Here is a 138,258-nt window from a genome sequence, read left to right on the forward strand (position 1 = left end):
AAACATTTGTAACCCACCAGCAGCCTAACAAAGCCTAAAATCAACTTAATTTCCTGCTTTGCAATTACCAGAAAAGCCTGGATGTTTCTTAAAAATTAAAACGAAAACAGCAACGAGCCAGAGAAAAAGAATAGGGATGCTTCGAGGAAGTCAAAGTGGCCATTTCTTTTCTCCTCACTAATACCTTAGGGGAAATTATACCTTGATTCTGGTAGTATGAGGTGTCAGCAATCATGAAAATAAAGTTAGGCTACAATTGAAGGCACTAGTGACGATCTTAAGGAAAAACCTCAGAGACGTTTTAAAGAAGAATTGCAGGATTTCTAAGTTTGCACCTCTTTGGGGAATGAAGATACAGAGAGGTGCCCTTTGGAGGCAGGCAGCTCTGTTTCGGCCACATTCTACCAGGAAGCCCATATTGGCTTTTATATTAAAGAATCCACAGTGAATGATTTATCCCTGCTTTAGCTCAAGGCTGGGAACACTTCTGCCATTCAGGCTTCTGAGAAGAGGGAGCACCGGGTTCCTTTCATCAATACACAGAGCCCAGCTCCTCCGGGCCCCTACAGGACTCTCATAAAAGGTTACTTAATTGCCAGGACCCACAGGTAAAGCTGACATCCTGGATGAAGGTTCAAAGGAGGTGAGTGTACCTTTGGCTGGGTAAGCTCAAGGGATATTCTTTCAAAAACTGTCTAGAAATATTCTAAGCCAACAAGAAACCACAGAGTACGTTAAATCGTATCTCAACCTGAACGACTGCAGCTGCATAGCTGATAGGTGGGAAATCTTTTCCTTGCAAGGAAAGGGAAACCGCTTAAACTAGCTGAAGTGGAAATGTTTGTTTCGTTTTTTTAAATTAGGATCCTTTGTATGCCACAGAACCCAGGAGCAGAATGTCCAGCTGCATTTCAAAGCACTGGAAAACCATAAGGAGCCAGAAAATCCCAATAACTTACTGTCAGCTACGGCTTCAAGAATGCTGCATGACAGACAAGAACAAAATCTCACTAGCACAGACCAAAAAGCCTTCGCTTCTCACACAGCTGCAGGTTGGCTGGGTAGCTCTGATCCCGGCTCACCTGTCTGCTGGTTGACCTCCACCTATGTGCCTACAAAATCCCTTCAGCAGTGTCTCACAGCTTCTCCGTGCTTCGCTCCTCATGGCCAGCAGGTGTTTCCTTCCTCAGTGATTGCCCGTGCACTAACTACTAAGGCGATGGGAGTGTGAAAGCGCCACTCCTGTGCCTTGAGAGGGGATAAACTGTGGGGTGAGTCCCACTCCAGAGCGCCCCATGGCGTCAGGCTGAGGAGGGGACTTCACTTGAAATCACAGCCCTGCCTGGTTTCTTCGTCCTCTCCACTCCCTCCGGGAAACACTTCCTTAACAGACAATTTACACATGAGCCCCCAATTCCAGGTCTCCTTTTGGAGAACCCAGCAGAAGACATGTGGCAGAGGATGAGGATTGTAAACAAAAAAGCCCCATGGAGGAAGGAAAGGAGAAAACCATTTTCAGAGGGAGAAGTCATCTGCAGATTGGGGAACGCCACCTCCAAGGAAAACGGAAAGTACGTGCTCCACGGAAGGGAGAGGAAAGCTGGTATACTCATGCCTCGCAAGGTGAGCCTTACATACATATTCAGCAGGTTTGGAGGAAATGTATGAATATTCATGAGGGAAGTCAGGCGTGAATGCAGTGAGTAAACATATATGCAATGTACATTCCATGTTCACTTTGAGGTGAAGTTTTAGCATGAAAGTGAGGTGAAAATTGACTCTTTAAGTGAAAAAGTAAACTATAGAGCATAAAGACAATTTGTGCACAGACTCTGTAAGCAGGCCTGAGGTCTGTGACTATCAGGAAAGAAAGGCCAGTTCGCTGTTGTCCAATCTGGAAAGGGCTCCCCGAAACAGTCCCAGGTTCTGCTTCTCCCTAACTTTGACTTCCCTGTAGCTGTGCCTTGTGATGTGTAAAACTAGAAAAAGCCCAATTTTCTGGCCAGGTCACCTTGAACCCCCCACCCTCACCAAACCACTTCGTAAATTACTTAGAAGGGAACATTCTGCTTTCCCCTAATATGGCGTTGGTAATATTTTGTTAGCTATAAGAATTCTGTGTCAAAAATCTGTATATAGAACCTTGGCTCCCAGGCCTGGTGCAGTGGCTCAACCCTGTAATCCCAGTACTTTGGGAGGCCGAGGCGGGTGGATTGCTTGAGCTCAGGAGTTCGAGACTAGCCTGGGCAACATGGCAAAACCTCAACAAAAAATACAAAAATTGGCCAGGTGTGGCAGCATGTGCCTGTGTAGTCCCAGCTACGTGGGAGGCTGAGGTGGGAGATCGCGTGAGCCTGGGAGGTGGAGGTTTTAGTAAGCCAAGATCACACCACTGCACTCCAGCTTGGGTGACAGAGTGAGACACCATTTCAAAAAAAACGGAAAACAAAACCTTGACTTCCCCACACAGAGTGAGCACAGGACTTCCTAACTGTGCACCTGTACACCCTGGGGGCTGACCAGGATGGTGAGGGACAGTCATCTGGACACTGCCCCCACCTTTCTGTACCCCTCTCAGCTATATGGGCATCACCGGCTGGACTCTGTGGACTCCTCTTTTCCTTTGCTGAGCTATGACTCTCTGAATTCCAGCTTCTCAAGGTTCACCTGGAGATCCTGGCATGGCAGCAATAGGTTTGTCCCACTTTCATCTGACCGTGGGATCCCTGAGCATCTATCTTAAAAGTTGATAAGGACCAATTTAAGAAAAAGTACAAGCTTTAGCTAAGGATGCTTCTCTACCAAAACCTCAAGTGCTGATTCCAACCTTGACACTGACCTTGCAGCGTGGCCTCATAACAACTGAATCCTTTACTCAACGTCTTTAGTCCACAGTCCTAGGAGAGAGGTCTGATTCACTCCCTTTGTGTTAAATACTTGACCTTAGTCCAATCAACTGTGAGTGGGGGTGAGACTGCCAGATTCACATATGACTCCCTGGGTCCACCTATAGGGGCTGGAAGTGAAGCTGAGCCTTTGAGCAGGAGTGTGGGTGGGGAGAATGGCTGGTGTTGCTAGAAAAACCAGTACTAGCTACTGAGGAAGAAATCGTGGCTCCTTTTCAATAGACACTATTCGCCCCTCATGCCGACCTCATCCATATATCCTTCGATACTCAGCTTTGTGCTCCGTCCTGCCAACTGCCTAAGTTCAAGTCTCAGCTCCTTCACATACGAGCCAGGTGTCTTCAAGGAAGGTACTTAACAAATTGGGCACCAGCTTCCTTACCTGGAAAACAGCTAGTGACAGTTCCTGCCTCAGAGTCTGCCTGTGAAGTTTACTTCCTGACACATGGTAACACTGGCAGCAGTTGGAGGTGGTGGGAGTAAAGGACAGTCCCAAGTTTGACTCCACCATCCAGGTATGTATTGAGGACGTAAGTTCTTTCCATCTTCCACTCAGAAGCTTGACTTTCTTTTTTTGTGTGTAGTTGTTTTTTAAATTTTACTTTAAGTTCCAGGATACACGTGCAGAACGTGCAGGTTTGTTACATAAGTATACATGTGCCATGGTGGTTTGCTGCACCCTATCAACCCATCATCTAGGTTTTAAGCCCTGTGTGCATTAGGTATTTGTCCTAATCCTCTCCCTCCCCTCTCCCCCGACCCCAGACAGGCCCCAGTGTGTTTTCTTCCCCTCCTTGTGTCCATATGTTCTCATTGTTCAACTCCCACTTATGAGTGAGAACATGTGGTGTTTGGTTTTCTGTTCCTGTGTTACTTTGCTGAGGATGATGGCTTCCAGCTTCATCCACGTCTGTGCAAAGGACATGATCTCATTCCTTTTCATGGCTACATGGTATTCCATGGTGTATATGTACCACATTTGCATTATGCAGTCTATCATTGATGGGCATTTGGGTTAGTTCCAAGTCTTTGCTATTGTAAATAGTGCTGCAATAAGCATACGTGTGCATGTGTCTTTTTAGTAGAATGATTTATAATCCTTCGGGTATATACCCAGTAATGGGGTTACTGGGTCAAATGGTATTTCTGGTTCTAGATCCTTGAGGAATTGCCACACTGTCTTCCAAAATGGTTGAACTAATTTTCACTCCCATCTACAGTATAAAAGCATTCCTATTTCTCCACAACCTCACCAGCATCTGTTGTTTCTTGACTTTTTAATAATCGTCATTCTGACTGGCATGAGATGGTAGCTCATTGTGATTTTGATTTGCATTTCTGTAATGATGAGTGATGTTGAGCATTTTTTCATATGTTTTTTGGCTGCAGAGCTCCTTCATTTCTGTCTTAATTTCATTATTTACCCAGGAGTCATTCAGGAGCAGGTTGTTCAATTTCCATGTAGTTGTGTGGTTTTGAGTGAGTTTCTTAATCCTGAGTTCTAATTTGATTGCACTGTGATCTGAGCGACTGTTATGATTTCCGTTCTTTAGCATTTGCTGAGGAGTGTCTTACTTCCAATTATGTGGTCAATTTTGGAATAAGTGCAATGTGATGCTGAGAAGACTGTATGTTCTGTTGATTTGGGGTGGGGAGTTCTGTAGATGTCTATTAGGTCCACTTGATCCAGAGCTGTTTTCAAGTCCTAAATATCTTTGTTAATTTTCTGTCTCATTGATCTGTCTAATATTGACAGCAGGGCATTAAAGTCTCCCACTATTATTGTGTGGGAGGTCTTTGTAGGTCTCTAAAAACTTGTCTTTTTAATCTGGGTACTCCTGTATTGGGTGCATATATATTTAAGATAGTAACCTCTTCTTGTTGAATCGATCCCTTTACCATTATGTAATGCCCTTCTTTGTCTTTTTGGATCTTTGTTGGTTTAAAGTCTGTTTTGTCAGAGACTAGGATTGCAACCCCTGGTTTTGTTTTGTTGCTTTCCATTTGCTTGGTAAATTTTTCTCCATCCCTTTATTTTGAGCCTATGTGTGTCTTTGCATGTGGGATGGGTCTTCCACATACAGCACACCGATGGGTCTTGAAGCAATTGTTGTTGTTTTCTGTTTGTTTGTTTGTTTTTCTTTCAATGGTCAGTTCCCTCTTCTGCAAGGCTGCTGCAGTTTGGTAGGGGTTCACTTTAGGCGCTATTCAACTGGTTCACTCCTGCACTTGGAGATGTCATTCAAGGAGGCTGAAGAACAGCAAAGATGGGTATCTTCTCCTTCTTCTGGGATCTCTGACCTTGACAGGCACCAACCTGATGCCAGTAGGATTGCTCCTGTATAGGGTGTCTGACGACCCCTACTGGGGGGTCTCAGTGAATAGGACCTGTTTAATGAAGCATTTTGGCTGTCCCTTGATGTGAAAATCCTCAGTAAAATACTGGCAAACCAAATCTAGCAACATATCAAAAAACTTATCCACCACAATCAAGTCGGCTTCATCCCTGGGATGCAAGCCTAGTTTAACATAAGCAAATCAATAAACGTAATCCATCACATAAACAGAACCAAACACAAAAACCACATGATTATCTCAATAGATGCAGAAAAGGCCTTTGATAAAATTCAACATCCTTAATTGTTAAAAACTCACAATTAACTAGGTATTGATGGAACATACCTCAAAACAGCAAGAGCTATTTATGACAAACCTATAGCCAATGTCATATTGAATAGGCAAAAGCTAGAAGCATTCACTTTGAAAACCAACACAAGAATGTCCTCTCTCACCATACCTATTCGGCATAGTATTAGAAGTCCTGGCCAGGGCAATCAGGCAAGAGAAAGAAATAAAATGTATTCAAATAGGATGAGAGGAAGTCAAATTGTCTCTGTTTGCAGAAGACATGATTCTATATTTAGAAAACCCCATCATCTCAGCTCAAAAATTCCTTAAGCTGAAAAGCAACTTCAGCAAAGTCTCAGGATACAAAATCAACATGCAAAACTCACAAGCATTCTTATACACCAACAATAGACAAGCAGAGAGCCAAATCATGAATGAACTGCCATTTACAATTGCTACAAAGAGAATAAAACACCTAGGAATACAGTAACAAGGGATGTGAAGGACCTCTTCAAGGAGAACTACAAACCACTGTTTAAGGAAATGAAAGTGGACGCAAACAAATGGAGAAACATTCCATCCTCATAGATAGGAAGACTCAATATTGTGAAAATGGTCATACTTCCCAAAGTAATTTATAGATTCAATACTATTCCCATCAAACTACCATTGACAGTCTTCACAGAATTAGAAAAAAACTACTTTAAAATTCATATGGGAGCAAAAAAGAGCCCATATAGCCAAGACAATCTTCAGCAAAGAGAACAAAGCTGGAGGCATCATGCTACCTGACTTCAAACTATATTACAAAGCCACAGTAACCAAAACAGCATGGTACTGGTACCAAAACAGACATATAGACCAATGGAACAGAACAGAAATCTCAGAAATAACACCATACATCTACAACCATCTGATTTTTGACAAACTGGACAAAAACAAGCAATAGGGAAAAATCTCCTATTCAATATATGGTGCTGGGAAAACTGGCTAGCCATATGCAGAAAACTGAAACTGGACCCCTTTTCTTACACTTTATACAAAAATTAACTTAAGATGGATTAAAGGCTTAAATGTAAAACCCAACACCATAAAAACCCTAAAAGAAAACCTAGGTAATACCACTCAGGACATAGCCATGGGCAAAGACTTCATGATGAAAATGCCAAAAGCAATTGCAACAGAAGCCAAAATTGACAAATGGGATCTAATTAAACTAAGGAGCTTGACTTTCATCCTTAAACTTATCACCTTGTAATAGCAAAACGGCTGCCAGAGATCCAGGCATCATGACCTCACACAAACTTGCCTAAGCCAGGGAGGAAGTGGGGTTAAGAAGAACTCCCCTCACACGTCTCTCTTTTATAATCAAATAGAAGAGTTTTCCCCCACAGCATTCCGGGACACAGGACTTACAGTACTAAATCCAAGAAAGTCCCAGGCAAACCTGAGTTGGTCACCTACTTCATGTCAGAATTGGGTCACGTGGCTATGTGTCTCTCATGGGTAGCAGCCCCAGTCAGTAGGAAAGAAAGGGACAGGAGTAGTTGCTGGATAAGAGCCTAGCAGCCTGCCATACAGGCATGCCTCTTCCCTTCTTTCTTCCTGGTAGAATCCCAATTTTACTCTGGAAGCCACCACCCTTGACCACACGATTAAGCCAATCATAGCAGTTCTATTTCTGCTTCCTCTGCCAATGACTGATTAAGAATAGCCATATGGGCCGGGCGCGGTGGCTCAAGCCTGTAATCCCAGCACTTTGGGAGGCCGAGACGGGTGGATCACGAGGTCAGGAGATCGAGACCATCCTGGCTAACATGGTGAAACCCCGTCTCTACTAAAAAATACAAAAAAACTAGCCAGGCGAGGTGGCGGGCATCTGTGGTCCCAGCTACTCGGGAGGCTGAGGCAGGAGAATGGTGTGAACCCGGGAGGCGGAGCTTGCAGTGAGCTGAGATCCAGCCACTGCACTCCAGCCTGGGCGACAGAGCGAGACTCCATCTCAAAAAAAAAAAAAAAAAAAGAATAGCCATATGAGGCAATCTGGACAAAGAAGTGGAAGGGGAAACCTGTTTGATAAACCTTCTAGAAAGATGTTTTCAGGTTTAAAAAAGACTCAGAAAATAAAATAAAGTAATTGTACAATCCAGCAATTGCACTTCTGGGTATATCCCCAAAAGAATTAAAAGCAGGGTCTCAGCCAGGCGCGGTGGCTCACACCTGTAATCCAAACACTTTGGGAGGCCGAGACCGGTGGATCACGAGGTCAGGAGATCGAGACCATTCTGGCTAACACGGTGAAACCCCGTCTCTACTAAAAAATACAAAAAATTAGCCGGCCGTGGTGGCAGGCGCCTGTAGTACCAGCTTCTCGGGAGGCTGAGGCAGGAAAATAGCGTGAACCTGGGAGGCGGAGCTTGCAGTGAGCCGAGATCACACCACTGCACTCCAGCCTAGGCGACAGAGTGAGACTATGTCTCAAAAAAAAAAAAAAGAAAGAAAGAAAAGAAGGGTTTCCAAGAGATATTTGTTATAGCTGCATTATTCACAATAGTGAAAAGGTAGGAGCAACTCAAGTGTCCCTTAAGGGATATGTGGATAAACAAAATGTAGTGTATACACACAGTGGGATGTGAGTCAGCCTTCAAAAGGAAGGAAATTTTGACATATGCTACAACATGGATGAACCTTGAGGACATTATGCTACGGGAAATAAGCCAGTCACAAAAGGACAAATACTGTATTATTCCACGTATATGAGGCACCTGGAATACTCAAATTTGTAGAGGCAGAGAGCTGAATTGTGCATGCCAGTGCCTGTGGGAGAGTGGGTGGGCTATGGTTTGAATGCTTTTGTTTCTCAAAAATTCAGAGTGTTCACAGATGGATGGCGACGATGATTGCACGACAATGTGAATGTACTTAATTCTGCTGAACTGTACATTTTAAAATGCTTAAGAGGGTAAATGCTATGTTATGCATATTATACCATAAATAGAAGAAGGTCAGGGGGAGGGTTACTCAAGGAAGGGAAGCACTTGTATTTCATTATAGAAGGTGATAACACTTAGATGCTTAACCATTGTAGAACTGTGAGGGAGCCTCACCTAAAGAGGAAGATAAAAATGATGAGAAGATAAAGTGGGAGGGTGGAGAGACCCAGGGTCTTGAAGACCATCGAGCTGCTGTCTTAAGCATCCCAGAGGCCTCTACCTTGAGCCTTTTCATTGTTTAAACGTGTTGAGTAAGATTTCTCCTTATTTGTAGGTGAAAGCGTCCTAGCTGATACAGCATTCAGCATGTGCTCACTGTTACTACTTTTATATTGGCCATCCTTCTTCAGTCCTGTTCCCACAGGTCTCATTCCTGGCTATTTTCCTGAACTCTGGACTACTACTTTTCATATTGGTGTGCTTTCGGATCTCATCTGAAGGCCTGGCCTCTGACCTGCTTCCTGTCACGTGCAGAGGAGAGTGGTAGCTTTTGTGTCCCCTGTGGTGGGGGTAAGGGACAGTCCACTCAGCCTAGCTCATCGTCTTCCGGAAACATCACCCCCTCTTTTTTGCTACAAAGCCCCTTCCACATGAGCTTCCTTTGACCAAATGTGGGCACATGATTCAGATCCAGTCAATCAACGCCCTTCCAAGGATTTGGCCTGAAACTGTCAGAGAAGAAGGTCTCGTCTCCTGGGGTTTCTACCGATGTGCATCACATAAGCCGGGAGCTGCTTGTATCCCCTAGCCCCCTCTGGCTCATCAGTCCCAGCAGCTGCATGCCAGATCCTGTCAGCTTCTGTCACCCCTAGCCAACTTAAAGAGTCCCTTAATGATGGCATCTGCAGACTCCATCCAGCCCAAAGTCTGACCTGATAAGAACGATGCTAGAAGGTCCTCACCCCACTGCAGAAGCTGGACACAGCCCGTGACTCTGCATCCAGGTAAATGAGCCTGGGAAAGGGAGGAACTGAGCTGTGGCATCTGTCATCTCTCAGGCCTGTAGTTTCCCTTTCATCATTTCTGAGGGTGGCAGGATTGCGCCAGACCTCAGGCACTCGGCAGGGAGCCTCGATGCTTTTATCTGGTTTCTATGCATCATTCTTCCCCAGGAATGAACTTGAATATCTATTCTCAAATAGATTCTACAGAATGACGATGAAGACAGACAGAACCTGGGGACATTCCACGCAGCCTAGCTCATCTGGTTCCTCACCCCTTGGTGACCAACCCATGCTGGAGTCAGTCCTCAGATTGTCAAACCCAATGTAGCTCCCAGGCCTCCCGCCTGAAGGCCTCTCAAATGTCTCAGTGATATGGCAACTGCACAACCATTACCACAAACAAGTGAAAGAAGGATTCATTTTTACTGGACGCTATGAGCACAATGTAAAATTTCCCGAAGGAATTGCCAGTCTCAAGTCGAGAATACCTGTGAGCACAGGAGGAAGTTTCACACTTGACTGCAATTCTTTCATCAATTCCATTAAAATCAGAATAAGCTGGGCACAGTGGCGCATGCCTGTAATCCCAGCATTTTGGGAGGCCAAGGCAGAAGAATTTCTTCAGCCTAGGAGTTTGAGACCAGCCTGGGCAGTGTAGTAAGACCCGGTCTCTACAAAAAAAAAAAAAAAAAAATTAGCCAGGGATTGTGGCATATGCCTGTAGTCCCAGCTACTTGAGAGGCTGAGGTGAGAGAATTTTTTGAGCCCATGAGTTCAAGGCTGCAGTGAGCCGTGATCATGCCACTGCACTCCACCTTGCCTGAAAATAAAATATTAATAAAAATAATGATAATGAAAACAATTCCATTAACATTAGAATGGCTATTGCTAACCCTGTTCATTCTAGCTTCAGAGAAATAAGGAAAAAATGGAAAAAGAACTTTTTAAAAAAAGAAACCCCGACAAAGTGAGATCTGTCTGCTTTTCCCAGTCTTCCCCCTGAGTGTCCCTGTGTCAGTCCAAGTCCTCCAAGAAGAGATTGACTGGAAGAAATCCCTGTGAAGGATAAAGAGGAGAGGGAGCTGGTGTACCTGGGGAATGGCTTCAGACCACAATGCGGGTCTGGCAGCTGTGAACCGAGAGAGGGAAGGAAGAAAGGGGTGGAAGGAGCCTCACACTGCAGTGCAGCTCTGAGAAAGCCTCAGCCAGGCTGGTGCAGAGCCCCAGGGTGGAGATGGCCCAGCAGAAGGTCTTGCAATGGGCAGAAATGGCCCAGCTCTAGGCCCCTGCCATGCTTAGTATTAGCTGGGAACAGCCCGGGAAAGCGTGGCCTCTGTGTGAACCCTGGTGGATCCAAAGGTGCAGCAGCTAATGACTGTCCACCAGCTACCCTCCTTGCAGCAGATTCTCTTGAAGCGAGGTCTGAGTGGAGTCCCCTGTGGCCACCACAGCCCCTCCCAAACCTCTGCCTCCCGAGAACCCTCCAGCACCTGCTGCTGCTTGGTGTCTCCTCTTTACCAGTCATAACCTGCCCTGCTCCCTGGTAATCCTGGATTATTAATCATGTCAATAATATTGACATGGCATGGGGATGCAGGGTACCTATAAAGATGAATCCATTCAACCTTGATCAACCACCCACCTACCGTGTGGGGATGCAAAGATAACTTAGGCCTAGGGCTCGAGAAACTCCAAATCTAGCCTAGGGATTCTCAATGTTGACCTGTACATTACCACCAGCTAGGGGTTTTCTAAATCAGGGATCAGGGGCCGGGCGTGGTGGCTCATGCCTATAATCCCAACACTTTGGGAGGCCATGGTGGGCAGATCACTTGAGCCCGGGAGTTCGAGATCAGCCTGTTCAACATAGTGAAACCCAGTCTCTACTAAAAATACAAAAATTGGCTGGGCATGGTTGTGCACATCTGTAATCCCAGCTACTCAGGAGGCTGAGGGAGAATTGTTTGAACCCAGAGGTGGAGGTTGCAATAAGCCAAGGTCATGCCACTGCACTCTGGCCTGGGTGACAGATAGAGACTCTGTCTCAAGTCAGTCAATCAGGGATCAGTAAACTATGACCTGCTGGTCAAGTCCAGCCTACCACATGCCACATGTTTTTGTATGGCCCACAGCGAAGAATGGTCTTTACATTTTTAAGTGACTGAAAAAAATAGAGAAGGATAATATTTTCTAACTTGAAAAGCATATGAAATTTGAATTTCAGCGTCCATGCATGCCATCTTATGGGATCACAGCCATGCTTCTTCATTTGCGTATGCTCTGCAGCTGCTTTCGAGCTACCGCAGCAACACCGAGGAGTCACGACAGAGACCAGATGGCCGCAAACCAAGGATATTCACTGTCTGGCCCATTACAGAAGAAGGTTGCCAACTCCTGGGTTAAAGCCTTAAAAGTGAATCCTGGAATCCTGCCTCTAGGAGCTTACTGGGGCATTGGCGAGAGTTGTTTTGGAGGCTCCTCAGGACATAGGCAGAAGCCACACTGCACTATGGGCCCCAGGTTCCCAACACACCACATGCCCGACAAATACTGTATCCCACTGACCTAGAAGAAAGGGGAGGAAATGATGAATTTCCTGCTGACCATCCTCCGTACTGCCTGACTTTAAGGAAGGTTTAGTCTTTTAAGTAATTTAGAGGAAAAATTACTGTCTGTGAAGCACAATGTTTATACTGCTCCTTCTCTATAAGTAAATACATTCTTCCTTGTTCCCAGATATGATCCTTCAAAGCAGACTCCAGCACTAATTCATTCCTTCTGCCAAATCCCTCACATATGTCTCATTTCTCTGTCTTTCCATCTTTGCGCCTCAAGTTCTATCTGAAAACATGTAATCTGAAAAGATCCTAGGACCCTATGAGATGTTGATGTCGCTTCAAAATCAACAATCTCTATTTATCACCTCCACAAAATTAAAAGAAGAGCCTTGTTTGGTTTGAACAAAATGCCAAAACCTGTCCTTGAAAATGTCATCTAGTTGAAGAGATAGAAAATATACATACATAATAAATGTATGTGTCATAGAGGCTTAAAATTCACCATCCAGAAATCCAGTATTCGCACAAAGTTGGAGTGAATGGTGCTGATGATGGAAGGCTCCTAATTCAGTTCCTTGCTTTTTTTTTTTTTTGAGTTCTCAAAAAGGACATCCAGGTTGAGTCCATTCTGAATCCTTAACTGTCCCTTTTATTCGATAATTGCCTGCTTCCGTTTCTTTTGTGTTTCCCAGCAAATGCTTTGGAATTCTCTTCACCACTATATGTATTTTCTCTTAGTGATAGTGTGTATCTCTATCAGTCCTCCTGATAGAGAACTACTTTGTGTTTTCATTTCAAAGATAATCTTAACATTTCTGTCCTTTACTAATTATAATAAGAAAATTTCTCGGCTGGGCGCCGTGGCTCATGCCTGTAATCCCAGTACTTTGGAAGGCCGAGGCGGGTGGATCACTTGAGGTCGCGAGTTCAAGACCATCCTGGCCAACATGGTGAAACCCTGTCTCTACTAAAAATACAAATTTAGCGAGTATGGTGGTGGGTGCCTGTAATCCCAGCTACTTGGGAGGCTAAGGCAGGAGAATTGCCTGATCCCAGGAGGCAGAGTGAGCCGAGATTGCTTCACTGCACTCTAGCCTGGGCGGCAGAGCAAGACTCCATCTCAAAAAAAAAAAAAAAGGAAAATTTCTCTTTAACATCAATAATCAGGAAGTCAAATATTTCCACAGAGTAAGATTTTTTTTTGTTGTTTTTTAAGATAGTGTTTCTCAAACTAGGATTTGAGGATAAATTCTTGAGGAGGCATAAGAATTTGTCTTTCTTGGGCTGGACTCAGCGGCTCACACCTGTAGTCCCAGCACTTTGGGAGGCCAAGGTGGGTGGATCACGAGGTCAGGACATCGAGACCATCCTGGCTAACACGGTGAAACGCTGTTTCTACTAAAAATACAAAAAATTAGCCGGGCATGGTGGCGGCACCTGTAGTCCCAGCTACTCGGGAGGCTGATGCAGGAGAATGGCGCGAACCCGGGAGGCGGAGCTTGCAGTGAGCGGAGACTACACCACTGCACTCCAGCCTGGGCGACAGAGCGAGACTCTATCTCAAAAAAAAAAAAAAAAAAAAAAAAAAGGAATTTGCCTTTTTTGTAATCAAACGTGAAGTATAATATAAAAATCTGTGTTTTGACATATGGATATGAGAATTTGGAAGCATTTAAAAAATCTACCAGTGCCAAAAAGACTGGGATGGTCGGACTCCTCAGGGTTTTAATACCTTAATGGTTGACAGTCAGTGCTGGCACTCCACTAAAGCTGTTCACCATGAGCTGCTGGTTACTGTGGAAAGAAATTAGAGGTGGTGGAAAACAAGGAAAATATGAGGTACAAGCTAGCAATACCCATCAACAAGTTCTCCTCTGAGCCACGTTGGAGTCATGGTATAGCTGGCGATCAGGAGAGGCCGTCAGATGTCACAGTGTCAACATCTTCTGCAAGTTGTGGGCCGGGACATTTTTGTAGCCAAGGGGGGCCTGGCCTGTAAAAATGGGGCAATGAGGTTATTTTTACCAGAAACAATAATACAACGTACAAAATGGGGAATGGCACAGAGGAAAAATTAACAAGATGAAGCACTTGTTGAGGACCTTCTCTGTGACGGACACCACCTTAGCACTTTCACATCCATGGTTTCGTTACTCTCACAACAACTCTGGAAGGTGGAAACGGATTCTCTTCATTTTATGATGAGAAAACTAAGGCACAGAGAGAGAAAGTGATTGTTCGAAGCCAGACGGCTAGCAAGTGCCAGGCAGTGCCCAGCAGAGCGGAGACACTCAGCTGTTAAACTCCACCATCTCTCACAAGTAAACCACTAGTGGTATTCAGAGACAGAGACCTTACTAACTGGGAAATCCGGGAAGGCTTCGCGGTTGTGGGCGATGAAACATTTACAGGCATGGAACAGTCAGGAATTAGGAGGTAAAAGCACCTACGATAAAGGAACAAGCATAAAAAAGGGAAAGCATTTTCTTTCCTGTTTCGTTCAGGTTTCTTTTGGTATGTGGAACCTCTCTTCCTAGCACCCATAACAATTATTCACTCACAGTGGACATTCAAATGGTAGGTGTAGTGCCAATATGGACAGAAATCGATCTGGGAAGTACAGAGAGGTCTCCTTTGAAAATAGTTTCGGAGATCTTGGATCCAGCTGTGCCTGAAGCTAGCTAGGCTTCCTCTGACCTCTGACCTTTCCAGTTACCTGAGCCAGTGCATTTTTTTTTTTTTTCTAGTTAAGGTGGTTTGAGCTTTGTATTTTCTCACTGGCCACTAAAAGAGTGAAGCATGAAGAATACACTCTGAAAGCAACCAATTATCTCTTAAAAATCTCACTCCAGAACCTTTGGCAGGGACCAAATCCTCATTCTCCTCCTGCTGAACCCACCTTCCCTTAAGCTGGTGCCAGATAAAGTTGCTTTGAGCATGACAAGGAAGAAAATGTCAGGAATTCCCAGGACATCCTATCAATGACTGGGAGGGGAACAAGCACACTATCCCTTCCTTAAGTCTCTAGAAGCCCTCCTGCTAGTAGGGTCCGTTTGCCAGCCAGGTCTCCACGCAGGCAGGCCCAAGCAGCCACATTCTGGAGAGCAGCTGCAAAGTTGGCCGCGCTAATGTTCAGTTTGGTACCTAAATTGTTTCTCACATAAAGAAAAAGATGGTCCTCTGGGAATATTTTCAGATGCACTCAAGAGAACAAAGCACTTCATGGGATTTGTTGGGAAAAGAAATCAACATGGGGACTCCATAGCCTTTTTCATGCTCTAGTTCTCAAAGTGTCATCTTCTGATCACAGCATCAGCAAAACCTAGGAACTTGCTAGAAACGCAAAATCCTGGACCCTAGCCATCTTTGGTTTAACAAGCCTCCCAGATGATTTGATGTCCGTTTTAAAGAGTTTGAGAGCCACAAGGAAAACATGTAAGAGTTGTGGTTTACTCCATTCATTCTATAAAAGTGTCTTTGGTTTGCTATGCTCTATGATTTAAGGCAATTTAAGACTGGATGCTGTGGCTCATACCTGTAATCCCAGAGCTTTGAGAGACCGAGGAGGGACGATCACTTGAGGCCAGAAGTTTGAGACCAGCCTGGGGAATACAGTGAGACCCTCTCTGTACAGAAGATTTTTAAAAATTAACTGGGTGTGGTGGCGCATGCCTGTAATCTCAGCTACTCAGGAGGTTGAGGTGGGAAGATGCTTGACCCCAGGAGGTCGAGGCTGCAGTGAGCTACGATCACACCACTGCACTCCAGCCTGGGCAACAGAGGATGTATTAGTCAGGGTTCTCTAGAGGGACACAACTAATAGGATGTATGTATATATGAAAGGGAGTTTATTACGGAGAGCTGACTCACACGATCACAAGGTCAAGTCCCACAATAGGCTGTCTGCGAGTTGAGGAGCAAGGAAGCTTGACTCATAGTGGATCAGTATGAGTCCCAAAACCTCAAAAGTAGGGAAGCCGACAGAGCAGCCTTCAGTCTGTGAATGAAGGCCTGAGAGCCCCTGGCAAACCACTGGTGTAAGTCCAGGAGTCCAAAAGATGAAGAACTTGGGGTCTGATGTTCAAGGGCAGGAGGCATCCAGCACGGGAGAAAGATGGGGGTCAGAACACTCAGCAAGTTCACCCCTTCCACCTTCTTCTGCCTGCTTTACTCTAGCCATGCTGGCAGCTGATTAGACGGTGCCCACCTAGATTGAGGGTGGCTCTGCCTCCCCCAGTCCACTGACTCAAATGTGAATCTCCTTCGGCAACAGCCTCACAGACACACCCAGGAGCAATACTTTGCATCCTTCAATCCAATCAAGTTGACACTCAATATTAGCCATCACAGAGGGAGGCCCTGTCTCAAAAAACAAAACAAACAAACAAACAAAAATTTAAATCTGCATCAAAAAGACAAACATGTCCTGACATGTCACAGAAGTAAATCATAAGGCTAGTTTGGTACAACGGAGTCCAGCAAATATTCCCCTTTGCAACTCTCTCGATTAATTCCAATATCACTGCTGTCTAAAACAGAGGCAGCTGTAGGAATGTCAACATTAAGGGAAGGTGAGATTAATTTCTAAACATCTGTCTTTCTGTTCCAAGACTTCTAGGGCAGAGCTATCAACCATTCACATTTTAGGCTAAGTGAGAAATGCTCTCCTCTTGATGGAAGAAACATTAAAAAACAACAACAAAAAAATAATAAGAGTATATGGGCAAGAGAAAACACATTATCCTTCCAGCAGGCTGTGAAAGAGATGGAATTTGCATGAGAGAGGGGATGAAAGGATATGAGAATGGGGAAGGGTTGTTCAACTTTAAAGTTGAGGACATTTGCTCTATTAACTCTTCACCTTTCTATTTAGCATCAGCCTCAGCTCCTCAGTAGAAGGGACTTGGGAAGGAAAAAGGTAAGCCAGGATAGCCCAGAGATGGGTAAGCTAAACACAAAAGTGGGGTCTAGTTTAGGGTCTTAGAAGTTTTGAAAGAAGGAAATGCTAGGATTCCCCAAAGTAAGATGGCAGCCCTCTTTGACAGGCAGCATCAGCTTCCAGGTTTTGCTGCCTTCTTTTGCCATGCTTCATGGTCTCACCCTGTATCCGTTGTCTTTGATGCTCTTTCCGGATGGAACAATAAAAGGTGCTCCCATTTTCATTCTGTTCACTGACTTGCTAAAGGCAGAGCCAAAGTTTTGCTAAGACCAAAAAAGCAAATCCTTTCCCTTCTCCTCTAATCTGTGGAAAGTAAAGGCAAAGGTAGACTGTTAACTGTCTCGGCACCTTAGGGCTGTGTGACTTGGCACATGTATGAATGAAAATCTAATAGGAAGAAGAAAAAATATGCGTTGAAATGCCTTTCTGAAAAATAAGCTAAGTTTTAGGATTTAAAAAACGGTACACATCTAATTCACTCCCAGATTCCAATTAGTTTCTATTACTTTAAACTCCATATTAAACACCTCTGTGTTGTCTGTGAACAAAATTTATCAATTAGCAACAGTCAAGGCCAAACATACATGCCATCAGCTGATCTGAGTTGGCCTCACAGATGGAGGTAAAGTTGAAGCCAGTAGTCCCCTTGCTGGAGGAGGGAGGGGCCCCAGACTGTTTGCACAGCCCGCAAGCCCCACCCAGGCGCACTCCTCCCCCATTAAAACAATCCCCTCTTAAGGCAGAACTTTATGACACCCACACTCAGACTCTCATCTCCTTGGCCGCGGATCACTAAGCTCTTCACTTCCCAAAGCTTCTCTGAGCTGCTACTGTGCACACATGGGCAAACACTGGCAATTGCCATCTTCATCCTAGTACTTGGTGCTAGGCTCCCTTCCAAAATGTGTGTGGCCATCGACATTCTTTGCAACACCCACTCCTAGTTGCCTCTGACTTCCTGTCCAAGTGGCTCTGTTTCCCACTAGTGAGTGGGCAGAGCTCCCTACAATCTCCCAGGTCCTTCCCGCTTTGGCAGAGGCGAGGAGCACACTTCCAAATAGTTCAGGACCTAGTGCCAGGCGTTGACTTCCTACAGAGGCTAGGCTGCAGCTGGAGTACACGGGTGTGGGCACATCCTGCTTCTGCTAACGCTGCAGTGCTCCCAAGACAGGGCAATAGCCGCCCATCCCCCAAACATCTGGTTGTCCAGCAGTGGGGTTCTTGGCCCCTCTGGCTCCTCTCAACTCTTGTCACATCTCAGCTCCTGGAACCAACTCGAAAGGGACACTCTCTACCCTGCCTTCAAGAATTCAAGAAACTCAGATTTCAGAGTGTTGGCAAATTTTAGAGAAAGACAAAGAAACCAAAAAAAAGGAAAAGCAAGGAAGAAAGAATTCACAGATTTCATCTTTTGCTACCACTGAAATGCATAAAAATAAAGACCACATTTCCAAGCCTTCTGGATTATGGTCACAGCTTGCCTTCTGCCAGGATACTCTGCCTCCAGAGCAGCACTACAAGAAGAAGGAAATAGAAAGTTGCCAAATGCCTGCCCAGTCTGTTTACTCTGCAAATCATGCCTGGAGGAGGGGGCTGTCTCCAGATGGCTCTGGGCAGGCAGTGAAGCTGAAGAGTTTTGGAATGTGCTGCCGGGAGGCTCTGCAATGGCCCTAAGCAGATTCTCGCCTGAGCTCGAAACTGGAGCCACTCAGCTCCCTATCACATTGTCATCAATCATGAACTTGGAAAAACTTTCAGTGCTAGAGTTTATCATCAACTCTTAATGAAAATATATGGGTTTCACAGAAGAGTCTGAAAAGCACAGTGTTTGAATGTGAAATAGCAAAATTGTCTGATTAGGTGCTAGGGCCAAAGTGATTGCCTGATTACAGCTGGGAGCAGCGGGAGGAGAAAGGCCATGGCACCTTCAGTACTCGGAGATGATCACACCTCTGGAGATCCAGCCAGGGCAGGGAGTAGCCTGTTCTAGAAAGTATCAGGAGACTTCACTCCCATAAAAACAGTCCAAACATATAAGCTTCTATGTTGAGCACTTAGCAGGCTCTGTGAGGAGGACTCTGCAACCCAACTTCATTCAATCCTCACATCAATCCCATTTTACAGATGAGGAAACTGAGGCTCAAAGACATTAGTAATTTGCCTAGGTCTCACTAGAATCCAAACCCAGGTCTGTCTGATTCTAGAGCTTGAGCTCCTAAGTAGGAGTCAACAAACTTTTTCTGTAAAGGGTCAAGTAAGTAGTAAATGTTTCAGGCTTTGTGAGCACATAGGGCGTGTCTTCATTTGGAGGGTTTTGCTTTTGTTTTGTTTTCTGCAATCTTTTAAAAATGTAGAAACCCTTCTTAGTTCTCTGGTAGTACAAAAACAGGCTCCCAGATAGATTTGGCAGATGGGCCAGAGGTTACTGTTCTTCATCACCTCTTGCTTCCATCTACCTTGTGGCCTTGGGTAAACATTTCTCCCCTCTCTGCAACCAGTGGGTTTTTGAAATGGGTTAAACACAAGGACAAAATAGGAAATTGGGAAATGGGAGGGTGGTACTAACTTCCCAGCGTCCTGGGAATATTACCATCTCCTGTAGCTTCTACTGTAGTCATTTCTTTGTGATTTTTACATTGGGTAAATCCCACTGAACGCTAAGCTTGTGATAATTAAATAGCCAGTTACTTCAAATTTGTGTTGGAAAAAAGTGACTGCGATTAAATAAACATACATGAACCATACAAAATATCACCTAGTCAGTCATAAGAGTTCGATGCGAAAAGACTGACATCAATTGCTTAATTTGATCCACAGCCTCTTCTCCTTTAATGGACAAAGCGGACTTTAAACACACGAAACATGGGACCAAAAAAAAAAAAAAAAAAAAAAAAACACCAGAGATTTACCTACCTGGAGGAAAGTTTAAGGTTGCATTCATAGGTACATGGAAATAAAACATAATTAAGTTATTTATAATAATTCTAGGTGATACAGATGTTGGGCAAGAAAGAAAAAATAACCGCTGGCAACTTCACCGGCGGTTATGATTTGCATTTATATAGCAGTACCAATGCCAATACTACATGGAGCCCAAACAAAAGCAATAGAATTCTTTCAATTCTTTCGCGAGGATGGAACAATGAGTGGTGAGGGGGTTTTAGGTACCAGACAGAAGAGTGAACATGGGCTAAATCTTCATCTTCTCTAATAGAGAGTCAATAGATACTGGCTCAAACTGGGGGAAGAAAAAAAAGAAAAAGAAAAAGAAACAGCAGTATAAGCATGTGGAGATACGGAGATAGATACCAAAAGAATCAACTAAAATCGTTGAAATGGTTGCCCCAGGGAGCAGGAAAATGGTGGTGGACACACAGGAGTGCTATCATTTGTAACAAGTCTTGTAAAACTATTTGACTATGTCTATGTACACTTTGATAGAATCAAAACCAAATTAAAAACAATGACTGGGCCGGGCACGATGACTCATGCCTGTAATCCCAGTACTTTGGGAGGCTGAGGTGGGTGGATCACCTGAGGTCAGGCGTTGGAGACCAGCCTGGCCAACATGACAAAACCCCGTCTCTACTAAAAATACAAAACTTAGCTGGGCATGGTGGCGGGCGCCTGTAATCCCAGCTATTGGAGGGGCTGAGGCAGGAGAATCACTTGAACCCAAGAGGCAGAGGTTGCAGTGAGCCGAGATCACACCACTGCACTCCAAACTGGGCAACAGAGTGGGACTCCATCTCAAAAAAATAAAAATAAAAATAACTACCTGGAGAAGAAATGATAGACTATTCAACATATAGTGTTATAACAATAGAAATTTTAATTATGTGCAATCTCTTTGGGTACAACATGAGTTTCTGTAATACAAATTAGCTCATACGCTATTGGTAAATAAAAGAATCAGGTCAGTCTAATGTGGAGTCATGTTCATATTCAAGGGTTTCCAAGAAATTAAAGATTTTGCAACTAACGAACAGCAACTGACCACAACATATGCTAAAACAGCTGAATGTACAATCTGCAAAGGGACGCAATTCTACATGCAGTGCTGCTTCACTGTATATTTTTCTCTGGGCTTAGTTTAGTAACATGCCCATGGTGAGGCTTCCCTGCTCTTTGCACGTTTTCCATTATTGCTGCACTTAGCAGTCTCCATCTTTTCTTACTCCTCAACCATTAAGCTACACTCAGTTTTTTCTCTGTTAGGTAGAATTCTATATATGCTACAATATATCATTATTTATTGAGCATTTAAACTGTCTTTTAAACTGTGCTAGTAGCTTTGTTAGCATTCTTATTGTCTTTTTAGTGCTCTGGTTACAAAGTAGCTTAGGTTTTGAGTGGTCTTTCCTTAACTTTCATTTTCCCATAACCCTGGGATTTTTAGTGTGTCCTTTTGCAGAATATGAGGGTTTTCACAAAAACTTTATCATGTTACAATAGAAGTTCTTGTACCTACTTGACATCGCCTATAATTATTAAAATTCTCAGCCTTCTTTATAAAGCAATTTTTTAAAACAGTGCTGTTTAAAAGCAGTGTGGTAGCAGAATTCTAAGACGAACCTCAAGATTCCCAACTCCTGGTGTGCAAGAACTGCATTATCTCCTCTCCTTGAGTATGACTGGGAGCTGTGAGTATGATGATTGTCATCGCTATGATGACGTTGTGTTAAATGGAAAATACAAAAGCATTTTTACAGATGTAATTAAGATCACTAATCAGTGACTTTCAGATGATCAAAAGCAAAATTACCCTGGAGGGCATAACCTAATCAGGTGAACACTTAGAAGACGATCTACAGGTGAGAGACTTAAAGCCTCAAAGACACTCCTGCTGGCCTTGAAGCAGCAAACACCATGAGTTCCACCACGAGCAAGGAAAGGAATTCTGCCATGGGAGCTTGGAAGAGGATCTCAAGCCTCACATGAGACCCCAGCCCCAGCCAACACCTGGATTGGAGCCCTGTAAGACACTGCACAGAAGACCCGGGCTGTGCTCAGAATACTGGTCCAGGGAAACTGTGAGTAATAAGTGCATGTTTGTTTTAATCTGCTGAATTTGTGGTGGCAATTGGTTATGAAATAGAAATAGCAATAGAAAACAAATACAGACAGAAAGAATTTTTATTCCTTCTCTTAATTATCTGAGTTTGGGTTAGTCTTTCCTAAAGAAGGAACAGAACCAAGAATCTTGGAGAATGAAGGAGAATTTTGATTAATCAGATTTCATAATATTTTGAAACTGTTATATAATAAAAGTCGAGGCTGGGAGCAGTGGCTCACGCCTATAATCCCAGCACTTTGGGAGGCTGAGGCAGATGGATCACTATAGGTCAGGAGTTTGAGAATAGCCTAGCCAACATGGTGAAACCCCATCTCTACTAAAAATACAAAAATAAATTAGCTGGACATGGTGGTGCACACCTGTAGTCCCAGCTACTCAGGAGGCTGAGGCAGGAGAATCACTTGAACCTGGGAGGTGGAGGTTGCAGTGAGCCGAGATTACGCCACTGCACTCCAGCCTGGGCAACAGAGCGAGACTCCATCTCAAAATAAATAAATAAATAAAAGTCACCACAAGTAGTGTTAAACACCAATAATATGCTAGAGGAAAAGATTTCTAGAACATATATTTACAGCGGAAGTAGACTTGGACACTAAATAAAAAGACTAGCATCCTCCTTCATGATATGATCAACCAGTACACGTACAGTCCTGCAATATGCAAGGTGGGGCATGGGGGTGGGGCATGGATGATGGGGAAAACACTGGAATCTTTTCTTGCTATCCCCATGGAGAAGCTGGGACAGAGATGCGTTCCCAGTTTTTCAAATTCAGAGCTGGAACTCCAAATATGTTTTCCATGAAAATAATTTGGTAGCCTATTGAATCCATAGCATGGCAGACATGGCTGGCATCTTTGCAAGTTGGCAGAAGAAATTCCTCCCTACTCTCTACCAGAGGTGGTAAGAAGTGAGGCTTCCTGAGAAAGTCACAGGAAATTCCCTGCTATAGAAGAAGACACTGGAGCCACAACAGCCATTTGACTTTACTAGACCACCTAAAATTTGTCAACATTTAAGTTCACTGGAATGTACATAATAGAAACCTTCAGTTAACTGGATATTTGGCATGGTTTCTATTAAGAGAAAAGAGAAGCCAAGAGAAAACAAAATCTAATATCTAGCCTTGATCGTTTAAAACATGCCTCTTCCAAAAAATTCCTGAGTACAGTTAACATTCATCCCAGTTTCCATTTCCATTCACAATGACAGACTGAACAGTGAGATTTAATGATCAAGACAAAGATCCTGGAAGGGCTGGACAAATTCAATCAGCAAAAATTAACTTCTGCTCCACAAATCGTAGTTATGAACGCAGGACATCAGACACAAACATTTTGGAAAGATATTTTAACAACGAACAATTGAAACAATTGTAGCACGCTCAAGTTGCTTTCGGAAAATATACCTAAGCTTGGAGGATATTTAGGAGTGGACAGTCACATTCCCACACATAGGCTACTATATAATGTTGGGGAAAGAGGCAGAATCCTGCATCCCTGAGAGCTTCTAGGTAACATAGCTGAAGTTTGGGTCATTATACATGTCGAATCAAAAGGAAAAGGCAATTATCCAAATAATTTAGCCTTTTTTCAAACCTCTCACTTGAAATAACCCGATAATTACAAATGGCTTATTTTGTACTCTGGGCATATTTTAGGTGTGTGTTTGAATTATTCATATGAATTCTTCCATTGTCCATTTCCGTTTTCCTATGTGGAAATATTGCAAGGCTGACGTGATACCGTAGCAGAATTCTAAGCAAGTGTGTTGACAGTGGAGTCCTGGATTACGGATGAAGGCCCCAGAGTTGGGGGAAACATTGACCAACTGGACAGCCAATGACTTCTTCATTTAAAGACCAGAAAGATAAAGTACAGTTCTCTCTGGCCCTGTGGGGGGCACTATTTTTTAGAGTCCAATCAAGATATTAATGGGATTCTGTAGGATGCCTGAAGTCCAGCACTTTGCAGCATGCAGAGCAATAATTATGCTCAATTACAGCCTAGCATGTGGTTTCTGGCACCATAAAAACCACCTTGTGTCAAAACAATCTTCAAGGAAAAGAAGGACCTATTTTGGCGCTCTTCTGCCCTGCTAAACATCAATCCCTAATTTCGTATCCAGAGAGCTTCCACCATTTCATGTCTGTTACCGGCTGCCACGAAATCCCAGGACTAACATGTTCAGTGATGGCATCAATATTTCCAGCAAGCTTCAAGACTCAACCTGATTCAGGGATGAACAAAGGATTCTCACTGCCCCCGTCTTATAAAAATGGATCCCTGTTGAGGTCATATGATGAGAAAATAAGTCAGAAGCGAAACAGAGAACAGCCCACATTTGGTAATGGATTTATTTTCATTTTAAGGTTTCAGCCAAGCCTGCTTGTTTGTTCCTTCTTACAAGCACACACCCACCAGCTGTTACGAATAAGAATAGGTAAAGCCAAGCCAAATAAAACAAAAGAAGCACAGGTACAGTAAGGCAGCAGATGCAGAGGCCTGTGCCACCAACCCAGAAGGGGCAGTCTGGATGAGCCACAGCCTTCTCCCTGCCTGCAACTCTGGGCACAGAGATGAATTTCCAAGGCTGGGTCGTTGAGATGCATTTTAAGAATCTGTTCATGCTCTACAATACTGAGGAGGCTGCAAAACCATTGGCTTTTTGGGTTCCATTATCTAAAACGTACTCACACTCACGTATTTCAAGCAATTCCAGTTTGGACTGATGATTTAGGAAGCCCCTAATTTCACCTTAACACTAGAAAGCAAGATTCATCCAGATTCAGGAGAGTCTAATGTAAAGGAAAGGGAGTGAGGGTGGAGCACTGGCCAAGAAACTGGCATCGAGTAAATTACAGGCATGACCAGCAATCTACAATGAAATAACTATAAATGTCTATAATAGTAAAGCACAAAATTATGCTTCTGTCCCTATAAAACTGTCATAAATGAACCTAACATATTGATCATCCAAGGGACTCCACTGTTCTCTAAAATGTTATATAGTGCATAATAACCCTATTATAAATTTGATGTAAAATTAATATGCCAGCTTTAAGCATGAAACATTTTATATGCCTCTGTAAAATTAAGAGGCAATTGGAGGACCAATTTAGATGTCTTGAAATCAAAAAAAAAAAAAAAGATGTCAGCTAGGAATGTCTGAAACATACTGGACTTTTGTTCCAGAAATCAGCCAGCCGTAGAAACACTCAAAATTACCCCAATGATTAAACAGCACTTTTGACAAATACACCCTGCAGTTCCAGCGATGGCCATTAGGTGATATGAATCTGCATGGAAACCACTTAGGGGGCTCAGGAAACTCAAAGGGGAGTCTACATTTATAAGATTTGAGTCTGAAAATAATTCCAGGCTGAAAGGCCAACACGTCTCATATTAATTGTTTATAAAGTGAAGTGTGTCTACAATACAGTGCCTGCAGCAATTGGTTAGCAGGCCAGAGGCTCTATGTGAAGGTCCTCCAGAAGAAAGAGCTGTTTAAAGCTAAAAATCATGCAGTTAGGGGCCGGGCGCGGTGACTCACGCCTGTAATCCCAGCACTTTGGGAGACCGAGGCAGGCGGATCACGAGGTCAGGAGATCGAGACCATCCTGGCTAACACGGTAAAACCCCGTCTCTACTAAAAATACAAAAAAATTAGCCGGCCCCGGTGGCGGGCGCCTGTAGCCCCAGCTACTCGGGAGGCTGAGGCAGGAGAATGGCGTAAACCCGGGAGGCGGAGCTTGCAGTGAGCTGAGATCCGGCCACTGCACTCCAGCCTGGGCGACAGAGCTAGACTCCGTCTCAAAACAAACAAACAAACAAACAGATGATGCAGTTAGGGAGGCTGGCTGGGGCAGCCAAGAAACCCATCTGAGAAGCGTCCAAACAAAGCTCATTAATCTGAAGGCTCCAAAAGAAGGTGTCGGGGGCGAGGATGGTGGGGGTGGTCGTTTCTTGGACAGAGAGCTTGGTCGTGTGTGGCTTGCACCTCCAATGCTTTTGAAAATGGCTATTTCCAAAGGGAAAGTGTGATTCCGAGTGGGTCAGTAATGCCTTGAGAAAGGCTGGTGCTAAATAATACGGATAATTTCAACCACAGGTAAAACTGAAAACGTCAAATTGGTCTGAAGGGCTCTCTTCGTCTCTTTTCCATGTCTCAGGTAGGTGTAGTGGCTCATGCCTGTAAATCCCAGCTCTTTGGGATGCCGAGGTGGGAAAGTGACTTGAGGCCAGGAGTTCAAGACCAGCCTGGGCAACACAGCAAGACTCTGCCTCTACAAATAATAATAATAACAACAACAACAATAATAATAATAATAATAATAATAATAAGCCCTGCATGGTGGTGTGTACTCCTAGTCCCAGCTACTTGCAAGGATGAGGCAGGAGGCGGGAGAATCATTTGAGCTCAGGAGTTTGAGGCTGCAATGAGCTATGATCGTGCCACTGCACTTCAGCCTGGGCAACAGAACAAGACCGTTTCTCAAAAAAAGGAAAAGAAAAAAAAAAATCCATTCTCTGTCCTTTCTCCAAAGTTAGGCTCTCATGCTACTGCCAGCTCCTGTGATGTGTCTATGCGCCTAGAGCCACCCATGCAGTGAGTAGATCAGGTTCTCACCCTCTCCCATCAAAATTTAGCTGCCTGATGTCCCAGCTCCCTACCCTATTCGTACCTAAAAAAAGGAGGGGCAGCTAAGGCATTAATTGTTAGTAATGGCTTAATGGAAAGTCTTTAGCAAATCCATTTGCATTTTAATAGAAGTCTTTTAGACCTTGGTAGAGAAGTTAGTAATGGGGGCTTTGGGGCTTTTAGAGAAATAAATTAGGACACTCCAGACATTTACTGCAGGGTGCTTTTCCTTGCTGGTTCCTTAAATGGTCTGCTACCTAACACTTCCAGAAGTCTATTGTCGCCTGTGGCTTGAGAGTCCTGGTAGAGGTTCCCTAACTTGACTGTGGCAGGCCCCTCCCAAGAGCAACCGAGCTCAGCAGTTCTTTCCCACTCCTTCCACCCTCCCTCCAGTAACTGGGCACTGAGAATGATGCAGAGGAGAAAGGCAGGGTGAGAAATGATTTGCATCTTAGACTGGTGCAAATTCACACTTTGTGGAAAATTAACAGCTTCCTCACAAGACACCCTCCCCACACCGTGAGACAGCGAGACCGGATGCTCCTTAGCCTCCCCAGGGTGAGCCGAATGCGATCACAGGAATATTGACACCCGAAACTCCCTAGGCCTAAGCATCCATTTGCCCAGTCAAGAATTTCAGTTCTCACAGTTTTTCTGCTCTGCTCCACACATTCCTGAGAATCACCAGGATGTGTCTTACATGTACCAAGAGTGAGCCTGGGCTGCCTCTCACCCTGAGTCTGTGTTGCTGTGGAGGCACCACTCTGCAGCCTTGTTCCTCTCTGCAAGCAGGCTGCTACCCACACTGGCTTGGACCTCTGCCCCAGCCAAGGGGGCAGAGCTACGTCACTAGTCTCAGAGAGTTTCAACAATGCCTGTTGGAAAAGAAAACCCACCTAATTATTGTATCCTTTCTAACTCATTTAGGAAGGATGCACAACATCTTAAATATTTTGGGGTTTTGGGATCCAGTATAACAGAACTTTCAGGACACACAAAGGTTTTTCCTATAGCTTGTTTCATGGTAGGTATCAGGATGCTATTCTTGGAACTGAAGATTAGAACATGCCATCCCCCAATATGCCATTTTCGGGTGAAGGCAATTAAGAAACAGCCAATGCAGGAAGGGCTTTCTGCCCTCCTCCTTTCTGCCTAAAAGCAGTGTATAAATTTTCTGTGAGAAATTTGTCTTTCCAATACTAGGAAGAAGAAAACATTCTTATCACTGGAGATGAGAAGTCAACTCTGACATAAGTCTGCACAAATAAACCTTATGGAAATAACGCTTATTGTCCATTCATTTCTCCCATATATTTCCTAGTTTTTTCCCCCTCAATTTACCAGCCATAGAAGCCCAAATTCCTTTTCTTTGTCTAGTCACTTCCCCACAATTTATTGCCCTTTGTTATGATGGTACCATAAGCCCCCAAGTCTCACCACTTCCTTGAGGTTTTCACTTTTTTTTTCTATGAAGGCCCCCTTCCTGTGCCACATACAAATATTAACGTCAAATACAATTTAAATGATTTTCCATTATTAATCTGTCTTTTGTCAGCTTAATTCATAGATCTCAGTCACAACATTAAGAGGGCAGAGAAAAAGCTGTGTCCTCCCTCACTATTATCAAGCCCTGCTAAAGAATATGGCCTCCCATGCAGGATTCCTTCTTTCTAGGACTCACTGACCCTCTTTTTTTTTTTTAATTCAATTTTTAATTTTGAGTAGCTTTAGATTCACATGCAGTTGTGAAGAATAACACAGAGAGATTTTTGTACCCCTTACCCAGTTTCCCCCAATGGCAATATCTTGCAACTAAGTATATAACAACTATACTTGCAACTATAGTATAACATGGCAACTAAGATATTGACATTGATACAGTTGAGATATAGAACATTTCCATCATAACCAGGGTCCCTCATGTTGTCTCTTATTCCCACACCTGATTCCCTTCTCCCTTCCTCCTCCCTAACCTCTGACAATGAATCTGTTCTCCATTTTTATAGTTTTAGCATTTAAAAATTATTTATTTATTTTTATTTCAATAGATGTTTAGTTTTATCATTTTAAGATGATCCCCGAGGCTACTGTGGGACAATGAATTGCAGGGGGTGGGAGTGGAATGTGGACTCCAGGGAGAGGGATCCTGCTACCTTCAGAGCAAGCACCTGCCGGTAGCTTGGGCTGCCCCTGTTGACTTCTCCTTCCAGCCCACTCTCACTTAAGGTGAGAAGCAGAGAACAAAACATCCCGTTCAATCTTCCCATCATGGGAGTCCTTCTCACTGTGCCTCCTCCTGCTTCAGTGAAGCCAGCTGAGATGGAGGGAAGACCCTCCTCTTCACAGGCACCCAAACCCCTGCTTTCTTTTTTATTATTATTATTATTATTATTATTATTATTATTATTATTATTATTATACTTTAAGTTGTAGAGTACATGTGCCACTGACCCTCTTTTAATCTGATCTTCCGTTCAGACTTGCCTCCCAGGCATTGTGGAGTTTGATCTACAAGTTATTTTCCATACAGTATATCTGAAAAGGATGGCTTCATTCTTACAAAGTGATGTCAGACTTTAGAGTGCATTTATTTTAGAGGTGTTGGTCAAGACCAAATGCTGCTAGGGAGTCCCACTAGAGCTCAGACTCATGTCCTCCATGTCCTCAATCAGGAATTGGATTTGTCAATGGCGTTTTGCAAAGCTCTTAATTTTTTTTTTTTTTTTTTTTGAGACAGAGTCCTGCTCTGTTGCCCAGGCTGGAGTGCAGTGGTGCCATCTTGGCTCTCTGTTGCCCAGGCTGGAGTGCAGTGGTGCCATCTTGGCTCACTGTAACCTCCACCTCCCGGGTTCAAGCGATTCTCCTGCCTCAGCTGGGACTACAGCATATGCCACCATGCCCGGCTAATTTTCTGTATTTTTAATAGAGACGGGGGTTCACCGTGTTAGCGAGGATGGTCTCGATCTCCTGACCTCGTGATCCACCAGCCTCCGCCTCCTAAAGTGCTGGGATTACAGGCGTGAGCCACCGCGCCCGGCCCACAAGGCTCTTTCTTAACAAAAGCTGAGACTGGTCTCAGAGAATGCTCCTGCAACAGCAAGAAGAGAAAAATTCATCCCTGGTTCAAGGACCACACAGGCAGAGATCAAGGTGGAAAGAGAGGGCTGATGGAGAGAATGTCATAGAGACCCATGTTTAACTCATTCATGTCCTCAGATTGAACAGTGCTTTGTTGTTGGGGGCCAAATGCCTCAGGTCTCCAGGATGTGCAGTTCAGATGCCCAACACTTTCCAGAAGGTAGATTAAAAGTCTCTGCTTCAATATCGAGGGTGGTGGTTGTACTACTGAGTGCTATACACTTAAGAGCCTCCAACACACGATTGTGTGTGTCCCACAATAAAGCACTTGCTGCAATCTTCAACCCCAGACTTGGCTTGAAGAGGAAGATCCCTTCTGATGGTGAGGAGGAGGATGCCGAACCATCCAAGGTCAAGGTGGAGACCCTGCATAAGCTGTGCTAGTCAATACAGGCAGGACTCCTTGCACCTCAGAGAATTATCTGGTTGGGACTCTATAGGCTATAAGTTTAGAGAAGGTACTGCCCAAACCCAAGTGGATCATTTCTTGCACAAAATTTGAAGACCCAATGAAGTGAAAACACCTCTCATTTTGCTCTGGTTGTGGGAAAGAGGTGTCTCCTATTAGCATATAGCAATGGTATGCCTAGCAATTCAGATGCTAGTTTGCCTGGGAGCAGTCAGGAAGCATGAACAAGAAGCAGAAGAGTCACCCCATTCCCTTGAATAAATGGGTTCTGATGACCCTGGAGGATGGAACTCTAAGGGGAAAAAAATGGAGCAATCAGACTGGGCCCCAGATGTCAGCAGTGAGAGAGATGATGAGGCCAGGTAAGGTCTAATATAGCACCCGACAACCTCTCTCATTCCTGATAAAAAGATGGTAAGGGCTCCTTTGACTCTCAGCTTATAAAGATTAGGCTACATCTGACAGGCTATCCAGAGGTGAGATTCTGGGAATCTGAGTCTGGAAAAAACATTACTGGAAACTAGGATCAGGGAAGAAGCTGTCCCCTCTGGTCATCCTCAGCCTTCATTCATGCTGCCACCATAGAGCAGGTCATATAGACTCGGAGCATGACATCCTCAATGTTAGAGCTTGTCTGGGGTCACCGTATGGTGAGCAAAGGAGCCAGAACTGGATAGCAGAGGCCTTGGAGAGGACACAGGGAGAGATGTTGGTTAACATTCAATAAGAAGGCTGCCCAATCCATACTTGAGCATGTGAAGCCTGGCATCACCTGATATATGGAAATATGACCCTGGGGACAGAGTTTTGAGGCACAGCATAGCAAAAAACCATGTGTGTTTACCTCCAAGAAGAAAAGTTTAAGTGAAGTTGGTAGAGACTTTTGCAGGTACTGTGAATAATACACTAGGGAGAAAGAGAAATAAACATTCTCTGCACTCTCTTGGAGGCTATATTCTTCCAGACGCTTGGTTGCAAGTAATAACAACCCAGACCATTTTAAGAGGAAAAAGAATAATGTATTAGCTCATAGAACTGAAAGCACAGGAATAAGTGCCTGTTTCAGGCAAAATTAGATCCAAGGCCTCCAACAATGTTTTCTGGAAATTGTTGCTCTGATTTTGCTTTCCTCTTGATGTGATTTGGATGTGTGTCACTGCCCAAATCTCATGTGGAATTATAATCCCCAATGTTAGCAGTAGGGCCTGGTGGGAAGTGATTTAAATCATGGCGACAAATTTCTCATGAATTGTTTGGCACAGTCCCCTTGGTGCTGTCCTCAAAATAGTGAGCAAGTTCTCAAGAGATCTGGTCATTTAAAAGTGTGTGAAACAGAGACAGCCAAGGGGTCCCCAGAGAAACTCCAAATGGCCTGCGCACTGGGAGGGGTGCACACTGGGGTGGAGCCTCAGGAAGTTCGTGCTGTTTGCAGCCAGAAGGAGCTGGCCCCTCCTCTTCCTGGGTGGAACATGGGATTCAGTCTGCGAGGCAGGAAGCACACTAGCAGGATTCTGGCTTTGTAGAAGGTCCCTGTTGGGCTTTTGGTCCCTGTTGGGCTTTTTTTCCCTTTTGCCCAATAATTTCCATTTATTGTCACCCTTCAAAGTGTCTGCATGATCGAGACCATCCTGGCTAACACGGTGAAACCCCGTCTCTACTAAAAAAATACAAAAAACTAGCCGGGCGAAGTGGCGGGCACCTGTGGTCCCAGCTACTCAGGAGGCTGAGGCAGGAGAATGGCATAAACCCGGGAGGTGGAGCTTGCAGTGAGCTGAGATCCGGCCACTGCACTCCAGCCTGGGCGGCAGAGCCAGACTCAGTCTCAAAAAAAAAAAAAAAAAAAGTGTCTGCATGCCTGATCTCTCATGGCCATGTGACAAGAACCCAGCTCTTAGCTGAACTAAGGGAAAAGCCCTACAACGAAACCTCCCTCCCCACTCTCCATCTCTCTTCCTCGTGCTCCAACTATGAGAGACGCCTGCTCTCCTTTCACCTTCCCCCAAGATTGGAAGCTTCCTGAGATTTTCCCAGAGGCTGATGCTGGTGCTATGCTTCCTGTGCAGCCTGAAGAACCATGAGCCAATTAAACCTCTTTTCTTATAAATTATCCAGGTTTAGGTATTTATTTATAGCAATGTGAGAATGAACTAATGTGCTTCTCTATAAGCTTCATTTTTCAGGCAGGCTCCCTCACCCCTTCTGGAGAACATCACCTACTCTAGGCTTACAGTCTACAGTTTAAATCCCAGGAGAAAAAAAACAAGACTCTTTTTCAATATTTCCAGCAAAAGTCCAGGCATTGATGCCAACTGGTGTAGCCTGGTCATGTGCCCATCACTGGTTGGGCCAATCACTGTGCCTAGAAGGACGTGGTCTGATACATTAAGCCCACAGCATGACCTCGCCTCTGACACCTGTAGGAGGGACCAGAGCTCCTCCTTATAGGACTGAATTGAGAGTGGGAGGACTTAGCTCTCCAGAGGAAAACAGGTGCACTGCTACTCAAAGAGGAAGTGTTGGCAAGGCGAACCAAGTGTTCACTCACCCAGCGGCCGAGGAAGCCACTTCTGCCATAAAATTGCAATACGGGTAAATGCTGGAGCTCTGAACACAGGCAGCGGTGGGCTTGAGTCCTTATGACTTATTAGTATGAGCTCAGTAAATGATTTCACTCCTCTAGGCCTCAGGTTTCTCGCTGTAAAGTGAGGGTACTGCCTTCTTTGTGGATATACTGGGAGAGTGAAATGAAACAATATTAAATATTCATTGAATGCTAAATACTAATAGTACCTTTTCCCAACCTCCCCTAGCACCTTCAGCTTAGACTAAACTGAAAGAAATTTTGTCTGCTTTCTTCATGACTATTTCCCCATTCTTCATAGAAAGTAGGCACCCTGGTATACAGTTGCCATAGTGTCAACATTTGTTGAATAAATGAATGAATGATGACAAAATTAATAAATTTCTGGGGAATTTCTACTTTTGAAATATCAGCTCCCAAGCCCTAGCAAACAGAATGAATTATTCCCTCCTGTGTGTCTGCTGGTATTTTTAATTAGCTCCTCTTCCAGCTCTTATCAGCCAGAATGTGAACCAGGACTACGTGTGACTCAACTCAAGATCCTACTGCCTGGCATGCAGCACAGTTTACGTTGCTGAATGAAAAAGATCACCTAGTCCAAACACCTTACCTTACAGATGTTGTAACAGAGCCCCAGAGAGGTTAAAGAATTTGCCAAAAGCCCCACAGCTTACCAAATGAGCCATTACTTCTAGTCCACTATTTTTTCTACTTCATACTCAGGACTCTGTTTTTTTCATGCTGCCATGAGTCATGCATGCTGCCAGGAATGAAGTGAAGTTCTTGGTCCTCTGGAAAGGAAGGAGCATCTTCATTATGAAAAGTCATCATCTGTAAAGAGTGGCATCAGGTACCAAATGCAAGTGTAAGGGTCATTCACTTGCTTCATACCACATATAAACAGTTTTTAGTCTCAACATTTTTATTTTTATTTTTGTTTTTACAACCTTTGCTTCTTTCCAAGAACTCAGGTAAAGCTCAGTCATTCCTATCCACCCTCCCCACACATGCATCCCAATTCCCAACTATTGTCGGAGGAGGCCAACAGTCCTTATCTGGGCTGGAGACTGAATGCTAAGCCCACACAATGGGTTGTTAACCTCCTCACACTATATCCCTTTTCCTGTCTGAAGGAAGAGGTCCCAGCAGGTACTAAGCTAGCATCTCCCCTTCCCGGACTGCTCCTAAACCCAATTTCCCAAAGTCCACGTGCCCCGTCCAATTAAATTCTATTCAAATGGGATCCACCAGAAACACATTCAAGATTGTTTATGCCATTTTCCTTATTGGAGACTATGAAAAGACATTTTTCTTATTCATTTACTAATTCGACAAATATTTTAGCAGCTACCTGTACTATGTGCCAGACACTGAGCATACCAGAACAAATACATGAATCATGAAGAATGTATGCTGTGGCCAAAGCAACTATGTAATCCCTTAATAGTTTTTGTATCAAAATCCCCAAAGCAGAGCTTTCTCATTCACCAACCTCTCCCCATACCCCTCCCCCACAAACACCAATATTTAACTCAAAGAAATGTTTTACAGAGCAGGCCGTTAATAGCTTTTTAATTAAGAGGAAAGGTTCTTTCAAGGTAAGCTGAATCTTTTGGCTTGCAAAAAGGTGTTCTTTTTATTATAATAAAAAAAAAAAAAACAGGTAGTTCTCTCATATGGATAGAAAGAAGGTTGATGTTGATGTTGATGTATTCACTGCTTCCTTAATACCAGGAGGAAGGGCTGAATCTAAATTCAAAGCACATGGAATGTTTTGATGTGAGAAGAAAGCAAAACATGTAAGACTCCATCAAAAATCCCGTTTGGAGGAATTCAGAAGAGCAAGACATTTCTCCAAGACTCAGGTGCACAGTTAATATATCTGAATGAATGAACTCGGCTGCGCATAAACTATTTTTCTTTTGTGTGTGTGTGTGTGTGTGTTCAGAAGTTTTACTTGTGATAGCAAAAATTGAAAACAACTCAACTTTTCATCAACAGATAAACATGAAAACACATTACGATATATGCATACAATAAATTCTACTCTACAATAAAAAAAGAATACATTTGGTACATTCTACTACATGAATGAGTCTCAAAAGAATTATTCTGAGAAAATATTTCAGATTTAAAAAATAGTATCACGCTGCATGAACAATTTCATGTATTTAAATTCTACAAGGAGACACAAAGCAGTAGCGTGATTGTCGGGAGAAGAGGGAGGTATTACAAAGGGACACGTGAAAACTTTTTGGAGTGGTGCGTATATATAATGTAATGAATATGGTGATTATGATGAGTATGTATGCACATTGAAACTTACCAAAGTATATATTTTCAGTGTGCAGTTTATTGTATGTCAATTATACCTCAACAAAACTGCTAAAATTATTTTGTATTGTGACAACTATTAAACATTAATTATGGCACTCCTTTAATCTCTCGCCAAATTTTAATGGTTTTAGGTAATAATAGTACACACTTTTCAATTGAATAAATATCGTTAAAGAAGAAAACAAATGAGTATAAAACAAATTAATATATCTTTTGACCCAGAAAGTTTAGAAACCTGACGGAAATCAAGGCAAGTTTTTTTTTTCTAACTTTCATTTCAGGTTTGGGGGTACCTGTGAAGGTTTGTTACACAGGTAAACATGTGTCATGGGGTAATTTTTCTTCCTCTCTTATTCATAATGAATTCATTCATTTTGAAAATTTAGTGGCCCTAACTTAGTAGTGTTAAGCCAGGCTTCTCGAATGTTCCCTAGTATTCCAAAGCTCCTTCCTTGCTAACTGTGAAAAAGTTTCCTTTTCAACTTATAAAAAGAGACATCCTGGCTTCTCATTTCTGCAAATATGTAATTTTCGAGTGAGGAAACAGACTCAGAGTGATATTGCTTAAGAGTACACAGCTAATTAGCTCTAGATCCAAGACCCAAACCTCTTAACTACAAATTGAGAATTACACTTAAAGAAGTCCATTCGATAACTGTATTCCTTGAAATTTACATAATAGTCTAACCAATTATTAAGGGTCTATTATGTACTAGGTACTTTACATATTTTTTTCGTTGAATCCTCAAGTAAAACCTCCAAGATAGGGGTCATTAATGGATGCTGTTGAAGTGTTTAAATGATACCATTATATAGCACTTAGGGTGTACTGAATACTTCCTACATATTATCTCCAATTTTCACAAAAACCCTGCAAAGTATCATCAACCCTGTTTTATAGATAAGAGACCCGGGGTCTCTGAGGGATAAAGCAACTTGCTAAGCTCACGCAGCTAGGACATGAGTAGGGCTAGATCCAGATCTCGAAGCCTGTGTGCTACCCCTGAAATGCTGCCCATGTAGGCAGCCATAGACCTATCTCAGCCCAAATAAATAGCATCAAAGAGTCTTTCTCTCAGCAGGCCTATTTTTTTTTTTTTTTTTTTTTTTTTTGAGACGGAGTCTTGCTCTGTGCCCCAGGCTGGAGTGCAGTGGCGCGATCTCGGCTCACTGCAAGCTCCGCCTCCCGGGTTCACGCCATTCTCCTGCCTCAGCCTCCCGAGTAGCTGGGACTACAGGAGCCCGCCACCTCGCCCGGCTAATTTTCTTGTATTTTTAGTAGAGACGGGGTTTCACCATGTTAGCCAGGATGGTCTCGATCTCCTGACCTCGTGATCCGCCCGTCTCAGCCTCCCAAAGTGCTGGGATTACAGGCTTGAGCCACCGCGCCCGGCCCTCAGCAGGCCTATTGTACACCATAGAAACACTCCCCAGCATGAGGTAGCTAGCTACAGTGATGGTGCAACTGATAAGGTAGGTGACCCTTCCAGGCAGGGCCGAGCTCTCAGCATAGTAGTGCCATGTAAGGGGACCTTGCATTATGGTTCTGTCTGGGCCTTGGCTTGTCAGAGTCTGGAATTTCACCCTAACATTTCATTTAGGGGTGGCTGGTATCCTTAAATTTTTTTTTATTTTAGTTGTATCACAAAATAACAATCATAGAATGATTATAACAATGACCATACTGACAACTACCATTTGTTGAGTCCTATGTCATATGATGTGCTTTATGTACTTTGTCTCTAATTACTATGGAGATTGACTTACCTACCTAAAATGAAGCCCATTTCTCTTTCAGGATGCATCCTCCTGTTGAACTATGGTGTTTAAGTGATTTTTTTCAGAACTGTTGCAGACAGAGGTGGGTTCCTGTCTCCTTCTACAATTACTTGCTGAATATCCTTGAGTGAGGGTTAACTGCCATAAAAATAACTTGCCAAAAGTTAATTTTCCTTATACATAAGTGATTGTTTTAGTCTGTTCAAGCTGCTATAACAAAATGCCATAGGCAGAGATTAGTTACTCCTGGTCCTAGAGGCTGGAAGTACAAAGTCAAGGCATTGGTAAATTTGGAGTCTGGTGAGGGTCTGCTTCCTGGATCATAGATGGCTGTCTTTTTCTGGGTCTTCACATGATAAAGGGGGTGAGGAATCTTTCTGGAGTCTCTTTTATAAGGTTGCTTGCACTTTTAAATGAGGGTCCCACGTTGTTGCCAAGTGTACAAAAATAGCAGAAAAGCTAAAATCAAAATGTTGGACCAAGATTAGATACAGGAAAAGATGTAGACAGGATATAAAAACAAGTGTGTAGAGTCATGAATGGCTCAAAGTCAGACACAACACCATCACAAATAACAGTCTAAACACTGGTCATTTCCGGGATGTCTTCCGCAGATTAATCTCACCCATTGCATACAGATGCTTCCGTTTTATCTTAACATTTCGAGGTGATTCATTTTATTTTAAGGACCTATGTGCCATTCGTTTTCTTCCACAGCTGCACCAACATACACACACACTCAAACATTAGTCTCATCCAAAAATTATATACACAAACAGACTGAAGCTGGGGATGCAGTCAGTCAGCCAGAAGTTGTTTGGTAAATTATCTATTCATTTGGAAGAAAAGTAAAGTTAGATCCCTATCTCAAGCTACTGAATAAACAAAATTAAAACTCCAAAATGTAAACATTAAAAAAAAACTATAAACATACCAGAGATGATACTTCAAGTTAGAGCAGCCGAAAAAGGTGGACAAACCCTCTCCCCACAAAACAAATATAAAAGTAAAAAGTTGTTTTGCTCACTTCCGCAGCACATGAACTAAAATTGGAACGATACAGAGAAGATCAGCATGGCCCCTGCAAGAGGATGACACACAAATTCACGAAGTGTTTCATTTTAAAAATAAGTATAAAACTGTTTAAACAAGCATTTTAGGACTGGAAATCAACCAAAAGCAAATTATAAACTAAAAAGGGTATATTCATGAAATCTGCCCAAATGTCAATAAGAACAGCAGAAGTCTGAACTCACTGATTATTTTCTCCTGTCATCTCACATCTATAGATATAGATAGACCAGTAGAAATTATCATTTCTGCAGCCAGGTGAGGTGGCTCATGTCTGTAATCCCTGCAGTTTGGGAGGTCAAAGTTGGTGGATCACCTGAGGTCAGGAGTTCGAGACCAGCCTGGCCAACATGATGAAACCCCATCTCTAATAAAAATACAAAAATTAGCGAGGATGGTAGCGGGCGCCTGTAATCCCAGCTACTTAGGAGGCTGAGGCGGGAGAATCACTTGAACTTATGAGGCGGAGGTTGTAGTGAGCCAAGATAGCGTCACTGCACTACCACAGCCTGGACAAGAAGAGCAAAACTCTACCTCAAAAAAAAAAAGAAAAGAAAAAAAAGAAAGAAAGAAATTATCCTTTCTGAAGAACATGGAGAAAAATGAACAGAGCCTCAGAGACCTCTGGGACAACATCAAGCATACAAACATACGTATAATAGGAGTCCTAAAGGGAAGGAGAGCAGAAAAAAGGTTAAACAAATTTTTTTGAAGAAATAATGCCCTGAAAACTTCCTAACTATGCTGAAAAACATTAATCAGCAGGTTCAAGAAGCCCCACAAACCCAAATAAGAAAAACACAAAGAGATTTGCACATCATAGTTAAATTGCTAAAAGCCAAAGACAATTTAAAAATCTTGAATGCAGTAAGAGAAACATAACTCCCACGTACAGAAGAACAACAACATATTTAACAGCTGAGTTTCCATCAGAATCAGTGGAGGCCAAAAGGCAGTAGAACAACATATTCAAAAGACTCAGAGAAAAAAGTGTCAACCAATATGTCCTGCAAAATATTTTTCAAAAATGAAGGTAAAATAAATTCATTCAAAGATATACAAAAACAGGCCGGGCATGGCAGCTCATGCCTGTAATCCTAGCACTTTGGGAGGCCGAGGCAGGTGGATCACTTGAGCTCAGGAGTTTGAGATCAGCCTGGCCAACATGGTGAAACCCTATCTCTACAAAAAATACAAAAATTAGCCAGGCGTGGTGGCGGTCACCTGTAGTCCCAGCTACGCTGGAGGCTGAGGCACAAGAATCACTTGAACTCCAGAGGTGGAGGTTGCAGTGAGCCAAGATCGTGCCACTGCACTCCAGCCTGGGAGACAGAGCAAGATTCTGCCTCAAAAGAAAGATGAACAAAAACAGAATCTGTAGCTAGCAGAACTGTCCCGTAAGAAATACTAAAGGAAGACTTTCAGGTTAAAAGAAAATAATACCAGAAAATGAATCCACAGAAAGAAATGAAAAGCAATGGAAATGATAAATATGTGGGTTAACATAAAAGGCTGTATGAACAGGTTTTTTTCTCTTTTTTAATTTGAGTTTGTTTTAAATGTTCTGTTTAAATGTATCTTTATAGATATATATAAGTTCATATGACATATAAATATATATACATTTGTTAATATAAAATAGTTTAAAATGTTTTTAAAAATATTATATGATTGCATAAGGCAATAACTATATCACTGTTCTGTTGGATTTATGGCATATATAGGTATAATAAATATGGCATTAATGGCACAAAGAATGGGGAAATGGAGCTATATTACAACAAAGTTGTTAAATTTTTCAAAATTCCCAGTATTAAGCTAAAGTAGATTGTGATAAGATATATATTATAATCCCTAGAGTAACCACAAAGAAAATTAAATTTCAAAATAGTTAATAAAATAACTTAGGACTTAAAATGTCTCACCTAAAAAAAAAAAAAGATGTGTTTAACACAAGAGAAGGCAGCAAAATAGGATGGGGAAAAAAGACATGCGACATACAAAAACAAATAGTAAAATGGCAGATGTAAATCTAATCATATCAATAATTAAATGTAATGGATTAAATGCTACAGTCAAAAGGCAGTCATTACCAACATGTACAAAAAAGCAAGTTCCAACTACAGTCATGTGCGACATCATGACATTTCAGTCAATGACAGGCCGCATATAGGATGGTGGCCCCATAGGATTATAAAGAAGCTAAACAATTTCTATTGCCTACTGACATCATATCTGTGGTAATGTTGCAGCACAAAGCATTACTCGAGTCTGTGGTGATGCTGCTGTAAACACATCTACTACCAGTCATACAAAAGTATAGCCCACATAATTATAGTGCAGTCTCTAATACCTGATAATGATAATAACTGACTATGCTACTGGTTTATATATATACTGTACTATACTTTTTTGTTGTTTTGTTATTTTAGGGTGCACACCTACTTTTTTTTTTTAAGTTAACTGTAAAGCAGCCTCAGGCAGGTCCTTCAGGAGATATTTCCGAAGAAATTATTTTTATCATAGGAAGTGACAGCTCTGTCCATGTTACTGACTCTGAAGACCTTCCAGTGGGACAAGATGTGGAGGTGGGAAACAGTGATATTGATGATCCTGACCCTCCCTGTAGAGCCCCAGACTAATGTGTGTGTTTGTCTCTTCATTTTTAACAAAGAAGTTGGAAAAGTAGGAAAAAAATTACAAATTTTAAAAATTAAATGGAATAAGGATATAAAGAAAGAGAATACTTTTGTACAGCTGTACAATATGTGCTTTAAGCTAAGTGTTATTAAAAAAAAAAGTCAAAAAGTTAAAATATTAAAAAGGGTATAGGCTGGGCGCCGTGGCCCATGCCTGTAATCCCAGCACTTTGGGAGGCTGAGGTCGGTGGATCACAAGGTCAGGAGATCGAGACCATCCTGGCCAACATGGTGAAACCCTGTCTCTACTAAAAATACAAAAATTAGCTGGGCGTGGCAGCACGTGCCGGTAATCCCAGCTACTCGGGAGGCTGAGGCAAGAGAATCACTTGAACCCAGGAGGCGGAGGTTGCAGTGAGCCAAGATTGTACCACTGCACTCCAGCCTGGCAACAGAGCTAGACTCTGTCTTAAAAAAAAAAAAAAAAAAGTATAAAGTAAAAATTATATTATGCTAAGGTTATTTTATTATTGAAGAAAGAAAACTATTTTTTAATACATTGAGTGTAGCCTAAGTGTACAGCGTGTATGAAGTCTGCAATAGGGTACAGTAATGTCCTAGGCATTCACATTCAATCACGTTCACTCACTGACTCACCCATAGCAACTTGTCGTCCTACAAGTTCCATTCATGGTAAGCTCACTATACAGGTGTTACATTTTTTATCTTTTATATCATATTTTTACTGTATCTCTTCTATGTTTAGAAATGCTTATATACCCAAGTAGTTATGATATGATTATGTTACAGCTTCCTGCAGTGTTGAGTACAGTGACATGCTGTACAGGTTTGTAGCCTAGGATCACTAACCATCTAGGTTTCTGGAAAGGTACATTTCTCAAAACATATCCCCGTTGTTAATTGACACAGAACTACATAAGCTGTCTTCAAGAAAAGCACTTTTAATTCAAAGACACAAGTAGTTACAAAGTAAAAGAATGGGGAAAATACGGCTGGCTCATGCCTGTAATCCCCGCATTTTGGGAGGCCCAGGTGGAGGGATCGCTTGAAGTCGGGAGTTCGAGACCAGCCTGGCCAACATGGTGAAACCCCAACTCTACTAAAAATACCAAAATTAGCTAGTCATGATGGTGCACACCTGTAATCCCCACTACTCAGGAGGCTGCAGCAAGAGAATCGCTTGAACCTGGGAGGCGGAGGTTGCAGTGAGCAGAGATCGTACCGGTGCACTCCAGCCTGGCGACAGAGAGAGACTCTGTCAAAAAATAAAAATAAAAAAGAATGGAGAACATATATATAAATCATACAAAATGTTACCATAAGGAAGTTTAAATACCTATGTTAATATCAGAAAAAAAAATAGAATTTAAAACAAGAAATATTGCTAGGGATAAATAGCAACAACATTTCATAATGATAAAAGTATCAAAACATCAGAAAGATAAAACAATTGTAAAGACATAGGCATTGAATAACACATACAGGCAGCAAACACTGACAGAACGGAGAGGAGAAATGGGCAATTTAGTAATTATAATCCGAAATTTCAAGTCCCTTCTCTAAGCAACTAATAGAATGGCTAGACATAAAATGAATAAGGATATATAGATCTTGCACAACTGTCAAACAACTTTACCCAAGTAACATATAGAATGCTCCCACCCAACAGCAGAGAACATAATCCTTTCACGTCCACATGGAACATTTTCCAGGATAGAGCCCTAGCTGGATCACAAAACTAGTCTCAATAAACTTAAAAGGACTGAAGTCATCTGAAGTATGTCCTCCAACCCTGATGGAACTAAATTGAAAATTAACAACAGAAAGAAATTTGGTAAACCCTCAAACATTTGAAAAACATACTTCTGAATAACCATGGAGGCCAGGAGTGGTGGCTCACGCCTGTAATACCAACAATTTGGGAGGCTGAGGCGGGTAGATTACCTAAGGTCAGGAGCTCAAGACCAGCCTGGCTAACATGGTGAAACCCCATATCTACTAAAAATACAAAAATTAGCCAGCATGGTGGCACACACCTGTAGTCGCAGCCACTTAGGAGGCTGAGGCAGGAGAATTACTTGAACCTGGGAGGCAGAGGTTGCAGTGAGTTGATATCGAGCCACTGCACTCCAGCCTGGGTGACAGAGTGAGACTCCATCTGTGAAACCCCATATCTACTAAAAATACAAAAATTAGCCGGCATGGTGGCACGCGCCTGTAGTCGCAGCTACTCAGGTGGCTGAGGCAGAAGAATCGCTTGAACCTGGGAGGTGGATGTTGCAGTGAGCCGAGATCGTGCCATTGCACTCCTGCCTAGGCGACAAGAGCAAAACGCCATCCCCTGAAAACATAAAATAATTAATAAATAAATAAATCATTGAATAACCACGGGTCAAAGAAAAAATCATAAGGTTAATTAGAAAATATTTCAAACTGAATGAACTGAAATTTATGAGGGTAGCTAATGCAAGGCCTGGAAGAAAGTTTATAGCTTTAAATGCTTAAATTAGAAGGAAGAAAGATCTATAATCCATAATCTAATCTTTTACTTCAAAAAGGTAGAAAAAGAAGGGCAAAATATGCCCAAAGTAAATGGAAGGAAACAATAGCGATCAAAATACAAATCAATAAAATAAAAACAATAAGGAAGAAAGTCAAAAGCTGATTATTTGAAAAGAGAAATATAATTGATAAAATTTTTGCTAGACTGACAAAGAAGAAATAAGACATACATTACCAAAATCAAGAATGAAAAGAGAATGTAACTACTGACCCTACAGAAAGAATTTTAAGGGAATATTATGAACCACTTTATGCCAGCAAATTATACAACGTTGATGAAATGTATTAATTCCAAGAAAGACAAAAATTACCAAAACTGACTCAGTCAGAAATTTAAAATATGAAGAGACTGATAACAAATAAGAAATTGAATTAGAAACTTAAAATCTTCCCACAAAAAAAAAAAAAAAAAAGTCTAGGCCCAGATGACTTTACTGGTAAATCGTATCTAATATTTAAGGAAGAAATCTTGCCAATCCTACACAAACTCTTCAGAAAATCGGTGTACTTGTTTATGAGGGCTGCCATAACAAAGTACCGCACTATGTGGCTTAAACTACGGAAATTTATTGTCTCACAGTTCTAGAGGCTACAAGTCCAAGACCAAAGTGTGGGTAGGCTGGTTCCTTCCAGGGACTGTGAGGGAAGGGTCTGTTCCAGGCCTGTTTCATTGGCTTGCAGAGTCATCTTCTGCCTGTCTTTACATTGTCTTCCCTCTGTGTCCGTGTCCAAATTTCCCCATCTTACAAGCACACCGGTCGTATCAGATTGGGACCTACCCTAAAGACCTCATTTTAACTTGATTACCTCTATAAAAATCTTATCCCCAAATAAGAGCACATTCAGAGGCTCTGGCGCTTAGCATTTTAACATCTACATTTGGGGAGGAGGGCACAATTCAACCCATATCAATATGTGAGGAGGAAATATTTCCCAACTCATTTGACGACCAGTGTCGTTACCCAGATACCAACACAATACAAAGATATCGGAAGTAGGAAAAGCTATCGACTAAAATCTCGCATAAAAATAGATGCAAAACCTCTTAAAAAATAATACTAGCAAACTGAATATATAAACATATATTTTTAAGTACACCCCATGACAAAGTGGGAATTAGCTCAGGAAAGTAAGGTTAGATTCGTATCTGAGAATATATTAATATTGCATACCATGTTAATAGAATAAAGAATAAAAATCACATGATCATCTCAATAGATACAGGAAAATCATTTGACAAAATCCATGATAAAATAAAAAGAACTTTCCACAAAGTAGAAAAAAGCAGAACTTCTTCAACCTTATAAAGAGCTTTTCTCAAGAAACCTATACCTGTGTGATATTTGATGGTGAAAGACCCAAGAGATCAGAAACAAGACAAGCATGTCCATTCTTAACACTTCTATTGAAAATTTTACTGAAAGTTACAGCCAGGAATAGGCCAGAAAAAAATAATAGAAGGCGTCCAGACTGGGAAAAAAAGAAATAAAACTGTCCTTAATCACAGAAGATGTGTGTAGAAAATCTGGTGGAATCTATTTTTAAAAACCTGCTAGAGCTAATGAGTAAGGTTAGAAAGGTTGCAGGATATAAAACCAATATAAAAAATCAATTGTATTTTTATATGCTAGCAATGAACAATCTAAAATGATATTAAGGAAAAAATTGCACTCACAATACAATAAAAAATAATAAAACACTTGGGAAAATATTAACAAAAGAAGTGTAAGACTCATACACTGAGAACTTTGAAACAATATTTTGTGAAGATACAAATAAATGGAGAAACGTGTTATGTTCCTGGGTTGGAAAACTCAGTGTTGTTGAGATGGCAATTCTAACCAAATTTATCTACAAATTCAAATGCAATCCCTACCAAAATTCCAGTTAGGATTTTGTAGAAATTAGCAAGTTGATTTCAAAATATATATTAAGATGCAAAGGATCTAGACTAGCCAATGTAAGTTTCAAAAAAACCCCACAATTCATATTACTTCATTTCAAAATTTACTGTAAAACTAGAGTAATCAATTCAGGGTGGTACTGGCATAAGGACAGACATGTTGGTCAATGGAATAGAATAGAGTACAAAAATAAACCTTTACATTTATGGACAATTGATTTTTGTCAAGGGTACAAAGGCAATACCTGTAGAAAAGACAGGTTTTTTTTTTTCAACAGATAATGTTTATTAATATGGTTTGGCTGTGTCCCCACACAAATTTCATCTTGAATTATAGCTTTCATAATCCCCATGTGTCATGGGAGGGACCCGGTGGGAGGTAATTTAATCATGGGGTGGTTACCCTCATGCTGATCTCATGATAGTGAGTGAGTTCTCATGAGATCTGGTGGTTTTATAAGGGCCCTTTCCCCCTTGTGCTCTGCGCTTCTCCTTGCTGCCACCATGTGAAGAGGGACGTGTTTGCTTCCCCTTCTACCATGATTGTAAGTTTCCTGAGGCCTCCCCAGCCATGCTGAACTGTGAGTAAATTAAATCTCTTTCCATTATAAATTACCTAATCTTGGGTATGTCTTTATTAGCAGCGTAAGAATGCACTAATATACTTACAGAATTGAATTGCTATAAAATAAATGACTTTAGGCCTTTATCTCACACCATACAGAAACGTATTATTTTTTGCCTTTTTTATTTGTATTTTTATTTACTATTTTTTATTTCAATAGTTGAAATTTTCAATAGTTGCATGGATGAATTGTATAGTGATGAAGTGTGAGATTTTAGTGCAACTGTCACCTGTTGTACCCAATATGTAGCTTTTTATCACTTGCCCTCCCTCCTACCCTCCCCCTTCTGAGTCTTCAGAGTCCATTATATCACTCTGTATGCCTTTGCATACCCATAGCTTAGCTCCCACTTGTAAGTGATAACATGCAATATTTGGCTTCTTATTCCTGAGTTACTTCATCAAAGTTGCTACAGAAGACATTATTTGATTCTTGTTTATGGCTGAGTAGTATTCATGGTGTATATATACCTTTTTTTCCTTATCCACTTATTGGTCAATGAGCACTTAGGTTAGTTCCTTATCTTTGCAGTTGTGAATTGTGCTGCAGTGAATATATGCATGCAGGTGTCTTTTTTATAATGACTTTTTTTCCTTTGGGTTGATACTCAGAAGTGGGATTGTTGGATCGAAAGGTAGCTCTACTTTCAGTTTTTTAAGAAATCTCCATACTGTTTTCCATAGAGGTTGTACTAATTTACATTCCCACCAGCAGAGATACACAAAAATTAATTTAAATGGACCATAAGCTTCAATGTAAGAACTAAAACTATAAAACTTCTTTAAAAGATAGAAGAAAAATCTTTGTGACCTTGAATTAGGCAAAAAAAGATTTTTAGATTTGACATCAAAAATATGATTCATAAAAGAAAATATTGATATATTATACTTCAACAAAATTTAAAACTTTAGTTCTTCAAAAGATAGTATTAAGAAAGTAAACAGATAAACTATACACTTGGAGAAAATATTTGCAAATTATTTATTTGATCAAGGATTTATATACAGATAATGCAAAGAATTTGTACAGCTCAATAGTTTGAAGCTAATTAAAAATGTGTAAAGGATTTTAGTAGACATATCACCTAAGAAGATATATGAATGGCTAACAAACACATGAAAAATGTTCAAAATAATTAATCATTAGGGAAATGCAACTAAAACCACAATAACATACACTCAGTTCATACCCACTAAAATGCCTATAATTAAGAGATTGACAGTACCAAGTATTGACAAGTATGTGTTGGTAAGATTTTAAAATGGCATAGTCACTTTGGAAAATAGTTTGGAAGTGTGTTAAAAAGTTAAACCTGTACCTATACTTAAGAAATCATCCATCAATTTCACTATGAAGAGAACTGAAGGTGTATGTCTACCTAAAAATGTACATGGGAGTGTTTGAAGCCACATTATTCATAAAAAGTAAAAACTGAAAGTAATTCAAATATTCATTAACTGGTGCATAGATAAAGTAAATGTAGTAGATCTGTACAATGGAATGCTACTCAGCAATACAAAAGAAACAAACTACTGATATTTCCACACGAATAAACCTCAAATGCATTGTGCTACATGAAAAAAAAAAAAACAGACACAGAAGGCTACATATTGTACAGTTCCAATTGTATAAAATTTCTAGAAAAAGCAAATCTATAGAAATAAAAAGCAGATCAGTGGTTGCCTGAGGCTGAAGGTGAGCATGAGAAAGAACTGCAAATGGATACAAGGGCATTTTATGAGTTGAAGAAAATGTATAAAACTAGATGGTGTTGATGGTTGCATCACTCTCTACATTTACAAAAGTAATTAAACTGTGCATTTATCTTGGGTGAATTGTGTGCATGTAAATTGTATCTCCATAAAGCTACTAAAATAAATTAAAAATGAAAAAGTACTAGAAGAGAAATAGAAAAATTAATATATGTTTATTAAATACTGTAGAAACAAATGATGTGGGAATGAACCCAAAAAGATAAAAATAACATTTCAAAGAAATAACTGACAATTACTAAAGCTTGGAAGAGCACCGGAAAAGACAGGAAGGAATAAAAAAGCATGAGTTTTCGCATCAGAAGTCAGTAGACTGAGCTGCTCTAAGGAGGGTATAAAATATCACTAACAAGTTTGGTTGAGTTTAAGGTATCTGATAGGCACCTGGAAATGCAACCCCGGAGATCAGACTAATGTCAGTTTGAAGGAGATACATTTGGGAATCATCCACAGAGTTGAAATCATGGGAGTGAGAGAGATCATCATGACAGTGAGTGTTAAGAACAAGCAAGACAGGACAGAATCTTCTAGAAAACACACACCTATGGAGCCTGAGGAGCAGAGTTAGAACAGACATATCTGTGGAACTACAAAAAAGAAAGAAAGTCTACAATGCATGCCTTCATGAGATACATATTTTGTTTTTTATTCTTTAAAGTTTCATTTCCCTTTTATTTGTCATAAATGACAGTATTTCAATGTTTTTTAATGGCTGAGTAGTATTCCATTGTATATATAGAGCACATTCTGTTTATCCATGCATCTGTTGATAGACACTTAGATTGATTGCATTATCTTGGCTATTGTGAATAGTGTTGCTGTAAACACAGGAGTGCAGATATCTGTTTAACACATTGATTTATTCTGGTTACATACCCAGTAGTGGGATTGTTAGATCATCTGGTAGTAGTGTTTTTAATTTTTCAGGAACCTCCATAATGTTTTTCATAATGGCTAGACTGATTTCTATTCCCACTAATGGTATGTAAGGGATCCCTTTTCCATATCCTTTCCATCGCTTGTTATCTTTTGTCTTTTTGATAAAAGTCATTCTAGCTGGAGTGAGGTAATATCTCATTGCAGTTTTCATTTGCATTATCTGATGATTACTTGATCTTAGCCAAAAGGCCAAGAAGTGATCTCTCTGATGATGAGTGATGCTGAGCATTTTTTTTTCCATGTACCTGTTGGCTATTTGTATATCTTCTTTGCAAAATGTCTATGAGATCTCTTGCTGAATTTTAAAATCAAGTTATCTGTTTTTGCTGTTGAGTTGCTTGAGTTCCTTACGTATTTTGGACATTAATCTCTTATGAAATATATAGTTTGGCAGAGCGTGGTGACTCGCACATGTAATCCTAGCATTTTGGGAGGCCGAGGCAAGTGGATCACCTGAAGTCAGGAGTTTGAGACCAGCCTGGCCAACATGGTGAAACCCCGTCTCTATTAGAAATACAAAAATTAGCTGGGCATGGCGGCATGCACATGTAATCCCCACTACTCGGAAGGTTGAGGCAGGAGATTCGCTTGAACCCAGGAGGCGGATGCTGCAGTGAGCCAAGATTATGCCATTGCACTCCAGCCTGGGGGACAAGGGTGAAACTCCGTCTCAAAAGAATAAAATAAAATAAAATACATAGTTTGCAAATATGTTCTCCCATTCTGTAGGTTGTCTCTTAACACCATTGTTTCCTTTGCTGTGCAAAAGCTCTTCAGTTTGATGTAATCCCATTTGCGCATTTTTTGCTTTCGTTGCCTGTGCTTTTGAGGTAAATTATTGCCCAGACCAATGTCACAGAGCTTTCCCCTGTGTTTTCTTCTAACAGTTTCATAGTTTTGGAGGCTTAAATTTAAGGCTTTAATCCACTTAGAGTTGTTTTTTTTAAAATATGGAGAGAGATAAGGATCTAGTTTCAATCTTATGCGTGTGGCTATCCAGTTTTCCCAACACCATTTATTAAAAAGACTGTCTTTTGCCCATTGTGTGTTCATGGCACCTTTATCAAAAATCAATTTACTGGCCAGGTGCAGTGGCTCACATCTATAATCTCAGTAGTTTGGGAGGCTAAGGCAGGCAGATGACTTGAGCTCAGAAGTTCGAGACCAGCCTGGCCAACATGGTGAAACCTCATCTCTACTAAAATTACAAAAATTATCTGGGTGCGGTAGTGCGTGCTTGTAATCCCAGCTACTCGAGAGGCTGAGGCACGAGAATCACTTGAACCTGGGAGGCAGAGGTTGCAGTGAGCCAAGATCATGTCCCTGTACTCCAGCCTGGGCAACAGAGTGAGACTCTGTCTCAAAAAAAAAAAAAAAAAAAAAAAAAAGATATTAACTCTGATCCATGAACATGGAATGCTTTTCCATTTTTTTGTGACACCTATGATTTCTTTCAGTAGTGTTTTTAGTGTTTTGTAGTTCTCCTTGTAGAGAACTTTCACCTCTTTGGTTAGATGTATTTAGGTTATTTTTTTATAGCGATTGTAAATGGAGGCCAGGCGTGGTGGCTCACGCCTGTAATCCCTGCACTTTGGGAGGCCAAGGCGGGTGGATCACCTGAGGTCAGGAGTTCGAGACCAGCCTGGCCAACATGATGAAACCCTGTCAAAAATAAAAATACAAAAAATTAGCTGGGCGTGGTGATGCACACCTGTAATCCCAGCTACTCAGGAGGCTGAGGCAGGAGAAAAGCTTGAACCCTGGAGGCAGAGGTTGCAGTGAGCTGAGATCGTGCCACTGCACTCCAGCCTGGGCAACAAGGCGAAAACTCTGTCTCAAAAAAAGAAAAAAGAAATGTCTAAGAAGCAGAGGAGGAGGAGTACATGAGAACGATGCGAGAGTTTGAAAATGAGAAAGGCATGAAGAAGGAAGTAGAAGGAATAGGAAAAAGGAAGACAATAGAAGAGATACAGAGAAAAAATTAAAAGGCAGATGGAGAATTTTATATGGGGCTTAGTTGACATTTCCTGGGTACTATCCCCATCATGGGAGGATTCTGTGCCCCACATCCCTGTCTCCACCCTGCTTCCCCATGCCAAGCCTGCCCTTCCTTTTTGCAACATCAGCACTCTTCCTGTGTCTGTGCCCCTCAAGACCAAGAATCCATAGCACCTTCCTGTGGGTGGTAGAGGAGAGGGAGGAAGTCTTCCTGGGACAGAGACAAGAAGCCCTGGCCAAAGACTGCTCAGATTTTAAAGAGATGCAAGTTTTCAACACAGTCATCAAAAACTCAGTTATTTAATGCAACACATACTTCTGCACTGGATTTTTTGCTATGAGACATTATATGGGAAAGCTGAAGAAATATGAATATGGATGGTATTAATGTTTCAGTGTCAACTTCCCAATTTTAGTGGTTGTATTCTCGTTATGTAAAAGAATACCCCTCTTTGTGGAAAATATTAAAGTATTTGGAGTGATGGAGAATCATGGGGACAACTTCCTCTCAAGCGGTCCAGGGGATAAATGTTCTTTGTACTACACTTGCAACTTTTCTAGAAATTTAAAATTGCTTCAAAAATTTTTAGAAGTTGCATATTAATGGGTAGGGTGGTTTCATACTAGTTTTTGGTTTATGGGTTAGTAGGACCAAATAGAACAAAATGGGAAACAGAGGGAAGTATCACGGGCTTCCTAGCCCTGGTTCTGGTAGAACTCCAGGTTACACAAGACTGGAAGTCACTCTGTTTGCCTTGTGAAATGTAAACAAAAGCATTATACTTACACACTGTAATAATGTGCTTTCCTCACCCTAGCTAACAGCAGGACTCCAGTCATCAGACCAAATAAGCCCAGTCGATTGCACTGAGAAAGTTCACTCCCACAAAGAAGAGGCAATTTAAGTAATTAGCCAGTCTTTATGGCCCTGCTCATCTTCCAGGCTCAGCGGGGTGGGAGGGAGCACATGGCTATAGTGCAATAAAAGCAATTCTTCATTTTTACACTCTCTTCTCCGAACTCAAACTTTCAAAACATGCCCAGAGAGCACACTTTTCCTCAGTGTCTCTTGGTGCTCCAGATGGGACAGGGCTGATGGCTAAGCCAAACCAGTACATACTGAGAAGGTTTTGTTTCATTTTGAGTTTTGATTGTTTGTTTCAAAATAAAACGTTTTATTGTTTTTCCAGATTATAAAAGTAATCCATGCTTGTTATTAAAACAAATGAAGACAAAACAAGTAAGGGTAGCTAGAAAGTAGAAAGTTAAAACTATTCATAATCTTCCCAATCAGAGAGAGTTATGGATCATATTTTAGTGTATTATCCTTCAAGTTTATATAATTGTAAATAAAAACATGTGTAAGGTTTGAATATGTCCCCAAAATTTCATGTATTGGAAACTGAATTCCCAAATTTATACATTGATTGGAGGTGGCACCCTTAGGAGATAATTAGGATTAGATAAGGTTATTAGATGATGGAACTGGTGGTTTTATTAGAAGAAGAGACACTTGAGCTGCTATGCCCACTTTTTTCATGTCATATGATGATCTCTGACATGTTATGACATAGCAAGGAGGCCTCACCAGATGCCAACACCATGCTCTTGGATTTCCCAGCCTCCAGAACCATGAGATGAATAATGTATGTTTCTTTATAAATTACCCAATCTGTGGTATTTTGTTACAGCAGCAAAAAATTGACTAAGACAATATGATTATATTAAGCAAGCTGTGTTAGAGCCATTGTAATTTTTACTTTCTCTTCCAGTATTATGAGCATCTTTATATGTTAATAAATATAAATCCATGCCATCATATCATATAAAAGCTCAGACAACCCAATAGAAAAATGGGCAAAGGACTTAAGCAGCCCGGGCATGTTGGCTTATGCCTATAATCCCAACATTTTGGGAAATTGAGGTAGGTGGATTGCTTGAGCCCAGGAGTTCAAGACCAGTCTGGGCAACATGGCAAAACCCTGTCTCTATAAAATATACAAAAATTAGCCAGGTGTGGTTGTGCATGCCTGTAGTACCAGCTACTTGGGAGGCTGAGGTGGGAGGATCACCTGAGCCCAGGAGATTGAGGCTGCAGTGAACCATGATCGCACCACTGCACTCCAGGCTGGGTAACAGGGCAAGACCCCATCTCGAAAAAAAAAAGAAAAAAAAAAAGAGTTAAACAGTTTTTTGGAGGAAATGCTCAATATGCATTAAAAGAATGTTCAGCTTCATTAGTCATCAGGGAAATTCACATTAAAACCACAATGTAATACTACTACATATACACCAAAATAGCCAAAATGAGAGAAACAGATAAAAGCACATGTTGGCAAGACTGTGAAGCAGTTAGAACTCTCATACTCTTCTGGTGGGCAGGTAAACTGGTACTACCACTTTGGAAAGCTGTTTGACAGTATCTAGAAAAGCTAAACATATGTGCAGATGGTCCTTGACTTGTGATGATTCAACTTACGATTTTTAAACTTTACAATGGTGCAAAAGTTATACAGTAGAAGTCATATTTTTGTTTTATTTTATTTTGTTTTGAGATGGAGTCTCGCTCTGTAGCCCAGGCTGGAGTCCAACGGCATGATCTTGGCTACTGCAACTTCCATCTCCTGGGTTCAAGTGATTCTCCTGCCTCAGCCTCCCTAGTAGCTGGGATTACGTGTGCCCGCCACCATGCCTGGCTAATCTTTAGATGAGGTTTTTAGAAGTACAGTTTCTCCATGTTGGTCAGGCTGGTCTTGAACTCCTGACCTCAGGTGATCTGCCCACCTCAGCCTCCAAAAGTGCTGGGATTATCAGTGTCATTTCCACCCAGCTGGAAACATACTTTGAATTTTGATATTTTCCTGGGCTAGCGATATGCAGGACAGTACTCTCTGATGATTCTGGGCAGTGCAGGGAGCAACAGCTCCCAGTCAGTCATATAATCATAAGGATAACCAACTGATACTATGTGGTGTACTGCATTGCCAGATGATTTTGACCTGCTGTAGGCTAATGTAAGGTTTTCTGAGCACATTTAAGGTAGGCTAGGCTAGGCTATGGTGTTCTGTAGATTAAGTGTATTAAATGTATTTTCAATTTAATAGTATTTTCAACTTACAATGGGTTTATTGGGACATAATTCCATTGTAAGTCAAGGAACATTTCTATATGTATAGTTCGGCAATTGTATTCCTAGATATATAAACAAAAGAAGTGCATTTACGTATTGACTAAAAGATAGGTAAAAGAATGTCCGTGGCCTCACTAATCATAATATCCCCAAATTCGAAACAGCCAAATGTCCATCTATAGTAGAACAGAAAATACATTGTGGAGAATGAATGGATTAAAACTGCATAACAACATGATTGACTCACATTCATAATGTTGAACACAAGTTTGTGAAAGTTACACACTGTATAATCCATGTACATGAACATCAAGAGGGAGCAAACTAACCTACGGTGCAGGAGGTCAGGAGAGAGGTTACTCTGCACTGCAGCTGGGGAAACTGCAAGGAGGTACATGAACACTTGTTAGATAAGGTAAATTTCTCATTCTTGATCTGCACGCTGGATATACGGGTTTATTCACTAAGTGAAAATTTATCAAGCTGTACACTTAGGATCTGTGTATTTTTTCTGTATGTAATATGCTGTTAAATACCACATGTAGTAATACTACTAATAAAATTAACTGATCAATTCTTAAAATCTGGAATCTATAGGGTTACATTTAAATATTTTTCTCACGGTCAAATTGTAGAAATTTCCTAATTTGTAGGGTAAAAAAAAAAATATCCAAACTGCATACAATATTCATGGCATTTTAATTTTTAACCACTTTCAACTATTTTGACCTATATCTCCCTGTCTCCTCTCAATATGTTGTCCTCTGATAGCAAACAACACCCACAAACATCCATGGGTCCATGAGTCACCCAAAGGGCTAGAACAGTGGTTCTTACCAAAAGGTACAACAAAATCACCTAAAGCTCTTGTACATCTAGACAAGCACAAGCTAGGTTGTTCTTAACTGCAGACTGTTCATGTCAAAGATTGCCACCCAGACTCCACCTCAGAGCTGAGACACTTGTCTTCATCTTCCCAGCTGCTGGGAGTGTTGCTTGCTGAGAACTCACAGCCAGTTCCTCCCCAGAAATTGCTCTCTGCAAAAGAAAGCTGCTGGCTCAAGATTTTGCTTCTCACAGGAGGCAGCCCACATCTAATGACTGGTCCATACAGCAATAGAAAGTCTGGCCTCCCGGCCTCAACAGGCAATCTCAACTCCAGGGTGCCCCCATGACTTTACTGAAGCTTCTGTTGCAACAACATCGCAGTTTTCAAATTTACCCTGTATCCAATCCTTCTCCCTTTACTTCCTCTCAGGTTTGTGTTTGAGACTACTCCCCACAAACATCCTGCATGCAAATCTCCATTTCATAGTTTGTTTCCTGGGGAACCTGCCCGAAGACATTCACTTATGAGGACACATTCAAAATACATGTCACCTAACTGAGGCTAATGTTGTTCAGGATAGGCTTTATGGAGAAAGCGATATTTAAGGTTACAAAAAAAAGATGATGATTTTGGAGAAAGCAATGTAAAGCTTGCCAGATGAGGAAGCCCAGGAATGCATACGGTGAGAAGCTGAGAGATGAGCAAAGTAAGTGGCGGGACTACTGTGAAGGTCGCCTAACCAGAGCAGGAGATGGCTTTATTGGGAAATAGAGACCCAGGTTATAAACCAATCATAGGGCTGTGGGAGGGGAAAAAAAAAGTCTTAGCAGGAAATATGTTTTTGTATAATGGGAACACTTTGTTGATGTTTCAGCAAGTGATCGCAAAGGAAAAGCTGTTTTTAGATAAATCTAGCGTCAATGTGCAAGTCTGATTGCAGGGGGCATTGGCAGTCTGAAGATCCGAATGGCAGATGGGGCCGCAATCCTGGGGAAAGGTGTGACTCACTTTGGAACTAGCTCACAGCATAGACACGAGACCTAACTTCCCATATTTGAAGGACCATCAAAAGAAAGAAGAGTTGGCCTTGCTCAGTGGGGCAACACTGAGCTCTTAGGGAAGCAAAATAGTGAAATGCAAAGATATGTGTGAAACCAGAGAGCTATCCACCTATGATGGGACTTCTCTTTGGCGGAGGTGAGTTCACATCTCTGGAGATTTTAATCAAAAGGTGATATGGTTTCTTATCAAAGGTAAGAGGACCCTAGCAATGAACGGAAGGTAGAAGTAGAGTTCCTTTAACCTTTCGAGACTTCTGCAAAAATAAAAGAAAAAAAGCTTTAACTCCACCAAGAAATATTTAGCTACATTTTGGTGACTTCTGGAGACATGGGGTGAAGAAATGTGGTCAAATAGCCTCCAAGTTTTCAAACCCAGAGGATGGAATGCCGTTGGTAAAACCGGTCCAACAGGAAAGTTTAACAACTGGGCATTTTTTCAAACAACAAAGCAAACAATCTGATTTGACTTTGAGTTAAAGTGGAAAGGATGCATGTGGTGTCTTGTGCCAACCACAAGACAGGAGCCATTTTTCCCATTTTTCAAAATGGAGCTTCTCCTGCCACCTGGCTCTCAGAAGCTCCATTGCCTCAGAGCTCCTGCGCTACCAGAGAAAGAACCCTCGCAGCAGCAAACCAAGGCTTCAAAGTTCCCTAATGGTTTCTTTGCCCTCACTGCTGCATGCCACAAAAAGACCATGCTATGAAAAGACCAACATCTCCAAGCGTAGCTGGAGATGACTTTCCTTTCACTTCTAGTTACAACTGAACTTACTTATTCTTTGTCTTCTAAAGAAGCCATTCATTTGTTGAGAACTTTTCTGGTGTCTGGTTCTGGAATTTGTCTTTTAGATGACAATTTTTTTCTCTAGAGTTAGACAAAGACTCTATGGCGTTTTATTATATTTATAGTGTATTTTTATTATAGTTATACAACCAGGGTTTTTCTTTTCAATGGAGTTCTTTTTCAAGTTTTTTTCTTTTTTTCTTTTCTTTTTTTTTTTTGTTGTTGTTGTTGTTTGTTTTTTGAGACAGGGTTTTACTCTGTCAGCTACGCTGGAGTGTAGTGGCACGATCTCAGCTCACTGCAACCTCCACCTCCTGAGTTCAAGCCATTCTCCTACCTTAGCCTCCGGAGTAGCTGGGACTAAAGGTAGGCATCACCATGCCTGGCTAATTTTTGTATTTTTTTGTAGAGACAGGTTTCACCATGTTGGTTAGGCTGGTCTCAAACTGCTGACCTCAAGTGATCCACCCACCTTGGCCTCCCAAATGCTGGGATTACAGGCGTGAGCCACCATGCCCAGTCCCGAATTTGATTTTATTATACCAATATTATCTTCTCCCCCTCCCACAGTTCCCCAAACACTTCTCTACACATTCTGGTCAGGCACAGTTTCCCACTTGTGGAGTTGATATTTGGGGCTCGTACTGGAAGGAAGATAAAAACAGAAGGAATTTGGCCTGCTTCCTTCACACAGCACTCGTCCATCTTCCACACATGCAGCATTTGTTCTCACAGTGCGTGTCAGAATGGCATGCCAGCACCGGCCTCTGGTCTAGCATACACAGAAAGGGTGAAAAGTACACACGGTGACCATTGTCGGTTTGCAGATTTCCTGCTGCATGCTCACATGTCTAGAACCAGTTTTGCTACTATTACACTGCTAACCACAGAAGCCAGAAAAGGAAAATACATTTTTTTTTTTTTGAGGTGGAGTCTCGCTTAGTCGCCAGGCTAGAGTGCAGTGGCATGATCTTGGCTCACCGCAACCTCCACCTCCCTGGTTCAAGCAAGTCTCCTGCGTCAGCCTCCTGAGTAGCTGGGATTACCGGCACGTACCACCACGTCAAGCTAATTTTTGTATTTTTAGTAGAGACAGGGTTCACCATGTTGGCCAGGCTGGTCTTGATCTCCTGACCGTGTGATCCACCCGCCTTGGCCTGTCAAAGTGCTGGGATTACAGGCGTGAGCCACCGCGCCGGGCCTGGGAAAATACATTTTCAACAGAGAATTTTCTATTAAGGAAGAGAGTGTTCTTTCAGCAAAGAGAGGCTTTAGCCACACCTGTTTTTATAAGGATTTGAGGGGAGGGAAATATGCCAAGAGACAACTTCAGAACTTTGTGAAGACAAGAGTGACCTCTCCAAAACAGCTAGGAGAGTGGGTCTTTAGTGGTGAGGCCTTCGTCTCTGTCCGATCTCTCTAGGCTGAAGGACAGATGTGAATTTGCTGTGAAGGGATATTCTTCTCAAGGACACTTACCGTCTGTTGCCTGGGGATAGGAAGGTAAGTCATCTGGTGTCAAGAACCTTACTGGTAAAACAGTAAAACTATGTATTCATTCAGATTTGTGCTCTTTAAGTGAGAGGGGTTCTAGAACAGCCTTTCTGTCTGGAGTCCTTGATGGTAAACTATCCCATGTGAGGTCTGCTCTTTACTGTGTGGATGAGGCCAGGGCTGTTATTCAACATCCTGGGGCCAGCTTGCCGCTCTGCTCCATGCCCATAGCCTGCAGTCTAACCTCAGCCAGCTCCGGTGTGATTGTACTTAGTACATCAGTGGTCATGAGAAAACCAGCTAAGAAAAGCACCGAGCTTCAACTGGAACAAAATATGTGTACAACACCCATGACTATGTGGCTGTTTTATCCCCACTGCTCCTTTCTTTTCTGCAGAAGGTTCTTTTTAAATTTTAACGTATATTTGTCCAATTGTTTGGTAATGCATGTCCATGTTTTCAGAAACAGTGAGTCAAATCTGAACTGGAACACCTCTCCCTCACTTACCTCCTGCACCCAGCACCTGCCTCGTTGTGGGAATGCCCCATCCTTGGTGTCTTAAAATTTGCAGAGCTTCTTTACTTGTACATAAGACATGTGCATATACAGAGCAAAAATTCTGTATGACCTCACTTATGTGTGGACTCTAAAAACGTCACACTCACAGAAGTGGAGAGTAGAATGATGGTTACCAGAGGCTGGAGGGAGGGGCGGGCAGGGAAAGGGAAGAGGTTGATCAATGGGTACAAAGTGATTATCAGTTAGAAGGATTAAGTTCTGGTGCTCTATTGCACTGCGTGGTGACTATAGTTAATACTAATGTATCGTATATTTCAAAAGACCTGAAGGAGAGAATTTTAAGTGTTCTCACCACAAAGAAATGGTAACTACTGGAGGTGATGGATATGCTAATTAGCCTGGTTGTATCATTCCCCAGTGTTTGTGTGTATCAAAACATCACATTTTATCCCATAAATGCATGCAATAATTTTTTTTTTTTTTTTTTTTTTTTTTTTTTTTTTGAGACGGAGTCTCGCTCTGTCGCCCAGGCTGGAGTGCAGTGGCCGGATCTCAGCTCACTGCAAGCTCCGCCTCCCGGGTTCACGCCATTCTCCTGCCTCAGCCTCCCGAGTAGCTGGGACTACAGGCGCCCGCCACCTCGCCCGGCTAGTTTTTTGTATTTTTTAGTAGAGACGGGGTTTCACCGTGTTAGCCAGGATAGTCTCGATCTCCTAACCTCGTGATCCACCCGTCTCGGCCTCCCAAAGTGCTGGGATTACAGGCTTGAGCCACCGCGCCCGGCCGCAATTATTTTTTAATTAAAAACTTTTTAAAACTTACGCCAGGCGTGGTGGGTCATGCCTGTAATCCCAGCACTTTGGGAGGCTGAGGAGGGTGGATCATTTGAGGTCAGGAGTTCGAAACCAGCCTGACCAACATAGGGAAACCCCCTCTGTACTAAAAATACAAAAATTAGCTGGGCGTGGTGGCACGTGCCTCTAATCCTAGCTACTCAGGAGGCTGAGGCGGGAGAATCACTTGAACCCGGGAGGCAGAGGTTTCAGTAAGCCAAGATCGTGCCACTGCACTCCAGCTTGAGCGACAGAGCACAGGCTCTGTCTCAAAAAAAAAAAATCTAAAAACTTCAAAAATAAATATGTGTCTTATTGTCCCAAATGTTTCACACACCAAAAAGCCATTCTGTTCTAAACCTTGTTTTTCTTTTCATTGAACAATATTTTTTGGAGAGCTTTCCAAAGCAGCACAGATAGAAATTCTTTTTTTTTTTTTGTAGCCCTATAGTATTTTATTTTTGCACAATTTATTTCAAAGCCTCTATTGAGGGACACGTAGACTGTTTACAATGCTTTACTATTATTAAAAAAAAAAAAAAAAAGAATGTTGCAGTGATTTACCTTACACATATATCTTTTGCCTTGTATCTATAGAATAAATTCCTAGAAATAGAATTGGGAGGGATATACATTTGTAATAAATATCACCAAATTGTCCTCTGTAGGCTTTGGCTTATCACTTTATAACATAAAAATTTCTATAATATATAACCTTACCTCATACTATATGAAAAATTAACTCAAAATGAAACAAAGGCCTAAATGTAAGAGAATACAGAGGAATACATCCTTATGATCTTAGGTTTGGCAATAGGTTCTTTGTTCTGAGAATGCCAACTCTCCTCACAGTGTCAGAAGCTCAAGCAACAAGAGAAAAACAGAGATGCAATGAATTTCAACAAAATTTTAAACTTTTGTGCACTGAAGAACTCTATCAAAAAAGAGAAACGACAACCCACAGAATCAGAGAATATGTTTGCCAACTGTATGTATCTGTTCAGGGTCTGTCTGATGTCCTGTGGTTTCAGAGATTCTTTTTTTATTTTTTTATTTATTTTTTTTTTGAGACGGAGTCTCGCTCTGTTGCCCAGGCTGGAGTGCAGTGGCGTGATCTCAGCTCACTGAAACCTCCGCCTCCCATATTCAAGTGATTCTCCTGTCTCAGCCTCCCAGTTAGCTGGGATTACAGGCACACGCCACTACACCTGGCTAATTTCTGTATTATTAGTAGAGATGGGGTTTTGCCATTTTGACCAGGCTAGTCTCAAACTCCTGACCTCAAGTGATCTGCCCACCTTGGCCTCCCAAAGTTCTGGGATTACAGGCGTGAGCCACCACACCTGACCTGAGATTCTTTACGTCCATTTGGCATCTAGTAACTGCAAGGCCAGCAAACAAGTGTTTACCTCTCTCCTTCAAGAAGGGGCATTCCTCTCCAAGGATGGGGCATTCCCACAGCGAGGCAAGCCTGGGTGCGGGAGGCAAGTGAGGGAGAGTTATTCCCGTCCACATTTGATTCACTGTTTCCAAAAACATGGAAATTCATTATCAAACAATTGGACAAATATACGTCAACTTGACTAGAATTCTCCTGTCATGTGCAGACAGGCTGATCCAAGTCTGTACCTCCACCCGCCTTCTATATAACTCTCACACACCAAACCAATATTTCCCTTATCCTAAATCATCCCAAGGCCAGGTTCCAAGCAACTAGAGCCACCCCTATAGCCCAGGCTCACCCATGTTATTCAAAGTAGCCAGTCCTAAACTGATGGCCCGGCCTGGCCTCGCCTTTCCTGCAGAAACTCCAGCAAGGGCTCTGGCTCATGCCTTCTCACTCGTCTTTTGCCTCTTGACCATCCTAATGCTTCCGCTGTGGCCCTGTGTGTTGTGGCATGTCCCCTCCGCTCAGGAACTGTAAGTAAGAAAACTCTTCTTTCAGTAGCATTGACCTCTCCGCATCATCATTCAGTCACCTCCATAAACTAAAATCCTGCTGTTACAATTGAGACAAGTATCCAGAATATATAAAGAATAGACACAACTCAACAATAAAAACACAACCCAAATCAAACATGAGCAAAGATCTCAAACAGACAGTTCTCCAAGGAGGATATACAAATGGCCAGCAAGCCCAGGAAAAAGATGCCCAACATCATTAATCACCAGGGAAACGCAAACCAAAACCACCATGATGTGAACAATGTGAATGTAATGAAGGCTGCTGAGCTGTACAATTAAAAATGCCTCAAACAGTCCAGATGCAGTGGTTCACACCTATAATCCCAGCTCTTTTGGAGGCCAAAGTGAAAGAAGCCCTTGAGCCCAGGAATTCAAGACCAGCCTGGGCAACATAGGGAGAACCCAGCTCTACAAGAAATAAAAAATTAGCTGGGTGTAGCGGTGCATGCCAGTAGTCCCAGCTATTCAGAAGGTTGAGGTGGGAGGATCGCTTGAGCCTGGGAGGTTGAGGCTGCAGTGAGCTGTGACTGCACCACTGCACTCCAGCCTGGGCAAGAGTGAGACTTTGTCTCACAACAACAACAGGCTAAAATTATAACTTTTATGTGCTGCATATTTTACCACAGTAAGAAAAAACAATTAAAGCATTGTATTAGTCAAGGTTCTCCAGAGAAATAGAACCAATAGAATTTGTTTGCTTGTTTATTTATAAGATATCGATTGGCTCATCTAGGACCAGAAATATCATTTGACCCAGCAATCCCATTACTGTGTATATATCCAAAGGATTATAAATCATTCTACTCTAAAGACATATGCACAGGTATGTTTACTGCAGCACTATTTACAATAGCAAAGAGTTGGAACCAACCCAAATGCCCATCAATGACAGACTGGATAAAGGAAATGTGGGACATATACACCATGGAATACTACGCCACTATGAAAAAGAATGAGTCCTTTGCATGGGTCGTTTATCCATGTCCTTTGCAGGGTCATGGATAAAGCTGGAAACCATCATTCTCAGCAAACTAACACAGGAACAGAAAACCAAACACCACATGTCTCGCTCATGAGTGGGAGTTGAACAATAAGAACACATGGACACAGGGAGGGGAACGTCACACACCAGAGCCTGTCGGGCAGTTGCAGGGAAAGGGTAGGGAGAGCATTAGGACAAATACCTAATGCATGTGGGGCTTAAAACCTAGATGACAGGTTGACAGGTGCAGCAAACCACCATGGCACATGTGTACCTATGTAGCAAACCTGCATGTTCCGTGCATATATCCCAGAACTTAAAGTAAAATAAAATAAAATAGATATTGATTGGATCACATGATTCTGGAGGCTACGTCCCGCTGTGAGCCACCTGTGAACTGGACATCTAGGAAAGCCTGTGGTGTCCAAAAGTCCCAGAGGTGGCGAATCAATGGTGTAGATTCTAGTCCTGGTTCTCCTAAGGCCTGAGAACTGGTTCTCTTAAGGCCTGAGAACCAGGAGTGGTGAGGGCTGGAGAAGACTGATATCCCACCTCAGTAGTCAAGCAGAGTTAATTCAACCTTCCTCTGCCTTCTTGTTTTATTCAGGCCCTTGGTAGATCTGATAATGCCCACCCACATTGACTATCTTCTTTACTCAGTCCAACCATTCCAATGCTAATCTTTTCTGGGAACACCCTCACAAACACACCAGAAATAAGGTTTAACCAACCAGCTGGGTATCCCATCACCCAGTCAAGTTGACACATGAGTAACCATCTCAAGCATAGACCACAAAAACAAAACCAAAAAAATCACAGTGATATACCACTTGGACTTATGAGTATGGCTGTATGAAAACAAGAAAGCCCCTAAAAAACAGAACATAGCAAATGTCGGTGAGGATGTGGAGAAACTGAAATACTCATACATTGCTGGTGGAAAGGGAAAATGGCACAGCCACTGTAGAACAGCTGACCAGTTCTTCAAAACATTAAATACTGAGTTACCGTTAGATCCAGCAATTCTACTCCCAGATATATATCCAGGAGAAATAAAAACGTATCCACACGAAAACTTGAATACAAACATTCACAGCAGCACTATTCATAATAGCTAAAAGGTGGAAACAATCCAGACACCCAATAACTAGTGAACAGGTCAACAAAATGTAGTTTGTCCACACAATGGAATATTATTTGATCATAAAAATAGGCTGGGTGCGGTGGCTCATGCCTGTAATCCAGCACTTTGGGAGGCCAAGGCGGGCGGATCACTTGAGTTCGGGAGTTCAAGACCAGCCTGGCCAACGTAGTGAAACCTTGTCTCTACCAAAAATACAAAAATTAGTCGGGCGTGATGGCGGGCACCTGTAATCCCAGCTACTCGGGAGGCTGAAGCAGGAGAATCGCTTGAACCCAGGAGGTGGAGGTTGCAGTGAGCTGAGATGGCGCCACTGCACTCCAGCCTGGGCAAGAGAGTGAGATTCTGTCTCAACAACAACAACAAAATGAATGAAGTACAGAAACACTACAACATGGATAAACCATGAAAACATTATGCTAAGTGAAAGAAGCCAGTCACAAAAGCTTACTTACTGTGTCATTCCATTATCTCCTGAATGGGCAAAATGTATAGAGACAGAAAGTAGATTTGTGATTGGCTTAGGGCTGGGGACAAGGAGGGGATTGGGGAGCAATTTTAAAGAGGTACAAGATTTCTTTAGGAATAATGGAAAAGTTCTAAAATTGACTGCAGTCATGGTTGCATGGCTCCATGAAAACACTAAGAACCATTTAAGTGCACACTTTAAATGGGTGAACTATGTAGGATGTGAATCTATCTCAATGAAGCTGTTACAAAACAAATGTAATCTCATTACTAAGGAATGCGTGTCTGGGAGGGGCGGGAAATCAATGGCGGGGCTTTCGTGATTATCCTCACTCAAGAGCCTGTTGAATCTTGATCCATATCACAGTCGAGCATGCCCGGGCCTCCTCTGAAAATGCCCCATTTTAAGCACTGGGAATGGGAGCCCACCACTTTGCCATTGGGTGATTTTAAACCAGTAAAAATATTCCAACCACTACATACAGCTGATTCATCACCATTTAACTTCTGGCTTTTCTCCATATTGAAATGAAGGATAAAATCAAAGAAAATGGCATTCTTGAGGCAAATGATTCTACACAGCAGACTACCCAAAGGTGATCTGAAACAGGAGTCTTAGACCCGTGTCCACAAGATAGGTGATTCATGCATCGAATACGCAGGTATAGTAGACAACACCTGACAGCCATTCATCATTTAAACATCTACTGAAGAGCATAATTTATTTATCCTATTGTTCACTGAATCTTTGGATTGACCTCATTAAAAAAAAAAAAAAAAAAAGATCCTACAAATCAATAAGTAAAAGACCCACTGGCAAAGAACATGCACATACCATTCACAGAGAGGAAAAAATGTGAAAATAGGATTTAAGTAGGAAAAAGTGTCTACCCTCTTCGGCACCTTAAGAGATTCAAGTTAAACCTGCCCCCCAAATCCATAATTCCTCATCAGAGTGGCAAAGATTAAAACATTTTCAAATGTGTTAAAAAAATAGGCCTCTCATGCATTATTGGTGTAAAAGTAAATCGGCACAATGTCTCTGAAAAGCAATCGGACAGCATCTAACAAAACCTAAGATGCGGCTGGGCGCGGTGGCTCACGCCTGTAATCCCAGCACTTTAGGAGGCCAAGGCGGGCGGATCATGTGAGGTCAGGAGTTCAAGACCAGCCTGGCCAACATGGAGAAACCCCATCTCCACTAAAACACAAAAATTAACCGGGCGTAGTGGCGCGTACCTGTCATCTCGTCTACTCGGGAGGCTGAGGCAGAAGAATCGCTTGAACCTGGGAGGTGGAGGTTGCAGTGAGCCGAGATCACACCACTGCACACCAGCCTGGACGACAGAGCCAGACTCTCATTGTCTCAAAAAAAAAACATGTAAGATTCCAACCCCTTGGGCTCAGCAATTACACTTCCAGAAGTCATGCCTCAAATGCACTTTTCTCTCTTCTAGATCTTTTCTTCTCTCTGTCCTAATCTCCACTCCATGCCTCAAGTGAAGCCAATAAATGGGTAATAATTCCCTTAAACTCTGTGGAATTAATTTCTTCTTGACTATAGGATAGGCAGTTCAAAAAAAAAAAAAAAACCGCTGGATTCCTTAATAATTAAATAGAAACCTTAAAGTTCCTTCTAAAAAGGTTCACGGCTATAAAAGTAATACATGAATCGCCCAAAATATTGCACTGTGGGTCGGGTTAATAATCCTGTTGGACAGGAGCTGGCTATACTCAGTTTGGGTGGCCGAGCCCAGACATCAGCATATGTGCTACTGTAGCTCCCTCTTTTGGCCGAATGCAAAATCAAATTTATGTGGTCGCTTTTGGTCAACACTATTTTCCATAGCTGCTTACAAGCATTGAGTTTCCTGCGACTTCCTGTTCACTGCCTCTGCTCTCCTCAAGTTCTCAGTTTTTTCTTGCATCAACTAGGCTTGCCTCCTCCTTCTCAGGGAAGATCAGGATCCCCTGATATTCCTAATCTTAGCTCCTAAGATTTGCCCCTTCCACTACCCTGTTTCCTGGCTGTTTGCACCATAGCCTCCCTCCTTGAGTAATTCTAGTTCAATCTGTTCTCTCTGTATCTATCTGCCTCCGTACTGGCCATTTACCATGTGCCCACATTGCACCTGGGCCTCTGCACTCACTCACTGCCCCCTCTCACCTGCACTTGCCTGAGTGCTCTCCATTCATTCCTTGATCCAGGGTTTTTTAAAATGAGGTCTGTGGACAATCTACATGCTCTCCACCTGGCTGCTTGCTACAGGGCAGATTCCTGAGCTCCCTGAATCAGACTTTCTGGAACCCTGGAACCTGCATTTGTAATAAATACCCTAAATCATTTTTATGTACATGCACACACATACACACAAACACACACACACAATATATAAACTGCCCTGATGTTTTTATTTGTCTGTTTGTTTTACTAAGCCATATGATCTTGTCCAGAAACTTGCTATGGCTCCAAACCATATAAAGATTTAAATGCAAAAGACTCACACTGGCTTTCAAGGCCTTTGGTAAATTGTTTTATATATTAACTGTTGTTCTTTCCTGTAAGAGGATTATATTTCCCGTTTCCCAGGGATGGCAGGCATGGCCAAGTGACTTGCTTTGGCCAATGAAATGTAAACAGCAGTAACATAAGCCACAGTCAAGCGGACACTATGAAAACCATTGAACAGTTCTGCCATATTTTCTTTCCCTTGGCCAGAACTGATGATAACCAAGATTGAAGCTGCCTCTTTAGCCTGACCCCAGAACAAAGGAGCCACGGAGCAGAGCTACAGATACCCACAAGGGAAATGTAATGTAAGAGAGAACTAAGCTTGTAGTATTGCTGTGATTTGGAGAGTCCTTTGTTACTGCAGTTTAACTGCCTAAGCCGACTGATACACAGTATTTCACAATTTGCTTTTCTAACTCTATTTCCCATTATTCCCTAACACTTATTCCAACTCCTGCCAGACTAAACTACTTGCTTTTCCCCAAAGACCAACAAATTTCTCCAACTCTGTGCAGTTATTTGCTTCCTATCTCCTGCCTGCCAACAACACCTCTTGAAGTTTAATTTCAACCTTCAAGTCCATCTTAAATGCTCCTTTCTCTGTGCAGGGGTGTCCGATCTTTTGGCTTCTCTGGGCCACACTGGAAGAACTATCTTGGGCCACACGTAAGATATACTAACACTAATGATAGCTGGTGAGCTAAACAACAACAACAAAAATCTCATAATGTTTAAAGAGAGTTTACGAATTTGTGTTGGGCCACATGCAGCCCACGGTCCACAAGCTAGACAAGCTTGATAAAAAGCCTTTCCCCATTCCTTTGATGGCCTAGGAACACCCCCAACCCACCCTCTATAATGGCAACTACTGTAACCTATGTTTATTGTTTTTACGTATTTTCTTATCACCTCCCCTAAGAAAAAAATCGTAAACTCCTTGAGATTAAAGATGATCTTACTGGCCAAGTGCAGTGTCTGACGCCTATAAGCGGAGCAAATTGTGACAGGCGGATCACTTGAACTCAGGAGTTCGAGACCAGCCTGGCCAACACGGTGAAACCTCATCACTACTAAAAATGCAAAAATGAGCCAAGCATGGTAATGTGCTTCTGTAATCTAAGCTACTTGTGAGGCTGAAGCAGGAGAATCGCTTGAAACCCAGGAAGCAGAGGTGGCAATGAGCTGAGATCGTGCCACTGTACTCCAGCCTGGAAGACAGAGCAAGACTCTGTCTCAAAAAAAAAAAAAAATACTATCTTATTCATCAATGTATTCCCTGAAGCTTTGCAAATAGTAGGTATCCACTCAAATATTTACCAAATTAGCACATTCAATTAGAGAATTGTTTAATATGTTTATGATTTTTTAATAGGAAGATTTTAAAGAACATATACTCATTGGGGAAGCAAAATTAAGATGCAAGAAGAATTAAAAATAATGGCAAATAGCAAAGATTCCTACTGAATAAAATATAGGCCAGGCACAGTGGCTCACATCTGTAATCCTAGCACTTTGGGAAGCCAAGGCAGGCAGATTGTTGAGGTCAGGAGTTTGAAACCAGCCTGGGCAACAGAGCAAGACCTCATCTCTACTAAAAATAAAAAACTTAGCCAGGCTTGGTGGTGTGCACTTGTAGTCCCAGCAGCTTGAGAGGCTGAGGTGGGAGAATCACTTGAGCCCTGGTGGTGGAGGTTGCAATGAGCCAAGATCATGCGACTGCACTCCAGCCTGGGTGACAGAGCAAGACCCCATTTCAAGAAATAAAAATAAAAATAAAAATAAAGTATAACTCAAAGTTTAATGAATCTCTTTCTCTCTGTTTCTCTCTCTCTCTCTCTCTCTCTCTCTCTCTCTCTCATCTGTAAAAATAAGCATGTCTTGACCTTCATCTCTTTCTCTCCCTGGATATACCTAACAGATCTTAAAATAAAACTTCACCAAAGGGAAACAATGTGTCACACGACTCATGAGTTATGACCGCTATTGTTACGGTCCATATGCTAAAGGCAATGATTTTTCTAATTATGGACCAAATTAGCTTCTGTATATTCTTAGGCATAGGAAAAATGTATTTCCCTGCTTATGATTAAAAGCCAACAAAATATAATTCCAATTTTAAAACAAATCCCCTTGCCAAACCCCAACAGCAAAGTGCTGCCCCTACAAACCTCACAGCAAATAGAGTCCTTATTCTCAGTGACTAGCAGCTGCCTCTTTTCCCACTGCTCTCCAGCTTCGGTTAACCTAACGCCCTCTGAGACATTTTGGCAGTAATTGCAAAGCTTCTTTCAGTTTGGGAATCTAATTTAAAAAGGATAGGAGACATTATTTTTGAACTGCTTATCAATCTTCTGCTGTGTGATGTTTTACTACAAGCTGAAGGTAAAAGTACTACGCACGTATTAGGGACACAAAGTTGATTGCCAAAGCACTTCAAATCTGCCATCTGTGCCTAGGAAAACATATTATCTATTCACCCTCTTCATTATCTCAGAAAGGGAAACATTTCTTCCCCCAAAAATGCAAAATGACACAAAAACACATAAAGATTCCCAACCTTTTGTGAGTCCTTTTGCCAGCATTTTCTGAACTGTATTCTATGGAATGCGAGTGTCTCTGCATAGAGAATAGATGGTTAGCAACAAAGCAAGGACTTATGGAGTGGGGGAGTGTGAGGAATCAGTGATCAAATGAGCATGAAGAAAACTGAAAATTAGGCCACATCCTCTCTTAAACCCTCTCATCCTCTTTAAAATCCCCTTTGTTTATATACATATCGAATCTTTCACACAATGCTGCAATAAAGAGTCCTGTTTCACTGCTACAGTGAAATCTATGAACAGGTTTCCCAAGTTTTCCATCCTAGAATTAGCTTTTGTTTTTATGTTTTGTTTTGGAACACCCATTATCTTCTGGGCCACTAGTACTGGTTTTAATTGAGAAATAGTTTCATGTAGGTATACTTGTATCATCCATCTAAAATGAATGTTAAAACAAAAATTATCTGACTTAAAAATTCAGGTTATAGGACATACACGGGTGTCCTATAGAAGACTGAGCGGTTGATTCACAAACACTATTCAAGAACACAGGGTTAATAGGTCTCCCAGATTAAATGTACCTGATAGAAAGAAAAGGTCCCATTAATATTCCCTCATTTTGATTATTGAAGGGCTTCAATGCACTCTTAAACTTCTGGATTCTTTCAGATCGAGAATAGTGCAGCCCAGACTGATGCTGTTGGTCAAGGCAAGTCTTTTTCTATCATATGTACAGAACTTTATTAATGGTTTGTAAAGCCCTGGCCACACTCCCCACAGCATACATTCTTGTAAGGCTCTTTGCCAGTGTTCATGTATCATTCTCTCCTTAGGCCTAACTATTTGTGTGTTTTTGGAGTATGCACCAGAGTTTCCAGAGCATTTTAGCAGCTAGTAATAACTGCTCCCTCATTCAAGCAAATCTAAAATGCACTCATCAGAGGCACTATATATATTTTTTTAGGACTCATCTTAATTCTGGAATGATTTAGAAATGACGTAGTAGTCACTTGTTTTAACAAAAGCATAATAACCTGCTATTTTCTTTGTGTGAAGGTACAGCAACTTACCTGTTAAGGCTTTTCCATCATCTTTATGAAAACAGCACTCATTGTCTATTTTAGATCCCCTTAGCTTTGGGGGTGATTTGGGTTTATGTGGCAAGATTTAATTCTAGATGCTTCTCCTTATACCAATTTAAAACTAAATACTTGCTTGTTCGCTTTTGTTTCCTGGTAATAACTGGCTTATGGCCCTGAGAAGAAAAATTGGGGCCAATAAAACAAGCTGGATTAGTCTGGTTCTTCACTGGCTCCACAAATCACCCTACCATTTGTGCAAAGACCACTCCAGGAGGAAAATGCTTTGAAGGTAGAACTCTAACATTCTAATCCAAAGACCCAAGATTAATTGTAGGCCAATATTGCTTCCTTTGTGGACCATATCCGTCTAGTATAAAGAACACTAGACTGACAGTCAGAAAATGTGAGTTTTGTCACAGCCTAGGTGTTAAGAAACATGCGGCATATAAGGGTGGTCAGGTAATTTATTGTCTAAACTATGGCACTTTTGAAACTGAAAGGGGCACTATTCATGATTGTACCAGGACAGCAGGTAGAAACTGGGACTGTCCTTGGCAAACCGGGACACCTGCTCACCCTAGAGACACTTGAAAAATAATGCTGTGGGCCAGGTGCGGTGGCTCACGCCTGTAATCCCAGCACTTTGGGAGGCCAAGGAGGGCAGATCACGAGGTCAAGAGATCGAGACCATCCTGGCCAACATGGTGAAACCCTGTCTCTACTAAAAACACAAAAATTACCTGGGCGTGGTGGCGTGCGCCTGTAGTCCCAGCTACTCAGGAGGCTCAGGCAGGAGAATCACTTGAGCCCAGGAGGCAGAGGTTGCAGTAACCCAAGATGTTGCCACTCCAGTCTGGCAACAGAGCAAGGCTCCATCTCAAAAAAAAAAAAAAAGAAAGAAAAAAAGATGCTGTGATTAGTGAACTGATTTTAAATGTTTCTCTCTAAAGGTTAGGATTGACAAATGACTAAGTGAGTTTTCAAAATAATTAGTGGATGAAGAAAGACATTATAAGTAGTCAGAGCAAGGCTTGAAGAACACTATCTCCTTAAGATTCTATTTTCAGTCTTTCAAGAAAAAAATTTAAGAAATTATTTTCTTTCCTCTTTCCCAAAGCATCTACGAATACACTATCCTGAATACTTCCATTCTTATCTTTTGTCACTGAAAAATATTTTTCATGTTTTATATGTGTTTGGTTTTAAAGAGACAATAATGTTTTTCACATTTCCCTTTAGCCCAGCTTGAGAGAAGAAAAAGGGAAAGGGGAGTAAGTAGAGGAACAGGAGGGATGGGATTTGAAATACTAGTCCAGGGCAGGCACTTTCCCCTAATTCCACTTTCCGGAGTGAACTTGAGATGGATAAAAGTGATCTTGGTTCCAGAATATTTCTTGTACTGTGTGACATCTTCATAGCTGTGATTCTATTGCTCAAAGTAAGTGCTGTCCGTACAATATGGTCCCCAGTGCAAGCCAGTTACTTAGCGTCTGTGCCAATTCTGAGCCTGCTTGACCTGAGATCTGCTGCTCTGCTCTAAGTCAGGGGATATACCAGAGGGATACGTCTCCCAAGCTCCCATGCCAGCTGGCTTCCAGTCAGGTCCTGTCAATGGGAGTCAATGGCAAAAAGAAAAGAAAAGCAAGATTATTTCTTTCCCTCCTTCTTTGCCTCCAGCTGCAGCACCTTGAAGGCCCCTGTGCTCTGCTGTGGGGGTTCTGCTTCCTCTGTGTGACCCTGGCCTTGAGCTTTATGATGGCTTCCTCCCTCCACCCCACCATCCTAGGGATAGCATTGGCTTTCTGCTGTTGCTAATTTCTATTCCAATTTTGGAGGAAAAGTTCAATGACCTACATTCCATCTCATGATGGATATAGGTCTCTTATTCAGGACCCTCCCCAGGGCAATTTGATTATTCAAAAATTTCACCTTTTCTGTTGGCTTTAGACCTTAACATGCATAAGATGCAACTCAGTGTGTTTAATGTTTGGTCTCCAAAGCTGAGTGATGTGCTCCACAAGAAGACCTACTTTATCAAATACCCAAGACACATCTTACAGATTAAGGTGTGAAAGAATGAATGAGTGAAAATGTTTTATTTTTATTTTTATTTATTTATTTATTTATTTTATTTTTTTTTTTTTTTTGAGACGGAGTCTCGCTCTGTTGCCCAGGCTGGAGTGCAGTGGCCGGATCTCAGCTCACTGCAAGCTCCGCCTCCCGGGTTCACGCCATTCTCCGGCCTCAGCCTCCCGAGTAGCTGGGACTACAGGCGCCCGCCACCTCGCCCGGCTAGTTTTCTGTATTTCTCAATAGAGACGGGGTTTCACCGTGTTAGCCAGGATGGTTTCGATCTCCTGACCTCGTGATCCGCCCGTCTCGGCCTCCCAAAGTGCTGGGATTACAGGCTTGAGCCACCGCGCCCGGCCGAGTGAAAATGTTTTAATAAAAGGAAACTAGAAATCAAATATTTGTATAAGGATAGATTTGAAGTTTTTATGTACTTTTAATGAGCTAGAAAATGCATACTATAAATAGAATATACAAATGATTTTATACAAATAAAGCATTAAAAAATCACAAACTCTATATTTGGTTATCCACAGTCTATAAAATAATGTTCCCAAATTATATAGTTTAAAATACACAATGTTTCAAGTTGCAGACAAAACCAGGATAGTTTTGGCCCTAAATCATAGCTACTAACATAAGTAGGAATTATAATTAATTTTATAATTGTGTTTAAATTTTAAATACTCTAGAATCTGAAAATATTAAATATTAAATAGATGGAGGGATAAAATTACCAAGTTTTCTAACAAAATTGAGGTAAAAATCTGCATTAAATTACACCAAGAAAAACATTTCTAAAACATTGTTTCCATAACTCATTATAAATATTTCATCTTCCTAAAGTACTCTTTGATTAGCTCTGGCCTTCTGGGTCTGGTAATTAAGTTGACTTAATATTTGCACATAGGTACTGATTACTCAATACAGACCTATCATATAAAATTAAAATGCTGCAACTTGATCAGAATGATATAATCTTGTCTTATATAAGTAGACAAATCACAATATGCTGACACTAGATAACTTCAGCTTTATTTGCCAAAGGGGATTTAGAATATACTATAAAATTGTATTTAAAACAACCCTTTACAAGGATTTACTAGGATGACTACAAAGAAAGGCAAATTAAATATACCTGGTCCCACATAAGAATGGTTTGTCTAACCTCATATACTAATTTGAATATGAAGACTCACTTTTTATTTTTTATTTTTTTTAATTTTTTTGAAACAGGGTCTCGCTCTGTCACCCAGGCTGGAGTGCAGTGGTGCTATCTCAGCTCACTGCAACCTCTGCCTCCTGGATTCAAGTGATTCTCCTGCCTCAGCCTCCCAAGTATCTGGGACTACAGGCGCGCACCACCATGCCTGGCTAATTTTTTGTATTTTTAGTAGAGATGAGGTTTCTCCATGTTGGCCAGACTGGTTTTGAACTCCTGATCTCAGGTGATCCACCCGCCTCAGACTCCCAAAGTGCTGGGATTAAAGGGCATGAGCCACCATGCCTGGCCTGAATATAAAGACTCATTTTAAATTATACTAGTTGAACCTTTATACTACAATGAATCCTGGCACTTATTTTTTTAAAACCATTATCAGATATTTCGTGTTCTACTAGTAAAGGAAATTAGCATTTTGAATGTCCTGTCTGCATTCCTCCTAGCCTCTCTCTGCTCAGGTTTTGGAAAATAGATCTTTCAAATGCAATTGCAGTACCCAGGGAAATTCCTCCCACCCACGCCACCAGTGCTCATCCTGTGGGCACCCCCTAGTCAGTAGTTTAAGACCATTCTGGATGAATGCAAATGCTTGATTCAATTTTTCCAAATCCCAATCAACTAGTTACACTTTTCATTGTATGCAATCTTCCCGACATTGCAGTAAAGCAGTCTAGATGGCTGGAGAAAGGCAAAAGAACCCTGGTTGTGATTATTTTTTTCTAACAAAATGGAATTAAAAGAGGAGAAAACCTAGTAATATTTTAGCCTGGTACTTTTAGCATCCCCAGCTTTTAAGATTATAAATTCATAATAGTGAACACCCTAGTGACAACTTTTAAATAAAATACTGGATAGCTGGGCACAGTGGCTCACACCTGTAATCCCGGCACTTTGGGAGACCAAGGCAGGTAGATCACTTGAGGTCAAGAGTTCAAGACCAACATGGTAAAACCCCGTCTCTATATAAATACAAAAAATTAGCTGGGCGTGGTGGTGCATGCCTGTAATCCCAGCTATTAGGGAGGCTGAGGCAGGAGAATCACTTGAACCCAGGAGGCAGAGGTTACAGTGAGCTGAGATCGTGCCACTGCACTTCAGCCTGGGCAAGGGAGTGAGACTCCATCTCAAAAAATAAATAAATAAAATACTACATAATTACATGCTATATTAAATTAATCATATGCTCACAATTTTAGCTTGGATTTGTTTTGCAGCTGATTTGATGCTGTCTGAAAATCAAGATCAAGCAGGTGATGAAAACTATACATTTTGAACATGTATTAGGTAACCAGGGGGCAACATGGTAGGGACTAATAAGGTCAGCAACTCAGGGAAATTAGCCTATTCATCTGACATACTCGGCCTTCGTAAAACTGCCATGGATTCAAACTGTGCTCAAATATAATACAACTTCTTCAATGCTGCTTTATAAATCTGATTGAAAACTTTTAAGGAGTCAAGATGCTAAACACCCTAACAAAAGCAAAAACAAAACTATGGCCTATGTGGTATCACGTTATTACCACTCTTTATAAAGCACTAAGTACACACAGGTGTTTGGCATTGTCTCTGGAACTACAAAACTTTTAGAATCACAGCATTTTACACCTAAGAAGAATCTTAGAAGATACTGAATTTCGCTCCTCGCTTTATAGCTGAGAAGAGTGAGGGGAGGACGGACCATGGGAGTCAGCATTTTTCAAGCACGCAGGCACGCTGGGCTGGGTATTTCAAATAGAGTTTCTCATTCTCACAGTCCCAGGCAGGTTGCATTAACCCCCACTTCATAGCTAAGTGAATGCGGATCTACCAGATTGAATAATCTCCCCCAAATAAATTCGCTAATGAGGAACAGAAGGAATCCAATGTCAAAGTTAGTGCTCTTCTCAGAGTAATAATTTGCAAAGTGTGGTCCTGGGACCAGCAGCTGGGGCATTCCCTGGACGCTTGTTAGAAAGGCAAATTCCCAGGCCCACCACCCCCACCTCCAGGCCAACTGAATCAGAAACTCTAGGGTGGCACCCAGCAATCAAGTTTTTGCTTTTGTTTTTTTAATAGACAAGGTCTCACTTTGTCGCCCAGGCTGGACTGCAGTGGTCCAATAACAACTCACTGCACCCTCGAACTCCTGGGTTCTAGTGATCCTCCTGCCTCAGATTCCCAAGCAGCTCAGACTACAGGCATACACTACTATGCCTGTTTTTTTGTTTTGGTAGAGACAGGGGTCTTGCTGTATTGCCCAGCCTGATCTTGAACTTCTGGGCTCAAGTGATCCTCCTGCCTCAGTCTCCCAAAGCACTGGAATTACAGGCATGAGTCACTGTGTTCTCCCCTCTCTGCCAATAATGTGTATTTAACACGGCCTTCAGGTAATACTGATGCTGTCTGAGAGCCACTGCTCTCCAGCATGTTGTCTCTGAAATTTTACTTGGGAGTATGCATATTTTTTTATATATATATATATATAACTTAACACTATGCTACTACAAAGGTCAAAATAATTTAGTTTATTGTACTTTATTTTAGAATAATTAAGACAAGGATAGCCTTCAATGAAATTTTGCTTTGATGTTACATGATCTGATTGATACTGGATTTCTTCATAAGAAAAATAAATATGAAAACTATTCCAAGTAAGTAAATGGTGGCAAAAACAATCTAAAGAACTGGTTTGAGTCAGGCATGATGGCTCATACCTGTAATCCCAGCACTTTGGGAGGCCAGGGCGGGTGGATTACTTGAGCTCAGGAGTTCAAGAGCAGCCTGGCCAACATGTTGAAACCCCATCTCTACTGAAAACACAAAAATTAGACAATATAGCAAGACCCCATCTCTACCAAAAATACAAAAAACTAGCCAGGAATAGTGGCACATGCCAGTAGTGCTACTCAGGAGACTCAGGTGGGAGGATGGCTTGAGCTTGGGAGGTTGCAGAAAGATCCTGCCACTGCACTCCAGCTTGGGTGACAGAGTGAGACCCCATCTCAAAAAAAAAAAAAAAAAAAAAAAAAAAAAAAAAAAAAAAAGATTTTCACCTCATGTCAAAAATAAGACTCTTGGAAAGAAATCTTCTGCCTGCCTTGCAAGGACCCACTGAAATTAATGGATACTCTCACATGACTGACTTTATTATTAAATACTTGCTGTAATCAAAACTAGGTACAGGAAAATCAAGTAGAGAAATACGGAATGCCTAGCACACAAGGATCTAAGTGAAAGTTAATAAAAGTAGCTCTTCCGAAAGACATCTCATGTAAAATTAAATTTAAAACTAAAAATTTCATGAAGTGACCTGATAAGGGTTTCAATTTAGAAGCTTTACTTTTCTAATTTTAAAATATCATGAATGAAATGGTATCTTCATCTAGGTGCTTCTCCATCAAAATCCCCAGCTCAAAAATAAAAATCATGTTTGTGTCACCCCTGACTCAAAATTCTCTTATTGGAGATGCTGGCATTTCACATGAACATTCCAGTAAATATGCATATAGAAGGTACTCATGACTTTTGGTTGGTAATTTTTCCTTAAATATATTTCAATGATTTCACTGTTTGACATTCTCATAGTTAACGTATACTGAATACAGAAATTTTTGTAGGAAAACACTATTTTTTAAATGTAGTAACATTAAAATACTTAAATATCCCCAGTTTATTAAAGGCTCTTAAGATTTAAAGAAAAAAATTCCTGTGCACATACAATGTACCTATGAAATACTGTATTATTACTTATTGTACAGGCAAATGAGGCTGTTACTATAAAAAAGGAAATGTGGTGTCTAAAAATTGCAAGTCTATGTGAAAAATGAACCTCAATTTATCTAAATGGGATTTTGGGGACACAGCAGACTATTAAAATAGAACTCAAACTTCAAATTCTGTAAACTGAACATCTCATTAATGCCACTTCACCATTTAAAAAAGTCAGCACACAATGTTAGCTATGTAAGTTTATCTGCAGATGTTACAGGTAATTATTTCTGTTAATTCCTCCTAAAATATTATTTAGTAATAAAGAATATTTCAAAGGAGAAGAGGGAGAAATGAAGATCGTAACTATAGTTAATATGAAAATAACATTTCACTTATTTGCTAATATGTGGAAAAAAACATTTTCTAATTAATTTCTCCTTTATCCTTCTTTAAAGACATTTTATTTCTTCAACCAGCACACTGAGGATTAGTGCTATGAGTATTACCACAGTGCTTTATGAAAAAACTTGGCTTCCAGAGGAGTCATACCTTGCAACCCCAAATTGGCTCTGCATGATTGATTTTAAAGTGGGCATTAAAATTCTTCTGAACCAGGGCTGTGTACCTGTGAGAACATTCACATTTAACCTTGTGAGCTCACTTCTACAAGAACAATGAACTTATTTGTCAGCTGCCAGGGGGAAAATCAGCTTAATGTAAAGTATTAATTAAATCAGGCTGACAGAGGCCAATATCTCAATGTTTTTAAATTAAAATTTATTTAAAGGAATAAGTATGGGTGCATTACATAAACCTAATGGCTCTCCTAAGCTCCAAAAAGCACTCATTTCAAAAGCATTCACTTTTAAGTCTGTCTCATTTTTCAGCTTTGTTTTGGTTGAGATTCTGATGTTCACCTAACAAAGTCTTTCTGACAAAACAGACTTCCTTCAATCCAGGTCATAATTTGAAACATTATACAATAATGAGATTTAAGTGATGAATAGAAAGAAAAGTAGGAGACTGAAAAGATACCAGAAATTTCTATTTGTTTTTAGATTCAGAAAAATATAATTACAGGCCAACATGGTTCTGATAGACAGGAAGGATGTCAGCAGTTACTTGAATGTAACCCCTTCCCAGCATTTCCAAAGACCTGCAACGTGGTCGTTGTGATCTAAGGGCCTTGTTACCTAGTTTCCAGGCAATCCACAGAATTGAAGCAACCCAGCACAACTTTATTTCGTGAGAAGATGAACCCTTAACTATGAAGGTGCAGAAAGGAAGTCTTCAACTGCTCACTCACCATGGCTACAGTATTCAAATGCAACAATCATTCCGAGAAATAAAACCTGTGAGAAAAAGAGAACAGGTGGGCAAGCGAAGCAGCAGTGATTCATACTTTCAGTTAACCAATTGAATGGTGGTGCTTCCTTCTAAAGAAGTTGTTCTTTGATTTTTTGTTTTAAGAAACAGAAAAGCAGCAGTATACTGGAAGAAGATTGCCTGAAGATCTATCCAGCCTGTTAACTACGGCTTAGTACTTCCAGAATCGTGAGTGACAACACATGACCTGTGTGATGAGAGGAGCACAGAGCACATGAACAACCAAAAGATTCTAAGCTCAGCTTCTTTCTCTATCGCATTTACAGAATAATTTTAAATTTCAGTTTTACCTCCACTACTTCAACTATTTTACCCTGTAAATTGCTGAAGGTCTTTGTGAACTATCGAACAGCAAAAACAAAAAGTAGAGGTATCTAGATAATAAACTTCAACCAAAAGTAGTCCTTTAGTAATTAAAATGTTACTTCCTTAAGTTCTTTTTAAAAGAAAATTCCTCAGAAGTCCACATTCTTTACATGCCTTCACCCTGTTGAGCTAAACAGGTCAAAAGTATAATAAACTCAACATTATTTTTAATTGAGTTATTGGTGGTGCCACATGAGAAAAGAGCTGTTTTTGCCACTTTGGGCTGGATGATTAAAAAAAAGAGAGAGAGAGAGAGAGCTGTTTGTATTTTAAATTTAATATCATAAACAATTTTTAAAGGTAATCAAGAAGTTCTCAGAATGAAGCAGAAAGAAGGCTAAACTTCATTTTCGACTCATGGTAACACCAAAGCAATTTTAAGAATGTGAATAGGAAGCTAAACACTGCAAAGTGAATTCTTAAAAATCAGATTAGTTAAGAAATTTTGAAGAGAACTAAACTATTCACAGAAAACTTGAAAAGAATATTGATTAATCAAAAGCCTGTGAATCCTGGGACACACGTTTACTGGTACTCTGGTGAATAGAGTCCAGGAGCAGGTGCACAGTGAGCACATGTGCCTAAGTTTAAGAATTGCAATTACGAGTATTTCACATTTAATTTAATCTTAGTAGAGGAACAGTTCAGATGTGATTTTAAAAACAGAATCCCTTCTCGCCTTCCTTCCTTGGTACTTTAACCATTACAAATTTATTCAGGAAAACTAAAATTATTTAAAGAAGAGGCATCTAGTTCTAGAGTAATCTGGCATATTCATATGAGAAAAAATTAGAAATCACTTGATACATCTATAATACACAAATACACATATAAACATTGTATTTTAATAATACTCTTTGTCACTTCAATTTAAATCATTCCATTATGAAAAGTTCTTAATTGAAGGGAGACTATTTCTTCAAAACTCTAAATTAAACAGAGCTTTATCAATTAAGTTTACAGCAATATAGCCTTTAGAAATACATATTTCTTCATTTTATAATAATACTTCCCCTTTAAAAATTTGCCATGGTTTGTCACAGATTTAAAATACAAGGCACCTAATGCTATAAAAGAATAATACAGTAAATGTAGTGTAAGTGAATCAGATATTTTCTCAAATATTTATTCTTTTTAAAGTTCCACGAAATTTGCACAAACATGCTTGTTGCATAAATTAAACATTTTTTGTGTGGTTAATTTGCAATATTCAACAAAACCCAAAAATATCATCCATACTTACTACAGGTAGCTTATTTTAGCATTTTACCTGTCAGAAACACTGGTCTATGAACACTTAAGTGATTTCTTGAAAACATTTTTATAATATATTCCAGCATTTAACAAGTATGTGAAAATTAAGTCCTGGAACATTAGGATTTATTCCTTGATTAGTTCAAATGATTTCAACAGCTGAACTCCTTGAGATGTGTAAGGCAGGTTGGTCCTTTGGATGGACTGTAGACCGGAACTTCCTAGAACTGTAGTGATATGTACACAGCTACATAGCAAAGTGCTTCATTATGAAAATGAAGAAAACAGGTATGAGAAAAATATATTTTAGAGTTTCAAAGAACTGAAACTGTTATTTTTCAGACTAGGCACTGAAACATGTTTTCTACAAAAACTTGCCAGAGATTGTCTCTTCGCTGTATAGTTCCATTATCGTGCTAAAAACAAAAACCACAGAAATGTGATTAGATTATAATTTCATAGTTTTACTTTTCTACAGTTTACATTTTAAAAAGCAAATCATCTTAAAATGAAATACCTATTTTCACGGTGTACATACTTAATAACTGGATACTCAAATTTGGAGTACTAAGAACTTATGAATGTGACTTCTATAGCAATGTCAAAAGCTGACATCGACACGAGAGATTGTGTATTAGCAGTTAGTTTTACTCCTGGTATATTCCACCATTACTCCTGCAAAGACAAAGACACTTGCCCAGTCTATTCTACTCTGTTGCAATCCATCTTCTTTAGTCTTCACTCTTTCTTCTTTACCCAGCTCTCACTTCTAAAAATACTGAAACCTTGCTGGATATGGGTGGGTTTAAGTGTGAGTATGAGAACAATGCACAGCATACCCAAGAAAAATAATGCATAAATTACAGCATTAAAAAGCTTTCAAGAATACAAAGTCCTCACTTAATGTCACAGGTTCTAGGAAACTGACTTTAGGTCCCCGAATAACATTGTTTTGTTCAGTGTTGTTACATTATAATGTTGATGCAAAAAAAAAAAAAAAAATGGTTTTGCTGTAATTTTGCTGAAAGTCACAGTTTATAAGAACCTATTGATGATGTTAAGTGAGGACTTACTATAATTGTGTTTATGGTTTTTTTAAATTTAAAGATGGCACATAAACACATATTTAGTTCCACTTGTTCTCCAAAACCTCACTAAAAAGAAAATAAAGGGTTAAAAAATATATATATTTTTCAATAGAAGTAAGGTCTCACTATGTTGCCCAGGCTAGTCTCAAACTCCTGAGCTCAAGTGATCCTCCCTCCTCAGCCTCCCAAAATGCTAGGATTACAGGCATGAGTCACTGTGCCCAGCTTGGAATTTTTTTCTTAAAAGGAATAAACCACATGGACAAAAAGAAAAGAAGAAAAATGAGAAAATAACAGCCAACTCTTAGTTAGCAATGGAAAAATAGGACCAGATATCTCTGTAAGGAGGGATGAAGAAACAACTACAAACAGGAAGACTGGTATAATGTCTATAGCAAAAGCAGAGAGACACTCAGATGCCCTCTCTTACTTTTCACAGTTGGCCAAGTGCCTTTTCTCTAACCCAGGAGAAGACTTTAAGGTTTATTCTCCAAAAAGGGTAGTAACAGAGGATCTCTGCATAAGGGAAATACCAGGACAAATCCTACATGGCTCAGTTATAAGTAACAATTTTTTAGTTGCAGCAGTATAAACACTGACTACAGATCTATCCAAAATTATGCAATAACTATACAGGGATGATGAGGAGGCAGAACTGATATGGAGATAGGAGGCATGTGAGGTGGGAGCAGAGGAGGAGTAAAGTTGAAAATAATCTGTCTTCATTGATCTCAGTGGAAAAGTCAGCAGAAGATGCCTAAAACTGAGAACTCATGGAACAGAAGTCATAAGCATGATACTTAGGGAGACAAGAAGGAAAACACCAAAGGAATCAGCTAAGAGTTTAATTTCCTCAGAGTGGGAAGAGAATGAAAGCAGGATGGGCAGGCCAGGGAAGGGCAGGGGTAGCTGCCTTGTACAAAAAGTCTTGGAGAACTAGAGCTTAAACCATGTGCAGTATAAACTAGATTTAAAAACAGCCCACTCAAGAAAAACAGATAACCAGGACCGTTAGCCGTAGGTTAGAAGCAAGTTTACCATGAGGATAATGAAACTTAAACTTCAAGCCCAACATAAGTGTTAACAATTGACAGGAGTTGTACAATGTTCTAGATAGGGAGGGAAAACTCAGTAGCAATCAAGAAACATTTCAATATAAATTGCCTAAAGATGTCTCAGAAAAAGGGGCCTGGATCTTCAGAATTCTAGTAGTTTATTGTGATCTTTCATTCTAAATAATCACTTTTGTACCTGCAAAATATGTATGTTGCATTTAATTCAAGCATCCATTCAGCAAAATGTCATGTACGCTACCATCAAAGACATATAGAAGACACTATTTCTTAAAATGTAAAAAATGGGAAAATATTCCAGAAGCATTATTAAATGACAAAGCAATGTCAGAGAATGAGGATATACACTGTGCCAGTTATGTAAAACACACACATAAAAGACTAGTATTTTCCAACCAGTATATTGTACACCAGAATATTACATTTTTCTTACTTTTATCATCAGAGAAAAAATATTTTTCTAAAGCATATTATTAAATAAAATGACCCTTAGCATGAATAAAAATAAGAGTTAAAACTTCCTGATCATTTGAGTCAGGCACTATTGTATATACTTTATATTTACCAAGTATTTACTATTTTAACACCCTTATAAGGGAGGTTCTATTGTAATCCCATTTCACAAATAAGAAAACCAGAGCACCAAGGGATTAAGAACCTTGCATCGGGCCACACAGCTAGTATGTGCAGAAGATAGAATTGGAGCCCAGGCTTTAGCCCCTTTAGCCTTTAAGGCTGTATGGCCTCTCAAACAACTAATTATAAAAATCAATCCTGGCCAGGCGTGGTGGCTCATGCTTGTAATCCCAGCACTCTGGGAGGCCGAGGCGGGCAGATACGAGGTCAGGAGATCGAGACCATCCTGGCTAACACAGTGAAACCCCATGTCTACTAAAAATTCAAAAAATTAGCCGGGCGTGGTGGCGGGCGCCTGTAGTCCCTCAGGAGGCTGAGGCAAGAGAATGGCATGAACCTGGGAGGCGGAGCTTGCAGTGAGCCAAGTTTGTGCCACTGTACTCCAGCCTGGGCAACAGAGTGAGACTCCATCTCAAAAAAAAAAAAAAAAAAAAAAAAATCAATCCTTTGTTTGAATATTACACAAATAAGAATCATATTCAATAGTAAACCCAGCTCACATACAAACCTGGGCTACAGACAACAGCTAACTAGCTCCATCCTCCTGAGAAACACTGTGCATAGAAATGAGACTCTCACACTGTTCGCTGTCTTCTGGAACTCTTGAGAAAAAAAAAAAAAAGTCAATAATTAAGGAAAGCTTTAGAGCTGAAAAGGAACCTTAAACCTTATCTATTCCATTGGCTGAAGCTATGTGGGCAGGATGCAAGTCAGTGGCAGAACCAACACTAGGATAAAATTTCTCAAGAACTTGTACCAAGTTAGCAGTTTTTGTTTTTGTTTTTTAAATAAGAGATAGGGTCTCACTTTTTGTTTTTTAAATAAGAGACAGGGTATCACTCTGTCACCCACGCTAAAGTGTAGTGGTGCTATCATAGTTCACTGCAGCTTTGAATTCCTGGGTTCAAGTGATCCTCCTACCTCAGCCTCCCAAGTAGCTTGGGACTACAGGTATATGCCATCATGTCTGGGTAATTTTTTTTTATTTTCTTAGAGACAGGGTCTTGATATGTTGCTCAGGCTGGTCTCGAGCTCCTAACCTCAAGCAATCCTCCCACCTCAGCCTCCAGAGTCACTGGAATCAAGTTCTTTTCATAGCAAAATATAAAAAGCTTTCATTCTTAAATAGAAAGAAATTGGAAAGAAAAATTGAGGCAATACTATTCTATCACGAATTATGTTCAAATCAATAAAAGTCTTCTATATTTAAGTTCATTATGGCAAAACAGTAAACCTTTTGGTATTACCTGTGAATCAAAACTTTTTTTAAAAATTGTAGTTATTAGGCAGGCAAATCACTTGTGGTCGGGAATTCAAGGCCAGCCTGGCCAACATGGTGAAACCCTGTCTCTACTAAAAATACAAAAATTAGCTGGGCATGGTGGTGTGTGCCTGTGATCCCAGCTACTCAGGAGGCTGAGACAGAGAATCACTTGAACCCAGGAGGCAGAGGTTGCAGTGAGCTGAGGTCATACCATTGCACTCCAAGCTGGACTACAGAGCAAGACTCTGTCAAGAAAGAGAAAAGAAGAAGAAAGAAAGAGAGAAAGAAAAGGAAAGAGAGAGAGAAAGAGAAACAATCTTATTACCCAAAAGATCTAAACAAATTATTTTATTTTTATCTGCCATAACATATAAGTTATCATATTTCAATAATTCCTCACAAAATCTCTAAAAGCTAGGCCAGCATGATGCAATTCTCAGTTATCTAGCAAACACTATTTTAAAAAATGTGTATTGGGACTAAACTTACCTCTGAATTCGATGTTTTCTGCATATAAAAGCAAATATTCTTCTGATTCCCACCATCACAGGATCCCAATTATTATAATGGCATAGGAGAGTTACAATAAAAAATGAAAAAAATACAGGGATAGCTCCTGCAAAAAATAACCAAGAAAACTGCACCTAAAAATAAAAGATAGAGGAAAAAACACACCCACAATTATCATTAAGGCAATTTCCCCCTTCAATTTAAGTTTTCTATTTGTGACAACTAGCAGGAATAAGAACAACGGGAAGACAAAATTAAACACTGACGGTGTATTAAGTGTATTATTATTAAGTAAGAATTCAAGACTTCAACTTACAATTCCATGTACCTAAATTACCAACAACAATAGTTCTTGCTTGGAAAACAGGCTAAAGGAAAGCCAAAAAAACATACTTTCCATTTATAGGCATTGCACACTGAGAGTAGCGATATACAGTATGAAACTTTGGTCCTGCACACCATGTTGCTCATTACTTTTTCACTGTTTGCTGCCTGGTCTCAAATAGTTCCCTCTTCCTCAATTTCCATAGTCATCTTCAAAAAATGTACATTTTCGTAAAAACTTATAGTTGTACTATCCTGTGTATGCTACAGTTCTTATGACAGTACCAAAAACAAATTAAGTGCAAATTTATGACACTCAAAACTAGCAATAAATGAAAAAACCTCAAAATGAAATAATGACTGAGTAAAATAAAGAAAAAAATATAGGAATATTTTTACTAAGGAATATTAGTCAGAGAAGACAAGCAACAAGACAAGCCTCATCAGTGAAGGGCCCTCTGATGTCAACAAGTGTGATCCTCCAATCCATCATTTATCAGGGTTGTCAAGAAAATAAAAAATATCTGTAAGTAGGGTGGAGGTATTAAAATAAAAAAAATAAGAAAAAAATAAACAAGAAAACAAATATATACATAAAAAGAAAATAAAAAATAATGAGATGCCATAAAGTTACCAAAACAAAACTAATTCTTCCCTTTCACTAGTTCACTTTTACCATCTAGACTCAACTAAAGATCAGAAACAATTGTCAAAGAAGCCTACACCGATCAGCTACTGAAACTTAAGTGCAGCACACAGGAGGTTTGCTTTAAAAAAATGATGAAAATAGTAACTTCTATCTGTAAAATAGGGAAGGAAAACTGTGTTTGCCCTCTTTGAGAACTCCAAAAAAAAAAGTCTGGAATCACAGGCAAGACTCCCTCTGGTGGAAAACATATACTATTCCACTTCATAGCACCATTAGTCAGAGTAAAGGGGTTTTGTGAGCATAATGTCTTTTATGAGGGAACTCACAGTACATAACACAAGAATAATAACCGGCGATTTTTAACATGCAGGCCCTATTTATATGGTATTCATCCACGGTGACTGAGTCAGCCTGAGAACACCCCAGAAACAATAGTCATTAAACTAAAAAGTCTTCATTTAGTTATGAAATTACCAATATATTTTAACATATTCCTGGAATATTTGCCAGAATGACTAATAATCAGGAAAAACCATGCTGTATTTAAATTACCCAAGATCAGAAAAGGTATTAAGAAGTTATAAATAATGCAATTAAAAATGTAGCTATAGTTGACAGAATGATTTCATGAATATTCAACTAAAAACCTTCTTTCATAACTGAATCAAAGCAAACTTAATAAAGACAGATAAAGCCCTAGAAGACTTTAGAAGGCAAGTTTGCTTGCAACAATGTAGTCGTGTATATGTTGTCTCATAATAAAAAACTTCTAATTTGATTTCCAACAAGCTATGACAAAAGAAATGAAGCCACTTACTACAACAAAGAAAATTACCTATGTAAACAAAAAATTGTTTTCTAATTCCTAAATATATCTGAATATAAAATAGAATATGATCAGGGATGCTTCCTATTATATAAAATAATTATAAATAGACTTAAATAACCAATTTGTTTCAAGCACAATAATGTTAATAAATGCTAACATTTCAGAAGCTATAAATAAATACAGTTAGCTAAGTGAACCTCAAACCCTATAAAAGTAGATTTCTCTTATCATGTTTCTGTCACAGTTCTGGACACACCCTGCTTCTTTTTCCAGATGGAATCTCCCTAACCTCAATCCCAACACCAACGCACAGCCTACTCCTTTAACTGATTGCCCAGTTCTAGATGTGAAGACAATCAAGAAAACCAGATCTTTTTCCTGATTGTCTTCATATCTAGAACTCGGCAATCAGTTAAAGTTTAGTTATGTTTTCATAATTAATTGCTTGTACATACATTTTCCCGTTTTGCCTTTATCCTAAAATACTTTATTAAACAAATTATAACCATTATTATTTGTAATGATAATTATTAAATGACTAATCATTTAATAAATTTAGGTCCCCTGTGACTATTCTCTTAAAAATTCCTGAACATTAACCTGCCATTTTTTTTCAATCTACAAAAGCTTATGTTTTTAAAATATCAGTACAATAAAGAGGATTTACACAGTAGTCTACGAAAATCCTCTAGCAAGTAGCACTTTCCCAGTTTCACAACCATTTTGGTTCATATTTGTAATAATGTGTAATGTTAGTGTTATATAGAATATCCACATTCTATGAAAATGCAAGTTATGTAAGGCAATTAATTCTCAATTAAGGAGAGAATCTCAGTTCTTTAACCATGACAAATAAATAAGAATTTACTAAACCATAAAACAAAGTTAAATATCAGTAAATAATTGTTTTATAAATAGAGAGGATATATAGCACTAAGCATATTTTGCTTTTATCTTTTTTTTTTTTTGGAGATGGAATCTTGTTCTGTTGCCCAGGCTGGAGTGCAGTGGCATGATCTCAGCTCACTGCAACCTCCATCTCCCAGGTTCAAATGATTCTCCTGCCTCAGCCTCCCAAGTAGCTGGAATTACAGGTGCACACCACCACACCCAGCTAATTTTTGTATTTTTAGTAGAGTCGGGGTTTCACTATGTTGGCCAGGCTGGTCTCGAACTCCTGACCTCAAGTGATCCGGCTGCCTTGGCCTCCCACGTGCTGGGATAACAGGCATGAGCCATGGTGCCCAGCCACTTTTATCTTAAAAACCGCACAAAGACCTAAAGAAAAATAGCTTTAAAAATTTGACTATTGCTTGTACACATTATAAACCTTTGGGCCTTGAAATATTTCCCTCTTCAAATTATATTAGACTAAAACACACACACACACTTCTATGACTTAGTAGTTGTAGTTAAATGCCTACATCTACTGAACTGTGTGATAAATGGCTATGCTCCATCTTTCAGTGTGGGCAACAGCATACCTCTGTTCTTCCTGCTACACCTAGGAGCACTGAATAAACTCTTCCCTTCTAGGCTGTTGGGAGAAACATCCCAGATTCTCTTTTCTGTGGTGTTAGCATTGCCAATATTATTACAAGAATCCCCGCATCCATACTAGGCCTTCAGAGAAGAGGGATGGGACACCCACTCTGCTGAGTCCAGAGAGAGATGGCTAACATTCACTGCAAACAACATTATTCATGTACTGCTCATATCTTCGGTAGTATCAGCACAGTGTTAAGGAACCTGTGATACGGTTCATCGCAGAAACTAAAATGCTTATATGATAAATGTGACTTACCAAAGAACATCTGGAACAGAATCAGCTCTAAAACTGGAGAACTACATATGAAGATGATGCCCTTAACTTAGAAATTTAGGGAAAAAAATGGAAAAGCTAAAAATGGAAATTATCTATTTCTTTGGTACTTTTTGTATTTCTATGTAGTAAAGCACCTTGGGAGAGAAAGCATCAAGTATTATTTATGTTTGTATCCTTATAATTTAATCACATCTCAACTTTCATTACGTTTGTTTTAATAACATACCTAAAATATCTATGAATAATAGTTTCCTTACCTTTTGCATACACATGTCAGCTATTATGGACAGAGGTATTGTAAGGCTTAGTGCAAGTGTGCCTATCAATGATGAGGTAAGAAAGCAGCCCCTAAAAAAAAGAAAATAGACATTTCTATATTAAAAAAATTAAACAACCAAAGAAAAACACTGAACAAAGACTTTCTTATAATATAGGCTTGTGAGATCAGGAGCAAAGATAAGAGGTTAGGATGGATTGAGACATAAAATATAATAAAGTCATTAAGATGATTCTCAAAGTTTTTCTTCAAATATTAAAAATACAAATATGTAAGTATAAAAAGCTCAAAATATTTTATGCTATTTTTCAAGATCTGTTTGCAGATATTCAACTTTGAGTTTATAGCTTATATTTCATTAATTTTTTTAAAAAACTGTTGAACAGTTATTACAGTTTTGTGATGATACGTAGGTAACAAAGAAAACAGCAATATTAATGTTGCAGGACAATACTTCACACATAGACTTTAAGGAAGTGATAAGCCAACATGTGATTCTGTCACCAAGCAAAAATATCTCACCTTCATGAACACTAAAATAGTGTGTTATTCTTTTGATTTGGCTTGGCATAAAAAAGAAAGGCTTGAATATTCTTTAAAAATATCTTCTTGTTGTTTTCCATTTTTCTAACAATTGTCCTAACCAAAAGTTAAGTTCTTTAATTTTACCTTGAATTATCAATGTGGGTATGAAATTTTGAAATATCTATCTGCATATAATTTTGTTGAATTGAAAGAAAATATTATACCCAATGGAGACAGATGAGCCATTTATAAAGACTGATAATTTGGGTTTATAAGGAGAAAATGAATTATAAGCCAAGACAAAACCATAATGTATATCGTTAGGACTACAGATCCATGGAAGTTATAGGCAAGTAAAATCTAGCTCAGTATATGTCAGAATTAATAATGCTGTCCTGCAATAAAAGGGGCTATCTCTCAATAAAGTGTCACTAGAAGTACTGAACAGAGGCTGAACAATTAGTCCTTTTTGATGAGGTAAAGGGAATTTAAGTACTTGTGGTTCCCACTACTTAGCTGCTCTGTGAAAAGAGCGTTCGGGGTCAAATATAGCATATGTTCTTGGATATTTGTCACGCAGAGTACTATAATAAAAAACCTGGAAGGTAGAATTATAAAGCCTGTTTGACTTAATCCAGCTTTTAAGGTGGATCCAATTTAGCTGATGGCTAAAGCCTTTTGTCATCTGTTAACAGTTCAGGTTAAAACAATCGAGTATCTAAAATGTATATAATTAAAGATGAAAAAATTAATGAGTTAATGGATTACGATTTTAAAGAATTTTAGATCAGCAAAGGAGTTTAGATAAGAACATAAATTACTACAATACAAAGTAAATCTTCAAGTATTACACAAAAGAGAGTGAATATGGGGGATCCAAGAAAACAGATATTCCTTAACTGGGCAGGGAGGCACAGCAGTATAGGCAGAGCATTAAGGAAGACTCCACAAAAAAAGTCCATTTCTGTTGCAGTCTTTCACAAGGGAAAACTAGTTAACAGTTTCAATGGGTATGTAATAAAATTCATTTTATTCATTTATGTTTTATTCATTCTATTTATTTAAGTTTCTATCAAATAAAAATAGGACTAAGTAGAAAGCTCTGTTATTTGAAAGGTTTCTCAAACTCCATACATGATACTGTCTTCAAATTATTTTAAGTTTATTATTGCATATCAATATATTGGATATATAGCATATCAAAGTATGTCAACATCTCAAATCAATCAGAGTTTAAGGTTTACATATCTGGCTCACCGATATGAAAGGTCCTGAAAATAAATAAAACAAAAACACCTATGAACAAGCAAACAGATATTCCAAAGCCTCTTAAATAAGCACCATCTCCTGGATTCTCAATTAGAACTCATGCCTTCACACTTGGCATACATAACTCATACATTTGGATATCCATTAGATAATGACTACTTTCATTTGCATAATACTCCACTTTCTAAAACATTTTTACAGATTTAGACCATTCATATTCATTCCTTCATTCAACAAGTATTTATTGAGCTCCTCCTGTGGACAAGGCACTACTCTGGAATGGGCACACAGAAGTTAAAAAACAAAGTCCCTGCTCTAGTGGAGTTAAAGTATTCAGTTTTACGTGTGTTGCAGAATGGGGTGCACAGGAAGGGCCACCAGCAAACAGACAAAATATAAACGCTTAAAATATCCAAAAATTAATCAACTGATAATTAATAATTGGAGAATAAACAGTACATACCACAACCACAGGAACTCTGAGAGTACTGTTCCAATAAGGCCATTAATGATAATGCACATTAATACTACTTTATTGGGAAACTCGAAGTCCTCAAATCCAGTATAATGAAGTAAAAAGAAACCTGGCCATAAGAGCAGCAGATTAAATAAACCTACAAAACCTGAACATGTATAAAAGAAACAAAAGTTAAAATTGTGATTTATTTCTATTCTCCAAGCTTATTAACTCTAAAATCAAAATTAGATTTTGCACAAAAGCACTCTGGGAGATTTCACTAGCTAAACCTTCTGTTGGTTTGTTTTTAAGTCAGTCCTGTGAATAGCTCAAAACCATAAAAAGAAAACTGTCTGAAGCAACTGGTGATCAGTCAGTTCAACTATCCCACTGTATGGGAGCAACTACTGTGGAGTAAACCACTTAGGACAACTCAACAAGAAGGGCTGTTAGCCTTAGCAACTGACAATATAGTGCCCTAGAACTTAAAAGAAATAACTGGTATGTATGTGTTTGTGTATTCAGCCTAAATTAATTTTAAAGAATTGGATGGTTTGCTTTCTGATTCAAGTATTTATGTCCAAAACACTTGTGCTACGCGAGCAGTAATGGAAGAAGTTCCAAAGGAGATAAAACTTTGGTTCCTGCATTCCCAGACTTCTAGCTAGTTAGTGAGAAAGTTTGTACACACAAAGAGCTATTCAACATATGAGCAAAGTACAGACTGACCAGTTATTAAGGAAAGCCATCCCACATAGTGGTTAAGTGTGTGCTCGGCAGTCTGACTGCCTGGGTCCAATCCCAGCTCTATCTATCATTGAATAGTAGTGCGAACCTTATACCTCTTTTAAGCCTTAGTTTTCCAATCTATAAACATAAAATAAAATTTAATAATATTTAATTAGGTTGCTGGCAAGATTAAACACATAAAATATAGCATAGTATCTGGCACAAAGTAAGCATTTAATAAAAGCAAATATTACTATAGAAATTAAGTTTATATATGACTATATACATGTGAAAGTAAAGACTATAAAGAAAAAAGATTACAACTGTATAATAAATTTTGTTGTACTTTCTATGTAGTTTATGTCACAAATTTGCTATATGATTTATGCGGTAACTATATAGCTTTCTTAAAAGAAAATTAAATTACAGTAGATATATAATTGATACTATGTCACCTAAATAATAAACCGGTAATTAGGATGCCTAATTAAATCTTAACAGGGCAGGAGCACCCACTCTCTATCTGATGCTAAAGACTCACAGCCACCCCACTTCTGTGAAGGGAGGGGCAAATAAGTCTGCCTTTCCCAGCAAGTTCCCACCCTCCACCCCACCCCATCTTCTGCAGCTCATGACTAATTGATGGAGGCTTTATGAGGCCGGCCATCATGGCTCAAGGCCCAGACATATTAGCTGCTCTCCCTCTGCTCCCCGCCCCAGCACCTGCAATGAATTGGGCCAAACCTCAGTTATACTTGTGTGCCACATGGTTCTTTCCCCTTCTCTATCTTGCTTCCTTCACTCCAAGTTTTTCCTTCAGTGAACTCCCCACAATGAATCACCTACACAAATTCCCCATCTCATATCCTGTTTTAGGGAGCCCAACTATTATGGTTTGGCTCTGTGTCCCCACCCAAATCTCATCTCGAATTGTAATCCCCACGTGTCAGGGAGGGACCTGGTGGGAGGTGACTGGATCATTGGGGCGGTTCCCCCATGCTGTTCACATCATAGTGAGTTCTTACAAGATTTGATGGTTTTAACGTGTTTGGCAATTCCCCCTTCGCAAGTTCTCTCTCTCTTGCCAGTGTGTAAAACATGCCTTGCTTCCCCTTCACCTTACGCCATGATTGTAAGTTTCCTGAGGCCTGCCCAGCCATGCAGAACTGAGTCAATTAAACCTCTTTTGTTTATAAATTACCCAGTCTCAGGTAGTTCTTTATAGCAGTGGGAAAACAGACTAATACACAACCTTCAGACATCTATTCATTAAAACAACAACAACAAAAGAACACATATACAGGACACATGACCTAAAATGCTTAAATAACATTACAAAGTTGTTTTAATGAAACACCAAGGCCGGGCGCGGTGGCTCAAGCCTGTAATCCCAGCACTTTGGGAGGCCGAGGCGGGCGGATCACAAGGTCAGGAGATCGAGACCACAGTGAAACCCCGTCTCTACTAAAAATATAAAAAAAAAATTAGCCGGGCGCGGTGGCGGGCGCCTGTAGTCCCAGCTACTCAGGAGGCTGAGGCAGGAGAATGGCGGGAACCCGGGAGGCGGAGCTTGCAGTGAGCCGAGATCGCGCCACTGCACTCCAGCCTGGGCAACAGCGTGAGACTCCGTCTCAAAAAAAAAAAAAAAAAAAAAAAAAAAGAAACACCAAAATGTGGCATTACCAAGAACTGAACCTATTTTCTGGTCCCTGAAGTGCTGAGTCTATGAAATCCCACATAAATTAACATCCTTTGACCTAAAGACAAAAGTCCCAGTGACTCCACCTATTCCCTAGACTGCCCAGAATCTGGCACCACACACCTTTCTGTTCTTCCACAAAGCGAAGTTCCAGCACAATCATTCAGATCTGCTCACTGCTCCGCGTTAAGCCTCTGCTCAAACTCCCTTGCCTGAAGAGCCCCCAATATCCCAACCCTGACTTCTCCAAATCCTGTCTATTCTAAAGCCCAGGGCAGATCAATATTGCTTTACATATCACATCACATATGAACAGGACCAACACAAGCTACATGTCTATATGCACTCTCCCTAATATGAGTAAATTAAGCAATTTTTCTTGCAAGTTGTCAACGTTTAAATTTTTAAAAAGTACCACTGACCCAATCACCTACCTAAAACACTAAAAAAAACTAGCATTTTATTCCATTCCAAATAAAATTTTCTATGACTGCCAAATAAAATACCATTAAAATTATCTTTTCTAAGAGACAGCATCTTATTCTGTTACCCAGGCTAAGGTGCAGAGACACAATCATAGCTCACTGCAGACTTGAACTCCTGGACTCAAGTGATTCTCCTGCCTCAGCCTCTCAAGTAGCTGGGATTACAGACACATGCAACCAAACCTGGCTATTAAGCTATATTTCTTGAATTCTGTATTTAAAAAGAATTCAAGCAATCACTCAGCCTCATGGCTTTTCAAACATTTTATTTTTGTTAGTCTTCAGATACAAGTATTTAAACTATTTTTAGTTTTAAAATAGTCTTTAAAAAAAAAATTAAATAGAAATGCAGTCTCCCTACGTTGACCAGGCTGATCTTAAATCCCTGGCTTCAAGCAACCCTCCTGCCTCAGCCTCTCAAAGTGCTAGGATCACAGGAGTGAGCCACCATGCCCAATCATAAGAAAAATCTTTACTACAAATTAAATTCTAATGCAAAATGCTCAACAAAGTAGAGCTGTTCCACAGGTGAAGCAGCAAAGGAGTCCAAGAACTAGACCCCTGCATGCAACTCTATTTCCTTCCAACCATCCCGGGAGCCTATCTATTCCCTAAATCACAGTTTAGGGGCCATTTATCTAGTCCAATTTCCTCATATTCCAGATGTCTATGAGATAAATAAAGTTACAACAGCTGGATTCCAGGTCTCCTGACTCCTTGTAAGCTGCACTTTGAACTCTTATCACTGAGCTTCTTTATCTATTTATATTCAGATATCTTTTGAAGATAGCTTGTCAATGCGTTCTTCTTCTGCAGTCCTACAGATACCGCCAGTTCTTTCCTGAACTGATGTTAGGCAAAGGAAAATTTATAAACCATATCTAGAAACTATAATTGGGTAATTTGAGAAGGAATCTATGTTATAAAAGTGTCTATGTCTTAAACATAAAATGCAAATGAAAACCCTTTAAATGGCCCACAATTTTTAATGTAAATAAGTACATAGACTGTGAGAGCGTTAAACATATAATTTGGGGGCAGTCTCCCCAATCCTTTGCTAACTATTCAAAACTGGCAAAATGTAAAATACAGCAGGTTAACTCTCACATGCTTATAAGAGCATAACTCTGTCATATCGCTGAGATAAATATCTGACTTGCAGTCTGAAGACATCAATTTGAAAAAAGTGTTAGGAGTTTCTGTCACACACTAAGGAGATGGGCATTCCCTCATAGGTACACAACCATGCAGGATAAAGTAAACATTGGGATCGGCCTTCATAATCTTTAAATGGTTTTAAAGAATCACATGGAAGAAAAAAAAAAAAAGCGTTCCCTATTCCGTCCAAAAAAACAAAAGCAAAACCCTGTGTTAGACATTTACAGTAAATAGCCTCACAAGTTAAACATATTCTTACCAAAGAACATTGGAATATCCAACTTGTCTTCTCTATCTACTTTTCTCTTAATCATAACAATATAGACAGCATAGAGCATGGCTCCAGCAAGAGACCAAATGGAACCTGTAAAAATCAACATGATTTAAAGCAACCACTCATTAATTCATTCAATATACACTTAAAATCCAATAATGTATCAGATAATATTGCAAGAATATACAAAAGTGAAAAGATATATAATTAGATAAATCGCCTTTATATTGACACAAAGATATATAATGAAAAGGTATAGCCTACCCCATCCACGTCTTTTAGGAGTACAGGAAGGAGTTTAGTGTGTTAACAAATAAATGCAAAAGCATTCACCTCAATGATCTGACCAAAACCTATACATATTATAGTAATACAACTAAAAAGTAACACTTTGTTTTTAATTTGGAAATGCATGTTTCTTATTTTACCCTACATAAACAATCTTGACACCTGGCATTTTCCAACTTAACAAATGTTTCTTTCCATCACTAAGCTGTTGCTTGTATTGTCTTCCTTACCCCCATATATCATTCTTAATATGTATTGCACTACCATTCCCATCTTAAAGGCTCTGTTAAAGTTTCATTTCTTCCACAAATCATCCTCTTTCTAATCTGCTGCATTTCCATTCTGTCTTCTGTTTTAGACAATACTTACTATTGTCAAGTATGGTATTAGTTTAATCCCTAGTAGCTTCATTTTATAAATCTCTTATTGTTCCAAATCAAGAACTCCTTGAAAACTACAAACACATAATTTATACTTTTTAATGTTCCAAAATAGCTAACATAATACAGCTCTCACAGTACATGAATAATAAATACTGATTCTCTTCATTAACTCTCTCTCAAAAACATTTAAACCTTTCAAAACAGCTAAATAATGTTCTGCCAAGTGGTCATATTCAATACTTTAATCAATTATTCAAAAGATGAATGTTTTATTACATCTTTTATTATTTTCAAACTTTTTAAAAGCTTTTGTCAACAAAATCTTGCACACACATGCACATACCAAATACATATATTGTTTTATGTATTTGTATACACAAAGCTGCTCTGGGTGAGAAAGAGGTGAGGAGGTTCAAAGCACAGCTCACTGGGTAGTAGTTAGGAATAATTTAGAAAGCATTGTTCTATTCAATAAACCTCAAATATCTAAAGAAGTATCCAAAGAGAAATAATTAATATAGGTTTATTTTTTATTATGAGGTCTCACTGTGCTGTCCAGGCTGGTCTTGAACTCCTGGCCTCAAGCAATCCTCCCACCTTGGCCTCCCAAAGCACTGGGTTAACAGGCATGAGTCACCATGCTCAGCCCAGCTAGGTTCTGTTTATCTTCGTTTTTGTTAAGTCTAAGCAATGGATCAAAAACTAAGTGTTCATCATAGCAGTAACTGTTTCAGACAAGAATCAAGAGGGAATGACAATATTCCTGGGTGATATGACAGCAACAGGAAATTTGTATAGCCTCAAAGAATCCCCGACAAGATGCTTATTACTTGCAATGGGAAAAATTAGTAACTTTACACTGGAATAAGGTGGTTAATTTTAACCACCTTAAAATTAACATTACCAGCAACAGGACAAATCAATATCCTGTGCCTGTTGGTAGAATGCACTGCTCAGGAAACAATATCACTTCCATTATATTCTTACCAAAAATGCACAACCTCAATTTAACCAAAGAAAATGTCTGACAAATACAAATTGAGAAACATTCTACAAACCAACTAGGTGGGACCCTACAAAAGTGTCAAGGTCATAAAAGAAGACTGAGAAACAGTTCTGCATTTAAAGGAAACTAAGGGAACATGACAATTAAATGCAATAAATGATCCTAGATCAGAAAAAGAACATTAGTGTAAAAAATGGCAAAATTTGAAAAGGCTTTATAGATAACAGTATTAGAGTCAATGTTAATTCCTGATTTTTATAACTGTATAATAGTTATGTACATTGTTAACATTTGAAAAATCTGGGTGAAGGCTATGAGAATTCACTAAAATATTTATGCATTTTTTAATATTGTTTCCCAAGGAAAAGTTTAAAAAAACACCTGCTAGTGCCTACACTTTGTATGTGTATCTGTGTGCGTGAGCATGCACATTTGACTTTCTTGTTTAACAAAAAACTTTCCTGTATACCCTTAACAGAGAGAATGCAGAGTCAAGTACTTACCTATTGTATCTCTTCCAGCAGATTTTTCAGACCCTGACAGGTTTACCAGTACAACACCTCCAATGCTATGAGAATAACAGTCATTAATGATGAGCTAAACAATTCTGAAAAGGCTAATCATAAAGATAAAAATTATTTATAAGTGATCAAGACTAATCTCAACTTTGGGTAACACTGTCAAATAATTTAGCAATTTCAATAACAATATCTAACAATATCAATATAATATAGTGTTATATTCGTATTAACTCATTTAATCCTCACAAAGTGTACAATATTATACCTTATAAGGAAGTATTATTACTGCCATTCCCATTTTACATGTGAAAACTAATACACAAAGAGGTAAGGTAACTTGACCAAGATCACATAGCCGAGACTGAAACGCAGGCAGTTTTACTCCACAGTCCAGTGCTCTTAAGTGCTGTGCTATCAACTGTCTTTCAATTAGGAATGAATTAACCAACTTGTCATCCCTTTCCAATCTTTCTTTTGGATTACAAAAATATATCAAACCCATATAAATCCAGCAATGTAACAGTACTTACTCTTGCTTATTGGTAAAATCTAAATTAACGGTAAAACTATCCTTATGTGCTTAAACAATTTCACTAATCTCATGATTTTAGTGGATAAAAATAAGACTGAATTAAGGTTGTAGAGATATCAGAGGTCATTCATAAACTCAATTGTTATTTTCTGGGCATCTAATATGAGCAAAGCACAGGGTTACAGAAGTGACCAAAACAGATGTGGTTCCTGTCCTCAGGGAACTTACATTGTCTTTCTATTTCTATGAATCTTATAAATTGTAACATGTTTTCAAGTAGATGAGATATTCCTAATTTAAAATAAAAAAGCCTAATTCTCTCACCCTGATCAGAAAGACCAGGGTGGCAGTAGGAGAAGATGAAAGAAAATATGTATTCCCTTATGGAAAGATGTCATCAGAACTTAAATGTAGTCCTTACATTAAATATGCATACCCTTCAATTAAATCATCACAATTTTCTGTAATAATCATTGTTCATATTCAGATTCAGCTATTATTTATTGAGTATCCACAATATATTTAGAAACCAGGGGTTTTGTTTCCATTTAGATGATGATGATTATGATAATGGCTAAATATAGGGAGCACCTCCTGTTGTGTATCACACATTGTTCCAAGCACTTTAGAAGTTCTACTCATTCAATCCTCATAATAATCCTATGAGAGAAATCCTATTATTATCCCCAATATACAGACGAGAAAATTGGCACAGAAACGTAAGGAACTTGCCCAAGATCTCAAAACTAATAATGATGGAGATGGGATTGGATTCCAAGTGGTTTGGCTTGAGGCCACACTCTTGTCTCTCAATTGATGAAATGAGATTTCTTTGCTTAGATTTCCTTCCAGATTGTTGCTATGTAAAATTCTTTTTATATCCTCAGAAATTGAATCTCTTAGTAAAATGCCAATTCAAAGCAAAGTATTAAACAATGTTTAATACATAATTCTTAAGAACATACACTTACACAAAAAATTTCTAAGTAACACTTTTTTTTAAAGGTACAGATAGTAAATATTTTAGGCTTGTGGGCCACATTGTTGCAATTCAACTCTGCCTCTGTAGTGCTAAAATGGCCATAGACAATTTGCAAATAGATGAGAGTAGCTGTGTTTCAATAAAATTTGGATGTGACAGGGCTAAGTAGCATCATGTCCATTTAAAGCCTTCTTTTATCTACATCTTTCTTTGCTCTTACAATATAAACTACCCTGGTGCCACTACCAGAAATTGTGACATTGTATTTTTAAGCAGAGTAAACTAGCTATCACAGTATATTCTTACCTTAAAATTACAGCTAATAGTTTAGAAAGGGTAAATCTATCTCCACTGTTACTTGGAAATACTGCAGCAAGGATTAAGGTAAAAAGTCCTATCAGGAGAAAAGAATTTAAAAATGGTACATGAGTTTAAATACTGTCAACATTTTTACTAACAACTTCATTGTTTAAATAAGCAAATTATATACCTAACTTTCAAATTATTTTTGTCACTCTTAACTAAGAAAATAACTGCAGTTAAGTAATGACTAGACTGAAATGTTTAAAGTTCATGCATAAAATAGCCTCCAAACTAAACCATGTTTATTTCAACAGTACAGATCAAGTACAGTCTTATTTATTTTAAACTAATAGGAAACTTAAATCTTATTCAGAGTAACATGTTGACTTCATCATAATCAAGCTTGTGTCCTGAAGTTATTTTTATAGTTTCAAAAATACTTTTGTCTTCCAGATTTGAAAAGTGATTCAATCTTAAAAATAAAACACCTATCATAGGGCAAATTATAGTTCTGAAATAAGCAATTACATTTTAGCCAAAGGGTCTAGAAAAAGATCTCGGAAATGTATGTATGAAGGGAAAGGCAACTACAATACAAAAGGCCAGCCTATAAAACTGTAATATATTGTTATATTTAAAAAAATTGTAAATTATTTGAAGGAACATAAATAGCACAGGCTAAGGCATGAAACTACAGTCATGCTTAACAACAGGGATAAATACAGAGAAAATGCGTGTCGTTCGGCAATGTCATCCTTGTGCCACCATCATAGAGCACACTTACACAAACCTAAATGGTATAGCCTACTACACAGCTACGCGATATGCTATAGCCTATTGCTTATAGGCTACCAAATTGTATAGCATGTTACTGTATTGAATACTCTAGGCAATTGTAACACAGCGGTAAGTATTTGTGTATCCAAACATATTTAAACATAGAAAAGGTACAGTAAAAATATAGTATTATAATCTTATAGGACCACCATTGTATATACAGTCTGTTGTAGACTGAAACATCATATGCGGCACCTGACTATATACAGATTAAAAGGCAGTTATAATAGACTAATGTATATTAGAACTAATATAAGCTATAATGAGATAAAAATGCTGTATATGTACACATATATACACCAGAAATATATACACTGATTTATAATGCAGAGTTTTAAAGACAAATTTCTTACCAGAAGTTGAAGATAAAATATTAACTATAGCAACTTGTGTGTCTGAAAGTGCTTCTTGATATGACAAATTTGCCAAAAACCACTAAAGGAAAAGAAAACCAAAGTGAACCCTAATGAAAGACATGTTTACATCTGTCATTACAATTCAGAATTCCCTCTTTTGTTCTCCTCCTAAACACTGTTCTCACAAGATGTTTTAAAAGCTGCTTTGTATTGAAAAAATCACAGGCTCCCAAAAAAGACAAACATTTATAATCAGACCTAAGACCCCGCTACCCAGTTTCCCTTAAAATTTAACAATAGTTGGTTAACAATTAGCATTCAGGTTTTTCTTTTCTTTTTTTTAATGAGAGTAAAATCAAGTATCAAATCAATTTAAAAATTTGCTTTATCTAGGCTGGGCATAGTGGCTCATGCCTGTAATCCTAGCATTTTGGGAGGCTAAGGTGGGTGGATTGCTTGGGCCCAGAAAGACCAGCCTGGGCAACACAGTGAAACCCCATTTCTACAAAAAAAAGATACAAAAATAAGCCAGGCGTGGTAGTACACACCTGTAATCCCAGCTACACGGGAGGCTGAGGTGGGAGGATTACTTGAGCCTGGGAAGTTGAGGCTGCAGTGAGGCCTCGCTTCAGCCTAGGTGACAGAGAGACCTTGTCTCAGAAAAAAAAAAAAAAAAAAATTGCTTTATCTAAGTACTGCTGACACTCTGTGAAGTTTATCTAAATCATATTTAAATTTGGGAAAATTCTCCAACATTAGAATATGTACAGATGAATACAGCATAACGAGAAATCTATTAAACCAGATGATGTGCGTGGATATGGATGGTCTTAGCTAGCTAGCTGGATTGAAAAATAAAAGGCTATATTCACTTTGGAAATTTAGACATGTCCTATGAAAATTGTTAATTTACTGGTTAATTGTGATTGTTTTTCTGAATCTCAGTTTGGAGACACAACCCAAAGAGTTCTCATAACTTTGGATACAGTGAAGGAAGCTTTCCAGCTATCAGGACTTTTTCACAAAAATTCTTTCTTTTCTTCCACTTATCTAGGTTAGGATGGAGAATAAGAAATAATACTTTTGGCCGGGCGCAGTGGCTCACGCCTGTAATCCCAGCACTTTGAGAGGCCAAGACGGGCGGATCACGAGGTCAGGAGGTCGAGACCATCCTGGCTAACAACGGTGAAACCCTGTCTCTACTAAAAATACAAAAATTAGCCAGGCGCGGTGGTGGGCACCTGTAGTCCCAGCTACTCGGGAGGCTGAGGCAGGAGAATGTGTGAACCCGGGAGGCGGAGCTTGCAGTAAGCCGCGATCGTGCCACCGCACACCAGCCTGGGCGACAGAGCAAGACCCTCCGTCTCAAAAAAAAAAAAAAAAAAAAAAGGAAATAATACTTTTTTTGATGAAGGCTGGCAGGATGTCTGTGTGTCCAAAGTTCAGTAATTTTCACTGATAATTCATCCATTTTTTGTGGATAACACTTTTTTTACTATCTGAAACAATGCGACTATGAATATCTTAATTCTAGCACATGCCTGCCACCTGGTACATAAGTACATGAGTGTCACCAAAGCATATACTAAGAGGTGGATTGCTGGGTCAAGCAAAGTAAACTAACGGCTAGACTAATTGTTTTTGGTGTCTCTGCTACTTACACTGGTTGACTCGAAGAGCTATCCCACTAAATGACTTATCTCTATTAAGACAGGAACATCTCTCTAACTCTCTCAGAGCCTGTGGCTGAGTAGTATTACACTAGTATTCACACTGCAAAGAAGCAGTAGAGACACATGATTGTAGAGCACTATCAGAAGGCAGCAGATGGCTGACAGCCTAGTAGTCTCCATTCAGTCTATACTGTACTCAAGGCTAAAGCCAGAATGAAATTATGGCAACGTGGTTCTGATTCCATCTGCAATCCTTTGATTTCCTAGATAATTTCACATGCCTATCTAGATAAAATGAGGTAACAACTGATGGGCAATATCAAACATATATGGCAAGAGAAGCCACAGTCTGCGTGCAGATGAAGTGCTAGAAAAGAAGACTCAACCCTTAATCTTATCTGTCAAAGATTTTCTCCATGAACAGATAATGCTCACAGAGTGATTATTAGCTTTCTTGACCCACTTCTCTTACTATTTTTATACTTAAATATTGTCCTCATTTTCCAAACAACCTCACTGGTCCATGCTAATTCAAGGTAAATAAATAAAAACAGATCACTTAGATAAGAAGCATTCAAAGGTCATAAGAATCCTTCATTAGCTGTGAACTCTTTCCAGAATAACCTTTCCATTCTCTACCTCTCACCAAACACCATTCTCTGGCTATTGTTTCCACGGCACCCTCATCACAAAAGAAGACCCATCTCAACCATCCTCCAATAAAAATTGTCCATACAACATCTGCCTTCATTATTTCAGAGTTGAGGACAACGATTTATGAATAATTATAGCAAATAATACATTTCATAATTTCATTAGTAGTAATTCATTTATAAATTGTCATAAAACATTAATATTTGACAAAATATTGTGTATGTTCAAGGTATATAACATGATTTAATATACACATAACATTGTCTACTGATTACCATAGTCAAATTAGCACATCCATCATCACCCATAGTTACCATTTTTCTGTGTGTATATGTGATGAACACACTGAAGAATCTGCTCTTATCAAATTACAAGAATATAGTACTGTTATCTGAAGTCTCCATACACATTAGTTCCCAAAACTTATTTATCTTATAATTGAAATTATGTACTCTTTGACCAACACACCCCCATTTCCCTACCATTCTACTCTCTGGCAACCACCATTCTACTCTTTGCTTCTATTTTAGATTCTACATACATAAGTGAGATCATATTTGTGAGTATTTGACATTCTATGCCTAGCTTATTTTATTTAGCATAATGTCTTCCAGGTTTGTCCATGTTGTTGCAAATGGCAGGATTTCCTTCTTTTTACAGCTGAATAATATTACATTATGTTCAGCCATGAAAATGTACTATATATATTCATCCATCGATAGACACTCAGGTTATTCCCATATCTTGTCTATGATGAATACTGTAAAATAAACATGGAGGTGCAGACATCTCTATGAGATACTGATTTCATTTACTTTGGATATGTAGTAAGAGATATTCTTGATAAAGCCAGTATCACCTAAATTATATTTTACAGAAAAAAAAAACCTAGTAAGACAAAAGATATTCAAAGAAGATTGGCAAATACAGTAATCATTAACTCCTTTTAATCTACACTGTCCAGTACATTAGACACTAGCCACTCATGGCTACTGAGCAATTGAAATTGGCTGGTCTGAACTGAGAAGTGCTTTAAGTATAATGCATACTGGGTTTAGAAGATTTTAGTACAAAAAAGAATGTAGGCCGGGCGCGGTGGCTCACGCCTGTAATCCCAGCACTTTGGGAGGCCGAGACGGGCGGATCACAAGGTCAGGAGATCGAGACCACGGTGAAACCCCGTTTCTACTAAAAATACAAAAAAAATTAGCCGGGCGCGGTGGCGGGCGCCTGTAGTCCCAGCTACTCAGGAGGCTGAGGCAGGAGAATGGCGTGAACCCGGGAGGCGGAGCTTGCAGTGAGCCGAGATTGCGCCACTGCACTCCAGCCTGGGCGACAGAGCGAGACTCTGTCTCAAAAAAAAAAAAAAAAAAAAAAAAAAAAAGAATGTAAACTATCTCATCAATAATTTTTACATCAATAACATGTTGAAATAATATTTTTACATATAGTGGGTTAAATACAAATATAATACTGAAATTGATAACATCTGTTTCCTTTTCCTTTTTTAAATGCATCTACTAGATAATTTAAAACTATGTTTGTGGCCTGCATTTGAGGCTCATGTTATATTTCTATTGAACAGCACTGCTCTTAACCTTACCTAAAGCTTATCATTCTATTAAGCTAGATTTCTAAAAAGGTAAGTTTTCTCTCAGTATCTGCAGGGGATTGGGTCCAGGACCCCAACCCCAAAGGTATCAAAATCCAAAGATGCTCAAGTCCCTTACATAAAATGGCATAGCATTTGGATACAATCTACACACATCCTCCCATATACTTTAAATCATCTCTAGATTACTCGTACCTAAGACAACGTAAATAGTTGTTGTGCTATTGTTTTTTAATCTCTATTATTTTTATTGTTATATTGCTGTTCTTTTATTTTTTCACCTTCACTATTTTTGATCTGAAGTTGGTTGGATCCAAGGAGGCAGAACTCAAGGATTTGGAGGACAAACTGTATGTCTGGACTATATTCCTCTGACTTCCCAAAGGAATGCCTTTATTTTAGTGATAACTTGATTAATAATATTCTGCTAGGTAAATCAAAAGAAAATCTTTGGAATTTGCAGTATGATAATTACATATGTAATAAAAATAGTTTAAAGTCTCATATATTCACGTTATTTTATTAGTTGGGGTCTCTGCTTGTTTTAAATGAGTGTAAGGCAGGACTAAAATGTATTAATTATATGCTACCCAGTTTTCAAAGGAGATGTGTAATAAAAGCTTCTATAGTTGACCCTTGAACAACATGGGGATTGGGGGACCAACCCTCAGGCAATAAAAAAAATCTGCTATAACTTTTGACTCCCCTAAAATGTAGCTACTGATAGACTACTGGTGACTGGAAACCCTACCAATAACATAAGTAATGATTAACAGATATTTTGTATGTTATATGTAGTGTATACTATATGCTTATAATAAAGAAAGCTAGAGAAAAGAAATGCTATTAAGAAAATCATAAGAAAGAATATATTTACTACTCATTAAGTGGAAATGAATCATCATATAAAGGTCGTCATCCTTGTCATTTTCATGTTGCATAAGAAGCCTGGGAAAGAGAAGGGACTGGTCTTGCTGTTTTAGGTGTGGCAGAGATAGATGAAAATCTGTGTGTAAGCATACCTGCGCAATACAGACCCATGTTGTTCAAGGACCAATTGTATATGGTGAAAATTAAAACAAGAGTAAAAAGATCAGAGCCAGATTAAATGGGTAATGCAGTGGGAGCTGGCTGTGGAACGTGATGATTATATCAGAAACTTCAGTTTAAAGGAAGAAAGCTACTTCAGGCGAGCATACAACTCATCTGTAGGCAAAAAGGCAGGGAGGCAATAGGAAAACCTGAGTTACATAGCTCATTGTCTGTTAAAAGGAACTATCTCCCTTCCTTGGAAAAAGCAAACTTTTTCCTAACTTAAAACTCTGAGAGAAATGTATTACGTAAATTGTTATGTAACAACACTAGCCTTTATAGCAGATTTAAAGGTATGTGCAGATAATAGCATTTTTTAAAATTATTTTTTGAAATTATAATATACATAAAATATACCATTTGGATCATTTTTAAGTGTACAGTTAGTGGCATAAAGTGCATTCACATTGTTGTGCAACCATCACCCCATCCATCCACAGGATTTTTTTCTCTTTTTTTTTGAGACAGTCTCGCTCAGTCACCCAGGCTGGAGTGCAGTGGTGCAATCTCAGCTCACTGCAACCTCTGCCTCCTGGGTTCAAGCGATTCTCCTGCCTCAGCCTCCTGAGTAGCTGAGACTACAGGCGTGCACCACCACGCCCAGCTAATTTTTGTATTTTTAGTAGAGATGGGGTTTCACCATGTTGGCCAGGATGGTCTCGATCTCTTCGCCTCGTGATTCCCCACCTCAGCCTCCTAAAGTGCTGGGATTATGGACATGAGCCGCTGTACCTGGCCAGATTTTTTCATCTTATAAAACTGAAACTATCTGTTAGCTTTCTGCTTTCATAATGTATTTTAAGTTGCTATTTTTCAAAGACAATTTATGGTCTAAGTGACCCAAGCATCTACTGACAGAATAATGAATAAACAAAAGATGGTATATCTGTACAATGAAATATTATTCTGCCTTCAAAAGAAAGGAAATTCTGACACAAGTTACAACCTGGATGAACCCGGAGGACATTATGCTAAATGAAATAAACCAGTCTCAAAAAGACAAATGCTGTATGATTCCACTCAACATGAGGTACTTATGAGTAGTCAAATCCATAGAAACAGAAACAGAATAGAGGTCGCCAGGGGCTGTGGGTGGTGGGAAAGAAGAGTTATTGTTTAATGGATAGTTTCAGTTTTATAAGATGAAAAAATTCTGTGGATGGATGGGGTGATGGTTGCACAACAATGTGAATGTACTTTATGCCACTAACCGTACACTTAAAAATGATCAGGGCCGGGAGCGGTGGCTTATGCCTGTAATCCCAACACTTCAGGAGGCTGAGGCAGGGGACATTACCTGAGGTCGGGAGTTTGAGACCAGCCTGACCAACATGGAGAAACCCCGTCTCTACTAAAAACACAAAATTAGCTGGCTGTAGTGGCGCATGCCTGTAATCCCAGCTACTCGGGGCGGTGAGGCAGGAGAATTGCTTGAACCCAGGAGGCAGAGGTTGTGGTGAGCCGAGATCGCGCCATTGCACCCCAGCCTGGGCAACAAGAGCAAAACTCCGTTTAAAAAAAAGAAAAAATGATCAAAATGGTGTATTTTATGTATACTTTATTATAATTTCAAAAATTAATTCTTAAAAAGGCTATTATCTGCACATACCTTTAAATCTCTATAAAGAGTAGTGTTATTAGTAGAGCCAGGGAATGGAGAAAAATGGGCTATTTGAGTATGAAAGGCAAAATCATGACATTAAAAAAATTTTATAATCAGGCTAATAACATTGACATTAGCATTTCATTATTTAGGGTTTTAAGATGCTCGGTATAAATTTGAATCTTAAAGGCTCATATTAAAAAACCTTGGATTAGGCTACTTCCAATGATGTATACATAAAATAGCACAGAAATTCATTTTTTAAATTCTACATGTTAGAGTTCTCACTAACTCAGACAAGTCTCTAATCCCAGCTTAGCCCAAAATAACAATACTTTATTTACTCCATCATTATTCTATGTGAAATCTTAAGCACATTTTTCAGTTTCTATCTTTAAAAAGTAAGAAACTATAAATAATACAACCAGAAATTCTGTAGAAATATACTGAGTACTTGACAAAATAATACTTAACCTCATTTATACGAATATAAAACTGCAAAACACTTATTTGAAAAAAATCAATGCATACAGTAAACTCTTATCTGGATATTTACTAACCTTTGTATATACATATATTACAGTGGAAAATAACTCTATTCATAATTTTGACCATGAGGCAATGCTAAATTCTGAAGAACTTCCCAAACTGTGTGTGTTCAAAAGTTTGTGCATATATATAAATAGCTGAAGTGTTATAGGACTTATTGAATGCTAACTCTTTGAGGTATATCAAGCATTTACTAATTTTGATACCCTAACTTCCTACAGGTCTCAAACAGCAGAGTTTAAAGTCAGGATTAAACAACCTAATTGTCTCACACTTCCATCCTATATTGTTGGTATATATACTGTCTTAAAATTCAAGTTTCAAATATCATATGCAAACATATCATAAAAAGACCTACCACAAAGCAAAAAAAAAAGCTAATTTTTGCTACTTGAGTTGCAGTAAGTTTCCCCACAGTTTTCAGTATGGATTCTTGTTCTTTCACAGGATATGACATTCGAGACAACTTTGCTTCCAATGCATGGCTTGACGGAAGCTGTCGAATCTCCATGATATTACTGAACCTTACACGAGACTTTTTGGGGGCTTAAAAGGAAAAGCACAATACGAAATATTTAAATAATTCTTCTCCAACAAAAGTCACAAGTTTTAATTTACTGATAAACGTATAAGTTCATCTATGATCAGAGTAAGACAGTCAAAGTAAACCAGAGGTATATCATTACCTGAGACAACTTTGTTCACTTAAAAGAGCTAAAAGGAAAAATGTTTTCATCTACAAAAATGTTGTAAAAGGTTTAAAATGAAACCAATATTCGAACAAGGTTTCTGCAATTGTGTACTGTATATACACAACTGCCTATTTCAGGATTTTAGTTGATTACTATTTTAGTATTTCTAGTAAAACTTTATTTGGATTTTTCCTCATGCATATCCAATTTATGAGAATTCGTTTCCTGGGCAAGCACACAGAACAATTCTCTATAGGTCCATTCCTTGCAAGGGAAATTAAGGATAAATACTGCACCTTATGTTAAAGGTGGCATTCTTCACTAAATTCACAGAAGCAGCAAAATTCTTATAATTTGCTATTAGGCTCTTTGAGGGCATATTTAAGAGGATATTATTTGTTTAAAAAAGTATATATATAAATGTATATGCGTGTGATGCGTGTGTGTATATGTGTGTATACATATATATGATGAAACCATAGAGATCTCTGGTATTTAGAAATTATTTCCAGTTGAAATAATACAAAAATGATTATACTATATTAGATTCACAATCCAGTCAAACTTCTAGAAGACTTTAGGCTGAGACGACACCACATGGAGCAGAATTGCTGGGTGTTTCAGTCAACCCACATCATCACTAAGTTCTGAAGTGGCTTGGATAAAGCTAAACTTTCTACCCATTTCTAAGTTTTGCTTACTTTTTTCAGTATCAATGTTTGTGCTCTCAGGTTTTTCACTTGGAAGATCATGGAATTTCACAGGAACATACAGAGGTTCACTCTGGAATATAACAGAAAAAAAAATAAACAACAAATATAAAAGCTAATATACTGGTTAAAATTTAAACGGATGGTACGTAAACACAAATACCATCTAAAACATGGTTGTTCACCACCAAGTTTAAACAGCAATTTTCAAGACTTAAAAAAGGAAACTCAACAGATCCATACAGGTACAATGACAGAAAAGAATCCAGTTTACAGTTTAGAAACGTAATATAACAGCATTGGCATATTATGATATCTAATATTTAAATGTCATAAAAACATATCTCTTTCTTAGCTAACAGATTCTATCTCAGCTAACAGATTATGTCTCATTCCTTTTCATTCATTTAACACATGCTTATTGAGCTCCTACTATGTCAGATGCTGTTTCTACATCCTGGGGAAATAAGGGTAAATAAAAGCAGTCTCTTCCTCAGTGATCATTCAGTCTAACAGGGAAGGCAGATAACAAACTGATAACCAGGTATATAGTATGTATTTAATATTTACTAAATTGTCTCCTCTTATATTAACTAAAATTCTTGAAGACCTTTACACAAAATAGCTACTACTTACCAGTTCTTACTATGTATTGAGTACCAACTCTAGAGCAGTTAAACATATATTTCTCATTAGTCCTCACAATAATTTTATAGAATATGGCCGGTGCAGTGGTTCATGCCTGTAATCTCAGAACTTCGGGAGGCTGAGGCGGGCAGATCACTTGAGGTCAGGAGTTCGAGAGCAGCCTGGCCAACATGGTGAAACCCCATCTCTACTAAAATACAAAAATTAGCTGAGCGTGGTGGTGCGTGCCTGTAATCCCAGCTACTCATGAGGTGGAGGCAGGAGAATCGCTTGAAACCAGGAGGCGGAGACTGCAGTGAGCTGAGATTCTGCCACTGCACTCCAGCCTGGGTGACAGAGCGAGACTCCATCTCAAAACAATAATAATAATATTAATAATTTTAGAGAATAAAGCTGAGATATAAAGTAATCAGGTAGTAGACAAAAGAATTAAAGCCAGGTTTGTCTAACCATGCTCCAAAGGTCCATATTTTCAGGTAGTTATAAATTCCTCAACTGTTTTTACAAATGTTCTTCAGATGATCTATATTTAAGGTACAAATCTCCAACTAGGCTAATTGTTCAAAATTAACAGAATTTTTTTTATTTCTTTGATTTCTCTTTTAACTCCTGGTATAGAGCTCTACCAATAAAAAAATGTATATATTCAGTAAATGAAGGGACAGTAGGTTTGGAAATAGACATAATCTCTTTGTTATACTGAAGTTTTCACTATAGCATCTGGCCTAGAGCAATTTGACATATCCATCCTACAGATAATAGCAAGAATTAGTACAAGAGTAGTCAGAAGAACAGGCTGTCATCTCAACTCTGTCTTCTGTACTGATAGAGACAAATGATACTAAATTATGTTATTGATGCTTAAAATCCCAGGAAAAAAAAAAATTCTTCATAGTACCTATTAACCTACTCTGCATGCCACTGTAGCCTACACTAAAAAACAGAGAGGCAAACAAGAAAACTGTGCTGGGAGTAAGGTCACCAAGCCAGTGCTTCACAAATTGCTATTAAATTTTAGAGTAATTACAATTTTTCTCAGATAAAATGCCATGTTTGGAAAGAAAACAAGTATCATTAAAAATACATTTTACAGAGATGCCACCCTGAGCAACACAGCACGACCATGTTTCTAAAAAATAAAAATCAAAAGCTAGTGGTGGAGTATGCTTGTATTTAGGAGGCTGAGACAAGGGGATCGTTTAAACCCAGCAGTTCAAAGTTAACAATGAGCCATAACACTGCCACTGTACTCCATCCCAGGCAACAGAGCAAGACCCTGTCTCTAAAAAGAAATCTAAAAATAAAAAATAAAAGAAGAGGTGCCTGAGTGATCATCTTAAAAAAAAACAGATTTTTATATACTACCTCTCCAACTAGATTATAAATGCTTAAAATAAGTGACTACGTCAATTACTTTACTTGCTTATTACCTGTCCCCTCGCAAATACACACACACTCACACACTAGAACAAAGCTGTATCTTCAGAGCCTAGAACACGTGTTTAACACATATTTGTCACTGTAAAAAATCTGTGGAATACACAAACAAGCAATTTGCCTATATAGTCTCAGTGTCAAAAATATGTGTTTCTAAATGATAATAATAACGTGCATGAAGTAAAAAAGTTGGTTAGTAACAAAGGATTGTCCTTTATTATTTTCACTCCTGAACCAGTTTCCCCTTCCCCTCTCTCTTCAGAGGCAGCTAAATTGCTTACCTCTAGGCCCCAGGTATCCCTAAGGAGAAAAAAAGTACCAAATTACAATCCTCATGATGGGCACCCAATATTGAGCCATATCTATGTTGTAACATAGCTTTGCTAACATCAAAACTGTTTCAGTTTTTCCTACCATGGCTCAACCCCACCTCTCCATTCCTGACAAAAAAAGAAGGACTTACCAAAGAACTGTTCATGGTTGTATCTGTTGTGCAAGCAGCAAAGTAACCTTCAGCATCTGCAAACTAAATACAGATAACAAGGTATAAAATCCAATTCAATTTATATTACACTGTAGGACTAGTCAGACATGACTCAAATAAATAGAAGCAAAAATCCAGAATCAACCTACAAGAGTATAACTGTTACTAACAATAATAGCAGCTAATGCCACATATTCACCATTGTGAGGTAGGTATTATCTTCATTTTATGGATGAAAAATTTGAGGCTGAGAGATTTTTAATCCTGACAGTCAGGATTAAAACCCAAGTTAGTCTAAAACAAAAGCTTATGCCCTTTTCACAACACTACTATAATATTTCAGATAAGTAGGGAAAGGAGGGATGGGTTAGTTAAAAAGGCAAGTAACAGGCCAAGGCTGGTGGATCATCTGAGGTCAGGAGTTCAAGACCAGCCTGACCAACATGGTGAAACCCTGTCTCTACTAAAAATACAAAAATATTAGCTAAGGGTGTTGGCGCGTGCCTGTAATCTCAGCTACTCAGGAGGCTGAGACAGGAGAATGACTTCAACTCTGAAGGTGGAGGTTGCAGTGAGCCAAGATCGTGCCACCGCACTCCAGCCTGGGCGGCAAGACTACGTCTCAAAAAAAAAAAAAAAAAAAAAAAGGGAAGAAACATCTCAGTATCTCAGTATTATGATGAAATTAGTTTTGACCTCAAAAACCTCTGAATGAGGCCAAGCGTGGTGGCTCACACCTGTAATCCCAGCTCTATGGGAGGCTGAGGTGGGTGGATCACTTGAGGTCAGGAGTTTGAGACCAGCCTGGCCAACATGGTGAAACCCTATCTCTATTAAAAAATGCAAAAATTAGCTGGGCACAGTGGCGTGTGCCTGTAATCCCAGCTACTCAAGAGGCTGAGGCAGGGGAATCGCTTGAACTAGGACGCAGAGGTTGCAGTGAGCCGAGATCACGACACTGCACTCCAATCTGGGCCACAGAGCAAGATTCCGTCTCAAAAAGAAAAAAGAAAAAAACCCTGAATGAATTTCAAGGTTTGGACCACACTTTGAGAATCACTGCGCTAATGCTATATGATTCCATTTCATATTCATAGCTAGTCTATCATTATCTCTGCTGAAAGTCTAAAGAGGTTAAAAAACTTGCACAAGGTCAAAAGTTGGCAAGTGATAGAATAAGATTCAAACACTAGAGCCCCATGCTGTAAAAGAACCCTAAAAGATCAATAACAAAAAGGGAGTCATTGTAGAAAAATAAGACGCAGACAACAAACACAAGAGTTCTACTTTCCAAAAAATATATGAGAAAGTAACCAAAAACATGCACATTAAACAAGCTATCATCATTGTTCACCTGTCAAGTTGCCAAATGTCGGGATGTTGGTAAGGGTTCAATCATGAGATTTAATGAGTGTTTAACAAGGGTTTAATTATATACTGCTAACAGAGATAAGAATTAATGCAACCATTACAGACGGTAATTTAGCAATAAGAATTAAAAGCTTTAAAAATGACATTACTTGGCCGGATGCAGTGGCTCACGCCTGTAGTCCCAGCACTCTGGGAGGCCGAGGTGGGTGGATTGCTTGAGGTCAGGAGTTCAAGACCAGCCTGACCAACATGGTGAAACCCCGTCTCTAATACAAATACAAAAATTAGGCGGGCATGGTGGTGGGCGCGTGTAATCCCAGCTACTCAGGAGGCTGAGGCATGAGAATCACTTGAACCCAGGAGGCAGAGGTTGCAGTGAGCCGAGATCACGCCACTGCACTCCAGCCTGGGCAAGAGTGTGAGATTCTGTCTCAACAACAACAACAAAAAATGAATGAAGTACAGAAACACTACAACATGGATAAACCTTAAAAAGAAACAATTCCATTTTCATTTTTATTTTATTTTTTTTGAGACAGTCTCACTCTGTCACCCAGACAGGAGTACAGTGGTGCAATCTCTGCTCGCTGTAACCTTCACCTCCCGACTTCAAGCAATTCTCGTGCCTCAGCCTCCCAACTAGCTGGGATTATAGGAATGCACTGCCATTACTGGCTAATTTTTTGTATTTTTAGTAGAGACAGAGTTTCACCATGTTAGCCAGGCCGGTCTCAAACTCCTGGCCACAAATGATCCAGCCACATCAGCTTCCTCAAGTGCTGGAATAATAGGCATGAGCCACCGCACCAGGCCCAATTCCATTTTTGTAAAAAATAAAAAATACACACATGAAAAGAATGGTAGGATATATGTCAAAATATTATCAGTGGTTATTCCTTGAATGGTAGAATTTCTTTTCTTCTTCTTGTTTCTCTGTATTTTCTAAATTTTCAACAATATACCTATGCTAATACACATACAATTTATCCCTACATGTGATATTATGATGTATATATAATTGCTACAATGTATATGTATTACTTTTGCAAAGTAAAGAAATACGTACTTATATTTTTGGTAAGTTAAATTTGTGTGTGCACATGAGTATACATTTGCAGGCTTCACCTAAATTTAAAAAAAAAATTTAATGTTTTTTATTTATTTATTTATTTATTTAGAGACGGAGTTTCGCTCTGTCACCAGGCTGGAGTGCAGTGGCGTGATCTCAGCTCACTGCAACCTCTGACTCACGAGTCCAAGCAATTCTCCTGCCTCAGCCTCCTGAGTAGCTGTGACTACAGGAGCATGCCACCATGCCCAGGTAATTTTTGTATTTTTAGTAGAGACGGGGTTTCACCATGTTGGCCAGGATGGTCTCGATCTCCTGACCTCATGATTCGCCCACCTCAGCCTCCGAAAGTGCTAGGATAAGAGGCATGAGCTACTATGGCCCAGGCAGGTCTTGAACTCCTGAGGCTCAAGAGATCTGCCTGCCTTGGCCTTCCAATGTGCTGGGATTACAGGTATGAGCCACCAAGCCCAGCTTTAAAATACAATTATTGAAAGCCCCTGACTGCAGGGTGCAGTGGCTCAGGCCTGTAACCCCAGCACTTTGGGAGGCCAAGACAGTGGACTGCCTGAGGCCAGACTTTGAGACCAGCCTGAGCAACATAGTGAGACACTGTCTCTACAAAAAATACAAAAATGAGTGGGGTGTGGTATTGCGTGGCTATGTACTCAGCTAGAGAGACTGAGGCAAGTGGATTGCTTGACCCCAGGAGTTCAAGGTTATAGCAAACTATGATTAAACCACTGCACTCCAGCCTGGGCAACAAAGTGAGACCCTGTCTCTAAAAATAAATCAGTAATTTTAAAAAGAATGTACTTATTAGATAAGACAAGAAACAAACAATACTATTTTAACCCACAAAAAATAATACACATGAAAGAAAAAGATTAATAGAGACAGAAAATAATATAGTGGTTACTAGGGTTTGGAGGGAAGAATGAATAGGGGTTATTTTTAAGTCTGTGTACAGACTTTCTGTCTAGGATGATAAAAAATTCTGGAGCTGATGGTTGTACAGCAAAGAAAATGCACTTAATGCCACTAGTATACATTTAAAAATAGTTAAAATGGTATATTTCACATTATATATATTTTAACATAATAAAAAATTTTTTAAAAGGATTAATATAAGAAACAGTTTTATAATTCTTCATTCTCAATAATTCAAAATTTCTACTTCTATAAAGAAGATATATCATTATATAAACTCATATTTCTTTCAACACTATGAATGAGCATGTTATATTACTTCAATCAAAGAATATAGTTTGATTAGCCAAACATCTAAAATATGTCTGGAAATATGAGATTTTCATTTTAATACATAAAACTTTGAATTGTTTTGTTTCCAGAATCCACCTAACAATTAGAGGATACTCATCCAATCTGCAAAGACTCTTGACATTCTTCTTATTCCTTAGTTTCATCTTCATTGCCACATTAATTGATTTGGACTAATTCAACAATTTTTAACAACTCAGAAAACATCATGGAGTAAGAGTTCTCACAAAATATTCTGATACTACTTGATTAGAAGAATACATTTAAAATTCTGGACGAGAGCAGGTTTCCTTATATCATCTTCACTCGCTTAACTGAACAGCTTAAAATAAGACTCTCCTTAAAGAAACTAATACGTCTTTAAACTTTGAAAAAACGTACATATACCCCCTTCCCAACAGACACTTAAAATTAAAAACTTACAAAAGCAGCATGCTTTCCGCGAAGTCCTCTTGTACACTGTTGTCTCCATGGCTTCCAAATAATAAAGCCCAAAAGGTACAAAACAAACATAGATGTTTTTGCAAAGGTGCTGAAGAATGGTTTGTTGTACTGGGTAAAAACATACTGCAGAGGAACAAGTTACACAGACAACTTTGAGATGATCTTAAACCTTATTACTCGTCTCCAAAATAAAGTCACTACATGATTTTTAACTCTTCAGAAGTTCACTTGGAAAGAAGAGTCAAAGGGATTACAAAAATATTTTAGATTCATTTCTGAATACTGTATTTACCTTGCATACAAAAGGATATCACCAAACAAAGCAGCAACAACCTGCTAAAATAAGTTTGGTTTAACATTCATTGAAACCTACTATGAAACAGTGCCTATACTAGGAGCTAAAGAAAAATAAGACAGGGCCAGGCGTGGTGGCTCACGCCAATAATCCCAGCACTTGGGGAGACCAAGACAGGCGGAGTGCTTGAGTCCAGAATTTCAAGACCAGCCTGGGCAACATGGCAAAACTCTGTCTCTGCAACAAAATAGAAAAATTAGCCAGGCGTGGTGGCATGCGCCTGTAGTCCCAGCTACTTAGGAGGCTGAAGCAGGAGGATCCCTTGAGTTCACAAAGGTTGAGGCTGCAGTGAGCCATGATCAAGGCACTGCACTCCAGCCTGGGCAACAGAGCAAGACCCTATTTCATAAAGAAAAAAAAGAGAGAAATAAGGGAAGTTATCCTGCCCTTGGGGAGCTTAACATCTAATAGAGGAGACATATATATGAAGACAATAAGCATAATGTGCCAAGTAACAAGAGAGGGGTTCAGGATACCATGGGAGCACCAAAAGGAAACTGACAAATTTCAACGTTATGGACGTTTCCCAAGGGAGACTGGTGTTTTCTGTTTGTTTGTTTTTAGTGTATCGTGAATATAAACTCACAATTTTTTATATCCTAAGAAAATTCCTAGTTATAGCCACTAAAAAGGCATAGAAAAAAATGACAATCCAGGAGGAAAGTGCAACTCTAGGACGTAAACGGTGGTCCACGCCATTTGATACTAAAAGAAACAATGGCTCTGGCCAGGCACAGTGGCTCACACCTATAATCCCAGCACTTTGGGAAGCCAAGGTGGGTGGATCACTTGAAGTCAGGAGTTCAAGACCAGCCTGGCCAACATGGTGAAACCCAGTCTCTACTAAAAATACAAAAATTAGCTGGGCATGGTGGCAGGCGCCTATAATCCCAGCTACTCAGAAGGCTGAGGCAGGAGAATTGCTTGAACCTGGGAGGCAGAGGTTGCAGTGAGCCAAGATCACACCATTGCACTCCAGCCTAGGTGACAAGAGCAAAACTCCATCTCAAAAAAAAAAAAAAAAAATCAATAAGGCCATATTAAAAAGACTTAAAGAATTCCAGCTAATAAATACAGAGGGAATAACTCAAAAAAAAAAAATCACCATTTTGCAACCCCTAATGAAATACTTTATCTAGACAACTTAAACGTGGATATTCAACTATTACCTAAAAGGTGATGAGGAACTTTATAGTACTTAAATGGCATCATCTAAATTGAGACTTGCAGTCATTAATCTCATGCTGGAATGTTACAGGAAGTACTCAGTACCCCAAAGTATTCTTTCCTGAAAACTAAACCTAAATCGACTTTATACCTAACTACCACTTTACAAGAAATAAAGAGAAAAATAACAAGTTAAATGATACCCCAAGGAAACAATCAGCTAAATCCAGAATGTGTGACACACCCAATAGGAAAAATGACCCAGTTTCTCCAACAAATTAATGATATGAAAAAAAAAAAAAAAAGGAGGGAAGATACAGTTAAGGAATAAAGTGACTTAAAAGATATCACAAATGCAACGCGTGATCTTTGTTTAGATCCTAACAAACTTAACGGGAAAAAAAAGTCCTTGACCCAACTGCAGAAAACTGGACTGGAGAAAACTGAACATGAACTGGATGTCAGATGATCTTAAGGAATTACAGTTAATTTTGTTAACTATGTTAATGGCATAGTGATTATGTTTAAGAAAATTAAAAGTCCTTTTCAGTTTCAAGTATATAGGAAAGAAATTGTGGCTGAAATGACATGTGACATATGCTTTAAAATATGCTTTAAAATGCTCCAGGAAAAAAGTTTTGAGGAGAGGTTGATAAGGTTGGCAAATTTGGTTAACTGCTAAAGGTAAGTAATGAACACAAGGAGATTCATTATAATATTCTACTTTGTATAGGTTAGAAAATATCCATAATAAAAAGACTGATTTTATTTTTGAAATACACACTTTATCTCCAAAGTTTGCTTTCTTTTTTCTTTTTTGAGAAGGAGTTTCACTTTTGTTGCCCAAGCTGGAGTGCAATGGTGTGATCTCGGCTCACTGCAACCTCTGCCTCCCAGGTTCAAGTGATTCTCCTGCCTCAGCCTCCTGAGAAACGGGGATTACAGGTACCCACCACCACACCCAGCTAAGTTTTGTATTTTTAGTAGAGACTGGGTTTTACCATGTTGACCAGGCTGGTCTCAAACTCCTGACCTCAGGTGATCCACCCACCTCATCCTCCCTAAGTGTTGGGATTACAGTCATGAGCCACCACGCCCGGCCCTATCTCCAAAGTTTAATGAGCATATCTGGTTGAAGAAGTAGAGACATTACATATACTCTTGAATAATGAGATTATAAAATATCCTCTTACTAAAATATTTTACTTTAAAACAATAAAGATGAGTTTTTTTCTCCAGTTTCATTAAAGTACAACTGACAAATACCAAATATATGTACTTTTTACAACGTGGTGTTTTGATATATGTATACATTGTGAAATGATTACCACAAACAACACATTTTTTCTTTTCTACTTTGCTTAGATATGGTTAAATTATAACTTAACCAGGTGCTATTTGGTCCTAAATTGTATTAACTGATAAATAAAAGCAAACTATTTATTTTAAATGAAAATAAAATTTAAAAGATAGATTTAGTTCCCTGTCAATATCAAAGACATTTCTTTGAGGTAAAAGTACAAAATGTTCATCTAAAAGAAAGTTATAGAAGAGTTCTAAAACGAAAAATATATGGCCTATTAGATTCCAGAGACTAACTCCGAAAAGTATAAAAACTTATATACTTGGCCGGGTGCGGTGGCTCACACCTGTAATCCCAGCACTTTGGGAGGCCAAGGCGGGCGGATCACGAGGTCAGGAGTTCGAGACCAGACTGACCAACATGGTGAAACCCCGTCTCTACTAAAAATACAAAAATTAGCCTGGCGTGGTGGGGCACGCCTGTAATCCCAGCTATTCAGGGGGTTGGGGCAGGAGAATCGCTTGAACCCAGGAGGCGGAGGTTGCAGTGAGCCGAGATCGCGCCATTGCACTCCAGCCTGGGCAACAGAGGAAGATTCCATCTCAAAAAAAAAAACTTATATACTCATAGAATACAATGCCAATGTCAATATTTACTTAGCTACAATATGAGAAGACCTGAGTATTAAACTGCTTTTGAAAGTTAAATTCATTTTATAAATGCCAGTTTCCTGCTGTATATTCGCCTTAAAATTGCAACATAGAAGTTGAAATGCAGACTTCTGAAAATAAAAGTTGCTTTTTATAGGGATCATTAACCAAGCAGAATAAAGTATACAAGTAGAAAGAAAAACTAGCTTGCAAATTCAAAATGCCACATTACTACCAATAGGTCATCAATAAAGATACAATTTAACTGAAGGAAATTGTAAAGATACAACTTAACTGAAGGAAAATTATGCGGTATACCAAGCACCTCATAATAAGGTTTGAGTCAGCAAGCATAAATGTGGATGCAACCACTCATGGGCATAACAGTGACCTACACATGAAAACTCATTATTTTTACTCATTTGTCCAAAAGCACGCTGAACTTTCTAGTAAATGGTGACATTGTTTTGCATCCTGATAGTTATTTCACTAGAAAATAATATTCACAGAAAGAATTTGAATTTAGAAAAAAAGCCAAAAGTAACACTTTCAAATATAAGAAAATATGCATAGTCTCTCTAAGTAACCCTCCCTAAAAAATGCAAGAAAACTGTATGAAACAATAAAAAAGATCATCCTTTCAGTTTTAACTTCAAGTGGCAATCATTCGATATTTTTTAAAAATTCGATAGTATTTAAGATACTGCTTTGAGAAAGCAGGAGATTGTAATGGCTAGAGTTACTACAGGTTAACAGTAACATCGTGGCTGTAATGTAACATCATTCCTGGACCGCAGGTACGTACCGAAGTAAGTTCGGAGGAAGCAACCCATATCACATCAACAAGCAGCAGAATAACAATCCCAAGAGCCATTCGCCTGCGCTGAGTGAAACCACTGTTCTGGGAATTCATTCGGTTCATGATAAACACACACACCATTTGCAGTCTGTTTTTTTTAGAAAATACAGATCACATTAGAGATGATTTTAGAAAAATAACCATTAAAAATCAGAAAATTAGTATAACAGAAACATCTGACATGTGTTAGCTAATGTTCAGTGTGAAAGTTACATAGTGGATAAGCATGTGGAACCTACCTGGTCTTAAGAGCCTCTCTGAGATCCTCAAGAGCAATGCCGGAAAACTTGGCAGATCTCAGTCTGAAAGGTGAAGAGCTCAGCACCCCTAAAAACAACCATGAAATTATGCTATGAAAACGTCAGTAACTCAAGGTAAGATTCATCACATCGTTTTTTACTCTTCGCCTTCAAACTGAAAGCAAATCAAAGAAAAGGACCAAAAGGTGTTAAACATACTTGCCACCTTTCTCAGTACTTTCATGGTATCCACTGTACGCTTCAGATTATCCTTAGAGAGATACGCGATACCGGGCGGGCAGCGAGGGGGAGTAATATACAACAGACGGCACATTTAAGAATAGTTAACTACTAGAAAATAGCTTCTCTGAATTTCACAAACACAGAACTCCATTCACCTCTCCACCCAGAGGAATCCATCCCCGGAGACAGCGTCTAGACACTGTTTCTAAAAGTGTCTTTTCTGTCCCCGATCTCCTGGAGTGGAATTTGGTTATCCGAGAGTAAGTGATTTGTTGTGGATCTTGAAGGCACCTCTCCAATATCCTCAAGTGGTAAAAGAAAATGATTCTCCACGCTCCTCCACCCACCTCTGTCAAAACATCCAGTCATTTAAAAAGAAACAGCTGGGAAAAGGAATCCTCCTCCTGTTTTGGAGCGGGGAAGACAGTTAAGGCAGTGACGCCTCCCCGGCGAGCCGAGGCGAGGGCGCACGCACGGCTTCCTCAATTGCCAGGGGTGGGCGCAGGGCTCGGGCGCCCCTGTCAGCTCCCGTCCCTCCGCCCCTGGAGACCGTCACGGTTTCGGTCAAGGCGCTCCGGCTGCCACCAAGGGCAGGAGGTGGTGCTGTTGGTGGGCATTCCGTCCCGGTTTGGGCTCCGGTGATGTCGGGGCCCTTCCCTGCCTGCCTACCTGGCCTTCCTGCCCCGCGATGGCGTCGTGGCGGCACCATGAGCGGACCGGCCAGGCCCCGCAGCCGCCCAGCGCCACGGCCGCGGCCTCGGACTCACAGAGCTGTCACGGCGCCTGACATCGCGCCGCACTGGAGGCCCAGCTCCTGAAGCCGCGGTGCCCCTCAGGGAGAGGCTGCTGACACCACCCAACTCCACTCGGCCCAGGAGGGCGTGGAGCGGGTGAGGGGAAGGGACAGCTCAGTCAGCGATGGCCGCGGAGACCCTGGGTTCTGCTCTGGCCCCGGCCCCGCCCCCGGCTTGCCCTCCGCGCAGCCTCGCCCCCCCCCAGCCGAAAGCGGCGACACGTCATAGAGGCGCGACGGCGGACTGCGCGTGGGCGCGTATCCAGCGTGGCGTGGCAGAGGCTAGGGAAGTAATGCGAGGCGCTCCGCAGCGAACGAGGATACACGGCGGCGAGGCGAAAAAAGAGCGAATATAGGAAGAAGGGAAGTAGGGCGAGGTGGAGGAAGAAGAGGAAAGCGAGCGTGGGTGTCTGGGGCACAGCGTTGGACGAGGGAGTGCCAAACCTCCGCCCGCCTTAGAACGAAAGCTGGCAGCTCCGTTTCACAAACTGCGAACCTGAAACTTTGGATATCCCTTTCTCGACAGCCGAAACGCAAAGTGGCTTAGAGTGCTTTTGATTCTTGAAACCTTCTGTATATAAACAAGATCTCAGCTCTAGGAGTTACAAACTACATCCTAGGGCAAGCTACTTCAACTTCTCTGGCCCTCGGTTTCTTTATCTACAAAATGGACATGATGATAGTACCTGCCACATTCGTTTTTTGTGTATATGCCAGGATTGCATGAGTTTACAAATGTGAAGGGCTTAGATCCATTCGTGGCACATAATAAGAACCTCACAAATGTTAGCAATTTTTTGTTTGTTTGTTTTGAGACAGTGTCTCACTCTGCCACCCAGGCTGGAGTGCAGTGGCACAATCACAGCTCACTGCAACCTCTGCTTCCCGGGGTCAAGCGATTCTCCAGCCTCAGCTTCCAATGTATCCGGGACTAGAGGCGCAAGCCACCAATGCCAGGCTAATTTTTATATTTTTCAGTAGAGACGGGGTTTCGCCATGTTGGCCAAGCTGGTCTCCTACTCCTGGTTTTAAGTGATCCGCCCGCCTCGAGCTGCCGAAGTGCTGGGATTATAGGCGTGAGCCACCACGCCCTGCCAAATGTTGGCGATTATTAAACTGTATATAGACTTGTTCCTTAAATATTTTGACTATTCCATGGGAAAGGTTTGTCCAGCATCCTGATTTCTATCTAGAAGACAAAAACAAGACTAAAGGGTTCTGTAATTTAACATCTTGTCCAGATGGTGTGAAGAAATTAAGTTCTCTTACTCTTATAGTCACGATTTAGTGTACCTCTTACCTTTTAAGTCTTGTTTCAGTGAAGTTGAATGCATATTCTAGCGACTAATAAAACAATGCCAATGAGCATTTTAATTGATCGAATCAATTTCAAATAAACTATAAGCATCAAACACCTGTAATAAATCATTCAGAAACGTATTGTGCAAGAAAAAAAAAAAAAACAAAACCTTAACCAACTACTTGGTATGACTACTTAGGGGAAATTTCGTTGCAGACATTAATCATATTATTCCAGCACCAGTCTCTTTTTTTATTTCGTTAGCATTCTTTAGGGTATCAGCCCGTAAGACGCCTAAGAATTCTTTATGCTAATATTTGATGTATAGTCTGAAAAAATAATAGCATTATAAATATCTCTCAGAATCTTAAGAGTCAGGAAAGCTAGATACCAATTCTTAATCTGACTACAATTTGTTATATAATCTTGAGGATTATTCTACTCTCTACTGTGCCTCAGTTTCTTCTATAAATATGAGCTTCTGAATTAAAATATTGTAAATGATAGTACTGTGTAAGTTACCATTATTACCTCCTGTTTCCAGACCATCTGTTAAAGGACAAGCTGTGGATATTCTTGTAACGGATAAAGTAATTCTGGCAGACTGTCTTCAGCTAGTCTCAAAACCTAGTTTAACTTCCATTAATATCTTTTCCCTGGGTTATTTAAGGGAAATTCCACGGGACTGCTGTAACATAGGCCCTAGTGTGTTTCTGTGCTGTGGCAGCATCCTGAGCATCTCAGGCATTCCTTTTTTTGTCCTTATGTCTATGTCTTACCCAAGGCTAAATCTTCAACTGTGTAATTTCAAATGTAAGTTCCACAAGAGAAAGGATTTTGTTCTGTTTTGTTCTTCACTATTATCCTCAGCATCTAGAATAGTGCCTACTATTCTCTAGCTGCCAGCCAATGTTTGTTCAATGAACTTGAACATCCTGCTGTCTCTTGATCTTTTCCTTATACTTAATTCCTTTCCGAAGTCTCCATTTCTGTCATTTAGAGTGAGAAAAGAAAATTATTTTTATCTGAGGAATGTGGTTATTTTAAACTGTCAGACCCAGAGGGACATTAAAAGGAGACAACAATCACATCCTACTTCTCCCTTGAGCTAGGTATTCATCTCCTGAAACTGCTTGCTTATGCCACAAGTAGCTATAAATTAACCTAATGTTGCATCAGACACTATAACCTACATCCTATAGCTTAACAATGTAACTAGTCACTAATAAATGTTATTTCCATAAACCAATAAGAATTTCTGTACACAACGTTGTATCAGTTCACTCCTTGTTCCCTTTTTTGCCTTTAAAGATTCACCTGTGGGCCGGGCGCAGTGGCTCACACCTGTAATCTCAGCACTTTGGGAGGCTGAGGCAGGCAGATCACGAGATCAGGAGTTCAAGACCAGCCTAACTAACATGGTGAAACCCCGTCTCTACAAAAATTAGCTGGGTGTGGTAGCATGCACCTATAATCCCAGCTACTCAGGAGGCTGAGGCAGGAGAATCGCTTGAACCTGGGGGTGGAGGTGGCAGTGAGCCAAGATGATGCCATTGACTCCAGCCTGGGCAACAGAGCGAGACTCTGTCTCAAAATAAATAAATAGGCCGGGCGCGGTGGCTCAAGCCTGTAATCCCAGCACTTTGGGAGGCCGACACGGGAAGATCACAAGGTCAGGAGATCGAGACCATCCTGGCTAACCCGGTGAAACCCCGTCTCTACTAAAAAATACAAAAAACTAGCCAGGCGAGGTGGCGGGCGCCTGTAGTCCCAGCTACTCAGGAGGCTGAGGCAGGAGAATGGCGTGAACCCGGGAGGCGGAGCTTGCAGTGAGCTGAGATCCGGCCACTGCACTCCAGCCTGGGTGACAGAGCGAGACCCCGTCTCAAAATAAATAAATAAATAAATAAATAAATAAATAAATAAATAAGAGTCACTTGTGATGGCTGCTAATCGGTGTGTATATTCAAGGTAACTTGAATCTATGCTCCTAGGTTGCAATCTTCAAGCTTGGCCCAAATTAACTCTACTTATATTAACTTTGCTTCAGCTTCTTCCTTTTAGGTCAACAGAGTAGCACTATTTTTTCTAAGTCCCACAGGCTTGATCTTTTATTAATTTCCTTTCTACTCTTCAAAGTCGATCACTCTTTGGAAATTTCTCAATAGTAGACCCTTAAGATACATAGGTGTTAAGTCTGATACCTTCAAAAATAATCCCCCAGGCCGGGCACGGTGGCTCACGCCTGTAATCCCAGCACTTTGGGAGGCCGAGACGGGCAGATCACGAGGTCAGGAGTTCGAGACCAACCTGGCTAACATGGTGAAACCCTGTCTCTACTGAAAATACAAAAAAATTAGCCGGGAGTAGTGGTGGGCACCTGTAGTCCCAGTACTTGGGAGGCCGAGGCAGGAGAATGGTGCGAACCCAGGAGGCGGAGCTTGCAGTGAGCCACGATCACACCACTGCACTCCAGCCTGGGCGACTGAGCGAGACTCCATCTCAAAAAATAAAAATAACAAAAAAAAAAATCCCCCAAAATATACTCTAGAGAATATAATTTCCCCAGTAAGGTACATGTGTCACAGTATGAATATAAAAGCAAAGTTGTATGTGTGTACAGGGCAGTCACTAACTGCCATATATCAGTCTCAAATAGTACAATTCAAATTCCAGCCCTAGTAAAATTATAAATGACTATGTCTTGAGTCTTTGGGGGTATAAATTAATAATTGAAACCACCTATAATAATTCTGTAATTCCAAGAGCAGAAATAAATGGAGAACACTCATATGAATACAAGCAAAGGATATTTATTCAAAGCTTGCTGTGGCAAAGCAGTCAGCCACCATCACTTGTGTTTGTCAGAGATTGGAAGGCAGGCAGGAGAGTGTGAAAGTTTTATAATGAGTAAAAAGGAAAGACTTCAGGTATGCCCTGATTTGATGTTGTTGGCTGGAGTCAGGTTAAGTGGAAGCGCGGCATCCTATGTGGTCAGTTGGGGATACACATTTGGCTTTCTCTGGTTGGTCCTAAATTGGAAACAGGACAAAAACTAAGGAAACTGGCAGTTGATCAAGTCCTGGGTTGATTAATGCAGAAATAGCTTTTGTCTTTCTGGACTAGTTCCTGGAGAGGTTGTAGGTCAGAGTTCCATTTTTACATATGCTCTGGTCATTGTCCATTTCTATATTCTGTCTGTCACAAGAGTACTCTATATCATCTTATTTTCTGCAGTACCTACCAGAATGCTGGGTACATGATCAGCTAGACAAATATTTGTTGATTTGATTTCCTTCTAAGATGTAGTTAAATGGATTGAGGTTAACAATTTTTAAAAATTATTGTATATAAAAGACTTATTTTGAATTTGAACTGTTTTTTTTTTTTTTTTTTTTTTTTTTTTTTTGAGACAGGGTCTCACTGTGTCACCCAGATTGGAGTACAGTGGCTCAATCTCGACTCACTGCAACCTACGCCTCCCAGGATCAAGTGATTCTCCTGCCTCAGCCTCACGAGTAGCTGGGAATATAGGTGTGCACCACTACCATCCAGCTAACTTTTGTATTTTTAGTAGAAACGGGGTTTCACCACGTTGGCCAGGCTGGTCTCGAACTCCTGACCTGAAATGATCTGCCCACCTTGGCCTCCCAAAGTGTTGAGATTACAGGCATAAGCCACCTACTCCTGGGCACCTTACTACATTTTATGGAGTAAATCATGCTGCAGTGAACGTCATAAACTTGGGAGGTTCTGAGATATCTAAGGTATTAAGGGTTATTGCATGCAATCAAGTCGTAAGTTTCAAGGGGTTTACTGGCAAGTTGGAGGAGTAATATATTCACAAAGATTTGAATAAAAGTTCCAAACTTCCATAGAATAAGCATCCCTAGGCAGTGTTTGCTTGAAGATGGCTGCTAATCAGTGCGTATATTCAAGGCAACTTGAATCTATGCTTCTTGGTTGCAATCTTCAAGCTTGGCCCAAATTAACTCTACTTATATTCATTTTGCCTCAGCCAACTGTGTACCCCACTTATTGCCATGCCCATGAGGGGATGGACCAGAGACCTGGAATGACCTATTCAGGTAGATATTGATAGAGAAGACTTTTAAAAAGTGGTGAAATCTGAGCTTGATTTCAGTGATGGGTATGATTTTAATATGGGGGAAAAAGGATATTTTTCCAAGTGAGTAAAACCATGATGAACAAGAAAACAAGGTGTGTTCAGAGGCAAGAGTAAAACTGGTTTGGCATATAGGTAGAGAAGCAGTGGGAAATGAGACAGGTCAGGTGAGTTCTGGAGAGACTGAAGCGTGCTTTGGAAACTAGGCAAGAGAGTTTTTAATTTGTATGTAATGAAAACCTAAGGGCACTTAAGTAAGGGAGAAAAGCTTTCAATAGATTAGAAAGTATTGGCTGGGCATGGTGGCTCACACCTGTAATCCCCAACACTTTGGAAGGCCAAGGCAGGTGGATCACCTGAGGTTGGGATCAGCCTGACCAACATGGAGAAACCCTGTCTCTACTAAAAATACAAAATTAGCCAGGCATGGTGGTGCATGCCTATAATCCCAGCTGCTCAGGAGGCTGATGCAGGAGAGTCGCTTGAACCCAGGAGGCAGAAGTTGTGGTGAGCTGAGATGGTGCCATTGCACTCCAGCCTGGGCAACAAGAGCTAAACTCTGTCTAAAAAAAAAAAAAAAGTATTGAGTGTCCACTTGATGTCTACCAGTGTGGTGATATTGTGGAAGTACTACAAAAGACATGGGGCCTGCCCTTAGGGAAATCATGTTATAGACAAAACTGATTATCAAATTAGGCAGGTATTTGCTAAGTTAAAAGATACCAAAACTAAATGCACTTCTCTAGTATCCTCCGTCAAAGTAATATATTTTGGGGTAAAATACTTTGAATTCTTTCAAGGCCCACTATCCGTCATGTGATGCTATACTAGAGTCAGGCTGAAATTTGGTGTTTTATTGCTACAAAAAGTGTTTCATCAGTCTTAAGATCTCTACTTTAGTGTTAATGCTGGTAATATATTTTGGGGTAAAATACTTTGAGTTATTTCAAGGCCAACTATCTGTCATGTGATGCCATACTAGAGTCAGGCTGAAATTTGGTGCCTTATTGCTACAAAAAGTGTGTTTCATCAGTCTTAAGATCTCTATTTTAGTGTTAATGCTGGTCAGCTGTGCCTGAATTCCAAGGGGAGGAGGGTATAATGAATCATGTCTGACCCTCACTTCCCATCATGGCCTGAAATAGTTTTTCTGGTTAACTTTGGAATGTCCTTGGCCAAGAGAAGGGGTTGATTCAGTTGATCAGGGAATTTTATTTTTGGTTTACATCATTTGGTACTCTGTACCATGCTGCAAACCAAATCAATGGTGATTTTGAAAATGGTCTCACTTGGGTATCACTTCCTATTGTATCTTATTGTTGAAGGCATAATTGATAGGGAATTGGAAAAGAAAGTGAAAGGCCCATCTGATTGGCTGCTGAACAATTTAAAATGGCACTGTCTATGCCCACCCTGTGCCTTCAAGCAGCTGACCAAGCCCCCTGCCAGCTGAGTGGCCCATGCCAGCCAACTAGGGCATGGTAATGAGGAGCTCATTGACAGCCACACCCACTTCCCAATGTGGTCTTGACCTCAGCTTCTAACTTGTTCCCTCATCTCCCTTCTTTGGTGTGTTAGTTCATTTTCACATTGCTATAAAGAACTACCTGAGACCGGGTAACTTATAAAGAGAAGAGATTTCAGTGACTCAGTTTCACAGGCTGTACAGGTAACATGGCTGGGGAGGCCTCAGAAAACTTTCAATTTGGTGGAAGCTGAAGGGGAAGCAGCCACATCTTATATGGCTGGAGTAGGAGGGAGAGAGCAATGGGGGAGGTGCTACCCACTTTTAAACAACCAGAGGCCAGGCGTGGTGGCTCACACCTATAATCCTAGCACTTGGGGAGCCCAAGGCAAGTAGATCACTTGAGCTCAGGAGTTTGGGAACAGCCTGGGCAACATTGCAAAACCTTGTCTCTACAAAAAATACAAAAATTACCCAGCCATGGTAGCCCATGCTTGTAGTCCCAATGTATTAGTCTGTTTTCATACTGCTGATAAAGACATACCTGAGACTGGGACAAAAAAGAGATTTAACTGGACGTACAGTTCCACATGGCTGGGGAGGCCTCAGAATCATGGCAGGAGGCAAAACGCACCTCCTGCCTGGTAGCAGCAAGAGAAAATGAGAAGGATGCAAAAGTGGAATTCCCCAATAAAACCATCAGATCCTGTGAGATTTATTCACTACCACGAGAGCAGTATGGGGAAAACCACTCCCATGATTCAAATTATCTCCCACCAGGTGCCCCCCACAATATGTGGGAATTATGGGAATAAAATTCAAGATGAGATTTGGGTGGGGACACAGAGCGAAACCATATCACCCAGCTACTTGGGAGGCTGAGATGAGAGAATTGCTTGAGCCTGTAAGGCAGAGGTTGCAGTAAGCCCAGCTCGTGCCACTCCAACCTGGGTGAGAGAGCCAGACCCTGTCTCAAAAATAAATAAATAAATAAATAATAAACAACCAGATCTCATGAGAACTCACACACTATCACAAGAATAGCAAGGGGGCAGTCTCCCCCCATGATCCAATCACCTCCCACCCAGCCTCTCCTCCAATGCTGGGATTATAATTCCACCTGAGATTTGGGCAAGGACACAAATCCAGACCATATCATTCACTCCTGGCCCCTCCCAAATCTCATGTTCTTCTCACATAGCAAAATACAATCATCCCTTCTCAACAGTTCCCCAAGTCTTAACTCATTTCAGCATTAACTCAAAAGTCCACAGTCCAAAATCTTATCTGAGAAAAGGCAAGTCCCTTCTGCCTATGAACCTATAAAATAAAAAGCAAGTTAATTACTTCCAAGATACAATGAGAGTACAGGCATTGGGTAAATAAACTCATTCCAAAAGGGAAAAACCAGCTAAAATAAAGGGGCTATACGCCCTATGCAAGTCTGAAAGCCAGCAGGGCAGTCCTTAAATATTAAAGCTCCAAAATAATCTCCTTTGAATTCATGTCTCACATTGAGGACACACTGATGCAAGGGGTGAGCTCCCAAGGCCTTAGGCATCTCTGCCCCTATGGCTCTGCAGGGTACAGCTCCCTCGGCTGCTCTCATGGGCTAGCATTGAGTGCCTGCAGCTTTTCCATGTGCATGATGCAAGCTGTCGATGGATCCATTCTGGGTTCTGGAAGATGGCTCCACTTGGACTCTACGTGGGGACTCCAAGCCCATGTTTCCCCTCTGCACTGCCATAGTAGAGGTTCTCCGTGAGGTCTTTGCACCCACAGCAGACTTCTGCCTGAACACCCAGGCATTTCCATGCATCCTCTGAAATCTAGGCAGAGGCTTCCAAGCCTCAACTCTTGCCCTCTGTGCACCTGCAGGCTTAACACTATATGGAAGCCACCAAGGCTTGTGACTTGCACCTTCTGGAGCAGTGGCCTGAGATGTATCTGGGGCCCTTTCAGCCACAGCTGAAGCCGGAGCGGCTGGGATGCAGGGAGCAGTGTCCTGAGGTTGCTCGGGGCAGTGGGGCCCTGGACCCAGACTGTAAAACCATTTTTCCCTCCTAGGCCTCCAGGCCTGTAATGAGAGAGGCTGCCATGAAGGTCTCTGAAATGCCTTCAAGGCATTTCCCCCATTGTCTTGGCTATTAACATTAGGCTTCTCTTTACTTATGCAAATTTCTGCAACCAGCTTGAATTCCTCTTCAGAAAATCGTTTTTTCTTTTCTACCACAAGACTGGGGTGCAACTTTTCCATACTTTAGGTCATTTCTTTGCTCATGAATATAAGCATAGGCTGTGAGAGGCAGCCAGGTCATGTCTTGAACATTTTGCTGCTTAGAAATTTGTTCAGCCAGTTACTCTAATATCTCTCTCAAGTTCAAAGTTTCACAGATCTCCAGGGCAGGGGCACAATGCTTCCAACCTCTTTGCTAGCGCATAACAAAAGTGATCTTTGCTCCAGTTCCCAGTAAGTTCCTCATCTCCATCTGAGACCACCTCAGCCTGGACTTCATCGTCCATATCACACTCAGCATTTTGGTCACAAGAATTTAACAAGTTTTAGGAAGTTCCAAACTTTTTCTCATCTTCCTATCTTCCTCTGTGCCCTCCAAACTCTTTCAACCTCTGCCCATTACCCAGTTCCAAACTCTGCCTATTACCCAGTTCCAAAGTCACTTCCACATTTTTAGGTATCTTTATAGCAATGCCTCATTCCTCAGCACCAATTTTCTGTATTAGTCCATTTTCGCATTGCTATAAAGAACTACTGAGACTGGGTAACTTATAAAGAAAAAAATGTTGCATTGACTCACAGTTCCACAGGCTGTCCAGATAACATGGCTGGGGAGGCTTCAGGAAACTTTCAATTATGGTGGAAGACAAAGGGAAAGCAGGCATGTCTTACATTGCTGGAGTAGGAGGGAGAACTTCTAGTAGGTACTACACACTTTTAAACAACCAGATCTCGTGACAGCTCACTGACTACTATGAGAAGAACAAGGGGGAAATCCACCCCTATGATTCAGTCACCTCCTACCAGGCCACTGTCCAACTGAAGATCACAATTTGACATGAGATGTAGGTGGAGACACAAATCTGAACAATATCTTTTGGCTTGTACTCTGCTCCTGATACCTGATACCACTCATCCAGTACAATCTTGGCTCTTTCTTGTAATTTGCATTGAGTGAAACCAAAATATTTCACCCTGAAACAGAATTATTTAACATATTTCAAGATGGCTATTCAGAAGGTCTGGAAATATGAGAACAGCTGAAAAGCTGTCTTTTTCTTGGGGAGAGTTGCATCTGTAGAGAAAATCTGCATTGATATAGCCAGGCTTTCTCTGAGGCCCTCTCTTGTCCAGATCTAAGGAAGATTAACTGAGAATCTGATACCTCTAAAAATCTGCAAGAAACATTTACCATCTATTCTCTCTGAGGGCTGCTATCTGTGAGATTTCCTCTACATAACAAGACCATCTTTTCTAGCCAGTCCTCTTCTTCCCCATCTATAACCTATTTTGCCACCAAAACCTGTTTTGCCACAATCAAACCCTCCATTCTTTCTGTAACCTTAAGAGGTTTTATAAGCTTTTGTGTCCCATTTTCTGCTTGGGGTAATCACTCTGTGATTCTTTACATTACCATGCTGTAGTCGGCTGGCATAGGCCACTCAAATGGCAGGCAGGTTGGTGCATGGTAATACATTTGTATGCCATTTCACCTATTAACCTGTCTTTCATGAGTTGATTTTTCAGTGAACCTTCAGAGGGTAAAGGGGAAGTTTTGCACCAGCACTTAAGTGCCTATCTGCTCCTTGTCACTAAGTGAACAACTCAGCCTAAGCCTCATAGTCCCTGGGACCCTTCCCCAACCCCTGTGACCAGTGAACATCCCAGATTGCCTTAAGCCCCAAGGAAAAAGATTTGGAAAAAAAAAAAGACTGAGGCCATGATATGTGTAACATGTTATTAGATATGACTTTTCTTTTCTTCTGCTTTGAACAGAGTCCCTCAAAGTATAGTGGCAGGACCAGCCCAAACTAGGTCTACTCTGTTGATAATAAAATGTTGAGTTACCTTGTAGGTATAACAGAGCCAAAAACTAAAGGTCATGTTGCCTGGGCATGCACAGTAGAAAAAGCTTTGACCTCAACAATACCTGGAACCAACAATTTCTCTCCTCAGACCAACAAGACTGGGACATGACCTGAACCTGAATGCCATAATTTGGTAAATGGTCAAATTTGAAGCCTTCCAATCAGACCCTGCCAAGCCAACATTTCTAAATCCTTTCCCTTGCCCTCTGAGCCTGTAAACGTGCCCCAAACTCCAAATCAGGGAGATGAATTTGAACTTGACTCTTATCTCCTTACTGGCCAGTATGCAATAAAGCCTTTCTTTTCTCAAAAGCCGGTGCCATGGTTATTGGTTTCCATGTGCATCAGGCACCAAGCCTGTTTGCTTAATAATGAAAGCACAGAAAAAAAATAGTAGGCAAAGACAGTCAAATTGTAACGTGAGGTATTAGACTATCTATGTGGGACTTACAAAAAGTGTGTCTTAGCCAGCTTTACCATCAGCATACCACGCATATCCAGCCTGTATATGCAGACTAAGAATCCATAAGAAGAGTTGAAGAGATGGGTAAGTATGAATTTATTTGAAGAGTTATCACGTGATCTGAATATCCCTATCAACATCCCCACAGGGATTTGGGTGGTATGCTTCTTCCCTTCTCAAGCCAAGCAAAGCAAGAGGTGGGCACATCAAGAGAGCATACAAAGATCTTGGTATATATTCTCTCAAGTTTAAGGAACACTGGTGCCCAAGTCTTGGGGTGAGGCTATAGCTAGAGGCTACAGGAGGCTTGCTACTCTGACAGCCGGGTAAGAAAATGGAACTTGGATGGAAACGGCCTGTACTTCCAGGCAGGGCAAATGAAGATTAATTTATCATGGGCCAGAAGTGGATCTTATAGGAAAGAGCCATAATGGGTTTCTTATGACATGAGGAATTCTGTCCACTAGGGCTGCCTAGAGGGATGCAGTACCCCTAACAGAGAATGACTCAATGGCTAGGAGAACCAGACAGGACCCATGTGCAGTGAACTCCAGGAAACATATTTCTCAGCAGAAACATTCTGTGAAAACAGAGATCTGTATTTGGAATATACCATATTTCCCAGCAGAAGCATTCCTGAGAACATCAATCTGCATTTGGTATTCCGGTACAGATTTCACAATCAGATCTCTAGGAAAACAGCCCATATATGAAGTGTTTCTGACCCCGTGTTATGATTCCATGGTACTTGACTCCCACCAAGGCCAACTTCAAGTTACTAATGTGATGTCACTGAACACGGAGTTGACAAAAGATGCACAATAGGACATAATTATATAGAGTATTTCCACTCTGCAGCTACAATTAAATTAACTCAAGATAAGAGCATAGGTAATCGTAAATGTAGTTAAACAATTTGGAGGTAATGAGTATTTATTACCTTTGAATTGAATATATTTAATTATAAGTTTATATGTAATTTCATTGTTGTTTTTGTTTTTGTTTTTTTATTTTTATTTTTTTGATGTTTTTTGTTTTTTGTTTTTTGTTTGAGACAGGATCTCACTCTGTCACCCAGGCTGGAGTGCAGTGGCACAATCTCAGCTCTTGAAACCTCTGTCCCCTGGACTCAAGCAATCCTCCCACATTAGCCTCCTGAGTAGCTGGGACTACAGGCATGTGCCACCACACCTGGCTAATTTTTATATTAATATTTTTCATAGAGACCGAGTTTGGCCATATTGCCCATGCTAGTCTCAAACTCCTGGGCGCAAGTGATCCACCCACCTCACAAAGTTCTGGGATTACAGGAGTGAGCCACCAGGCCTGGCCTTGCCTTTTAATTATAATGATGGCTGGATTTAACAACCTCCTTGCAAAGCTGATTTAACTCATTTAACTGTCAGCTCTTGTGAGTCAATACAGGCCAATTCCCACATACCACTGTACCATTTCCAGAAGGCACAAAAGCCAGATTACAGCCAAAGCAGTCAATTAAGACCTTTTCTGATGCTTACCTGGCCTTTCTCTACTCTGACTCCTATCCATGGAAGCATCAGAGACAGCCTTGTGAGTGGGGGAAAAGTAACAGAGCAAGAAGTGAAATAAAGAGGTGAGCCAAGTTTTCTTCCCAACTACAGGCGTTTAGGCCTGAAATAGGCCTTGGCTGGCAGAGGAGAGTAGCTTAAATTGAATAGGAGTTAGAAGTTATAACTTTTAGACTAAAATGGACTTTCTAATATCTAAGGTTATTCAGAAAAGTTAAGCAAATTCCTACTGTTTCATCCTGGGACAGCAAAGAACAAATAGAGCAAACAAGCTTATAGGAGAAAAAGTAATAAAGAATAACATTATTTTCTGTTTGTGCCCTACAAAGTCCAGCTCATTCAAGAAACAAATATTATATCTTTCTGTATAACAAATCACTCTGAAAGTTAACAGCTTAAAAAATTATTTTACAATGTATGTGAGCCAGGAATTCAGGGTGTAGCTCAGTGGTTCTGGCCCAGAGTCCCTTTATGAGGTTTCAGTCAAGATGTTGCCTGAGCTGCTATCATCTGAAGGCTTGACTGAGGCTGGAGGATCTGATTCTAAGATGCCTTACTTACATGGCTGTCAGCAGAAGGCCTCAGTTCCTTGCTGATTGTTGGCACAAGGTCTTATTTCCTCACCATTTGGGATTCTCCACAGACCTTTTTTTTTTTTCTTTTTTTTTTTTTTTTTTTTTTTTTTTTTTTTTTTTTTTTTTTTGAGACAAGGTCTCACTCTGTTGCCCAAGCTGGAATGCAGTGGTGCAATCATAGCTCATTGTAGCTTCGAGCTCCTGGATTCAAGTGATCCTCCCACCTCAGCCTTCCAAGTAGTTGGGACTACAGGCACACACACTGCCATGCCTGGCTGAGTTGGTTGTGTGTGTGTGTGTGTATGTGTGTGTTAGAGATGGAAGTCTTGCTATGTTACCCAGGCTGGTTTCAAACTCCTGGCCTCAAGTGATCCTCCCAACTCAGTCCCCCAAAGCACTGGGATTACAGGCATGAAGAACTGTGCCTGGCCCTTCCGTAGGCTTTTTGAGTATCTCCATCACATAGTGGTTTCCTGGCTTTTCCCAGAGCAAGAAGTATAAGAAGGAGAGCAAGAAAGAAGCCACAGTGTCCTTTATGATCTAGCCTTAAAAGTTACAACATCATATTCTATTCATTAGAAGAAAGTCACTGAGAATGGCCCATATACAACAGGAGAAAAATGAGGCTCCACTTTTTGTAGCAAACAATGTCAAGTTTCTGGCTTTTTTTTTTTTCTTTTCCTTTTTTTGAAACTGAGTCTTGCTCTGCCGCCCATGCTGGAGTGCAATGGCACAATCTTGGCTCACTGCAACCTCCACCTCCCAGGTTCAAGCAATTCTCCTACCTCAGCCTCCTGAGTAGCTGGGATTATAGGTGCATGCCACCACACCTTACTACTTTTTGTATTTTTTTGGTAGAGACGGGGTTTCACCATGTTGGTCAGGCTGGTCTTGAGCTCCTGACCTCATGATCCACCCACCTGAGCCTCCCAAAGTGCTGGGATTACTGGTGTGAGTTTCTGGACATTTTTAAACTATCTGCCTTAGTCTGTTTGCGTTGCTATAAAGGAATACCTGAGGTTGGGTAATTTATAAAGAAAAGAGGTGGGCCAGGCATGGTGGCTCACACCTGTAATCCCAACATTTTAGGAGGCCAAGGTGGGCAGATCGCTTGAGCTCAGAAGCTCAAGACCAGCCTGGGCAACATGGTGAAACCCTGTCTCTACAAAAAATATGAAATTAGCAAAGCATGGTGGCACACATCTGTAGTCCCAGCTACTTAGGAGGCTGAGATGGGAGACTCATTTGAAGCCCAGGGGCACAGATTGCAGTGAACCAAGATCGTGCCACTGCCCTCCAGCCTGGATGAAGAGTGAGACCCTATCTCAAAGAAAAACAAACAAACAAAAAAGATTTATTTGGCTCACAATTCTACAGGCTGTACAAGAAGCATGGTACCAGCATCTGTAACTGGTGAGGGCTTCAGGGAGCTTCTACTCACGGCAGAAGGCAAAGGAGAGCCAATATATTACAGGGAGAGAGAGGAAGAGAGAGAGAGGAGGCAAACCTCTTTTTAACAAGTAGTTCTCATGTCACCAAGCAGGTCCTAGGGATCTGCCCCCATGATGCAGTCACCTCCCACCACGCCCCACCCCCAGCATTGGAGATCAAATTTCAACATGAGATTTGAAGCAGAAAATATCCAAACTATATCACCACCACAATCAAAAAACATGCCCGAATACATAAATAGACATTTATTCGTTATAGTCAAATTATCTCAAGTCAAGATGTACCCATTTGTGAATTTACTGAAGGCTTAATTGTGAACCTTCATTTCCCTATGTAGCTGGAACTCTAGCTTGAGTCTAAGAATTCTGTGGGATTGGCTGGTAAACCGGCACCTGTGGCACAGGAAGACTGAGATTTTGCTGGAAAATGACTCATCCTAAGAAAGAACTAGGAAGCAATAGTGACCTGTAAGAAAGTCTTGGTCCTTAGAAAAGAGGAGCAATTCTATGTAAAACATTGTGTTGGTCTCATTCCTTGCGTCTCAGGCTCACTGAAGACCAGTGGAGAGAGGAAAGTAACAAAGAAAGGACTGCTTCCTTTGAAAATTCTGTAAGAAATTAAGAAACTGACAGCATTCTGAAAGAATACAACCCAAATCACAAAATGAGAACCACACAACCTGGAACCACGAGGTACCATCGAGGTCACTGGTGGGAGTACCCAGGAGGGCAATAACGATGCCAAGAGGTAACTCTGTGGTTGCCCAGAATACAGGGGCTTCATCCAGGAAGAGAAGGCCTTGGTACATGTACAAACTGTTCATGGCAGCATTATGCACAATAGCCAAAAGGTGGAAGCAGCCCAAGTGTACATCAGCGGATGAAAGGATAAACAAATTGTGGTACATAAATACAATGGAACATCATTCAGCCACACAAAGGAATGAAGTACATCTATACGCTACCACATGGATGTACCTCGAAAACATGCTAAGTTAAAGAAGTTAGACATAAAAGGTCACAGTCCGTATGATCTATTTACATGAAACATCCACAATAGGTAGCATAACTTGGTGATTTCCAGGGAATACGGGGAGGGAATTGGAAGAGGACAACTGCTTAACGGGTATGGGATTTCCTTTTACAGTGATGAAATCTTTTGGAACCAGATAGAGGTATTGGTTGCACAATATTATGAATGTACTAAATGCCACTGAAGTGTTCACTTTCAAATGGTTGATATTATGTTATGCTAATTTAACCTCATAAAAATTTTAATACAAATAAACGACCTTTTGGCCGGGCGCGGTGGCTCAAGCCTGTAATCCCAGCACTTTGGGAGGCTGAGACAGGAGGCTCACAAGGTCAGGAGATGGAGACCATCCTGGCTAACACAGTGAAACCCTGTCTCTACTAAAAAAATACAAAAAAAAAAAACTAGCCGGGTGAGGTGGCGGGCGCCTGTAGTCCCAGCTACTTGGGAGGCTGAGGCAGGAGAATGGCGTAAACCCGGGAGGCGGAGCTTGCAGTGAGCTGAGATCCGGCCACTGCACTCCAGCCTGGGCGACAGAGCGAGACTCCGTCTCAACAAAAAATAAATAAATAAATAAACTACCTTTTAAAAGAAGGCTTATATGTGAGAACATGTGAAGAGCATCTAGGGAATCCAGAAATAGGAGGGAAAATAGGAGATCATTGGAAGTCAGGCGTTAATGTGTGTGTGCAGGTGGGAGTGCAACCAGTGAAGCTAGGGCTGCAGCCGCTGCTATGAACTTGTAACCATTTGAAAGCCTGAGTAAATTCAGATTACAAGCAGAGGGCCCCTCAATAGTGCCCTTCCTATGAGCTGTCTGAACTTTACAGTTCATGTCACAAAAGCTCACTTTGTCCGGTACCCGTTTGACTTTTGAGAGCCATTTGTCAGGTAGAGGCAGGGTTATGGTTTGGAGACATGGAAAAGCCCCCACTCTCTTCTTTGATAACATTAATTAGGTCATCAAAAAATACAACCTACGAATACTAGGAACCCTGAGAAAAAGGAGAATTTTATACTTGGTGACCTTGCAAACAACTGACTCCATTTCTTAATAGCAGTGTTCCATGCAGCCTTCTGATCATTTTAATTTGTCTAGTTTACTTCTGAAAATGTTAGGTGGGTACCAGAAACACACATCTCATCTCTCTACCTACTCCCAGTCAAATGAGACAGTGCTTCCTAGGAAGTGATTC

At 40.2% G+C, this 138,258-nt stretch overlaps 1 protein-coding gene and 1 non-coding gene across 7 annotated transcripts; one reads left to right on the forward strand and one right to left on the reverse strand.

The window, feature by feature from the left end:
• Positions 1-37,947: 37,947 nt before the first annotated feature.
• Positions 37,948-38,054, forward strand: LOC126933354 (U6 spliceosomal RNA). Its single transcript, XR_007718576.1, has one exon. It is a non-coding gene; the product is annotated as a U6 spliceosomal RNA (small nuclear RNA).
• Positions 38,055-72,286: 34,232 nt separating this feature from the next.
• SLC35F5 (solute carrier family 35 member F5) lies at positions 72,287-121,317 on the reverse strand. Of its 6 annotated transcripts, none has more exons than XM_050752091.1 (16): positions 120,875-121,317; positions 119,963-120,050; positions 119,670-119,811; positions 115,369-115,512; positions 111,204-111,266; positions 108,647-108,728; positions 107,612-107,799; positions 100,068-100,149; positions 98,881-98,968; positions 97,043-97,107; positions 94,848-94,952; positions 90,524-90,683; positions 88,247-88,337; positions 84,342-84,496; positions 83,097-83,190; positions 72,287-78,137 (listed from the first exon to the last, which is right to left on the reverse strand). In XM_050752091.1, exons 1-15 carry the CDS (start codon positions 120,912-120,914, stop codon positions 83,115-83,117), a joined length of 1,569 nt encoding a protein of 522 aa, XP_050608048.1. In that variant the 5' UTR covers positions 120,915-121,317; the 3' UTR covers positions 72,287-78,137; positions 83,097-83,114. The 6 variants fall into 6 exon arrangements, with proteins under 6 accessions (XP_050608048.1, XP_050608044.1, XP_050608049.1 ...); XM_050752087.1 differs by lacking the exon at positions 120,875-121,317 and adding an exon at positions 120,182-120,776; XM_050752088.1 differs by lacking the exons at positions 72,287-78,137; positions 120,875-121,317 and adding exons at positions 80,114-80,207; positions 120,182-120,776.
• Between the last annotated feature and the right edge of the window lie 16,941 nt (positions 121,318-138,258).

Source organism: Macaca thibetana, chromosome 12 (genome assembly GCF_024542745.1).
Source record: "Macaca thibetana thibetana isolate TM-01 chromosome 12, ASM2454274v1, whole genome shotgun sequence".
Classification (NCBI taxonomy): Eukaryota; Metazoa; Chordata; class Mammalia; order Primates; family Cercopithecidae; genus Macaca; species Macaca thibetana.

What these genes read in the sequence shown, in the direction of transcription:
- SLC35F5 (XM_050752087.1), bottom strand. Translation starts at nt 120,296, where the DNA reads ATGTGCCGTCTGTTGTATATTACTCCCCCTCGCTGCCCGCCCGGTATC. An exon ending in GCTTTTTTTTTTGCTTTGTG is followed by an intron (nt 100,150 to 107,611) that starts GTAGGTCTTTTT and finishes CTTTTCCTTTAG; the next exon opens with TGGTTTTTGGCAAATTTGTC. An exon ending in TGCTGGAAGAGATACAATAG is followed by an intron (nt 94,953 to 97,042) that starts GTAAGTACTTGA and finishes TGATTTTTACAG; the next exon opens with GTTCCATTTGGTCTCTTGCT.